Genomic DNA, 144,179 nt, shown 5'->3' on the forward strand with positions numbered 1-144,179 from the left:
ATCTCTTTCTCTCCTGATTTTTGGAGGTGAAAGAATATTATGATGGGGGGAGAGCCAAGCTAACCTGCTAATCCCGGCAGTTCTTATGTGTCTAATAGCCATACTTTCAAAGCATTCTGTCTCGGTTTTGTAATTCAGTTTGGAAAACAGGGGGATTAACAAGTTAACTGTGGTGGTAGCAGCAAAAAAAATATTTTGCTTTTGTGTTTGGATAGTGTCACAAAATATACTGTTGGAAGGATCTCTCATAAAGAACGAGTACCCAGCCCTCCTGCTGGAGTATTCTGTAAAAAGCATGTGGATTTTACAGGACATCCGGACTGCTATTCAAGTTTATTGCTCTAACGGGGGTGGAAAAGTTATGAGTCATTTTGGAATCAATCCAAACTGTAAATATAATAATGTTTGTAGAAGATAAACATAACTATTGTATTGATTTTAAATTATAAATCTCTAAGGAACAACATTTATTTTCAGCTTCCAATTTTCTTGGATGTGAACTCATTTACTGTATAGTAAATGACGAAAGGTTAAATCTCAAAACATTTACTTGTTCTAAATTGAAAATGTTTTGTTCAGAATCCCTGGAAGATAGATATTTTAGGTGAACTCCCTTAAAAACTATTTATGCTATGAAACCGATAGTTCAAACCAGTAATTATTATAATATATTTACAATAGTAGTAGTAGTAGTTGTTACTCAAGGTGGGCATAGCACTCCCTCTTCCATTTTTCTTCTACATCAACAAGCAAATAAAGATAGCTTGGATAAGAGATAGTGGTGGTCTCTCTTAATTTGCCAGCTATTGCTACATAACTGTGATTACTTTTTGGTGGAAAAAAAAATGTCCAATTTTTTTCTGCACAGGTGGCGACCCATAACCTGCATGATGAAAAAATGGTAAACAGGGTAAACTAGGTACATAATCAAAGATTTTCTTTTTTCCCCCTTTGACCCTTGGGCAACAGGAATTATTCAGTGAAAACATCAAATACAATTGCAACTATAGGGGAGAGTCTTTCCCATATATATCTGTCTTTCTTTTGGAATCCAGAACATGAATTTTGTGTGTGAGGGGTTGTTGTTACTTGATCAGTTGTAATATTAATCATCACCATATTTGCAATCTATTATGTCCCTACATAATAATTATGTCGACAAAAAGCTTAACTAAATGGTAGTCGAGTTTCACCTCTATCTGTCAAAATATGGGAGATAATCCAGAAATCAGAATAAAAACAAATCTCAATATGAACCACAGGTTTGTTTTTAAAGGCTTGATTAAGGAACAAAATACAGTTGGGCAAATTTCTCTCTCCGGAAGAATTATGTCCAAAGTGTGTTTACATCTGCTTGGTATCAGAATTGGCAGGAAGTTTTCAGAAAAACTAGTGTGTCCTTCCGTCCCTGGAACATTGAAAAGCTCTTTCTAGAATGACTCACTAGATTCTGTGGTTTGTGTGTCCTGAATAGAGAAAAGACTTTGTGTGATCACCAAGTAGTGTAAGCAGCTTGGATATATTCTACTTTGTATCTAACTTCCTGATTTTTTTGTGATGGGGGGAAGGTAAGAAGGTTATTTGGATACATTTTGTTCCTCTTTCTTTTATATAACTTGTTTTGTCAAGTGGCTTTTTTTTTTTTACAGTAAGCATACCTTTTTTAAAAAGAAATCACTTACCAATTTTGCTTGTTCTCTGTATCACATTATTATAAAAGCAATGAATATTGAAAATACATTTTCTTGATTAAAAAAACAACCTGAATTATAAGAACACAAGAACATAAGCAGCGCTCTGGTAGATCGGACCCCTGGCCCATCTACATCAGCAGTCTGTTCTCACAGTGGCCAATGAGCTGCACAAGGAAGCCCACTATAGGTAGTCCTTGCTTAATGACCACAATAGGGACTGAAAAATTGGTTGTTAATCAGGGCAGTTGTTAAGCGAGTCACCACATGACCGGATGTGATTTTACGACCATTTTACAATGATTGTTAAGTGAATCATGTGGTTGTTAAGCAAATCCAGCTTCCCCAGTGGACCTTTTTACTGGAATTTGTTTAACGACCATGTGATTCACTTAATGACCACAGTGATTTGCTTAATCACCATTGTAAAAGTTGCAAATCACAATCGTGACCACGGGGGTGGCATGATGGTTTGTGATGGTCATAAGTGCGAGTACAGGTCATAAAGCACTTTTTCTAAGGCTGTCATAACTTCAAACCATTATTAAACAAATGGTCACTAAGCGAGAACTACCTGTGGTCTCCCAGCAGATGGCCTTCAGAGGCAGTCACACTGCCATCAAGACTAATAGCCATTGATCCCCACAACTTGCATGAATTAGTCCAATTTTTTTTTAAGCCAGCCCAGCTGGTAGCCAGCACCACATCTCATGGTAGTGAATTCCAAAGTTGAATTATGCGTTGTGTAAAAAAAAATTCCTTTTATCTGTCCTGATTCTTCAAGGATCCATTTCTTTTCATAGAATGGCATACTCTGTTTACCAAAGTGGGTAAGAACTTTTTTTGGTTAGTAGGCAAATTCTGAGACTGTTGTGATTGCCCTCACAAAATATCTGCATGGAGACGAATTGCAGGTGATGGGCATGGTGGAAAATACAACTCCCAGACAAGGCAGTAGTCCAGAAAAACTGTTTTTCCTCCTCTGCCTTTTGATCCTCTCCTCCTCAACTGCTTTCTGTTTAAGCTTACATGTATCTTATTCTGGGCATGTGGGCACACTTCCTAAACAAAGGACTGGTTGAAGGCACCCATCCTTGTGTCTTTCTAAGAATGCCTTTGAGGCTTCTGGGCAATCAAACATAAAGGTGGGGAATTTGCTGAACTTTCCAGTGTCTCAGCTTCTCATTTTTTAATTAAGCAATTCTTTACCAAAAAGTCAAGTCTGGTGTGTTGGGAAGGTATTACAGAAGGAGTCTTTGGGCACACTGGTAGCCAGAGGCACCAAGATTAGGGCAGCAAATATATAGATGACCACTAGATAGCAGCAAAGAGATCCAGAAAACCCTACAGGTAGACCTTGCTTAATGACAGTAATTGGCCGGCAACTCCATTACTAAGCAACACAGTTGTAATGTGCAGCATCACATGACAGTGCTGACAGTGCTATGCCAGCAGTTGGAATGGTTCTGGTTGCCAACATTAAGTGAATCCCACATGGTCATTAAGCAAGACATCACGTGATTGCCACTTGTAACCTCCTGCCGACTTCTGAACAATTGATTCTTACTCCAGGCTTTATCATCAGTTTATTGCCTCCTCCACATAGACAAGTCATTATGCTTGATGGCACTTTATCTGCTTTAGTAGTTTCCCTTACAACGGTAGCCTCCATTTCCTCATTTCCTTCTTGTTAAAAATTTAAGCAAGTCAAGTGTTTCAAACTGATGCTGCAGGCCACAAACCAAGATGTCAAGTTGGGTGATTTGACTTAGAGACAATCATCTGCATACAATTTGAACTTGCTAACTTATATGTATAGAAATTGTCACTTTTATTTTAATTTAAAGGGAAATAGATTTCCTTTAGTATGGTGTGAAATATTGTGACATAGTGGTTAAAAGACTGGAAACCTTTTATGGACTTTTTGCTCAAAGAAGAAAAAAGTGAAATGATGATTTATGGATCTGTTGATTGAAACTGATGAGAAATAAGGGGTTGAAGGGATTTCTGGAAGAGTTAAGAGGGAGGGGAAATGATAGATACGTTAATATCTGTTGAAGAGAAGGTTGGAAGTCGTGTTTCTTAACTTTAGTTTTTTTTTATTTTCTTGCACTTCTTTTTTCTTTCTTTTCTATCTTTTTCTTTAGACTTGTCTTTTACTTTATGTAAAATCCTCAATAAATAATAAAATAAATAAATAGAATATTGTGACATTGTTGCACACACACTTCACATAATCATTCCTGTGGGAGGGCAGATCATCCTCCCCTTTCCCTCCCTCCCTTTCTGCCTGTTGCCCCCCACTCCCAAATTATGCATATATGCAAATAAGGATTTTAAGCAAGTTTTCTGAGGAGGCAACACCTTGCCTTAAATGGGCCTTGAAAAAGGAACACTTGAAAGTAATTGTTACTGACAAATACTTTCCACTGAACTATTAACATTTTAAAAGCTGACTCTTTTTTTTAACTAAAAAGCATTTTAACAATGGGGGGAGGGGGATGCCAGGAATGTTTATGGGGTAATTATTATGACTTTTAAATTTTTAATTGTGAATTATAGTAACAATCTTTATTAGGCTCTCATATTGTATACTATTTATGTTCCCCAGTTACTTATAAGCATTGTTCTGCTGGTATGTCATTTTGGACTGCGAAATTTACCAACAACTATGCTTAATGGCTGCTAGGTAGAGACGTATGTTGGATATGGTCAAATTTAGAAACTAACTGGGTTAATTTAGAAAGATCTTGGAAATTACCATGTAGAAGCAGGTGTTGTGGAATTCTAGCCAAAGAAAGGAACTGAACGCTGAGGAGAAAAAACAGACTATTCAATGATGGTTGCATGCCTGCTTTTCAAGAAAGAGGAATCCCTAACAATAGAAAGGCAGAGGTTCTTACACACTTTGGGGTTGAGAGGCAGGAAATCTGAGGGATCTGATTCGCGGGCAGGTTTTTTGAGGAAGTGAGATAGGTGTTAAACAGGGGAAAAGTGTATTTTTGTTGTAAAACAAAAGCACCTCTGTGAGCTAAGGATTCCATTGCTAACAGGGAGTGGAATTTTGAGATAACTGGGTGCTATGTGGAATGCCTGCTTCTCTCACCTTGTTTTAAGTGGACAGGTGAGAGCTTTCTCATTGTTTTTTGCTGTGACAGTGAAAAGAGGACTATTTTGTCAGCGGAAGCATGATTGTTCTTGGGTCATGCAGTAGCCTGGGACTGATTCTATTTTACATATGCAGGTGGGAGAGCAGGCAGAGGGGAATGGGGGAAAGAGTTTTGCCACAAGGGAGGCAGAGGGAAGGGGGCAGAAAGAGAAGCAGAAGGGAGGGGGCAGAGTTTGCAGTTTTATTTTATTATTTTTCCATCACACAGGGCTCCTCTAAATCAGACTGAATTAAAATCTAAGTCTGCCAAAGCTTTCTTACTGATTTAGTGGAACATAGATCTAATCGATTTATTCCTCCCCAAGCAATGAATTTAAGGAAAACACCACAGAAGGGAAGGAATGCAGTTTTGACTGAAAGGGCTCTTCAGAGAGATCGTCATTCGAAGAGGAGGAGGAGCAAGAGTTGGATAAAGCATTTGGTAACCCTAAGGTTTCTTCCACTCCCACTCCTACTTCTACAGACTTAAAGACTTGGATTTGGGGGCAGTAACTCAGCCACCAAGTCCATGAAAGTGTTGCTAGTTGTATCAAAAACCGAAGGATTGATTGGAAGTGTAGTGACAAATTGTTTGGAAAATATCTTGGGAGTAGTGGTCCCCTCAGGAGCAGACTACTACTATAGAGTAGCCCAGCCCTTGTGATCAGATCTGACCAGTATGACCTTGAATGGAGGCCAAGAACTTCTAGTAAAAATTACACATACACATGCAAGTGGAGGGATTGGAATTGTGACTACTGGCCTTTGTTTGCACAGATTCATCTGTGTTCAAAGCTGTATGGTTTACTGGTTTCTTGCACAAAATGGGCTCTCCAAAGGTTTCTAGTGACCTGGGTGGTAAACAAAAATGGTAAAATGTATGATGATGATGATGATGATGATAAAAAACATCTGCCTATCCCAGGTCCTTGGGAAGGACTCGATTGGTGGATAAAAATGCTAGATCCAGTCTAAACAACTGGCTGACTGTGCAACCAACCATAATAATAATGACAAAGCACTTTGGATACTCTAAAGGGATGTGCAAATGTGAAGAAACATCATTTGTGTCAGAAGAAAAATGAAATTTGGTCTCTGTGTGAAGAGAAATTCCCTAAGGAGTGTTTTGTTAGGCAGGACAAGGCCCTCTTTGTCAACCAGCCACAGCAGACACTGACTCATCTTTAACGTCTGGAGCAGATAGGAAAGATAAAAGCTCAGGTGTCACGTGTGCAACAATGTGCTTTTCCATTGTGGGGAAAGCACATGGTGAGCATAATCAAACATGAATATAACGCTGTTTTCTTGCCTCCCTGTAGTTTTATGGTCCTTTTGGATATTCAGTTGCTCAGCGGCTTACTCCTTCGACTAATTTATTGAATGCTGAGTTAATGCTAGCTCTGAAAGCTATTACATAGTGATAAGAGCTACCTAGCGTAGGCAGCCATTAGTAAGCCTCAATGCACCCTGTCAGAATCCCACACAAAGGAGCAAACTGAAAGAATCATCAAGAGATTTATGTGTGAGACAGGCTGTGTTTTGCATTTTTAAAAATTGTAATTGTACAACGCAAATAGGGACTATGGTGCTTCTTCAACGTAAAGATAACATCAACATTGCTTTCAAGAGCATGTGTAGTTAAGGTGTTGAATAGCAGTTAAGGTGTTGAACTGTGACTAGAAGTCCACTTGGCGGGGACTTTGAGCCAGTCACTCTTGCGGCCAAATTTACCTCAAAGGATTCTTATTGTGCAGAAAAAAATGAAGGCAGATTCTTATGTAGTGTCCCAAAGCTCCTAAGAAAGATGGAATATAAATCTATCAAATAAATAAATAAAGTTTTTAAAATTAATCCATTCTGTTTAAATATTTATTTATTAAAGTTGTATACGGTTGATTTCAATGAATAGACACTTGGCAGTTTATAGCAAAAACATAAAACATCTATTGGTAACAGGTCTCAAACAATTACATTAGTAAAACATCCAGCTCCAGATAATTTCACTGTTTCAGAAACTGTGGTTTGTCTGAAGAGAGCCATAGATGTAACCTTGGAGAAACTATACAGTGACAGTTATAAAAAGATGTTTTAAGCCTGGGAATTGCGAAGAGAGATCTCTTTGGAGAAGACCCTGATGCTGGGAAAGATTGAAGGCAAAAGGAGAAGAGGACGGCAGAGGATGAGATGGTTAGATAGCATCACTGAAGCAATGAGCATGAAACTGAGCAAACTCAGGGAGGCAGTGAAGGACAGGAAGGCCTGGCGCAATATGGTTCATGGGGTCACGAAGAGTCGGACCCGACTTAACGACTAAACAACAACAACAAAGCCTGGGAATAACACTACTTCATAGGTAGCACTAAAAAAACTCAAAGAGACTCTGCCTTAACTCTTGGGGGGATACAAGAGGGAGGGAAGAGAAAAACACAGTCAGGTTTTCAAGATTCAATTACTTTAGCCTACACTGTATCAATAAAGTAGAATTCCAGCATTCAGGTGGAGTCTGTTTCCTGACTGGTCTACCTTGAAGGGCTGACAGATAGCAAGTGATGTGATGGAGCCCACTGAGCAAGCAAGCAGGAAAAACTGACAGGAGTTTGGAAGGGGAGAAATCCTGTGAATCCTGTGGGTGAAGGAGGAGAGATCCCAGAAAATGGTACAATGTCAAGGACTGGGACTGGGGCTGAGACCGGGAGAGGTATGCGGGATGTAGGAGGCATCCAGTAATGAACACATAAATTAAGAAAATAATAGGTGAAGTCACATGTCCCAAGAATTCTGGTGTTTCTATAGAAATGCACAGTGTGTGGGGAACAATTGGAAAAGCTACAAGTCTTATAGTAGGAAGATGAGTATGATTTAGTAGGCATTATTGAAACCTGCTAGGACAAAACTCATGAGCAAAATACAAGGATTGAAGAGTACAAATTATTCAAAAGGGACAGGCCAAAAGGGGAGGAAGAACGTGATTATTGTATATGTGAAGGAAGTGTACATATGTATTGAGAACCAAGAACTGGTTCAGTCAAGAGCTTTTGGGTAAGAATGTAAGGAAGGAGAAATAATAAATATATCATTGGAGAGGTGTGCTATAGACTGCCAAACCAGGCAGCAGATTTGGATAATACCCTCTTTGCCCAGAATTTTCAAGGAAGAATAATGGAAGACTTCAACCACCTGGATTTTGATAGAAACCAACTTGGCCAAAGCACCAAGGTCCCTAAAATTCCTCAGTTATCTTGATTGTTTTATTTTCTAGAAAATTGAAGAAGAGACAAGGGGATTGGTTCTCTTAGATCCAGTCCTAACTAACAGGGAAGGGCTGGTTGAAGAGTGGGAACTTTGGGAGGAAGTGCCTGTGTCATCCTGGGGTTTAAGAAAGAGAATTTGGAGAATTGCTGTATATGCACATGAGATTTCAGGAAAGCCAGTTTTAACAAGCTTGAAGTTCTAGGTGAGATCCTATTGATTGAAATCCTCAGGTTAGAGGGAGGGTTGGGATCTTCTGAAGAAGATTAGTAAGATTCACACACTATTCCTATGAGAAAAAATATGGAGGGCAATTTAAGAAACCACCATGGACACACAGGGTTAGGTAAGAATTAAAAGGGACTTGTAAAGGAATGAAAGTTGAGTGTAGTCATCAAGGAGGTATTTCTGTTTTGTAAACTGCACAGAGTCATTCAACGAGATGGGTGGTGGCAAATTAGATATATAAATATAAATATATAAAAATATAAATTTCAGCAAGTAGCTAATATGTGCAGAAAGGACGTTAGGGTTGGAAAAAGCTATATGTTGTTCCTATCTTCAAAAAGGGAGAAAAGGGTACTTGGTAACTAGAGACCAGTCAACTTGACTTCAATATCAAGCAGCACCCTGGAACATGTTATTAAGGAGTTGGCTTGTGACCATTTAGAAAAGACTATATTGCTTGGCAGGAGCCAACATGAATTATGCCAGACCAACCTGATTTCCTTCGCTGGAGTGACTGCTTTAGTTGATACTGGGAATGTGGTGCCCATAGTGAACCTTGACGTCAGTAAAATATTTGACAAAGCCTCCCATGAGATTCTAGTAGAGAAGATGGACTATGTGATAATTAAATGACTACAGTGCTGCTTGAGCAATTCTGTCATTGAGTGTCTACAGAACTGGTTGAGCTCTGTGTCAAATTGGAAGAAAGTGTTGAGTGATGTTTAGGGCTCATTCTAGGTCTGTGCTGTTCAACATATTTATAAATGACTTAGATGAGAGTTTAGAAAATATTATCAAATTTGCAAATTGCATAGAGATAGGGGACATAACAAACATCTTAGAGGATATTATCAAGGTGGAGGTGGATCTTGACAATCTGGAACAATGGGCAGTAAGATGAATTTCAATAGGGAGAAATGCAACATGTTATATTTGGGGAAGAAAACCCAAAAGATGATGGGGAGGACCATAGTGAACATCAGTAGATGCAAAAGGATCTGGGTGTCTTGGTGGAACTCAAGCTGAGCATGAGCCAACAGTGTCATGGAACTAAAAAAAAAAAAGCAAATTCAATCCTAGGCTGCTCCACTGTAGAAGGATAGTGTCAAGTTCAAGAAAAGTCATTCTTCCTCTCCATTCTGCATGGATCAGACCACACCTAGACTATTGCATCCAGTTTTTAGCACTGCTGTGTCAGACTATGGGGAGGCTGGGAAAGGAATGGAAGAGATAGCAGACATAAAGAATCAAGAGATGGCAGGCAAGTGAGTTCACAGCTTAACTTAGCTCTGGTGGAAACATGACAACTTAGATCTGGTGGAAAGAAATCTGGGAATAAGAGTTACAAACCATTCAAAGGGACTCTTCTTAAATAACTCGGTATAAATGAGGCTGGGAAATTTAACTTATGTTCTCTATTTATCTCAGACTAATGTTAAGATACTTTACTAAAATCGGTGTAATTCTTGCAGTTTTGATCTTGCCTAGCTGCATGGGGCTTGACATCTGCATTTTAGGAGGGACATTGGCAAACTGGAGTGTGTCCAGGGGAGAACAATCTATATGGTAAGGTGCCTGGAAGGAAAGAAAAAATGAGAAATATTTGGTGGCATTGGGTATAATTAACCTGAAGAAGAGAAAACTGTAAGGAGACATGGTAACTCTCCAAGTATTTGAAAGGCTGTCGTGAAGAAGACAAGGCAGAATTGTTCAGGGTTGATCCAACAGAACGGTGAGAAACAATAAGCTTAAATTACAAAGAAACAGATTTTAATTGGACATTAAGGACAATTTCCTAACAGAAAGATTTGTTCCAGGTGATGAGCTTTTTTTTTCCTCTGGAAGTTTTTAAACAGTGGCTGGATGGTCCTCGTCAAGGAAGCTGTAATAGTGGATTCCTGCACTGAGTTGGAATAGATCAGTGTTTTTCAAACTTGGCAACTTTAAGATGTGTGAACTTCAACTCTCAGAATTCCCCAGCCAGCATGATGAAATTCTTTGATTTTATGATAGTGCAGGCATTTTTCTAGGTTGTAGGATGTACTTGGCTTTTGGGGAGCATGCTGAGAACTGTACTTCATAAAGCAGTAGTAGGATGAGGAAAAAACACATCCATTCCATTCCATTCCATTCCATTCCCATGCAAGTTTAATTTAAATTCAGTCTGATTAACATGGCTACTCTGCAGTTGGGTGTTTAATAATTTCTCTCCTCTACCAGATTAAAAACTACAATTTAGTAATAACTTTTAGAGATCTCTCGGGGCTACACTCAAGGCTTCTGGAGACCAAATGCAGCTTTGCATCTCTGGATTAATGCATATGACACTAAGTAGGAAGCTAAATTATGATTGGTATATTTAACAACTTTTTAAATGGATGTCTTTGAACATATGAAATTCATTTTGCTTGTCTAAATCAATACTGCTATAATAGTTGTAAACTGAAATATTGCCTCCTTTTAATGTTTTCTTGTTTCTGTGTATTTATAACATTATATTCAATTTTTTTTATTATGTTTTTCAATAGTGACACCTAGTGGCAATGTGGAATCTCTTGCAAGGATTGTAACACAAATATATGAGATCACCTTTTCATTTATTACACAACTTTATTTATTTGACAAGGCTGGAAGGGACTTTCCGTGAGATGTTCACCATGTGTGGGACTGGACAATGAAGAAGTTTCAGTGTTAATAATGAAACTCCACTTTACCTGAAAGAGAATTATACATTGGGGTTTCTATATGAGTGAAACCTACTGAATGTTTATAAGCTATTATTATTGTTGGTCGCACAGTCAGCCAGATGTTTAGATTGGATTTGGCATTTTTATCCTTCTATCGAGGACCTGGGAGAGGCAGGTGTTGTCTGATGGTGTTACAGGTATCGTCGCAGGATGTAAGCTGTTCCAAGTAAAGCTGCCTTTTGCAATTGACTGATGATTTTGTCAATGCCGATGGTCTTCAAGTGGTGCTCCAGATGTATGATGATGATGCCAGATCTACACCTGCAGCAGGAGAGCAGGAGTTTGTAAACCCTGAATCACCCTGAGAAAGGCAAAATTCCAGTGCATTGCATTAGGGAGAATGATTTAGCCAATCTAATTTTTGTCCTGTTAGATTTCTTCCTGCAGAATTTCTCCTTAACACAAGAAAACATTCTAAACTGGTGTTCACCATGTTCCTTCAGAAAATATTCAATCTTGAACCAATCAGGACTTCCTCATTTTGCTGTATACCCAGAGCAGGTCTTAAGTAGATCTCTTCATATCTTGATCTCACATGGACTTACATCAAAACAGAATCTTCATAAAATAGAATCTGGGTAAACTTGAAAATTTAGGAATGGAAGCAATGCATCTGAAGATCCTACTAGGCAAATAACAGTAATGGCCTGGGAGAAATGAAATGGCTGCTACTATATATTCATATGAAAAAAGGTGCTGAGGTTGCAGAAAATATAAATGATACATGAATGATGTATTCTGGGTCAGTAACCTGTAATTAAGGAAATTCTCCTGACTGGATTGAACATGGGGTGTTTAAGTAGACAATAATTAGAGGAAAAATAGGGTGTGATTTTAACTGGGTGAAGATAAGGAGATCAACAATTGGTTAGGATTTTCAATAAACAATAATTTACATTAATGTGATGCTGTTTGTTCCATATTAAAAGGAAACTTCAGCTTTTTACAAATTTATGCATATTTATTTCAATATATTTAATGTAGGATGTATAGTAATCCACAGACAGACAACATGGTGCTCTCCAGATATTTTGATTTACAATTTCTAAACCCCTGCCATTGGCCATATTGGTTGGTGCTTATGATACTTAAAGTGCAAAAACATCTGGAACAGCCTTCTCCCACTTGGGGGTATCCACCAAATGTGTACACTTCAACTTTCAAGAATTTTTAGCAATGCTGTCTGGAGATTTCCTGGAGTTGAAATCCACGTATCTGGAGGAGATCCAGTTGTTGGAGATAGTTGATGGAGGAAATACCCATCCCCACACAAATAGATATATCATCACTAGTCATAGGAAGGAAGGAAGGAAGGAAGGAAGGAAGGAAGGAAGGAAGGAAGGAAGGAAGGAAGGAAGGAAGGAAGGAAGGAAGGAAGGAAGGAAGGAAGGAAGGAGACAAAATAAGTCAAGGCTTTTATGGCTCATAACAATTCTAAACCACTGAAAGTCTCATGATTGTGGTGGATATAAATGAAAGACAAAGGATGATTCCTAAGCTTCAAAATGAATTCCTGTATAAAGGTTGCAGGCATGTTTTTTAATGGAGTGGGGGGAGTTAGCAGAAAGCTGGGGAGGGACAGAAAGAGTGGTGAGTAACTGCCAGAGTTGTGGAAGCCTTTTTCATGTTCATTGAGGGAGTACCCGTCTCTGCTTTTCTGCAGTGTCTAGAAGGATTCTGATCACTGTGTCAGTGGGGTTAATGAGGCAAGATTGAATCCCTTTGTTGGAGTTGTAAATGTTATTGTTCTATTACACTAAATTGTAGTGACTGTACAGCAGACTAAAACAAAGGGATTTATTTTTCAGGGGTATGCTGTGCTTCGGATTTTTTAAGGAGTTGCCAGTGAGTGCTATGTGTCTGTATCATCCATGCGATTGGAAGAACTTTCTTGCTTTTGAAAATGAAGCACTGCAGAGCCCTAGAAAAGATACCAGTTTGTCTTGAGTCTTTTGTCTTTCTGGCCTGGATTTCTTTCTTGTTAAGCTTTACTTGGATCTTCTCAGGACTTACAATCATACCAGAGGCATTCAGACCAGATTAAAAATACCATCCAGCTAAGTCAAATGCCATAAGAAAAAGAAATCCTTAATAATCCCTCATGTGTACAGAAGTTCCATTTCTTTATTAGCATTAAATATCCTGGTCAAAGATGGAAATAGAGATATGGTATTGCATTTATGTTACTTACATTATTAATTCTTTAGTACACTCGTATCTTTCTGTTTTTGCACAAAATAGAGACTAAATAGAGTGGCTAATGAAGTATATAGAAAATACAGTCAACACAGTCAAGCAATTCTTCCTAGCATCCACTCAGCAATACAAATACTGGAATGAAACCCATAAAACAGAACAAAAGAAAATAAGAAAAACCAAACCAAACCAAAATATAAGAGGCCAGAGACTGTCTGTAGTGGCAATGCGGAAGACTATTATATTTCGAGGAGTAAGGTGATATATTTTGATATGTCCTGCATGTGTTAAGAAGGTTTGAGTCATAATGATGTTTAGCTGGCTTGTTTTTCACTCTTGCTTGGGAGTGGGGGAGTAGGGAGGACCTCAAAGTCACCTGTACAGTTCCCAGACCTTCCAGGATTCAATCAGTGATGAACAGGTGCAACATCTAGTTAAGTCAGGTCTTGCAGTCTTGGTACCATGGAAATAGGCCATGAGGTTTTAGGGATAGGATAGGGATAAAAGACCCCGGCATTACCTCTTGAGCTTGGAGCGTGGACACAGGCCTTGGGACCAGGAGCTGTGTTATCTAAGCCATCTTGGGGCCTTTCCACTGTCGCCTTATTGAGGCTCCTGACAGTAGGGGAAGAGTTCTGTCATCTTGCTTGGTATGTTAGGCCTTTATACTATGCTTTTGTATTTCTGATTTGTATCTTATATTTTTAGATTCTTGTTTAAATCTGTTTGTTAGTGTTAACAATAAAGCTTGAAATCTCCTTACTTATTGGTGTATGGTTATTGTCTCTGGATCTAAAAGAACTAAAAGAACCAATTGCCTGGGCACCTGATCACTGCCTTGACAATTGGCAATACACCTCTTTGAATGAACTTCTTTTAACTTGTGGCCTAAATCAGCAATGAGAGTGAAGTTGGTGAGTTTCTTGATATAGTACAGTCCATAAGATAGGTATTTGTTGTGGAATCACACATTATAGTAGGGTAGGTAGAACTTGACATAGAGACAACAAGAAAAACATACAGAAATCTCCAGTTTGCTGCTATCTACTGTGTTAGAGTTAGGGCTTCTCTTGGAGACTAACCTGAGGTCACATAAGAGAAGACAAGGCTTCAGAAATTATGGTCCCCAAACTAATTTGGATTTTAGAATTGAAGCTGAGTATCTTGAACTGAACTTGAAACCTAGCAAATCAAATGTCAATGGAATTGATGTAACATTAGTGTTATATACAATAGCATTATAATATAAATAAATATAATATAATATAAACAAATACCCAGGCTCCTGTTTGGAACTAGAGCTGTAAAATGTTTGAAGGTAGCCTTGTATAATTTTTATTTAAATCAAGCCTTTTGGACTCGTGTAATTATGACAAGATCAGCCTTTTCCAGAAAAGGTCACACTTAACAGACAAGATGAAGAATTATGTTGCATTATTGATATTCTTTGATAAGCACACATAGCCTTCACATTTCTCCTGTCCTATTCTGGGTGATTACATGCATCTTTCAACTTTTACTTGGTGCTTTCATGATGTTCTTAAAAACAATGATAGTTGAGGAGGGAAAGTCCCTAAATGTTCCCACTCCTCTGTCATGTGGCTTCCCACTTGTCCTCCTCCCCTGAGATTAAGCTGTGGTGACTGAGGTATTTAGAAGTCTTTCCTTTCCTGTTGAACTTTGTAGTATTTTCATGCTTTCTTAATTCAGTCAGGAAGGGAATAAAGATCAAATGGATGAAAGCCACGATGGATCCTTTTCTGTGCAATTGGTGGTAGGTGTGGTATCTAGCACCGCAGACTGGCCTTCCTACTTCAAAGAGTTTTGAAAAACAACTTTTTTTTTTTGGTGAACAAAGCATTTCATAATTTAAATTCGTTTATGATTTAATGGATGGTTTGTTGTTACAAGTGTGAATGATGGAATCTTTTCAGATAATAATGAAGAGGAGTATGCTCAAAGTTTACTAAATAGATTAACTTGTTCTTGTAAAATAACAGGGAAACCTTACATAAAAGCAGTGGGGAAACATGAATTTATGCTCTCTTATTAGCAGAACATAACATCATATGACTTCTTACAATAATAACACAGCAAGAAAGAGTGGGAATAGGTTAAAAAAAGCTATATAGAAACTGAGAATATTTTAGTAACCAATCTAGCTCTAATTCTTTATAATATCACTAAAATAATCTAATATTTATTGCTTATTTGTACTGTTTTTCTGCTCTGAAAGGATGGTGGGTTAGAAGAAGGGTTATTTCTTTTATACAACAAAGAAACCTGCAGTATATTAACAGCTACATACTATAAAAATTGCATATGCATCTGCTTTTGTAGACTGGTATCCAGTAGATGTCTATTAATGTTTACTCTACAACAATTCCTGGTTGATTCCACATAATACACTGTTGTTTTTTCTCTAACAGGTCAATATGGTTACCTTTTTGATAATTCTTTTAAGACCAGTTTATAATCAGTTCCACAAAGACCAATAAGGAAAATAAGTGATGTACAAAAATATATTGTAATCTAATAAAATAGTCTAACAGTTTAAGATTGTACAGGTGATAGTAATAGTGGTATTAATCATATGCTTGAATGCTAAAGCATTACTTTAATTCCACAATCCTGTAACAGTAGGGATCTGTCATCTGAGAGACTAAAAAATTCAGCAAAATAGTAGATATATCACCAGCATGACATGTATGCCTGCTGAAGAACTGAAATGAAACAGAATTGTGTCTAAGACATGGGAAGCAAAGCCATTTAGGGCATGATCATGCTTCTGAAAAAATATTATATCAGCATCAGATGTGGTATGCAAATTTTTCTTCCATTGATGTCAACAGGAAAACAAATAGTTGCATCACATCAGCAATTGTTGCCATGACAGAACTTAAGATACTTTGTAACTCAGCTTTTCCCAAGCTAAGCTGAGATTATGCTCACCAAATGTTGGTTGGGAATGCTGGATTGTAGATGCAACACATTTGGAGGACACCCAATTAAGGAAGGGTTGGTGTTATTCAAGTACAGCATCTACCAGACTTCTGGCAAGGCACAGCAATAATTCTAGACTGCCCAGGCTTAACCTCTGTTGAAGAACATGCTTACAGCAGAAGCTGATGATTAGAATAGTTACTATGTTGCAGACAAGAATGAAGCCATATATACAGAAGATCCGCCTGCTGCAGTTCACAGAAATGTGTGTGTGTGTGTGTGTGTGTGTGTGTGTGTATGGATGGATGGATGGATGGATGGATGGATGGATGGATGGATGGATGGATAGATAGATAGATAGATAGATAGATAGATAGATAGATAGATAGATAGATAGATAGATAGATAGATAGATGTAGTGGTGCCAAGTCACAGCAACATCAGGAAGGAGTATGAGAAGCTGGAGAAGTATCAGGGCCTGAAGGAGGAACTAGAGAGGATGTGGAAAGTCAAGGCCAAAGTGGTCCCAGTGGTGGTAGGAGCACTTGGGGCTGTGAATCTTAACTGGGAGAGTGGCTCCAATAGATCCCAGGAACAGCATCAGAGCTCTCTGTCCAGAAGAGTGCAGGGCTAGGAACAGCTAAGATACTGCACAGAACCCTCAGACTCCCAGGCCTCTGGTAGAGGACCCAGGATTGAGGAAGATGCATACCACCCATAGGGGTGAGAGGGGAATTTTTTATATATACACATACATACATTCATACATACAGATATATACAGTACATACATGCATGCTTCTGGGTATATGTTCTAGGCCTTTTTATTTCATCTTTTTGAGAATGAAAATGTGGCTGTCTTCCTCCCATCTCAAGATTGGAAGATACAGTACCTGCTAATTGTTATTGCCTTATCTACAATTGTTGGTTTCTGCTTTCCCAGCTTCATTTCTTACAGCATCCCACCGCCAGTATTAAAAACCCCACCTAGGGTAAACACAAGTCAGAAGGTAAGGGATGTTGCTGGGGAAGAACGTGGACGTCATCTTTATAGTAACATCTTTATATTTCTCTCCCCTGGCTTTCCTGCTCCTATTCTGGGAAGAATATGTATTGGACACAGTGGGCAGTTCTGCTGATGTAGCAATGATGCATCTCCAGTTCTGGCATAATTCAAATACAGAATTGTTTTGCTCAACTGTATTTTGGATGAGGGCCACAAGGCTCCAATATACCCACTTTTCAATCAACTGTTTGCAAGAGCAAAGGGATCCAGATAGAGAGCATGATTTTTCAATCCTTTTGTGATTACTCTTGTACTGATAGGAGCAACTTCTAGCCAACTTTGGTTAAGCCAATACTCAGTTGGCTATGTACCATTGTTAGTGACATTTACCACTTTATAGCATATTAACTGGTGTGGTATGTAACAAAATATGGACAGACTTCAGTACTGAATATTGTGCATCTGTTCATTTATAAGTCACCTTTCCCATAGGAGTTTAAGGCAGAATATTGTACATAATTCTACTTCCCTGTTTCATCCATGCAACAACTCAATCCTGCCTAGTGAACTTAATGAATGAATAGAGACTTGAATCTGATTCTCCCCAGTCCCAGTTCAAAATTCTAACTAAAGCTTATTAACTACTATAATCTATAATACAGGTGGTAGGAACGGAGGCTAAGAGAAGTGTACTTGCCAAAAACCACCTAATGAATTAAAAATAGAAAAATGATTTAAACTGGCAGGGACTTCCTCTTTTATAGGTCACAATATAACCCTAACTCTGATGTCTGCTCAGGAGCAAGTTCACTAGAGTTCAGTGGTGCTTAATCCTAAGTAACTCTATGAACATTGAAAGGAAGTTGCAGGCATTAATGGGAAAGGTTTCAAAGTAGCCATGGAAAAACTTCTGCAATTAGAGCATTTCACTACCTACTTAGCGATAAAAAAAAGCCAGTGCAATCCTGCATTCTGGCTGACTAAAGAATTATTATGGCACTGCTGACGTTAAAGTTCATTTTAATTTTTTTGGAAAAGGAGCACTAGATGGTGCCAATGAGCCTTTCACAAACTTGTAGAAAAATCTGAAACAGGGAGCTTGTATGACTGAGTTTCATAAATAATTCTCTTAATTTGAAAATTGCTCCCATATGGTAATCACTTACTTAATTATAATTTTTCTAATTAACAGTATATTAATACACTGTCCAGTTTGTGCGTGTATGGATTTCTCTTCTCTTTCTTGTTTTATTCTGATATAAAAATAGTATGTCTGGGTAATCTGGTTAAACTGTTGGTCAAGACTTAGGAATGGAAACCTCTGGCCCACCTTATATTGCTAAATTACAGTTCCCAGGATTCCTCATCATTGTCCATGCTACTTGAGGCGAATGGACACATGCAGTTTAGCAACATCTGGTGGACCACAGTTCTCCTACTGCTTTTGCAAAAGGCAGCCTCTATGGGGAAAGAATATGCAAGTTGCTTAGAATGAAAACCCAACCCTACTTCAGCCATTCTAGGCCAGCCATTCCACATTCCAAATAGGTTTAGCTGAATTGTCTTGCTGTAATCTGGGTGATAACTGCAGAATAATTAAAAAAAGGCAACAGTTCCCTTTTCATGACTCCTGTATTGGTGATTATGGAGAAAGTATAAGGGTCCATGATTTAAGTCTTCTGGCATCTTATATATCTTCTACTACCATGAGTCCTTAACACTCATGATTGTATAACAATAGAGAAAATACATACATATATACATTAATACATACATACTTTAAAAATATATGGAAAGTAGGGTGTGCAGAGACCTCTGGGTTAGGTCACACTGAAAGCAGTCCACTCTGATTTGATGCCAGATCAGAACAAGGGAGCTTTATTCTTCCACAATGTAAAATATGAAAAACAAAAATGGTTATTTTTTAGCAGAATGAATGAAATTTATATGAGAGCTATTTAAGGGGAAGAAACATATCGTATTTCATAGGATTAATGTATGGGTTTTCAGCTACTTTCATTTAGAAGTGATTTATTTTTAAATGGCTTATAATATTATGCTATGACAGATTCAGTTGAAGTGTGAAGTGATAGTAACCCCAGGTTGAGGGTTCTTATGTACCAGTGGAGCTGATGGTCAGGGCTTGAGATGGAAGTATAAGAGATGAACTCTCTTGTCCTCCTAAAATATCCAGTTAGATCCATGGGCATCCCCAGGGGATCAGACAGAAGCAAATTAGACACATGTGAGGCATCATCACACAAATGCTGTGACTGCATTGGATGTCAGAACCTAAATATGTAAGGTCAGCATTTGCATGATGCCATCACCATATGGAGGTTATCACTTTGCTGTCATTGTGGTTTCCGGAAGATGCCACTGAGTCATTAAATCCAATATAATCACCACTCCCAATCATTGTGTTTTATGTTAATGAAACATAAAGTTTTGATGTGGTTGCAGTGTTAAAGAACTCTGGAGAAGTAAATAGAAATGGAGCATCAAGGGGTCCAGAACTGGAGCAAAGCTAGTTCAAATTCTGCTTCACCAGGGTAAATAAAAATCTGCCCTGCTCTGTCTCACATTTCAGACCTCAGTCAAAACTGTACCTCTAATTGACAGGATAAATTGATTTTATACTTTAGAGCAAAAATATATTTACTTACTATATTTCTACTCCACTCTTTAATTTCTGAATTCCAGTGTTATCTATATACTACTAAAACTCTCCTGTTTGTCTGTTTGTAACCTTCAGTTGGGCGAAATGGTGCATCATAAGGCAACAATTTTTGAATCAATGTATCTCAAATGGGCTGACTTAAAGAATGCATCCAAATCAGGGACCTATTACTTCTGTGGGATTGAAATTTGGAAAAGTTGTGGCTGCTTCAGTGCCACCATGCTGCTGTACCACCATGCTCAGCCACGGTCACATGATTGTCATTTCCAACACTCCCTGCCAGCTTCCCACAAGTCAGTGGGGAAGCTGGCAGGAAGTGTGAACTCTTCTGAGGGGATGATAGCAGTGTATACCTCAGGGATTGAAATTTGGCAAAGTAAGCCAGCAGGAAGTCTGAATTCTTACTGTACAGCATTGTGTACAGTACTAAAACAATTAAAATACTGTCAATCTAATTATGCCACACAGAAAGAGAGGGGGTACATCGTGGTTAACAGATGACACCAAACATCGTTGGGAAGCGGCAAGGAGGAAGAGAGAACAAGAAATGGATGAGGCCAGGCTGCATGACTCCAGGATGACAAGGATCCAGGAACAAACAGGACAATTGACATGAGAGAAGGAGAGACAGAGGAGGAGGTGTGCACGTCTCCAGAATGACAACTAGAGGCACAGAAGGACAAGAGTGAAGAAACAAAGGAGCAGAGAAGTACACATCTCCAGGATCAGAGACAAAGAACATATAGCAAAAGATATGAACAAGCGGAAGATGAAAGGGCTGCATGTCTCCAGAATGACAACGAAAGGCACAGAATGAAGACACAAGAAGAGATGGAGGAGGAAAGAGAAGATCAACTCAAGAATATGTGGCAGACAGTAATTACTGCGAGAGTTCCTCAACATGACAATACCTGCCTTCAATGATAAGACCTCAACAGAAAAAGAGCAAGGGAAAATGTATGACTCACACAGCGTAATATTTCCACTGATATTGGTGTGATGGCCAAAGTCTGCCCTCAGCTGTTGTGCCTTCCTATTCCCTGGACGAACCGCCAATTTCTGCTGAATGAAGGGGAAGGTCAGGATAGGGAATTTGCAACCTCTGCCTAATGAACTCCTCAATTTATACAGCAATGATGAAGCTATTGCAGACAAGTCATTCATCAGACAATACAACTGCCTCTACCAAATGACATCCTTTGGTGCCAAAGAAGTCCTTCCAAAGAGGAATGGAGAGAATCCTTCTGTGATTATTCAAGGGCAAATCCATCAGCCAGAGAAAAAGAAGTGAAAATGTTGTGAAATTTCATTTGCAAATTTCAAAAATTTGCAAATTTCAAAAATGGGAATTGTGCTAATTGAGGTGCTGTGACAGAGAAGCTTCTGCCATTTTTTGCCTTCCATCTCTCCTAACTAAACCAGGGTTGAGAGAAAAGATTACTACAAAGATTCTGGCACAGCTTTCCCAAAATGTTGTGAAATGAAAAAAAGTGAAAGAGTATTCTTAAAGAATGGCAGATCAACCAGAAAGGTCATCAATAGCATCCTTTGTTAAACAAAAAGCATCTATATTTCTCTTGCTACGCATCTTTCTTCTTTAATAAACTGATGTTTTCTTCTTTAATTTTCAAACCAAATCAGTAGCAACCCACCCATGGTCATTCTGTTTCTCTGTTTTGGTAAAGAAATATTTCTGAAACGATGACCCAGCAGGACACGGGTTGTCTAGTTTATAATAAAAATGTAAGCATAATGTAAAAAATACAAACTTATAAACACAAATAAGCAACTATGCAGAAAAATCAGTGGTGCAATCAAGTGGTGATAAAACTTCAAATAGTGCGCTGTGTGTTTTAAAAATTGCCCAGTGCCCTCTCTACAAAAATATTGAATTCTACTTTAAATCTGCCAGCTCATACCACAATGGCAGTTTTAATTAACAGGATGTGGTTTCTGAGATCTATTACTATCTCTGCTTTCCCTCTGTTGGATAGTGGTTAATTTCTAAAAAGAGATGTTCAGTCTCATCTAGTTCAGAAATTTCACCTTTCACTACATATAGAAAAATGAGTTGTGGCAATTCAGCAAAGAATGACTCACACTCCACCCATTTGTACTGGCTAATTATTTCACACATTTCACATATGTGATGAAAAAAAAGAGTGCTAGAGAAGGCTTTATTAATTTTTTGAAAGATACTCCACAGCTCCATTTCGCTCACAAAACAGCAGCAAGGTGGGATTAATAACACAAAGAAATGTTTTGTCCAGTCTTACAAGACTCATGGCTTGCCCATTTATTTCTGAAAAAAAGTTCTAAAAAACTTGCTTTAATCAATAAACCTTCAACAAAAATTTAATTCAAACTGGATATCTGAAGGACCATCTATTCCATATATGAACTATGATCTTATGGGAGTTGTAGTCCCAACACGTTGGGAAACCTGTGCCAGAATCTTTGTAGTAATCTTTTCTCTCGACCCAGGTTTAGTTAGGAGAGATGGAGGGCAATAAATGGCAGAACCTTCTCTGTCACAGCACCTCAATTAGGACAATTTCCATTTTTGATAGCTTTCAAATGCCAGAACGTGATACCACAATTATTAATAGCCAGTACTAATGAGACTTAGTATTCTTTGACTGCAATTTTGCTGATGGCGTTTAGAAAGCCACTTTTAAATCTGTTTAAAATGGTTCTTAATGCAATGCAAACCTAAATACGCTTCTAGGAGCACTTAACTTCTGTGTAAGCAGGCCGAGAATTATACTACGATGGGGCTTTGCTGGTTGGGCCTGTCTTCCCAGGGCCTGGTAGATTAGCAAGCCATTGTCATGCACAATAAATCCAGTCTAGTTTCCCTTCGTTTTGTCCTCACCAACAAAGTTGACAAATGCTTTCAGGTGCTCACTACTGCTAGTTGAAGGTGAGCTGGGGAACAGGAAGCACAGCCAAGAATTGACCTCTCTAATAATAAAAAACACACATTTTTCTTCTGACATAGAGATGTGCAAGAGGAACATAGCTTGTTTTCTATGTGGCAGTATGACTTGCCTGATGTTAGATCTTTCAGCTAGTCTGCTAAATGGTTGTCTTTAATGGTATGGCAAACAGCCTTGGAAAGTAGATCTCAGAGGGGGTGGTGTATAAATATTCCACATCCAGAAATGAAAGTTACCTTCCTAACTTCCCTGCAGTTGCTTCTGTTTAGAAATGAATGTAAACAGTTGTCAGTGGAAGAAAGCCACTAAAAAACTGGGAGTCTCCATAGATTCAGAAACACCATAATGGAAACTGACCAGCAACGGCAACTGCAGGTGAATTTCAGAGGAAACAGCAGCAATTAGCATTAGCCCTACCACCAGCTTATTCAGTTTTGCCAAATCTGTCCATTTAAATATTGGCTATTGGCTTAAAACAGAATTTTCCACTTTGCAAAATGAAAGCAGCCATTTTATAAATGAACTAGTTTGAAATATTGCTTCAGTGCGTGCAACTAGTATGGTGGCATTCCAGTGAGTAACTCTTTATGTTTGGACCTAATAGAGTAGGCACACGCAGCTGTATAAAATGAGTCATGTGGCCTTTTTATGCTGCACTGCTTTATGTTAGAGAAGCAAAGATCCTAACAGAATTGGGTGTGCTAGTTCATTTGGCTAGGAAGGCTTCTAGAGTAGATTATTATTTAATGAAAAGAAAAGATTCCTTTAAATCTGAAAGGCACAACAAAACACTGAGAAGGAACATATAAACCAAATATACCCATAAAAAAAATCTGGAGCCCTTATAATGGGATAAAATAGTTCAGGGAAAAGAGGCATGAGAAGGAGCAGGGCTCTTTTAAAAGCTCATTGGGTGACCCTGTCCCCATTTATTCCCTTGCGGGAACTTCCCAGTTCAGAGTTCATCTACGAAGAGTTAGGAACCTGCTCTTCCATTAAAACGATGGACTTACCTTGCCTCTCTATCAATACAATGCTGATTTCAGATAACATGATTCTGAATAGCCTGGGTTCAATTCACGGTTTGAAAATCAAATCATGACCCTGAAAAAAGTGGAGGAGAGTTATATAAATTTAATAGTCTGACATCTTTCTTTTTGTAGGCAGATAAATTGATAGAATTTAGATGTTTTGCTTTATTTTTATAGTTTCTACTTTTTTCTCATTTCTTCCCGAATTCTTTGGTTTTTTTCTTTTTCTTTTGTATATTCTGTAATTACAGTAGTTTGGTATAGAGTTTTATTCATTTACTTCTCTTCAGCGTGTAGCTTTTTAATATACACGAAGTCAGGTCTCTTTTACAAACTCTATAGTTTATATAGTTCCTCATAAAAAAATATAGTTATATTATGGCTATTTCGTTTATATATAATACCACAACTATTAAGGCTTTTAAAAAAGAAATATTAATTGTAATGGTTTTGAGTTTAATGAAATAAAATAAAAATTATTAAAGAAAATGATAGATCTGGGATCTGCAAATGAGTCTACAGTGTCTTATTGTTACACACAAAACACTGTCAACAAACCTGTATAGTACAATGGTAAAGCTTGCTGTGCCACCCATGAGTATTCTTGAGGATAAAGATGTACTATCATTGTATGCTCAAATTATGTTGGCGTACTGTTATCCCGGCATTAGAACTTCTTAAGGTAAGGATCACTTTTGTCTCATCTGGGAGAAGTATATACTGTATATTCACCAATATACAAATCAAGCAACATTTAAAAAAAATATTTAAAAATGTTTTAAATAAGCAACCTTTTACTTGTTTTAAAAAATATTTTTTTCCTGGCACCAATGAAAGATGAATTGTTAGGATATTTCCAAGCAATATAAACAATTTTGACTTTCTATCCATGGCATTATCTTATGAGTCACTCACCCAATGGTACGAAGAAGCCAGTGTAACATGTAAGCATTGTCTCCTTTTCCTCCATAGTTTTGCTGAGTTTCAACTTCTTCAGCAGCATCATTGGAAGTAATTATATGAGGAATAGTATACACTAAACTTTTATTTTTTTGGGGGGGGGAGGAATACAACAATTGAACAAATTGAAAACCAATTTGTAATTATTCATTGAAAACACAGTGATCAGGAGGGCAATATTTGCCTTGACTTTAGACTTCAAAATTGGAATAAATTATGCATCAAATATCTTCTGATTAATGCCTACCAGTGTTGGTCAAATGAAAATAACTAGCCCCATGTATACAATTGAACTCTATTAAATTTCTAAACCAAAGCAAACCAACCTGACTTGCTGGTTTAAGACTGAACTTAAGGCAATTGCATGTTGACTCAAGGTCACAATGGGAAACTAAAACTGATGTGCTTTAGTATTACATCAATAATAATGCTGTGCAATGTTTTAATTCCCCAGAATGTGTCTGGTCCCTTATGAGCCCAGGGACAGATGGAAGGGCAGAAGGAATATATGTTTAGGTACCCCAGTAATGATAAATATGAAGATAAGGTGAGGACTTATTCAGTCTTTGAAGCCCAATAAGGCTCCTGGGGAAGATTTCCTACCCCCTGAATTATTAAAATGTCATATTAACTGGTGAGCTCCCTTGCTTGCAGGTTTATTTACTCTTATGAACAATTCTTGCCAAATTCCAGCTGTTTGGGAGCTCTCTATTGTGGTCCCCATTTACAAAAAGGATGGTGAGGGTGATCCCTCAAATTATAGACTAATTAGTCTAATTAACATTGTAGCAAAATTATATGCCAAATATCTTGTATATAAGATTGAGGACTGGGTAACTGAAAAGGACTTGGTCCCCAAAGAACAAACTGGATTCAGGTCTGATTGCTCCATTATTGATAACTATTTTATCTTATGTCATGTAATAGAAAAATCTACAGCCAAAGGGGGCCAACTGTTTACAACTGTTATGGATCTCAGCTCAGCATTTGATTCAATAAATGTGGACCTTCTTTGGAAGAAACTTATGGACCTGAGCATGGATCTCAGACTCCTCTTTTTAATTAAGGTATTATATTCAAACTCATGCCTAAGGATACACACAGTTCATAGTTCCTTAACAGGGATAATTAGTACTAACAAGAGGGCCAGACAAGGATGTATACTGGCTCCCATCTTGTTTAACCTGTATATTAATGATATCCCAAAGTCCCTTCATTCAACCAATAAGCATATGCCTGAAGTTAAAAAAAAACATGTAAATATTCTGCTTTACACAGATGACACAGTATTGATGTCATACACCCAGGTAGGGATGAGAAGACTGCTGCGTAGTTTAGTTTATACTGTGCACTCAGCTACCTGAACATCAATAAATCTAAGACCAAGGTAGTTGTTTTTGGGAAGAGGCAGACTAGGTATAACTGGGAGCCTGGATAGGGAACATACAGATCAGGTTAAGTCCTATTTATATCTAGGACATGTTTTTACAGAAACAGGCTCCTGGTTCCCACTTTTTAAGAGGAGTTCTTTAGGGGCTACAGCCTGTGCCAACGCCATGAGATGGCTCACCAACCACAGCTCCCAGGTTCTCTAATTCCAATCATAAAGGTATGTACAGCAAAATAGTCCCAATGATTACATATGGTGCAGAACTATGGGGATATATAAAAGTTCCCTTTTTGGAACAAATACAGTCCACTTTCTTGAAATGCATCTTGGGGGTGGACAAATCTATTCCAATGCCAGCAGTAAGGGCAGAGTTGGGTATACCCCCTATACAAAGCCATTTAGTAATTAAAGTATTCAATTATTGGCTGAAGATCTTATTTGTGGACCCAGATAGACTACCCAAGCTTTGTTCTGAAGAGCAGCTGTATAATATGTCTTCTTGCACTTGGGTTGTCCAACTCTCAAATGCCATATCACAATATGGATTCTCCATCCAATTTCAAGTCCAATCAGATCTGAAGGCCAAGAAAAGTTTCAAAGGATCATGGATGTGGCTGCCGAAGACGATATTGCATCCCTTAAACATGTTAAGTCTTTGAAGTGGCTGGCTCAGCACAAATCAGCCTCCCAGCTAGAAAAGTACAGTATTTAACAGCTTATATGCCCCAACATCTTAGAAAAGCTTTTTCAAGAGCTGGTTTTGAACAACTAGACTCCATGGTAAGATATGGGAGGTTCCATGGAGTTCCATTTGAAGAAAGACTGTATCTGTGGTGCACCAGCTATTGAAGACATTGCACATATCCTCTTTGCAAACTATATTCAAAGAAAGGCCTGTTTACTTAGATTCCTACTTAAAAAAAAAAATACTGGGGTGCCCAGGAGAAATTGTCTTACTTTTTGCAGGGGATGAATCTGCATATCACTAGTAAGGCTGCACTCTTTATATCAAAGGTGACTTTGAAGAGGACAAACTATTTAGATCAGATTGGGGTTAACTGCAGGGGTGATGACTTATTATGAGTTTGTTCTATTGTATTCTTTGTATTTACTTGTATACTTGTATTAGTTTTATACTTTTGATATGGTCAGATGATAAATCAATAAAGTTTCTGTTCTGTTCTATGAAGATAAGGTGGAACCAGTGCATCAACCAGGAGCAGGCTACCTGATGGAATGAGAATAGAAAGTGGGGAGTTCAGAGCTGGATTGAGAGTTACACAATGAAGGCGTGGGTAAAGAAGTGTTTCTTAACCTTGGCAACTTTAAGATATGTGGACTTCAACTCCCAGAATTCCTCAGTCAACTTTGTTGGCAACATGTTGATTGAGGAATTCTGGGAGTTGAAGTCCACATATTTTAAAGTTGCTAAGGTTGAGAAACACTGAGGTAAAGAATGGGACTAGGATGCCAAGTGCTAAGGAAATAGGTGGAATTAGGGAGACTTGCTAGCCAGCCTAACAGTAAGGACATACTGAGGAAAGAATTTGTGTGTGGTTTTTCGGGGTGTTCGTATGTATACAAAAATTACATTCAAAGAAGAGAGCTTTTATTCTGAGGCTCAAAGTCCAACTTTGCCTTGAAATCAGGTTTTTAGATTCTTGGCTGAATTACCTAATGAGGAAGAAGAGAAAAGGGGAAAAAAATACAACTGAGGCAACTTAAGGTAAGTCTCCAAACTGCTTTCCCTAAACTTCCAGAATGTTGGAGAGATGCAGTCTTAATACATTTGGGGAGTGGAGTCCTTGGAGTTCTCTGAGCTTGGTTGTTTGTTGAGGTTGGTTGTTTGCTGAGATAACCCCAAGGACTCCACAGTTCAACCCTGAGCTACATATATTCTCTTCTATTGGTGCCATTTGGAGAGTGCTACTTGGGGGCAAGATGTTCTAAACAAAAGGGAAAGAGAAAGGAGAAGAAATGGAATTGGAGAAATCAGTTATCTAGTAAGTCTCCTTTCTTAGATTAGTTGCTGCTACAAAGTTCTGGATCAGATTGCAGCAAAGACTCCATTTCGCCAATCTCTGGTCTCAAAGCTGCCACTGTATACTTGGTTCAATTTTTATTTTCATTATTTTCTCTAATTCTTGTTCATTCTTTCTGTGGTCTCTCCAGTCTTTTTTTCTCCAGTATTATTATGGTTGGCCACACAGTCAGCCAGATGTTTAGACTGGATTTGGCATTTTGTCAACGCCAATGGCCTTCAAGTGGTGCTCCAGATGTTTTGGGATTGCACCTAAGGCACCTATTGGTACTATTTTTGCTTTCTTTTGCCATAGTTGTTCTACTTCTATTTTCAGGTCTTTGTATTTTGTGATTTTCTCCAGTTCTTTCTCTTCTATTCTGCTATCTCCAGGTATTGCAGTGTCCACTATTCAGACTTTTTTGTCTTTCTTATCAACAGTTGTTAAGTCTGGGTTGTTGTGCGCCAGGTACTTGTCTGTTTGAATCTAAAGTCCCAGAGCACTTTAGGGTCTTCATTTTCTATTACTTTGTCTGTTTTGTGGTCCCACCAGTCCTTGCTTGCAGGCAAATGGTATTTCTTACAGACATTCCAATGCACCATTATTGCTACTTTGTCATGCCGTTGTTTGTAGTCAGTCTGTGTGATCTTCTTGCAGCAGCTAACAAGATGGTCCACTGTTTCTTCAGCTTCTTTGCAGAGGTGGCATTTGCTGTCTGTTGCTGTCTTCTCAGTTCTGGCTTTATATGCATTTATTCTTAAGGCTTTTTATTATTATTATTTATAAACAATGTGAAATCACAGCTGCCAGTTCTTTAACTGGTATTGGCCCTCATTCGCATCGAGTTCTTCCCAAGAACCTAGGATCTTTTCCAATTCTTTGTCTTCCATTCTACTATCCCCTGTTATTGTCACATCAATTATCCACACTTTTCTTCTTTTCATTATTATTCATTATTATTCTTTTTTTTTTTGCTCTCACTCAAGATTGCCTCACAAAAAACACTTTCCTCAAAATTTCCTTTGCAGCAAATCAGAGCCCAAAAGGAGTTTACTATAGGCCCCACCTTATCCTTTGAGTTTACAGCCACAATCCATTCATTAATACATAGTTTGATCCTTGAAGATTGGTGTCCAAATTCATAATGAAAAGAATAGGCACATCACATAGAATCTGCTCAATTACCTGTGCAACATAAAATTTTGTAGTAAAGATTTCATGTTTAGAATAAAATTGAGCATATAAAATGTACCTTTGCCAACAATAGTTGCTATAAAGTTTAATAGGAGAGGAGAATGTTAACAACTTTTTGAGTACTGCTCACAACTTCATCAAATCAATGAAGGACTGCCTTCCTTGACAAGTTGTGATAAAGTATATATGTAGCTTTCATCCAAATTTAAGAGAAATATAAGATATGCTTGTCTCAGACTTGGATAAATATATCAATTTTCCATCCATCTATGACTAGAAAGGTAAAAGGGCATAATTCAAAGTGTAACATTCAGTTTTGGTCCAAGGACCTCATTTCTGTATTGTCAGTCAATGTTATGTAATGTCATCTATAGACAAAATATGAGATTATGTCATGAAATAGAGTTCAGTCTCTAGAAATATACTATATTTCAGAGCCATTATTCCAGAATGTTTCATTGGCAGTGCAATGCCAATGAAACATTCACTGCAAGTTTTAGCAAAGACCTATCACTTAATAAACTTTAAAAGGTTATTTTAAGATTTTATTTGTACATATTCTTTGTTGCATAAAAAGCACCAAGGGCATTTTTGTACGTGAGGTTAGAATCTCTCTAAACTATTTCTGATCACTAATGCTGCAGAAGATAAATAAGATGACCATTTCTTTGGCTTTGCAGAATAATTAAGAACAATTTGTAAAATAATAATATAATAATACCAGGGGATGGTTACTGCAGCTGCTGAGGCTATTCTTTTCAAGCCGGACAAAAGACCATCAGGGAACCCCACAAAATCAGCCCAAATCTTTGGCAAGATTATGGAGGGGCTGCAGCAATGTTGGGTTTTAATGTTCACACAACAGAGTTGATGTTTTAGTAAACACTTGTGGGCAGTGGAACAAAATGGTGCAAAGCTGTGATATAGGTGAGCAAAATGTTGGGTTCGATAAAAAAACATCCCCACAGTCTTTCCATGAGCTAAATCCATGGCCTTTGTTCCCACTGGTCTATGTCTACTGGCTTTGAACTCTTTGAAAGATTGCCGTGTTGCCCTGCCAGAGAAGTTTAACCACTTCCCAAGAAAACAACTCATTGGAAAAATAAGTTAAAATAATTAGCTGATGCTAAACATCTTGATGAGGGTGGGACAGGCACTGAAAAAGCAGCCAGACTTCAAACATCTCTTTGAAATGCTGATTGAAAGCTAGAATTTCAAGTGCACATATGAGCCAAAATCAAGTCCCATTCTAATTCATATTTGCCATTGATCCCTGGAGGATCTAAGGCACGGAGAAGAGCAGCTAGTGACATTTTATACTAGTTCACATGTTTTCCTAAATCGCCTTTTACTACCACTTTATTTCAAATAAATGCAGAAAGATGGTGCCTTCAGCAGTCATTGCTTTAAAAAATAAATAAAATAAAAGGAACTTTTAAAAATGTCTATGTGTATGCTTTAAAACCAAAGCTAACATTAGAGACTTGATTGCTAATTAATCTGACAATCTCCTATTCATTATTTCACCTAGCAGGGTGCCTTTTGGCTCATCGAGCCTGTAAACTCATTAATGCACATTAATCAGTAGAATGTAATTGCTTGTTGTTGCCTGCAGACTGGATGTGCATTGGATAAATGGAGTGATGTATGCAATTAGCCTTAGGACTGGCTCTTCACTTCTAGCCTAGCCAACGGAAAAATGAGCATTGAAATAACAGGGAAAATGACTGTCTTGGGTCCTGCTGTTAGTGTCCTTGACAATGGTAAGGGAATGCCATTCTGCTGCTCCACTTTTAATTTTCTTAAATATACTGCTGGATAAATTGCTATTTGATGTGCCAGGATTTATAACATTAGTGAGAAACTTGGTCATTAGTACAACATAAACTGGGGTGTGTAGCTGTATTTCCATGGGCATTGGCAATCAGTACTGTGAAGACTAGAGTATTAAAAGAAACTGGAAAGCTCAACTAAAGCTAAATCAAATGATGCTAAAAAAAGATCACCCCAAGCATTTAAAATATCTCTAAGTCTAGTATTTTTTTTTCAGTTAGAATGGCCGCACTTTTGCCTCTTTTAAGAACTCTCAGACCAATTCCTCTCTCCAGGAAAAGTCTGGTACCTCCTAGATTCACCCACTGGCCTCTCCTTCCCAGATCTAATGAAGGCAAAGGATCAACTGAACATCTGGTTGGACAAACTTACCAAGATCCTTATTATATTTGCAGCCATCCACAAGCTGAAATTCATTCAACAGTACAGAAGCAGGCCATACCTTGGCCACTTCTGAGAAATTTTGCTTTCATCAATGATAAATGGGAAGTAATGAAAGATAAGTGAGTTTGCCCTCAAAATGTTGTTCCTGTTGCTAAAGTAAAGTCAGCATCATCATCATAAGAGTCAGGTTTTGGAAGACTCCTAATTGCTTAGGAAATATACTGAGAGGATACAATATTGAGACGATATAATATTGATTGATTTATAGTCATCATTTACAGTTAGTTCCATAATAGGTTATTTTAAATATTAATTGCATGTACCCTTAGATTTTCTCTATAGGCATGATATTTGCTGTTTTTGTTGCTCAACTTCAATAGGGGTGGTCCTTAAGGACAGTTGAATAATATTCTCTAATCATCATCTGTCTTCCTCTGATACTGGGGATTTAACAGAAGTACCAGCAATAACAGCCAAAAAATTGTGAGTTGTATTGTTTACAGTCTCCAGGAATATTTTTGTAGCGTTAAAATGAACAGGGCCAATACTGAAACGTGTTGGTACTTTGCAATAAAAACAAATGTAATTCATAAAGAAAATAAATATCATAGCGTTGTTTCATTTCAAGAAAACAATAGGAAGGGTATAACATCTGCAAAAACAAGTGCTGTGCGATCGTGCCCGAGGCAGCTTAAAACCCTAATTATTCTGTTGTGTAGGGATGCAACCCCAGGGCTGCATCTCCCCTCCCTGAAAAAGTTGCCTGTGAATTGAACTTTTTAATGTGATCAGTATTAAATACAAATGAACTGTGCTGATTGTATTGAAAAAATAATAAAATTATTTTTTTCTGAGCCCATCTATTTATTTATTATTTTTTTGCTTTGTTCTGGCTCCACCTAACTTTGAGCAGTTCAGTCTTGTATTTATTTCCTCAAGAACAAATGTAGCTTTCAGCATCTCTCCTTTGGTACAACTGAGAAGCCCCCAAAATGTATCTCTTTTAGTAAGTTTAGTTTGCTATGTTTATTTCTTCATTTCATGCATACCCACCTTTCTGCTCAAGGAAAAAATTCAGCGTCTCCTTTTATCCAATGGTCTTGTCAGTTGTTGTCCAGCAGGTGGAGATACGTTTTAACAAAGAATGTTTGTACTGTATTTTAACCAATCACTGGATCACTTCAAAACATAGCACAGTTTATCCAAAGAAACTCAGAATTAAAGGACCCCGATGCCCTAGTCAAAAACAGATGCTAGGAAATCTTGTGACAAGTGTGTAAGTACCACGGTATTAAGGCTTGCCCAGCATCTGGAAAAGGCTAGAAAAATGGCAAACTTAATCATTTCACAAAGGTATGTAGGATTAATGGTATACGTTGCAAATGAAAGACAATTCTACACTGATGGAGTAAGATAAATAAAATGATAGTAGGAATAATAAGAAGAAAAATCATATCCAAGAATTCTTTACTGGGACTTTAATTTCAAATGATTTGGGAAAAGGCTGGTATATTGCTTCAAATGTGAATGGTTATAAGATGGTAAGCTTTAAAATAGATCCAGGGGCATAAGACAATGTTTTGCCCGATGCTCTGCTGGTTTATAGCTCTTGAAATATATTCTTTGGAAAGGAAAGAAAAAAGAGAATGTTTCGGAAGAAGCAGGAATGATGAAGAAGACCTAAGTATTTATGAGAATGTAATTAAAATTTTAATCCAATAATTATGAAGTTGAATAACTTTCAGTGTGATCATATAACAGTGTCACAGAAATTGAGAATGGAATTGTTTAACAATGTTCATAAGGATCATGTAGGAATAGAATTATGTACGAGAAGGGCTTGACATGCCGTTGACCGGCCAGGGGTGCGTGCTCAAATAATGGCCATGGTTCAGAAGGTCAAACTTATACAAATAAAAATGATACAGAATCAATAGAAAAAAAATCATGTTTCATCGCAAAAAATAGGGGCTGATATCTCTGAATTTCAAGGTAAAGAGTATCTTTACCTTAATGAATATTATACTTGTGGCATAGTATTCAAAGTATTTGGAAATATGTAAATTGAAAAAGCTGGCTAGTAATGCTGCTATTATGCACTGTAAGGCTTCATTTGCTAGACAGGATATTCTAGATGATGTTGTATACATCATTATGGTCTTCAGCTGACTTCAAAGAATTTTGTCAATTTGAGTAGGAATGGAATTTTATACATTCTACTTCCAGTCCTGATTATGCGCAGTCTCAGAGTAAGTCAGAAAAAGCAGTGCAAATTGTAAAAAATATGTCTAGGAAGTCAAAGTTAGGTAAGTCAGATTTATATCTTAGTCTTATGGTTTATAGAAATATTCTATTACTTTATGGCAATTCATCAGTCCAATTTTTAATGGAGAAAATGAAGGCTACCTATCCTATAACAAGAGTTATATTCCCTTGTCAAGGTGATCAGAACAAATGCTACTTGGGTAGGAGTTACACTGCATCCTCAAGGTAATCCACAAAACAAAACTGAAATTATGATAAGGGGACCGAAGTATTACCCACCTATGGAAGTAGGTGATAAAGTGGATATTCAGCAAAATTTATTATTTAGATTTCGAAGGCTGCCCAATTCAAACAATGTCATTCTGGGTGGCATACAACACACCCACCCACACCCACACACACAAACAATGGGTTTACAGAAACCTGCTCAAATGGTAGAAAGCAGAAAACAGCAAGAACTTATATGGTATAGATTAGTGACCATCCAGGTTATCACAGAAAGAGGAAAGATCTATAACTGTTGAGAGAATGAAATGTACCTTTTGGGAGAGGGGGGGAAGCCAGAATCAGAAATACTGAAAATGCAACAAAATACAGTGGTACCTCGGGTCACGAACGCTTCTGTTCATGACCAATTCGGGTCACGAACAGCACCATTCGCAAAATTTTGCTTCCGTTCGCGAACGCCGGATCGGGTGACGAACAGGATACCCGGCCATTTTCCCTGCCGTGACACGTGGTCGTGGCTTCCTGTAGGGAGGGGGACTCTCCCTCCAAGCAATAACCGCCTCCCTACCCGCCTTCCTGTCCTCCACGCCAGAAGTCGCGTCGAGCAAGGTTAGCGTTCTCTCTCTTCGTACTGTACTTTGTGTCATATTTTTGTGGTTTAAAAAAAAAATACATATGGTTCAGAATGGATTAACCGTAATTACTTTGAACCTTATGGGAAAATTTGATTCGTGTCGCGACCAATTCGGGTCGCGACCAGAGTCGCGGAACGAATTAAGTTCGTGAACCGAGGTACCACTGTATTGCTATTATACCAGAGAATCAGGATTTTGTAGAACAGTAATAACATCTGATGGAAATGTAATTAGAAAACCAGAAATGCATGGCTATTTCAAGTAAACATAAAGAAGTAGATAAAGTCAAAGATGAATGATTGGATTACTTTTGAATAGTGGGTTAATCACGTAATGAGTAAATTACGATAACGATTTGATGATACTTGTTTTACTAACGGCAGTCTGCTTGTAGATAGAGATAGTTGGTAACCAACAGAAAGGTTTTTGTTATCAGCCAAAGAATAATTGTTACTTGTTATTTTAATGTGGATATTTATATTTTTATTGTTTTTATCATTTCGGATTTTAATTGTAAGCCGCCCAGAATCACCCTCTGGGGGGAGATGGGCAGCATATCAATTTAATAATAAATAAAAAATAAATTACAAAATAATGTTCTTCATATTACACATTGGATCTGCCTTTTATTATTATGTAAATAATAAAAATAATATATGAGCAGGTTAAAATATTGTGGGAATTCCAAATACAAACTGATAAAGTCTTGGCGCATAACACACCAGTTTTAACTGTGGTTGAAAAGAAGAAAGTGTGGATAATTGATGTGGCAATACCAGGGAATAGTAGAATAGAAGACAAAGAACTGGAGAAGATCACAAAGTATCAAGATCTGAAAATCGAAGTTATGGCATAAACCAGCAGTGGTGGACCCAGTGGTTATCGGCACACCGGGTGCCATACCAAAAAACCTTGGATGGCACTTAGAAAATCTGCACACTGACAAAATTTCCATCTGTCAATTGCAAAAGACCACACTGCTTGGATCTGCACATGTACTATGCCGATGCATTACGACATCCTAGGTTCTTGGGAAGAACTTGATGCAAATGAAGGCCAACACCAGCTAAAGAACTGGCAGCTGTGACTTCATATTGTTGTGTATATAAATAATAATAAATACAGAGCCAGTTTGGCCTAGAAAGCAGGAGACTGTGAGTTCTAGTCTTCACTTAGGCATAAACACTGGCTGGGTGACTTTGGGCCAGTCACTCTCTCTCTCAGCCCTACCCACCTCACAGGGTTGTTGTTCTGGGAAAAGAGAAGGCAGGTGTATTAGGAGTATTCACCCCTTGAGTTGATATATATATATAAAAAAATAAAAGTAGGATAAAGATGATGATGATAATATCATCATCATCATCATCATCATCATCATCATCCTTGGAAAGGACTTGATTGGTGGATAAAAATGCCAAATCCAGTCTAAACATCTGGCTGACTGTGTGACCACCACCACCACCACCACCACCACCAATAATCCCCCAGTGAGGCACTACTTTGACATGGCTGTGGGGCTTGAGTGCTCCAAATAATAATGTTTGTCTTAACAACAAACCTAATATTATCATCCTCTTGTTTTGTAGCAGTCATTCAAGATTATATTCATGTGTGACTTTTTAAAAAAATTTATTTATATTTCAAATTTGTCACCACCCATCTCACTGTGGGGTGACTCAGGTCAACTTTTTGACAACTTTTCTTATACACCTGAAATTTTGCATGTGATACAGATCTCTTCCCCACCCCAACTTTTCATTAAATAATTGTTTGCACTTTAAAAAAGAGATTTGGGTGGCATATTACTATTATTATTATCGATACTTTTCACCTATAGTTTATAATTTGCATTATATTTTACTATCCAAGAACTCATCCTAAGGAATGGCAGTGGGTGGAGAATCATTATCTCAAAATTAAATCTGGATAGTGATATGTAATCCAAGTAGTCTGTTTTGGAAACGAAGGAAATTGGCTAATGCTGTCACAAGGTGGCTCCAGAACAAATGTAAACTGTGCTTTATGTCAATAGTTGTGTCAATGTAAGCTTTCATTATGGCAGACACTTTTCTTGTTGGAAACAACCATGACAGAAGATAACAAATAGATGGAGTTCACCAATGAATGCATGCCCATGTTCTTTCTGGAGAAACCATGATAATTCGGGGGAAAATTAGCAAAAGGCAACTCTGAAAGAGTGGCTGGAGAAAGTACAATGTAGATGCTGTTTAGTTACAGATTCATCACTCTGGTGGATATAGTTGTGATTTTATTTGTTTTATTAATCAAAATTATACGCCACCCATCTCACTGTATAACTACCATTTTAGCTAACACATAAAGCTTTGTCTTAAGAAAATAGTTGGGCCTGTAAAGTCCATGTTACAAGTTAGATGGAGAAATTGTCATTAAAGTTCCTTGCTAATTGGGGTTGCCAGATATTGCAAGCCAAGTGAACTTGGTGATGTACCAAATAACTTAGTCTAAATGAATGGTTGGAAATCAAGTGTTTACCTCTGAGGAACACTATGTCGCATTCAATTAGCATCCAAAACTGGAAGCTGCACAATTATGGCTTAGGAAAAAAAGATTCCTTTTTTTTCTACAAACAGGATTATGAAACAGAAAAAATATTGAAGTTGTTTTATATTTTATGAACTAAAAATTAAGTTTCAGTGTAACTGCAAAAAAGAGAGGATCTGTCTTTGACAAGATCAACATGGGGCTTAAGAAATGAACAAAAATGAGTTTATTAGAGTTCTTTTTTATGCTGGAGAAACAAAATTAATATTATATTATTGAAATTAGCAAACTGCTTTACTTTCAATGAACTAGATTTAAGATATTATACACTATCTAATGAACTTTTGGGAGATTTGCTTCTGAGGCTTATGGCTCAGAATGAATGGACTGAATGTAGCATTTGGGTCTTGTAATAATGCCTTCTTTTTCACATCTGAAATAGTATCGTAGGGTATATTCTCATTACCGTTGCTTAATGATGCTTATTTTAATATCAATAACATAAATTAGTCTGGATTACCATTAAGTATATAATTATTACCGTGTCAAAATCCCAAAGTTGTCTTCCTGAATTTAATAACTTAACTTCAGCTGAAAACATCAGGATTTGGACCTTTCTCAATGCCTTCTGCGTGAGAGGTAACGGCTAATTAATATTTTTGGAAAAGTATGCCTATTTATTATGCATTCATGCTGTTAAAATGTTTGATTGACAGCTTGGGAAAGCAACATTCTCTTCTACACTTGAGTTTAACAATTGTGGTCTATGAAATGGAACTTTCTAGGCCATGCCTTCTGGTAGCTTCGCTCAGCACTCAAAGGACAACTTGTGATTGTTTGAATGTAGTCTAGTTTGTGAATGTGAGCAGTGAAAGGCAGAAATGAGGAAGTGGTGTGTGTGTGTGTGTGTGTGTATGTGTTTGTATGTATGTATGTATGTATGTATGTATGTATGTTTTGGTAGTAGACAAGGACCAGAAGACAGCAGTGGTGATAGATGTAGTGGTGCCAAGTGACATCAGAAAGAAGGAGTATGAGAAGCTGGAGGAGTATCAGGGCCTGAAGGAGGAACTAGAGAGGATGTGGAAAGTAAAGGCCAAAGTGGTCGCAGTGGTGGTAGGAGCAATTGGGGCTATGATTCCTAAGTTGGGAGAGTGGCTCCAACAGATCCCAGGGACAGCATCATTGCTCTCTGTCCAGAAGAGTGCAGGGCTAGGAACAGCTAAGATACTGTGCAGAACCCTCAAACTCCCAGGCCTCTGGTAGAGGACCCAAGGTTAAGAAAGACACACACTACCCATGGGGTGAGATTAATTATTTTTTTAATTTTTGAAAGTTTTAAAAACAAGAGTAAAAATTAATACAAACTAAAAAAGAATAAGAAAGAAAAAAGAAAAAGGAAGAAATAAAAGCAAAACTAAAGTGCAAAAAGAAAAGAAAAGAAAAAAGATATAAAGAAGTGGCTTCCAATCTTCTTTACAGCAGTTAGAAGTACAATTGTAAATTTATCTCTTTGTCTAAAGTTACATCATGATTCTCTTCTTTCTATAATCTATCCTATCTAATTGTCAAAACCATAGATCATAAGTTCATTTTTTTCTTACGCAACAAGTCCATAAGGGGGTTCCAGTCAGTAATTAACAGATATTGTCTTTTCTCTAATCAAACTGGTCAATTTGGCCATCTCGGCAAGTTCTATCATCTTTACCAACCATTCCTCCATTGTAGGTTTTGCCAAATGTTTCCATCTTTGTGTGTACAATAATCTTGCTGCAGTTATCATACATAAAAACAAGTTTCATGTCTTTTTTCCAACTGTTTATACATCAGTCCTAAGGAAAAGCTTCAGTTGTATATTAATCTTTAAAATCCTCTGAATCAGTGTATGCATTTGAACCCCAAATCTAGCTTTTTTGCACGTCCACCAAGCATGATAAAATGACCCTTCTTGTTGTTCACATTTCCCACATAGATGTGAAGTACCATTATACATTCTATGGTGTCATATACAAACAGTACATCATTTTATAAACGTTCCTTTAAGATTATAACAAAGTGTAAATTTCAATCCTTTCAACAATATATTTTTCCATTGTTCCGTCTGTGTATTATAACCAAAATTTTTAGGCCACTTTATTATACATTCTTTCACTTGTTCTTCTATTTCAAATTTCAATAAAGGTTTATACATTTTAGCAATCACATGTTCATCATTTGTACACAATTCTATTTCAAAGTCAGTCTTAGAATATTCAATACCGTAAAGTCTTTTGTCTACTTTGAATCTTTCTGATAAGTATAAATAGGAAAACCAGTGACAACTATGTCCTTCTGCCATCAGTTCTCTTGATTTTATTTTGTATTCCCCTTGACAGAATTCTACTATGTCACAGTATGTTAACCATTTGTGTTTGCCTATTATGTATATAAAATGTGTATAAAATGCTTCTTGAGCTGAGAGCCACATAGGTATTTTTGGGCACAACCTGGATTTGTATCTATTCCATATGCTCAATATGGCACGTCTAACATAATAGACATAAAATCCACATTAACCTTGACTTTAACCTTGTACCACAAATACCCATGCCACCCAAATCTCAAGTCATGTGCTTCTAACTCCAAAAGCTTTTTATTTCTCAGCAACACCCACTCTTTCATCCAAATTAAACAACAAGCAGCAAAGTATAATTTCAAATCAGATAAACCAAATCCTCCTCTTTCCTTTACATCTTGTAACACCTTATACTTAACTCGTGTTTCTTCCCCTGCCACACAAAAGATATATCCTTTTGCTACTGTTTAAGTGGTGTAAGTTGTCAAAACTGGTATTGTCTGAAAGAAAAGCATCATTCTAGGCCATACATTAGTTTTTATCACAGAAATACTCCCCAGTAATGACAACTGTAATTTCTCCCATCTTAACATATCTTTTTTAAACATCATTCCATGTCTTAACATAATTATTCTGAAATAACATACAGTTCATATTTGTTGCAGTGATACCTAGATATTTTACTTTTTTTTCCTCAATCTTAAAACCCATTTTCTTCATCAATTCTGTTTGACTCTCTATTTTCATGCTTTTTGTTAACATCTTCATCTTCTGATTATTAATGTTAAAATATGCTAGTGCACCAATTTAAAAAAAAATTTCCATTAATGTTTCTATTCCCTTTAGTGGATCCTCCAAAACCAACAAGTCATCAGCAAATGCCCTTAACTTATAAGTTTCTTTTTTAATCTTTACTCCTACAATTCTCTCATCTTATATCTCTATTCAGTATTTCAAGAACTAAAATAAACAGGAGAGGAGACAACAGGCATCCATGTCTTGTCCCTTTTTATATCTCACAGGGTTTTGTTAGATCTCCATTGACAATTATTTGTGCTTTCTGTGAAGTATAAATCGAACTTACCCATTTAATAAAATTCTCTCCAAAATTCATATCTTCCAAAACTTTAAACACGAAGGCCCAGTTCAAATTGTCAGAGGTCTTCTCTGCATCTAAGAAAATCAATGTGGCCTGTTTTTCCTTATGTTGCTCCAAGTATTCCAAAATGTCCAACACATTTCTTATATTATCCTTTAACTGCCTGTTAGATAAAAACCCACATTGATCCTCCTGAATAAATTCTTGCAAAATTATTTTCAACCTCTCAACCAAAATCACTATAAACAACTTATGGTCATTATTCAATGCCAATTGTTGGCCAATAGTTTCTTGTTAAAGTCAAAACTTGTCCCTCCTTAGGTATTAATGCTATATTAGTTTCTTTTCAGCTCTCTGGCATCTTTCCTGTCTGTAAAATAGAATTCATTGTATTTTGTAAAGTTGTAAAAGTTCTCAAAGCATTTATAGTAAGAAGCCAGTAACCCATCTGGTCCAGGGGGTTACTTTTCCTGTTTTAGTCTTTTTTTTATAGCTTCGCAAACTCCCCTTGTTGTTATGGGTCCATTCATAATCTGTTTCTGTTCTCTATAATCCTCGGTAAATTTTGTTTCTTTAGGTATTCATCTATTTTCTCCAGAGAGATGTCACTTGCTTTATACAAGTTAGAATAATATTGATGAAATGCTTTTTGCATAGCCACATTATCTGTTATTACAGTATCTCCCTCTTGTAATTTCAATATCAATTTTTTTTCTTTTTGCAATTTGTATGGCAATCACTGGTACGTGGTTTGTATGCCACTTCCCTGGTTTATTTGCAAACTCAAAATGTTTTTGCTTTACATAATTCATTGTTATCTCCATTTCTCTTAGTGTTAACATAGATAATTGTTACTGTAGAAGCTTAATTTGTTTAGAAATATTTATCTTCTCTGAAAACTTATTTAATTCCTCTTCTTTCCTTTTTATCTCATGCAAAATAGCTTGTGTTTTCTCTTGCCTCTTCTTTTTGAGTTCACTATTATGTTGTATAAAGTAACTTCTCCTGAAAGCTTTGCCTGTGTCTCAAACCATTCTTACATCTGTACTTTTATTAAGATTATTTTAAAAAAAACTCTTAATTTCTTTTTGCAGTCCTCCACTATTGCTTCTTCCTGTAACAGCATTTCATTGAACCTCCATCTGAAAGAACTGGGTTTTCATTTAAAAACCAAACTCACTGGATTATGAGGTGGGTATAAAATATTAATGGTATGCAACTAAGGTAACATTTGGTGCTGTTCTCTCTCCAGAAAGTCCCTGATTCAAAGCTTATAACCTGCCAAATTCAGAGACAATTTAGACAGGGCAAGAACAGAAAAACACAAGAAGCTTCCAATTGACTATAATACAGAAGTCAAGTTCTGATTATTGACAACATTGGATGGCATTTGCAGTCATGGTATTTCTTCTTTTAACTCATTCTTGATGTATCTACAAAGTATATTTATATTTTAATTTGTATTGTTGCACAATGCCTGGATATGTTAGGCATCACAAGGGATATAAGGGGAAAAAAAGGGTCATTTAAAGTAATAAAAAAGAAAGCATAACCTGCCAAATTTGAGGCAGGTCCACGTAGGGATTTTGTGCAATATAATCTTCATAAAATCTGTAAGGCATGCTAGAAAAAGAGCATGCTAGGAAAAGAGAAACCTTCAACGTTTAGAATGTTTTCTGTGGAGTCCTTGGGGTTCTCTGAGCTTGGCTCTTTTCTTGCAAACGTTTCATTACCCGGCTAGGTAACATCTTCAGTGCTAAAATGGGATGGGGGTTGCTCTCTATTTCTATACTGTGGCCTGCCACAGTTTATTGAAACATTTGCAAAAAAAGAACCAAGCTCAGAGAACCCCAAGGACTCCACAGTTCAACCCTGAGCTACATATATTCGCCTCTATTGGTAGAATGTTGTCTACTTTTTGTGAGAAATTCACTGTGTAAAATACTCCTTTTCTTGTGTAAAACTTAATCTTCAAAATCTGTTGGCCATGCCTATCTCCTCATTGTTTTTGTATGTAACATCTGCATGAAAATGAAATAAACCAAAGAAACTACCCTGTATGCAGCACTATTTTTTTCCTAACTGCTACAATCTCTCTTACTTTTTCTTGTTGAGAATTACATTCATGCCTAATAGAGCCCAGATGCAAATGTGGGTCAGGTTGTGGGAAAGCAACAGTAACTCAGATGGTATTACTTCTCATTCTTGGATGATTGATACCATCCAAAAATGAGAAGTAATACTGTCCCAGCTAGTTTTCCAGATTTGGCACTTCACCTGGTCCAAAATTACCAGGAACTCCTCCCAATCTATAAAAATCACAGCACTGAAATTATTGGGGGACCTCATACAATCTACGGATGCCTCATCTCTGCTCAGATTAAAGAAGTTGTGAATTTTAGAATTATACATGCAAAACATTTCTGCAAGAAGATCATTTAAAGGAGGGCAAAGCAATGGGCTTCCTTCTTTCCTACCTTGCAATGGTGTCTTTGGGCAATTTGCAATAAAATGGCACATGCTGGAAAACTGTTCCTTAAGTTAAAAAAAACCTGGAAATTTTTAGAAGGATTGGTGTAGCTTTATTTATTTATTTATTGCTTCTACAAATATCAAGAACACAGAAACTTAGGTGCTTCAGTAGTTATGGAATGAATATATTTTGCCTTGAGGTCAGCCTTGACTCCTGGCGACTACTTGGACTAGACCCTGCAGTTTTCTTGGCAAGATTTTCAGAAGTGGTTTGCCACTGCCTTTTCAGAAGTGGTTTGACAGTGACTGGCCCAAGGCTTCAGGCCTCAGGCAAGACTAGAACTCATGGCCTCCCGGTTTCTAGTCTGGTGCCTTAACCACTACACCAAACTAGTTCTTAAGAGCATGCTAGGAAAAGAGAAACCTTCAACATTTAGAGCAGTTTCTGCTTTTTGTGAGAAATTTACTGTGTATAATACTCTTCTCATTTTACACACACATAGACACATAGAACTAGAGAAACAGTTTGGGTGACAACATAATCTTTTTTCTGTGTACAGTTCTAAAGCATCCCCTATATCTACATTCTTTCCGGCCAAGACAGGATTTCCTTCTCACATTATTTCAGATGGAAACCCAACTTGTCACTGAATTTAAGCAGGGGAGAAGAGCTAGTAGGAGCATCAACACTACTCGGGGTGGGGACTTCATCACATGGTTGTGGCCACCATCTTGACTTTTTTTACTCCCCTGCAGACATCCCTGCTAGAGCTTTTGCATGGATCCCTATTACACATTGCATCAAAACACCCTAACCCAGAGATGAAGTTCTAGAAGTGCTTCATGCAGTTCAGTGTTTTTCAAACTTGGCAACTTTAAGATGAGTGGATTGCTGGCTTGGAAATTCTGGGTGTTGAGATTCACACATCTTAAAGTTGCCAAGTTTGAAAAACACTCATATACTAGATGGTAGAGCTTGGTGGAGCTCTTCAAACATGCTTATGGAAATGACATTAGCCAGAGGCACCCACTGAATTGGTCCCAATAGATGTTGACATATCCTAGTTAGTACTGGCTCTCCAACTATTTCTGGAAATTTTGGGAATTACTTCTGCAGCTGTCCCAGTCACGAAATGCAAGCTTGCAGATAGAAATAACATCTGATAAATAACAATTATATCCTTTCTGAAAGTACAGTGGCTGGATTGTTTTTTTTTTTTTTAAATCAAGCTCTCTAGTTGGAATTGTTAGCTGCAAAATTATACCTCTTTTTCTCTTTACCCACATTGCCCTTTTTCTTACATGGGGAGTTCACAAAACATACAGAAAGTCTGCATAAACATAAAGCCTGTGCCTATATGCTTCTGAACCTTCACGTGGCACCTAGAGGTTTGGAAGGAGCCAAAATTTGGTTTAGGCAGATTCAGAGCACACAATCTCACTTTTGAGGAATACTGAATTTCTCTGAATAAGCTTAATTTAATTTGGGATTCATCCAAAATGAATGCACAGCCCTGGAAAATATGCTTGTGTTACGAGAGTACGAAGCAAAACAGAGGCCAATGGGGAAAAGAAAATATTAACAGCAATTGGAAGCTATGGATAAATTCTCTCTTTGCTTTAATTTGAGTGCCAACTGTAGTTAATATTATTGCATCCCAAGATGATGTTAGAGCTGTAGTCAAGGTTGGATTAAGGCCAACTGTAATGGGCTGTGAGAATAATGTGGGGAGACAGGAAGAGGAGGAGTTGCAGCCTAGACAATGGTCAGACAAGAGATATCTCAGTCCACAGAAGGAATGGGGGCATGGAAAGCATCTCAGAAGGCACCCTCCCTAGTTCTCTGGAAATTAAAAGCAGGGGAGGGGAGATGTGCTTTCAGACTTGCAAGATTCTGTTACTGCAACTTTACAATAAAGGTAGTTGTGATGGAATGGAATTATGAAGGCCAAGCTCAGGGAGATAAACATTTTCTTAGCTCACCAGAACCGCGTGGGAGGATCAAGAGGATGAGACTGGCACCTCCCTGAGGAATTCACACTGTTGTGACTGGAGGACTTTGGGAACTGGGGTTTTAGTCTGGGAAGATTCTTGCTAGAGGTTGTAGCTAATAAACATAGCTGGACTGAATTGGCATTGTCTCTTGGAGTTCCTTGGGCTAGGCCTGACATCAGTCTTTCCAGACCAAAACCCCAGTTCCCAAAGTCCTCCAGTCACAACAGTGTGAATTCCTCAGGGAGATGCCAGTCTCATCCTCTTGTTCCTCCCACGCGGTTCTGGTGAGCTAAGAAAATGTTTATCTCCCTGAGCTTGGCCTTCATAATTCCATTCCATCACAGTAGTGTTAGTACTCATGGTTTTGGTTTCCTATCTGGACTACATCAACTGACACTCTAAGCACAACCCAACAGTGGTTCCCCTCAATGGAACTGAAACTCTGACCCCATGAGATGGAAACAAATGTGGTATCCGATGACAACTTCAAACCAAACCTTTACAATTTAGTCACTCACCACGACAGAGAAAACATTTTTTTTTACAATGCAGATTAAAGTCAAACACGGCAGAAAAGGATAATTACAAAAAAAATCAACTAAAGTCAAATGTGGCAGTGAAAGAGTTAAGGGCATTATAGTGGGGGGGGGACTCTGTGGTGCCCCCCTTCCCTTGGTGTCCTAAGCACATGCCAATTTTGCTTAATGGTTAATCCAGGGCTGGCTGTAGTTAGTCCAAACCTTTGCTGATAACCAAGTCTATTTATACTAGTTACAAATACTTGTTTTGTTTGGCTTGGCAAGAAACTGCAAGAATAAACTTCCAAAAACACCAAAGCTCTGACAAATAAATTCATTGTAGCAAAGTTATTAAGCCATTATGAAAGAAGTCTAGCAATTAATGAGTATCAAATGCAAGCCCTATTTACAGTCGAATCAAGCTTCAAATTCTCACACCTCTTTCTCTTGCCTTCATGACATAATGCTCTAGAAGCCATTTGCTTTGGGGTGCAGGGAGAGTTTCCACCTGTCTTCTTTTGCTTACAGACTGATCTAGTATGAGGGTGATTACTTATGACTGTGTGAGAACTTACTGTTGCACTACTACAGGCCGCTCACTCTCTCAGGCCTCAGTGGCCTTATTCACACCATATTTCATCAGTGGTAGAGACTGAAGAAAACTTTGGGCACCAGTGGTGCACCACAGAGCAGGCTTTTGAGGGCTGCGGTTACTCACCTACCGATGAGGTTCTTCCTCTGATCAGTATGGTTTCCCTGCATCTCATCTGGCTCGCACGCAGGAAGGAAGTGGAGAGATTTGTGAAGCTTTCCTGCTGTTTACGTTGCAGGAAAGGAGGGTGGGATGCATATGTCTTCATTTGGAGCAGTAGGCACAAGAGGGAATTCTTTATCTATGATTACAGGAGAAGCTTTTCAAGGACAGATGTGTTCCCAAGATCTGACCTACACATATGGAGAGTCTCTCTCTCTCTCTCTCTCTAATCACGTAAATACTCTGCAAGAGACAGCAGGTGGATTTGAAAGGGGTAAAGGAGTACAAGAGACACCCCCCAAGCAGTAATTCATGATGGCCAAAGTGCTCAAACAGGTGTTTCTACTATAGACAAATTTAGCTCCTGTTGTACATTGGGACACTGTCTACTATCAATTAGTTTTTTGATCAATGAGCTAGGGATCTCTCTCTACACATAATGATTATTCTTAAACACTCTTAAATGAGAATAATGGCTTAAGTATTGCCACCATCTGTCCATAGTTAAGTTGCAGAAGATTTAATTACTAAGGAAAACATATTCCCCAGAGAAATGATGGCACATTTGCACTTTGTAGAAACTAATTGTAGCAAATATTTTTTAAAACAAAACAAAAAAATCCACTTTGCTCTTTAATTATTAGTTTGGTGAAAATGGCTGGAAATAAGAAACTGCAGTAGAAGCAAATGTTGTCATGCCTATGATAATTATGCACTTTGCTAGAATAACCGAGGTTCTGGTATTTAATATCTGACTCATTGTTTGGGAGCATTATTAATATTTGGTTACAACAGGACTTTTAACAGCATTAGAAAGTTACTAAATTTCTTCCAGTAGTCAGGCACTCCGGCGAGCTAACACTGTGAAATGATGAATAAGTGGACCCTGTCCTCAAGTACACTATATGAAATACTGTTTTGTTTTTTTCTATACTGGATGTGAAGCAACCATTTTAACTGGTTTCATTTCTGTAGTACCATGGACATTAAGAAGTAGGGCTTTTCCTTAACAAGACCCCAAACGATACAATTTTTGTATCTTTCTCTCTTTTATACACTTACCTTGCACATCCTTCCTAGACTGATTCAAGTAGCTGGGAATATTATATAATGCAGAGGAATAAGAAACACAAATGGATCACATTTCCTTTTCTCCTCTTTGGATATTATAAAATTTAACTTTGCATCCTAATGTAATGAGATATGGAAACAACAATATGAAGATGTTGCAAGATTACATGGCCAATCCTAGAAAAGTGAGGGAAAAAAACATGATGATGATGATGATGATGATGATGATGATGATGATGATGATGATAGAGGAACCGATCTGTCCATCCTCATCATGGTTTGTTTTCTGTGGAAGAACAAATGCTAGCCATCTGCTGCCATAGATCTGTCACAGATCTACTGGAACAAAGTTCCCAGCCGTTCCTAGCAGGATTCGTGATTTCTTTTTTTAAATATCCCAAATCTAATACTGAATTAATAATGCTTAAATCTTTAAACTCTGTGTTATTATACATAACATTCCTGACATACTCTACTAAAGCCTGATACTCTTTAAAATTGTTCTGAATTAAACTAAAGTAAAACAGCTATATTTGATATTGCCTTTTCAGGAAAAAAAAGTGATTTCAAAATAACATGTTTGAATAAAATTAGAGTTTAGTCATTGTAAATATTAAAGGTTGATTTTGTATACATTTGCATTCTTCTGAAAAGAAACATCCACACAAAGGTGGACAGCTCCACATCAAAACTCAAATAAAAAGTTCAAGAGCTGCATTTCAAAAGCTGAAATTCTAAATCAAAAGTACTCAGATTGCCCCTTGAAATTTATGTTTGTGATTCTGTTGCTATTTGCAATAGGAACTATTTTTAATTTGATTAAAAAATGAATCTTGTGTGTTAAGTCATTCCAAATAACTGTGCTTTAGGCTTTATATATTAATTTCAAACAATCTTAGAAAATGTGCCATTTTTCAGTTTGTCAAGATGCTAAGTTATATTTTTTAGTATATCTTATCTTAGACACCCGGGCAGCAAAAAATAATTTTAGAAGTGTTTTTTTTTTCATTCACTATCCATGAAAATCTTTACACTTAGCATGAGATTCTTGCAACAACTTAACAAGCAACTCCTCTTTCTTTCTTTCTTTCTTTCTTTCTTTCTTTCTTTCTTTCTTTCTTTCTTTCTTTCTTTCTTTCTTTCTTTCTTTCTTTCTTTCTTTCTTTCTTTCTTTCTTTCTTTCTTTCTTTCTTTCTTTCTTTCTTTCTGTGTCCTTTTAAGTCTATTCAAGCTGTAGGGAAACACTGAGTGCTTACAGCCCAAAGTATTCAGGTTCAGTCGGGTAGAAAAATTGAACAGTGAATATGTGCACAAATGATATTGCGCCGCAATTGCGATGAGTGAACAGCACAAAGAGGAGGGAAGAAATGAGTGTTCAAGAGACCAAGATCTGTGTTTGAATTCAGTTTCCCAACACCAGCCTCAAAGTTTTCTCCCAAGATTCCTGGGTTTCAAAGCGGTCACAATGCTTTTATTGTAAGGAGTGTTACTTGGACAATATGGGACATGGCAGTCCTTAATTACACTATTGGCTTCTGAGCTTTTTAAAGGTGTAATATTAATCCTGAAATTGTACAAAGAATGTGTTTGGCAGCCCATAATTGTATGGTTTCAAGAAAGCATTCGCCATCAATGCTAATTTGGGGTCTGATATTGTGAGGTGCCAGATGCTTCCTAAGAAGGCCTAATTTCTCTCGCTATTCAAAGATAGACAAAGGAATTTAGCTTCTCACAGGCGTGCTCAACATCTTTCAGGACTGGGCTCCCAATGTCATTTGGACTGATCGCGCCGTCTGTGATTGTGGCGGCTGCCCATTGGTTGTTTTAGGCCATTAAACTACTTATGCAAAGCAGCAAAGTCTTTCTTAGCAGTTGAATAAGACGGAAAGAATCAGACGCCCAACTTTCTGGGCAGCGGTAAGTTTTGCCCTAGTGAGTACATTGCTAAAATATGCCACAGGGCACACACACAACATGGAACCAGTGGCCCAAGATAGCCAATCATTCAAGCAAGCAAAGTGAGAGGGAGAATCTCAACCATTCATGTAGAAAGGCTGAACAAATTGCGTGGGCAATTTCAGGACAATTTTTCTCTTCACATCCCTTCTTTAAGTGTGGCTATTTTGGATGCTTCCGAAAAAAAGAAAATACAATCTATGTCCTGATTCTAGTAAGAGACCCAGATTGCACACTTACTTTGAAAAGCCTATTTGAAGGTTTATGCTGAAAATGTCCAAGTGAAACTCATTGTGAAATGCCATCTAGTTCTGCCTGTGCACATTTCCCCACCCACGAACGTTTCTCTTATTCTGAAATTACTCCTCATCCTCTTCCTACTTATAATAACTCTCACTATGATTCCTCCCTACTGAATCTTGCTTCATTTTGGACAGGAAGTTCTGAGCGTCGAAAAGTTCACTGTCGTCTCCCATTGCCATTTATTTCTAATCAATTTATGAAGGTTTGGGTATAGATGGGCGTATGCCTGGCTTGCTTCTAATACAGTGCTTGAATGCATTAAGTAGAGTTTTAAAAACTGGCACAAAGTGAGGGCATTTCCACAGGGAAAGGGTAGACATAGGAATTTAGCCCACAAAACTGTTCTAAACAGGTGATCTTGAACAGTACCTAATAAAAACCAAAACTATCAAGATTGCTATACTTCCTGCATAAGAATATCTTATGAAGACACACTACATGACACCTAAAAACATTTACTTTCATTCTGTTTCTTAGAGTTGCTCCATATAAATAAATAAGAGATAGCTAACTTATAGTCCATGGGCAACCATTGGTCTTATTTAATGCTTTTCTAGTATCTCTAGGTCCTTCCCATGGTTTCTGTTGCAAATCTGGCAGGCAGGTACACACGAGCTTTTTGTAGTTTAGGAGACCCAGACTGCAGAAAACAACAGGTACTACAGGTGTCAGTAGACTTCAGAAAATGTCTGTGGGCACTGCAGCCTGTGTCTAGGCCTCCAAATTTCCTCTTTTATCCTTTCCCAAACCATGTGAGATATGTTTCACTGATTGTAACTGGATGACCCAAGTTCACCCACTGAGCCGGATAGAGATGCTTGAACTCCATTCTCACTGCTTCTTGCACCCCATTTGAATCTGTCCTGGTTCTTCTTTCAGACTAGGCTCCAGTATCTTATTAAGCTAAAGGATGCATAGAAGCCATTGTTCAGACTTCTAGTAAACAATGTGACAGCTCCCATTTGGTGGGAAATTGCTTAGCTTGAATTATATGCCTCCTCAGCAAAGAATAGGGATTCCTGTATTCTTAACAGTGGAAAAAAAACGACAGTCCATACATCTGTGTTCCTTTTTTCTGGTTCAAAATACCAATAAGCAGAGTTTGGAGCTTTTCCTGTGGTTTCAGAATAATTGTCAGGGGGTGATCTTCAGGAAATGCCCTGCACTTCATTATTACTGAATTTGTCTTTTTGTTTTGTTTTGTTTTGAGTTCAGCTTTCACAAAGAAAGTAGCCAAATCTCTCATGTCTTGATCATCCCACTCCATTACAAGCTTCTTCAGAAGAAAGCATTCTTGGTCCATTGGAACCTATTCCAAAGTTGAGTGAACAAGCTTGAAACCTAAACTTTGCTTTGTGCATTGTGATCAATGCAGTGAACCCTGCAGTGAACACAATGCATTGAGAACACTGATCAATACAGCCATGAATTATTCTGCATTTGAGAGGTGTATTTTTAATGGTCTCTTGCAAAACCAGATCACACCTTTCCTGAGATATAAGCTTAGTTGATGTGTCCTTCCAAGTTCTCAAAGAGCCATGGTTTTATCCAATATACTGTACTTACAGTGTGAAGTTTTAAGAGTGACTAAAAAGCATGATGTAAAATGCATTTGCTTATCACCTTTTGCACAAGACTCTAAGGAGTTATTATTTATTAATTTACAGTCCAAGACTAAATCAACATTAAAACATATACAACAGTTTAAAAATTCATAGATATAAATTACTTAGAAGCCAGAAACAATAAAAAACAGCAGCCCATTCCTATAAGCTAAAGCTACAGATAGAATTTTCATCATCACCCTTCATACATTTAAAAATTGATCAGTGAAATGAAAAGTAGTGATCTCCTCATCAGGGAAATTAAACCTTTGAATAACTGGAGTTATGAGTTCTGATTGCTGCTGTGTATAGAGTGGACACTTCAGAAGAACATGGAATACGAATTCAACCCTAGTATCTGAAATACAGAAATATGATTTTCATAGGGGAGGTTGAAATATCTTCCAGTTGTCACTCTGATGGATTTGGAGAAACAGAAGAATCCCTTGTATGAGGAACATGCATGATCTTAAAAAAATAGCTAGGGAGAGCCCAGAATGATGAAGTGTTTTTACTATAATAAAGATGGGAGCTTTTGGCCCTATCCAACTGAATCTCTAAGTCCCAGGCCCTCTGTCTGAATTTTACTAAAGTTTTATTGATGCTTAAAACAAACAGAGCTGCTACTAACAGACCAAATACATGAGATCTTGATCAATTTGCTTTTGCTGGGCGGTTAAAAATCTATCATCCAGGGTAAAGTGAGCCAAGGAGGTTCCCCAAAGGATTTGTTTGCCCAAGACCTGAAGTAGCTCTGAAAGAGATGCAGCCCTATTTGGATTGTTTTACAGCATTAGAAGTTGAGTAAGGGGTGTGTGACATTCATTGTTTTTAGAAACTTAGCTTGTATAGTTGAAGATGGAGACCTTATAGATACACCACTGGGTATCATAGAGCAACATACCCAAAACTTTGGCTCTGAATAGCTTAATGGCAGCTTGGACAAAATTATTCCCATGCCAGTTTGCCAATTTTGTAATTGCTAAAAAGGTTCTTTGGGCCATTATAGATAGCTCTCCATTTGGTCTCCCAGCAGGTAGAAGATTGAAAATATATATCTAAATATTTTAAAAGTTTCACCTGCATGATAGTTCTTCCATTTGGCAAGGGATTGAAGCATTTTCTTGAAAATATCAGGACTTTTGTTTTTGAATCGTTAATTTTGAGGCATTCTCTATTGCAATAGGAAGATAATGCACTAAGACTTTTGATAGAGAGAGAATGGCTGCATCATCCATATATAAAAGAATAGATATGAAGTGATTGGCAAGCGATGGAGGGTGAAAGTCTGTTTTAGCAAAAACCTCAACAATGTCATTATTAAAAAGGTTGAATGGCAAGGGGGCAAGTACGCATCCTTGCTGGACCCCTTTGCAGCTGAAAATAGGCTCCATTAGGTTCCCATTGCTATTACCTTTGACCTGTGTGGTCGTGTCTTGGTGTTAACTGTATACTCAATTTGAAGAGAATGCGATCAATTGTTGAAGCTTCCAATTTTCTCCAGAGTTTCTCTTGGGTTATAGAATCAAATATCACCCTTAGATTTATAAAGATGACATAGAGGGCTCCATTTGGAAGATTACAGTATTTCTCTGCTAAATGGTACAGAATTATACACTGGTTCATTGTAGAGTGTCCAAATCTGAAACAGCCCTGCTCAGGCTCTAAGATATTCTCAGAAGGTAGCCAATCCAAAAATTTATGAAATAAAAATTTGGCATATAATGTACTAATTACTGAAAGAAGACTAACTGGGTGGTAATTACTGAGGTCACTCCTATCTCTTTTTTTTATATATTGAAAGATTAATGGAATTAAGCCATTCTTTGGGCATAGATACGAATTATTTATAACAATGAAAAGGGGGGCAACACAGACACCCACCAAGTTGGATTTAGCTTTAAAAATTCAGGTAGAATTAAATCTTTGCCAGGAGTTTTATTACTTTTTTGTTAATACTTGAACCAGGCACTTCCGGGGTCTGTTTACATCAAGACAGTAACCCACCATGACTATTAGATGACTCCCTTCCAGAACAGCTGACAGTATCTCCTTCTGTAAGAAGTTAATTGGCTCTTGGGGGCAGGATGAAATTAAATGTAAAGAATGCTCCAGAAAAAAACCCAAAGAAATATTAAGATTTAAAACAACATTTGTGAAGATGTTAAGAAAATGAGAAATATTGACTTTAAAGTTTGCCAGAAATGTGATGTGAAATAGGAAACCCATGCAATGTTTGCTTACAACTGAAATGACTTCTGCCTTTTCAGGCTCAGAAATCATGTGAAAGATTTATTACATTTTTTTAAGTTTTATTTTTTACAATGAGAATTGCAAAGTGAATTTACATTGTGTGGAAATACCTGGGGCTGTAACTCTGAAATCATAATCTTTCTTTCTCAGGCTGATAACACTTGAGGTCCAGTTGGAGGCCCTATGAAACCCAAAGATGCAAAATGCAAGTATCAAATCCATAAGTGTTCTGTTTGTTATTGTTAGAAATATATGAAGGTATGCATTTCAAAATGGCTGGTATATTAAAATCAGTGTTCTTGGAGGGCTCTTCTGCCTGGTTTCTTGGCTTATTTCTAAAACAGCCACGTGATCCTGCAAAGAGAGCCACACAGTTTAGGCTGGCGGAAATACTGGACTTTTCAGAGCATTCCATGGATAAGCTTGCAAAAAGGCTGACATCAGGACGGTCTCTGTTCAACCGCAGCAACTTTAAGATGTTTGGACTTCAACTCCCATAATTCCCCAGTCAGCATGCTGCCAAGATTACCAAAGTTGAAACATACTGCTGTACAGAAAATGGCTGCCGCGGGTATGACTTATTATAATATACCCATCTAAGCAAAATAGCTTTAGCTTTATATTTAGCTAAATATAAGTTAAAGAAGCTAAACTAGTAGGACAAGGGGTCCAAAGAATTTTATTAAAAGTAAGGAAGTTGCTGGAGATTGGTGCTTTCAGCATGCCAGCCAGCTGGCTTCTATTTTATTATTTTTAATCCAGAGAATCTTAAATATATAAGTAAAGTTAAGTGCAAACCTGGCAAGGAGGTTGTCTAGCTCTGATGCATGGTACTAAAATCTCCCACACAAGGGAAGAAGATAGAGCAGGAAATACTAGTAGATTTTGGGGTAATCTGAAGCAAATGGAAACTAACTTTTGATTCTCATCTTTTTTTTTAAAAAAAGATAACAACTAACAACTTCCCTTTCCCATTTGCTTCAGATCACTTCAAAATCTACTAGTGATTTATAAAATGATAGAAGGGAGTGATTTCTAAAATGATAGATAGGGAGAGCCAATTAACAAAGAGTGAAGGTGTGAGAAAAGACCATGTAGTATTTTCAGTTGTAGTGTTCATATCTGAGAAAAAATCTTGGTTCAAGAATCTTTAAGTATGCAGATAAATTATCTTTTTTTCTTTACTTGAGTGTAAGTCCACCTGAATTTGATCAGTATGCAAGAAGAGGGGGAAAACATATCCCTTTTGCCAATGGGCAAATGTAGAAAAAATACTGATTCACCCGTATGCATGTGTTTAAAAAATCTCCATTGGTTCTAGTAGACTTTAACTATAGGCAGTGTATCATTTCTGTCCCCAAACACAGAAAATGGGGACAAGGATTAAAGCTCTCCCTTCCTTTGTGTGATGGCTCTGACTGTAATGGTATGTGGGAAAGATCTTGGGAGACTGGGCAAAGGGATGTTGCCAAGGGAACAGCCAGAGAAGAGACAGCATAGCCCACAGCTGGATAGTGGATGGGGCAAGAGGCTCAGAAGGGACCCTAGGGCTGCAAAGGAGATGGCGGGAAAAGTGTACTTTCAGACTTGCGAGACTCTCTTAATGTAGCTTTACAATAAAGCAGAATTAGCTTATCTGGTCATGTTACCTGTCTACCTGGTAAGGCTAACATTAATCTAGATTAGGGCACCATGTATTTACATTAGAGTAAAGAAGACCAGAAAGTGATGCAGCAGCTTCAAATTTTATAATTGCATTAGACTGCTTGCCTGATAGACTTCACTATTTCAGTAAAAATCAGGTAGATGACTGTCCTAGAAAAATAAGGCGTAATTGCTAATTTGGCGCAGCGGCTTAATGACGCTGAAAGTTGCCGGCCAGAAATGGTCGACGCTTCAGCGGTTCGAGTCCAGCCTTCGCATTAAACAGGGTGAGCTCCTGTTTCCTCCCCAGTTCCTGTCAGCCCAACAGTTCGAAAACTTACGTGAGTAGATAAATGAGTACTCTCACTCCAGTGGGAGGAAAAATGCTGGTGGCGCCTTGCAAAAAAGGAGTTGGGAGCAGTTGCCGGTAAGCGCGAAAAACTGCGCGCGCCCAAAAAGGGCGCGAAGCAACGGAAACCCCGCCTCCTGCGCTCGCCAGCTGGGCTCTGCCCTAGGAAGGAGGCTCTGGCAAACCACTTCCGAAAAACAGTTGCCTTGAAAACTGCAAGGACTCGTCCAAGCAGTCACTGCAGGGTCAGCAATGACTGAGCGCAGACAAAAACAAAAAACAAAAACAAAAAACAATTTCCTCTCTGGTCAACTTGCATTATAGACTTAATGTTTGCTCAAGCATTTCCCAATTGATCAGTATCACCTCCCTCCCACACACCTTTAATTCTAGATCTGAAGTAATAAATTTGTATCATCCCAGTGCTGGAATGCAATGTATTTAGAATGCTGGATTTTACAGTTTCACGCCACAATTATTTTTTATGCCATAATTATTTTTATTTAGGTAACTTATGTGGCCATATTTTCCCATAATATGCTTATCAGAAGCATTAGAAATTGTTTTATTTATTTATTTAACCACATTTGTATAGCTGCCCATCTCACATCTCACATAGTGACTACAGTGTTTTTTAAACAACATTCATGTTGAGATGTGACAGCTGCACTGGTGGGGGTTGGGGTGGCAGAAAGAGGCCCTTTTCTTTCTAGGGAAAATTTGGAGGTGATTTGGTTGAGACCCGTTAGTTTACTTTTTGATGTCTGTACTTAGCAGCACATACATATATGGGTTGAACCAAGCTCATTAAGAATATGTATAGACACATGCTTAAGGTCCTAAAGAACAAATAAAACTAATTATAGGGGACAGCTAGATGGTATCACCTAGCCACTGTTGACTGCTCTCAGAAAGGTAAACATACCAGATCTGGCTAGGACTTGGAATTGGAAACCACCATGGAATTCCAGGTTTGTAGGCTAGATTGTGAAGAAGATAATGGCAAACCATTTCCATATTGCTGCTAAGAAAACTACCTTATGTGTATTATGTGTATTATTTCCCATTCAGGCCCAGGTGACAGGATTGGTAAAACAGAGGTCTGTCCTTCCTTCCTTCCTCCCTCCCTCCCTCCTCCAGGTGCACACACCAGGCAGGGAGATGTCATGTATGAGAAGCCAGTGGAAGGGGGTTCTTACAAAAGGTCTATCAAAGGAGACTGGGGATCCTCCAAAGAGGAGAGATTAGTTCTTGCTTTCTCAGCAAAAAAGCAGTGGGATCCACCAACTGGGTGCCATCATAAGTGCAGCCTGGACAGAACAGAACCCTGGCCAACATGGAGAAATGAGATGAATTTTGGAAAGGGATTTCTTAAACTAGTTTCTTTTCCAGCCAATTTCCACACAGGAGTCAAACAGCTTAAGATTGCCATGAGGAAAAGCTGTTAGTTAAACTTTTATTCAGCCATGAACTGTAGTGGAGGGTTGACCATCTGGAAAAAATAAAACACTAAACAGCCATGTAATTTGTCCTTTGTCTGGGTCCTGGCAGTGGATTTTTTTTGTGGATAAGCACTGAGCTAGTGCCGAAAGGGAGTTTTCCTTGAAGTTGTATCCAGTCTTTCAGAAGTATTGCGCCATGTTACAAATTAGTACAAGTGCAATGCTGTTAAAAGATGTTATCAACATTTCTAAGTGCATGCTATTAAACCTTACATTAAAATCATGCCAAAATGTTTATTCTGACTTTTGTAAAAAAAAAAAAAAGTCTTTATTGGAAGAAGGGAAAGCAATATGTCATCAAACATGTTCATTCAAGTTACTGTGAAGAAATAAAAGTGATATTCTGTAAAATCTGATTTTCTACAGAATATAGCAAATGATGACACAAACAATTCATTGGATGTTTCTTTTGTTTTCAGTAGGACAATCAAGGTGTTAACATAAGGGATAATCAGTCAAGGTGTTAACATAAGGGATTTTGAATGTACCATGCTGGAAAGGATTAAGTAATTTTACTTTATAGGAAAAAAAAAATGTCTGATGATGTCATTCAGGCCAATTTCCATTTTAGTGCAAGGGAATAGAATTCTGTTCTTTCTTTATTAGCTTAAATACATTTGTGTATAATATTATTTTTATTTTTATTTTATATTATGCGAAGACCCAATTTTCTAGAGAAGGCTGTAATGCTGGGAAAGGTGGAAGGAATGAGAAGAAGAGGATAACCAGCCTCAAGGTGGTCACTAGATTCCCAGTTCAATTCATACAAGGAAAGCCTTAGCAAAAGGCATTGATTAGTGGCAAATCACTATCTGTAGCCAATCTCCAGACATAGTTATTCCCCAGGACTACAATGCTGCCTCTGTTCCCAAACCTGGTGGGAAACCAGATTGAAAAGTACTGAGAGAGGCTCGGTCATCAAAGACTTCCTCCTTCAATTGCTTTGCTAACATCTGTTCCATAAACTTTCCTATAATTGGGTGATTCTCCTTATTTATCGACTTTTTTTTTTTTTTAAAGAAGGGGAGATCTCCACTAATTCTTTTAAACAGAGGGGTTTTTGCCTTCCTATAAAGGCGTTTGGGAGCCTTGCCAGCAGCCCAAGATATTTTCTCGTTAGCGCTTCTTCAGCCACCAGAGACCAGGTTCTAAAATACAGCCAGTGGCCTTCACAAGACCTGGTATTCTTGCTATGCCTTGGAGAAAACACCAGCTAAAATAAGGCAAAAATCGACAACAGTAGGAAGTACCTGATATTTTGGCTATAGGTCCAGAAGGAACAAAAACAGTTATGACCAGGCTGGATGAATATAAGGGTAAAGATGTGAACAAAATAATCACAGCAAGCAACAGATAATGCAATGTTCAAGAAATGGAAGCAGTAAAGAAGAAAATCAATATATGCATCTCATGCTGTTCCCATTTGGTTAAATGCTCCTAAATACAAACATTAGCACATCCACAGTATGTCAGCCTGGCAGACATGACACTTAAAACCACAATAAGAGGATTTAAATAAGTTGGAGCAGTGGCAAATGCTACCCGGATGCTGCTGAGGTGACAATTAAAGTGAGCCCCAGGCAAAGTTTCCAGAACACGTTTTGTGAACTTGCCAGAAATGTGTAAGTAGCAAAGATAAAAGTTTCTTCCTTCTTTTCTCAACACCTTCTCACATAAGGACCTGATCTTCCTTGCTTCTAACTGCTGCCGTAAAAAATTAGCTGGCAAGACCCAGAATTCCAATATTTGTTCTAACTTTTGTATCTCTACATGAAAACCTCCTGGTTACCTGAGGCTAAACCAAGCAAATCTTTCTGCCAAGAAATAGTTGCCTTTGTATGTTTGGAAAGATTTTGTTTGGGTCCTCCATTGTTCAGGCATTGAATACAAAAATATGATACCTTCCTAGCAACTAATAACCTCTAAGAAAAGAAAAGGTAACTCTAGCAGTTTAATTCTACTGGTTTTGATTGTCAGGTTGAGCTAGCATGACATTCTATCACTGCTTCTTATCAAGATGATAATAAAGTGGCATTTTCAGAGAAGCGGTTCGCTTTATCACATTTCCCAAGAACTCTTCAGTGTGGATTTTACACTTTTTTCTGTTTGCATTTTGGAAAGGTATCTGGATCAAGTGTCTAGCTTTCCTTGTTGAGCCACCGGTTTTCCTTCAGTGCGGACTTGGGGTGAACAATTTACAAGTTCTGCAGTTCTCCTTGGGTTTGCAATAGTTGTACAATAGCTGCCAGCAGTGGCTTGATAATGATGATTTAGAAGATTTCTTTGCCTTACATTGGGTTGGCCTACTAGAACTGCTGATGATTGATATGATGGGAACTGCAGCACAGGTCTGCTGGATGAACTTTTTCTAGATCTATAGAACAATTCTGCCATGTGTTCCAGTGGGAGCAAATTTATTATGCTTCCAGTGGAATCCATGGTGGCACAAACACTAATGAAACCTGGCTAGTGATTAAATTTCCCAGAAGAAATTAAAAACAGTATTGCAGCAGTGGAAAGGGATCTCCTTATTTACTTGGTCAAGTTATGACATGGGTAAAGGTTCTTCTGTTTTCTCTTTCCTAATAAAACGCCTTGTATTTTATTTTATTGGAAAGTGTGGGCCTCTCCAATACCAACTCTTTCTTTAAGCATCACTTCCTGGTGCCCATTTGATTATGTTCCCAATGGACTTTGGTGGCCTTTTTTTTTTTTTTACATGAAAGAGTGGACCAAGCTTACAGAAGTGCAACTTAGATTGGAGCTCCTAGATGTTTTCTCAGTTAGATTATTCGGTTAATCTCAGGTTAACAACACTTTAGCCTTGAATAAAACTTGGCTTTGAGCTGCTCCAAACACTGTATGTGGAGCGATCATCTCACCCTTACCTAAGCTGAAGACTGATTCCATACAGCAAATGTGACATAAGGGTGATAGATAGAGTGCTTCCCTGTCCATTTATTCACAATCCAGTAGAAAGTCTTTCCACTATTGCCTGACATTACAGAGTCTAATACAGTATGTCGGTTTTAAAAATCAATTTTATTGTGTTCAAGTAAGAACAGTGTAGATGCATACAACTTAATTTTAATTTAAAATAAAACTTCAAATTGAATAATGATAACAGTAATAAGAAAGAGAACAAAGGAAAAGAAAGATGGAAAATTACACTAGCGATACAACTCAAAAACAAAAACTGACCATATTCCTCAGAAGTCACTTTCTTTCCCCTTTATTGTACTTTTTTTCTCTTCAAAAGACTGTCAGAGGATAATTTCTTTTGGAAGGGTGTCCCTCTTTAAGCTTGCTTTAAAGATTTATCATGGAAAGGGAGAGCAGATATTACATCAAGAAACTCATGGCATCTATTTGCGGACTTTCCTACTCTGAAGAGATATCCATTTCTATTTAAGTAATTCACAGATGTATACAAGTACATTGACTTATGCAAAGGTTATACAAATCTGCATTCTTTGGCGAGGCAGAAATAACTACTTAGTCAACACTGGATAGCGTGCTGAAGTGGCAAAAGAATGTAAAGTGCATTCACTCAAAATACAAAATAATAAAACTTGCAAATATAAACTAGTCTCTTGGAACTGACAATGTATGTAATATCTCAAGGGAAATGTACCATGCAGAGCTAATTTCACAATATGTGGAAGTATAGGAACAAATGTTACTTTTTGATGAAATATAAAGTAACTCTCCAATTATATCATATCTAATTAAACTTGAATGCAATTGTTTATCTTATCTAGAATGTGCTCTTGTATTATCTTGAATGTGGTCCTGGGCTACAGCAGAGGTAGATGGCTTTTTTTATATACACTCTTTTTTTTCCCCCCGCAGTCAAGGGCCTCGGGGGCAGCACGGGAACATTATATCATTACCAGAGGGATTGCAGTTTGGCCTCTGGCCAGAAGAATTTATTGGATTACTGAAAACTGCAGAAATACTGATGGATAAACAGTTGGAAAAGAATCATGGAACACCGTTTTTATATATGATGATTGCAGTGAGATTACTGTATGCAGAAAGATGGGAAGATTTGGCAACACCTACAATGGAGGAATGGTTGATGAAGATGACAGAACTTGCTGAAATGGCTAAATTGACTTGTTTGATTAGAGAAAAGACAATATCTACATTCATTGGTTGACTGGAAACTCCTTATGGACGTTTTGGGTAAAAAAGAAAAAAAATGAACTTATGATTTATGGTTTTGATGATTAGACAAGATAGATTATAGAAAGAAGAAAGTCATGATGTAATTTTAGCGAGACAGGTTAAACTATAACTGCACTTATAACTGCTGTAAAGAAGATTGGAAGCCACTTCTTTATATCTTTCTTTATATCTTTTTCTACTTTCTTCTTTTTGCACTTTTAGCTTTTTTTTAATTTCTCCCTTTCTCTTTCTTCTTTTCTCTTTCATTCTATTTTAGTTCATATTAGTTCTTCTTATTAAAATTTTCAATTAAATTGTGTGTGTGTGTGTTAAAAAAAATCTGCAGAAATATGCTCTGTTGTTATCTGGCACTTTGTTACTGCATTTTGGTGTTCCAGTCATGGCCTGCTCTGGAGTCTAGGTATGGGCATGGATTGGGAGTTGCCCACCCCTATCCTTGAGAAGCAGTGCACTCATTTGATGGCAAAGCGTAAATAAGGATTGTCATTTACTCTTGAGCAGTAAATTCTGCACCGCAGGACTCTGCATCTGAGCACCCCAAAAGAAGAGCTCTTTTCCTTCTCTGATGGGAATTGCACGTTCTAATGATGGCAAAATATGATTGGATGATGGTGTCAGTTAGCTAACTCCACATAGTCTAGAATGCTGGAAACCTGAAACTCATTTTCCCCCAAAATGTCCTTATTGAATTAATAGAAAGACGACTGTTTGGCCTTCCCCCCCCCCCCAAAAAAAAGTTGTAGTAGCACACCATATAATTAATGGGTAAAAGGAGGGTGGGAGGAGGATTTGTCAGGCAGGGGATGTTTATGAAAAGCTAACCATGAATAAGAGAAGTCTAGGTCCTGCTTATTTTTATAAAGGCAGCAAATATCCTCCCGTCTAGCTAATTGGTTGTCATAGAGTTGATATCGGGGAAAAGGGTGTCCTTTCAGCCGTTCAACGGCAACAGCCTTGTGAATAAAGCCCCTTTTTTCATTCTCACCTTTCCCTCCCTCCCACGTACCTTTGTTGTATTCAGCAAGTGTCAGCAGTAGGAAGCAATGATTTTGTTAGGCTCTGAACTCAGGACGACAGGCACATTGATCTAAAGCTCGGGGCTTTTCCCTCAGCAGGCCACCTTGCTCTGTCATTAGCCTCGGTCGCAGAATTAGCCGCATTCTCACCAGCTGACCCGTACGACCCCAGAGGTCATGCAAGAGTGTGGATGTTGGTTTTTCCCCCAGGGTTTCTGAGCAGGTGTGAAACTTTCCTCGTTTATTATTGCACTCCTGTCGCAGCGGGATTTCGGGAGAGAAAGCTGCCTCAAAAGGGTGCGGAAAGGAGGACAAGAATCCTGGGAGAGTATTTTGAGCGAAAGTTTCATTAACATAAAAATGAGGTAGATGCCTGCATTGGCTGTAGCTATCTGTGTATACATTTTTTTCAGAGCAACAATTACTTTTCTTTTGAGTTTAAGCGGGGAAAATGGAGTTTGGGTGTTTATTTTTGTGGTTCGATGCTTGAAGGGTTGTCTTGGAAACATACTGGAGCAGGGATTTGGGGAGCATTTATTTATTTATTTGGAATATTTAATTTATAGATGCTTTCCCGGCTGAAAACACAAAGGAGTCCACATGAAATTATATAAACTATGGCTGTAATTAAAATGTATTATTTTCAGAGGTACCCCTTCATTGGAAGGCCTTTTCTGCTCTGGGCTTCTCAAAGATGCCGTTAACATAATTTTATTATCAGGCTTTGTTCGTGAGTCTTCTGGCTGCAATTTTTTGGTGAGCGGGCATGTGGTTTAACTTTGCGACATAACTGAAATTTGCTGATGGCAGCATTCATTTTATTTACTTTTGAGTTTAGGATTTGTATACTATTACTGATGCTTGAAGTTCATTTTATATTTTGTATATTATTAACATTTTAGAAAGGAATTAAATATAACAATGGAGGATACATAATATGACTTAATAAAAAAACAGTTGTTATTAAGAAATTGTTTCTAATTCTTTCTGGAAAGTAATAACAGATGTATGTATCTCAACAAAACGTTTTTAAAGTTTTAAAAGAAACAAAGCCTGAATTCTTTGATTTACAAAAGTTCCCCATGTTGAACAAGACATATAAACAGTTCTTGTTTTGGAGTGAAATTTGACTGAATCTTGAATGTTTACATCTTAATGTGTCAATTGGAAGTAAAGTTCTGAATCCAATCAATCTTTTCAGTCTCAGTCTTCCCTTTGGGTTGAGGGTTCTTCACTATTGCTTTCTTCTCATATTCATCCTGATAGTGTTGATACACACAATGATTAACTCAACAGATTTGGCAAGCCTACCAGAATGTTCCTCTGAAGGTGTCACCCCATGTCTTCTTTATTTCTGACTCTCTGTTGGTGGCCTATCGCAATTTGGGTGGGTGGGTGGTTCCTCCTTGCATCTTGGTAACCTTGAGGAGATGCAGCTCGGGAGTTTCCAGCCTCCAGGCCTTTCCCTGTCAATATTTGGCTGCCCTTTGCATTAGAAACTCTGCACTCAACATTTTGCGGTGCTGGTAGTTGCTTGGCTTTTTTTATATGGACCTTGCCGTAAGATCTATGTCACCACCACCACCAGGAGGAGTTGATGTCAGTGGCGGAAGACAGTTACTCTTTCTAAGTATTAAGAGTGAATAATTTGGAAAAAAGATAGCATGCTACAGTAATAATCTCAAATTAAAGAGGAAAGAGGAGACAACCAACCAACCAACCAATCATTTAATCAATCAGAACAAGGACCCAGTGCTGACAGCCATAGCCACATAGCAACTATAAATATATTTTGCCAGGTGCATATGGAAGTAGAAAAGTGAGAATGGGGTGGGAGAGAGGAAAAACAAAATCAGTAGGTGTACTTGTAACAGCTATGGGATTGGCCTAAACAGATTGGAAGAGAGAATGAAAAGAACACCTGGAGGATTGATTTTCATTTCAATTTAGTTTTGACCCACTCATCTGCTTTTGTGGAAATTCCAGCTGGAGGCAGTGCAGCTGGGTAGAATAGATTGTTTGGCACCTTGGCAACAGAGTGCATTCTGAAGTGTGTTTAAGCTGGCAGTGCCCAACAGTTAACACAACAGCATAAAAAAAAAACTTTAGAAAATGAAAGCACTTAATGCCCTTCAATGGATATGATCTTAACCTTTGTTTTCTAACACTAGAAAAAAATGCTTCATTTTCTTTTTTTTTAAAATATGTCTCAGGTATTCCAAAATCTTCTGAACAAATACATAGTTCAGGAAACGATATTATAGACACAGGTAAAAAAGGCAGAATGTAAATCTAACAAACAACTAAATGAAAAGATTGAATTAGCAAATGATCATAAGAGTCAGCATTCATGTTTTTGCTAATTTCAGATTAAGTTTAAAAGAAGAGAAAAGCTATGAGACAAGCTATGCATCTGAAATCTCCTGTGGACTACCTGATCTTCAGAAAAAGAGACTCTAGTACATACCAGATGCTGGAAAAGTGCGAATGTATCCTATGCTTATGCATGCCATCACACTGTTCCCTCCTGGAGGTGACCAACACCATTCACTACACCACTCCTATCTCCTACCTTGCAAACCATCTTTGCTTCCACAACATCCATGCACCAATTTGCACATTATCTTTTGTTCTTTAAACTTCTCACCTCTCTTTCTGAGGATTTCATCAGTGCCATGCAACCATGATTTTGTTTTCCCCTTCCTCTTGACCTATTCACTTTCCTTTCATATATTTGTTTGGTGAATCTATTCTCATTCATTCTCTCTATATTACCAATCACTTCAATGCACTTCTTTCGTGCTGTTCACTCACTTTTGTATTCAGTTCACATACACTCAGAACTCATTCATTCTTGACCCGATTTCTTCTTGTTTTACCACACATTTCTTAAGTGCCCATTGTATTCAATTTATTTTTGTTTCTCCTGACATATCCGACTTCTATTTCCATATAACAGAATCATGCTCTTAAATCCAGCCCTTTTTGCTACTTTCAACAAATATTCATTCCTCACAAAAGTAATATTATTGTTGCTGTTATTATTATTATTACCGTATACCAGATTTGTGTTATCTTAAAAAATTCTCCCTACATGCTTCCATCTTTTGTAAACGTTCAACCAAGGTACAGGGATTCATCAACATGCCCTAATTTTTCACCACATATACTATATAATATGCAGTTCTTTAATTTTATGTATCAAGCACACTGTCTCTGACTTGATAACTAATTCAAAGTTTGAATCACTGATGTTCTCCATGTCAAAAAAGACAGGCTTACCAATCCGCTTTCAGTTTTGAACCAATATTCAAAAGACTTTTGCAATGTTTCCACAGGTCTGCAAGATTTCTGCTTGCAGAGAAACTGATAAGGTTTCATCACCCTCAGCTTTGGCCTGCAGAAGCACTTCCTTCAGGACTAGACATTTAGCATAGTTTTCTGCTTCTAATCTCCTCTTCCAGAGTGGCAGTTTGACCAAAAAGTTCATATATTTTAGTAACATCCACAGTGGTGCTGGCAGCACCTTGACCCACAAGATTTACCTTGGCCAAAAAATGTATCTGCCAAGTAAGCCAAGCCATGAATGAACTCTTCTATTTCAAATTGTTCTGAAAGTGGGCTTTCCTTTACTCTTAAAAAAAGTGAATCTTACTCACAAGTTCTTCTGCTTCAAGAGTTGCTCTGTGAAAAGCCAATAAACTTCTTAGCAGAGATGAAGTTTATATTCTGCTCCCATTTTTTGACAGAACCTTAGGATTCCAGGCCCTGCCTCCGAGGAAGTTGATGACTTCCGTGGCAGGAAACAAGACTTCTTTCAGCATTGTTGGCAGAATCGTTGATGCAAATGCATGCTGATAGAGAAAGCTTAGGCCAGCTACAGTATGTGTATAAAATACACCCAAGGCACAGGTTTTTTTGATATTAAACTGTAAATACATGCTATTTCTTTGCCTGCCCAACATTGAACATTCATAAACAATTAACAATATGATAACATGTCTGCAATTTTTTTATATAAATCATAATGCCACTTCAAAAATACTCATTTGTTACTTTAAGTTTCACTAGGACCCAATATAAACAAAGACACATGTCCATCATCATAATGGCAGGGTATTTAATTTTTCTTAATTTCTATCAATGGGGAATTATTCTATACATTATAACATGGCAACAATGATGTCTGTACATTCCATGAACGTGTAATACAGCATCCTACATCTCTCACTTATCTGGAGTGAAACAACCCCTTAACAACATTATTAGATATTTTTACAAGATTTTTTTTACAACAGTAATTTTCAAAGTAGCAGGAAGGAAGTCAAAGAAAAAAAATATTATTTTTCTGCCCAGTTCATGGGTTTTGGCAGGAAGGAAGTCAAAGAAAAAAAAATTTTTTTTCTGCCCAGTTCATGGGTTTTGTAAGGGCCATGCATTAAGAGCCCTTGCTCTACATGTTTTCCTAATATGCTATGATATAAACAAATAATAACTGTGCTAGAAGCTGCTTCAAGACATAACAAAGTCTTTCTGAATTATTTGTAGGTCTGTCAGTGCTCTTCCCAGTCAGCTTCTGCTGAAGGATATAATTATTCTGCTCCATCTTGGTACCAGGTGTGATTGTGACCACAGTATTTTTCCTAAAATTTGGCAGAATTTCGTTCCTGTCTTTCCTTCTGTCCTTTTCTGTCCTTCCTTCTTGTAGCCAGGAGACAAGAAACCTTTTTCGATGATGAGCTAATCTGAGGGCAGGTAATTATTGCACTCACGTCATGAGTGTGCAACCCTCCAGATAATGCTGAATCATAATTACCAGGAAAAGCTACTAATGGTGAGGGATGTTAGGCACTGAAACTTAGCAACAGCTGAAGGACCACAGGCTCCCTGTCCCTGACCTACATGCTCAGAAAATAAAGCATTTGAGGTGTAAGGGTAAAATGTGTCTCTGATCTTAATTCAGAAAAAAAATGCTGCAGAAATTGGAAGTTGGAAATCAGCGAGACGAGAAGTGAAATGGTATGGAATAGGCAGCAATATGGTGTGGGATAAGGACTGGTCTGAATTACACATGGTCCATAGAATTTCAGGGAGTGTTTGCCACACATATTCATCATATATGCATATGTTATATATGTGTGACTTGTTCCCCTGTGAAACCAGAATCTCTGACTCCCAAAAAACATATGTTCATAAAGCTTATTTGTGCATAGGGTTTGTTCTAATATCTTACTGGACTTGCACCTATTAGGCCAATGTCTGTGATCTTTTTTCTTTGCTTGCGTTTGGGCAAAGAGCTGAGTTGTTTTAAACTAGTCACTGCCTACATGGGTTTGAAAGATTTGAATAAAAGAGACAGTGCAAAACAACATTCTAGATCTCCCCCCCTTTTTATTCAAATTATCAATAAAACACACAGCAGAAATCTAGCTAAGCTTTGCTTAAGATTTATATCTTCTAATTGCCTGACGTACTAACACAGTCCTCCCTGCTGATTTATCTGCTGATAAATCGGTGTTTCAAAATTACAAGTGAGGGCATTTTTTTCTCTGAACTTCAACTTACAGCTTGATCATATGTATGTGTGTGTCATGATACAAGCTTAACAAATGTGAATGCTGCTCTAATTCTATGCCTCCTTACTCTTCCTACTTCTAGAGTTAAGAAAGAGCTTATAGGTATTAGCAGCAAGATCTCCTCTTTCTTTGGTTCAGTCAGATGAATTGGCAGCTGGCCATAACCTAGCTGCTAATCCTTTGCCAAGTAAGCTTTTGATCTTCTTTTTTCCGTCATTCTTCTGGCACTCAGCCGTGCCATCTGTGGGTATGTCAGGTCCCACGTTCCCATTTCTCTTCAGCACTCTTTCCATGGATTGGGCCCTCAAACCCTTCATGGATTTTAGACCACTCACAAGCTAACAAGCCTTCAGAGGTGCAAATGTTGCCTAATCATATTAGGGTTACTAGCTACCCTTTCTCTGAACTGAAACCAATAGTCTATCTTCAACAGTTGCTCAAACAGTCTCGGTCCATGTTAGATAGATATTTAAACTGGTCACTTCCATTTCTGAGCTTTTTTTTCCTCCAGAGTCCTCCTGGGACTTTTTCAGGTTTTCCCCTTGGTCACTCCATAGCCGCCTACTCCTTTGAGAACTATTTCCAAATAGAATCTAACACTGATTCTCAGCTCCTTATCAGCAACGTGAGTGGAAACTTGTCCGGGTGACTGCATGGATACATGATCAGCTAGTGAGAAGCAACCTCACCACACACTGTCTCATTTAATTTTGCCCGAGGACAATTCGTTATAGTTGTTCAGGGGATCGTTGCTTAGAAATGATTTCAGAGTCAAGTTATTCAATTAGATGCTTATACTGTTCTAGTTGTACATAAACAGACGCTTACATGCAGCTAGTTATATAACAATGTGAATAAGGAGGCAGAAATATATGGCTCTCTTATGTACCCTTTTCAAAATAGGCTTCCAGTTGATGTAATCCACCTATTCTAACTTGAAAAGTACTGCAAAGAACCATACATGAAGAAAAGGTGCAGGGCTGAAAATTCTAATCTTATTCCCATGCCCAAAGAAATTACCATCTCTGGCCTTTATGAAGACAGGAAAGAGATACACTTGTCAGGTTGGTCTGGATCTACTTATTGGTCATTACCTGAAGCGGGGAAAGGCTACATTTATATATTTATGTATGGAAAAAAAAGTACTCACTGGCAGTAGACATCTGTGGCCCATCTTCATAAATATGAGCTTTCTACTTTGGACGTTCAAATTCCTGTCAATCCTAATGCTCGCAAAGAGTGACTTTACACTGGAATAGTAACAGGGCACTGGCACTGAAACCTGGGAAAAAAGGAATGCATTCCATATGAAACAAGAACATTGGTTCCATCACCATCAGTGATGATGGTCGAACAGACATGTGGTTATCAATGCTGGATGCTAATCTTGATTGTGCTAAATCTGTTCCACCATGAGCAGGTTCTTCTTTTATCCATGCAGTCTACTGCACTCTTAGACAATGATTTCAGGAAGTGGCCAGCCTTGTTTTGAAAAGTGAGCAAACACTAGTGGTGCCTCTCTTTCTTACATTGCCCATGATCGGTATTTAAACCCAGGTACAAAAACAAACAAAAAGCATTTGCTTATTATCACTGTCATAAAAGCCTTAGTTTTCAGATGTACTAGGGTGTTTGAAGTGTGCTGTTTTAAATATAGATATACAAGGTGGTGGCATAGTAGAAGACCAACATTTTTATACTCATGCTGGGGCAAGCAATAAAACTTTGGTTGACCAAAGTTGGAAACTAGCTGTTAGTACACATACAAAATGACCAGATTCAGCAGGGCTCAATATGTTTGGTATTATTTATCTACACCAGATTTTATTCTGTTTGGCTGGAATTGGCTGGGTTCACATATTGCACTGGGAATATCAGCTTGATATTTCAAACAGACTAAATCACTAGTACTTAGCTTCTCAAGATCGTTTGAGATTAGTAGGCAAACACCCATCAGTAAGGTCTTCTATCAAGTTCTTTAGGGGGACTGTGACTGGGCACCATGCAAAAGTCCCCAGTTTGTCAATGAAAGCCAAACTATAATTTGGAATTCCATTTTATGTCCTGGTACTGCTGTTTTGGTTGAAAGCAGCTGGTGTCAGGGAGAAGCCAGGACATAAGGGGAGGGGACATTCTGCTTTTCTGCAGTGCCATGGACCTCCAAACATCCCCTTTCCACCCAGATATCAAACTGCCACCACAGCAAATATTAGGACTGCAGATTGCCCACATTCCTGCTTTAGCTTGAAGAAAAGACTAGGTATTTAATGCACCTTGCATTTCAATTCCGAATTAGGTATTGTCATTTGAGAAAATACATTACATTTTTATCAATGAATATGCACAAATACAAAATATTTTAATGGACACCTAACTTCGGATGCTTTCACAGATGCAAGTATTTCAGAGACTCAAAAGTGGGGGTGCTTCTTGGTGACCCTGTTCCTATGACTGTACAGTAGAGTAGCCGACACCCAGCCACAGACACCCACCCACCTTTCTTCTTCCAGCCCGTCCGGAGAGTTACATCCCGGCCACCTTGTTCTTGGTGGGCGGCTCCCTGCTCTCAAGTGGGCGGGCTCCCTGCCAGCCACTCTCCCTCGGGGTCGGAGGGAGCCCGCGCCCGGGCGCACTCGCAGAAGGCCTCCCCTGGGCCGTAGACGCGCCTCCCGAGTGGCAACAAAGCGTTGCCTCTGGCCCGCGGAGCCATGGCCACGAGCAACCCGCCGCTTCTGCCACCGCCGGGGCTGCCTGTTTCGATGCCCAGAGCACCCCCAGCAGCGGCGGGCGTCCCTGTGCCGCCCTCCTTCCTTCGCCCTCCCAGCCTCTTTATGCGCGCCGCGGCCGCCGCGGCCGCTGCAGCGGCGGCCGCCACCGCGGGAAACACTTCCAGCTGCTACGCGCAGGCGGCGGTGGGGCTGGAGCGCGGGGTGTGTTACCCGCGCACGCCCAAGTGCGCCCGCTGCCGCAACCACGGCGTGGTGTCGGCGCTGAAGGGCCACAAGCGCTTCTGCCGCTGGCGGGATTGCGCGTGTGCCAAATGCGCGCTCATCGCGGAGCGCCAGCGCGTAATGGCCGCCCAGGTGGCGCTGCGCAGACAGCAAGCGCAGGAGGAGATCGACGCTCGGGGCGGCGGTGGCGGGGCTCACCCCAACCAGCAGCCGAAGCGGCCGCCTGTTGCAGTCCGCCTGAGCCCGGGGGCACCGGTGAGCCAGGTGGCCAGCGGCGCCAACGCAGAAAGCGAACCGGCTCCTAAGAATTGTTGCCCGGAGTTCCAGCGCGGGCGAAGAGGTGGGATTCCCCTTGATATTTGGGGTTAATTTCAGTACAAAGTGGTGGAGGCAGATTGGCCCCTCCGCGGCAGAAGAAAACCTCCCAAACTGTAAACCGCGGCTAATTCGAGCTGAAGTTTTGCCTGGGTTTAAGTCAGCGGTGGGAAGCCGGTGGCGTCCCAGTCGGCATAGTTCGCAAGAGCTCAAGTCAGAATGATTAATAATCGAGGATGCTGGCAATTGTAATTAAACATCTCGGGTGAGGGGGGGGGGATCACTTGCTCTTTCCCCCAAGTTTTAAGTTTTAGATTTCTTCAGGGCAGAGATCAGGGTAGTATCACTGAGAATGGTGGTGGTCTCTTTTAAGTATCTGGAGCTTGTGCAGTAATACTTTTTGAGGATGATGACAGCAAGTTTAGGGGTAGATCTAATTGAATCACATTTTCTTTTTTTGTTCTTAAAAAATCCCCAAGCCAATTAATAGCTATGAGTGTGTATTTAATGTGAGTTAATTTATAGATGACTGCGCTGCTCAAATCCTTTTTGGATTATGGAGCTTATTAATTACTTGAGATACTAATAGAAGGAATGTTATTTAGGATACTGATGGAGAAGGACCTTAGGAAACCAGTAATAATTTTGCTTGATGTGATAGATTATAAAGTAGAAACCTGCCTTTCCTGTGGCTATTGTAATGGCAAAGAAAAAAACCCAACCCTTTGTTGTTGTCGATTGTTGGAATTGAAAACAAACTGTAGATGGAATCCATGGAACTCTGTGAGATCCATTCACTTAAATGGGTTTGTGTTGGCATAATAATTTACACAATAGAAAGAATATGAATTCGCTTTTTAGGCCCAAAGGATGCGAAAAAGTCTGTTATTAATCGTATTATAGCTCTTCTTCCATCTCAAACACATCCACACTGATGCAAGTGTTAGTGGCACTTTCCAGAATGTGTTAAGACTGTGGCTTTTCACCATGCTCCATAGCATGGTTTATTGAAGTTTAATTTTTAACATAGGTGCTGCAAGTTGGCCATGTACTTACATTTTAAGGAAAATAATAATGCTTGGAAAAATAGACAGTGCTTCTAAAAATTATATAAAGCTTCTGGGTATTATTAATATTGCAAGCATTTGGCATTGCACATATACTACCGAAACAGAGTATTTTGCTTGTTCTAAGGCAAATGACTTGAATCTATGAGCTATCCTTCGTATGGGCAATTGTAGTATATAAAGATACAAAATACCAAGAAAGTGTCTTGGGAAAGCTCCGTTAAAAGGTAATGAGTATTGCAGTTTTCTTTTAGTGCTCTCATTAATTTAAATGGTCTTTCTGCAGATCAGTTTGTGCTGTAGGAAATCTGTGGAGGCAGAAGAACAAGTTGTATGGGAAAAGCGTAGTAGCATTATTTTCTATTTTATGGATGACGAAAGCACTTTATATGCAACATTATCAAATTATGATAGTTTACTCTCAGATACAGTTTGTGGCTTTTAAGCACTTAGGAGCGACTTTACATATGAAGAATGTCCTGTGTGGACATGGCTTCCATTTTATGATTTCCACTTTGTATTGTTGTGGTGTTTCTACTTTGCACTAAGTGCATATGTTTGTTTCATGTTCTGTACATGTGAAGAACCCTGCTTAGATATTTCATAATAGATGCAAAAAAAGCGGGGGGCATGTACATTATATGTCATGCATATAATAGCCGGTGAGCTGGGCACTTATAGTAACTAAGTGTTTGTGGGATATTTGTTGTATGTGAAGTGAAAGTAAGCAAACTTGTAGAATACTTTGAGAGTTAAGCCAACAACACTGAGTGATGAATAAAAGTTTTTCAAAGGCACTGAACTGTGTACGTAGAATAACGAATAAGAGATGTGATTCCATATCTAGTAATGCAGAGGCTTTATGCATTTATATGCAGAAGCGGTAGATAATCAGATATATTGTAATAACTTGAGTATTTGGCTATGTTTTTCCCCACTAGAAGAGAAGATTCAGAAATATGACTTCTACTGCAATGAATCGGGCAGCTCTGTAGTTCATTTACTTACACCCTCTCTGACATCTTCTCCTGAAGCTGCTGGAAGCAATCAAGAGAAGTCATCTGGGATGCAGCCTTTAAGTAAAGAGATTCCTTCATCCGGTCCTGATGAATCTTTAGAAGGAACTGACAGTTCAGCCTCTCTGTCTTCTTCAGACATGGAATCAGGAAATGAAAGTGAGTGCCCCAAGGATTTTGTTCCCTGTAATGCCAGTGTCCCTCCTGCTGCTGGTTCCTTAAAGCGCAGAGACCCACTTGATATCCTTACAAAGGTCTTTCCTAACCACAAACAAAGCAGGTTAGAAAGAGTCCTGCAGCTCTGCAGAGGAGACATAGTCCAAGCTATAGAGCAGATCCTGAATGCAAATGAACACAGGCAAGGATTCCGAGAGCTTGCAATTCCAGTCTTGCCCGAATGCAGTGCTTTCCAGAGATCCTCTGATTTCGGCCTCGGAGTAGATGTCGCAGCACTTGGCAATAAATCAGCATTTGCTCCTCTTCAAACCAGCCCGGCCTCATTCAGAAGAGAGGTTAATTTGTATGGTTTAAGCCCTAGACTGGGAATTGGACCTCTAAGAGTGACATATTCTCCTCCAGGAAGAGCTTTACCTGGATTGATGGCACCGTACCTGAGGACTGGCTTATTTCCTGCTTTCCCTTTTCATCCAGTGGTGGACTCTTCCTTTTCAGGAGTGATCAGAGATGCATCTTATTCCCCCAGTGAAGACAGGGTTGTCAGTACCAAGATGTATACCAGGTTAAATGAAGAACGCAAATAGTATCTTGATCAAGACTTAATTTTTCTTTTTCTTATTCCGATTTGTTCAGTTGGGCTGATACTCATTGTGGAGCCCAAATCTTAAATTTATATCTAATAAAGTTTCAAATCCTTCATTAAAAAAAAAAAAAAGGCTGCAATGGGATTCCTTCCCAAAAATTGGTTGAAAATGATTTGAAAATGGAGAGACTTCTGGAGTGTCAACAGTAAAAAATTATTAGAAGTAAAATTGATATGGAATATTATACTAACACATATTTCATTCTACTTTGAAACTTTGGAAGAAAAAAAAGGTGACACTTAAGAAGTTTGGAGTTGAAAATCCAAGTGTACTGTGAAAAAAGTCCAGTAAATCAGGCCTGTGGAATTCCCTTTTGCATTTTTAAAATATTTGATATATTTGTTTTTTTGACTTGGAATGTAGGTGCTTGAAATCAAGAAATAGTTTTCCAAATATAGACACTTGATTGTTTTTATGAAAAGGTTCTTGAAATATGTAGTACATGTCTGTGATCAACTGTTGTAACAAAATTGGTAAGGAATTTTGGATATAAGCAGTCTTTTTAGACTGAAGATATTATGCCTTAATTATGTTCCATATGCATATGGATAGAAGCATTGAAGGAATTGCCTGGTTAAGAAATAATTCTGAATTATGCTTTAGAATAATGTGAATGAGATTCAAGCTCATATACTTTTTGCTTCTTTTAACATAAATGAATAATGAAGTAATGAGTAATGAATATTGGAAACATCTTTCATTTTGCGTTACTAGCTGTATAATATTGAATCTGCTGGATTGCAGTTAAAACTGTGGCTGGATCCACATATTATGCTCAGCCATAGTTTGCTTTAACCATGGTTTTTAACAGCCTGTAATGGCCAGGTTCAAACAATGTGCTAAGTCAAAATGGCTTGGTGCAATATATGAATCTAGTCCAGGGTTCGCTTGTGCTAAACAGTGGCTTATTTAACCATGGTTTATTAAACAACCCACAGCTGCTACAAGGTTTATCCTAAGCCAGTGATGGGCAACATGCGAGCCACATGGGGCTTGTAGCACCCATTTATGCGAAGCATTGCCCCGCCCAAATTTGGTGGCAATATGACCAGATTTCAGTGGTCCATTCTTTCTGGGTGAGGGGACCCTCAAAATTAAGGGTAAGCTTGGGAAATCTTCTGCTCCCATTCCCACTGATAACTCCAGTAACCCTCCCCTAGGTCCCCCTCCTAAGGTCACAAAAACACATTTTTTCCAGACCAATTCCGCTTGTCTTGGGACAGTGGGATTAAGAGTGGAAATAAGAACATGAGGTACCTGGGAAGCAACCTGTTCCTGTCTCTGCTCTTGAAATTCCCACACATCCACAGCAAGCCCAGACCAAGCAAACCGCATGATGGTCTCCCAAAGTATGTGGATACAGCTTGCATTTTATGACGGAAAACAATCGCCTAAAAATGGAAAGGAGAAAACAAAAACAGATGGCATTCCCAAGAATCGTTTCTGTAATATGAAGCCTTAACTTCTGGCTGCTGCTTCTGGGTGATCTGTAGGCACAAGATGGAGTTCTGATTCTGAAGCTAAACCTAGCTGCGTGGATGGAAATCACGTCACTATATAATTTTTTGGAGAACAAATGGGTCCTACGTGTAATAATAAATGTGTAGATTAATAAAATGATGTGTCTTGAATTAACCAGCAGGAAGATGGTAGCTGATTTGTTTATTTATGGGACTTGGAATGTAGGTGCTTGAAATCAAGAAATAGTTTTCCAAATATAGACACTTGATTGTTAATCTGTAATTTAAAGCACCCATCCAGAATGAAAGGCAGACATTTATGACATGAAGGGCTATCACTGGAAATACATTTTGTACCCCTACATGGTCCATCAGAAGTGTTTTCTGTAAGTGTGTAAGTGAAGCGTTGAATCATATCAGTGTATGGGAAGTGCTTTAAGGATTTAGAAAAAAAAACACCTTAGCAGATTCAGAATTTGGGACGTACTCTATTCAGTACTGACAGTGATATATAAAAAAACTATGCTTCTGAAACAGTAACTGTTCCTTTGTCACTGCGGATAATTTCTGCCTTTCAAAAAAGTTTGTTATTACTAGACGCTTTGTAAATGTTGCAAAGCTTTCTCTTAAATAATACTAATACTACTAATAATAAATACCCATGAAAAATAATGAGTAGCAGCTATAAAAGCTCCAGATCCTTCCTTGCCGTTCTACAGGACAAGGGAGAGGAGAGTTTATTCCATTCAAGGTAAGATCACATCTAACTGAAAACTGTAGTGTATTTCTGTAAGATAGCTTGCTGGTCTCTCTCTGTCTCTGTCTCTGTCTCTCTCTCTCACACACACATACAGACAGCATCCCCCCTCCCCCCCAATGAAAAATAAGAGAACAGAATGGGAATTGGATGACGGCTTTCACTCTTTCCTTCCTTGGTTCATCTACAAATATGACTGCAGTTTATGTTATGCAAAAACTATGTGTTAACTGGCATTTTGCAGAATGATCTGGATTAGGGACCATGTTTGGATTGGGGTAAAGGTATGACTCTTCTACACCCACCTTGCTATAGTGCTGCAGTGGGTCCATTGTGTTTGTGAATGGTGGCTAAAAATGGCTTTTTAAAGCATTATGATTATGTGAGGTGATATACTTGTTTGAGAAAGATCAGGATACACTACTCCTATCCACCTTTTGTGTTCTGTACCATCTGAGATTTGCCAAGGTCAGAGGTATAGTTTATTCTAGAGAGTTCCTGCAGCTTGTTTATTTTCCTGGCTATTTAAAAATATAAAAGCAGTGACGTTGGAGATCAAAGGCACCCTTAACTTTTCATTAAGTTGTGGCAGAACTTTGTACTACTGTATGTACAAAAACACTTTGGGGTTTTTACTTGACAATAAATTACATCCAATGGATGTAAATAGATGTAAAAGCAAGCTTTTTTTAAAGCACAAAATGATCCAGTAAAATAATTTACAATAACCTCTGCCTATATGACAAAACTGCTACTCTTTGCATTTATAGACAGGCCTTACTGGGATTTAAGATTTATCTGTCTTAAGTACATCTAAAAGACATTCTACTATTGCCTAAATAAACCTTTTGTTTATAGTATCTGAGACTTACTACATTTCTTAAATGATTTTTGGAGTCCATCTAGAAAGCTTTTGTTGTTAATTTGGGCTTGTGGCCCAGCCCTAGATAATGAATAATAAAATCTTGGTTTTTTAAATAATATTTTATTGAAATTTTAAAATTACAAAGTTAAAAGTCAGAAATGAAAAAAAATGAAAAATACAAATAATCTTTAACAAATTTGTGGATGGGTTCTACTGCCCTTGCTCCTTCCACTAAACAGCTCAATATTAATTTTATCAACTTACATTTGTAGTGCTCTGAAGACTTTCTTCAATGGAATTAGGATCTAAAGTTAGTCATCACCATCTTGTGGCTGCTTGTGATCATTACAGTTTTAACTAACTCCCCCCCCTTTTTTTTTAGCCATGAGTAATGAGTAATGAAACTATTAAGAGCTATATTTTGCATTCAGTGAAATGGTAAACAATGATGGGTTGTACAGCCCATAAGCAAGCATTTTATTCTCTCAGAAGATGTGTGGAATTTTTTTAGTCCAGTTCCTAAGGAAAAGAGTACAGAACGCCTTCAATAAAAATTAGAAACTTGACCGTCTGGATTCCACTGTAGCCCAAAGTTTAATGTTCTTTTTGTTAATACTTAAGAATATAATATGTACTCCTGCCTGTGTACATTCATTAATGTCAATCAACTCCATATCATTAAAAACAATTGGTGCGTGCAGGCTATGAATAATCTCCAAATAACGCATGATCCTGAATATCATTTAATTGGAAGGGGAAAAACTGAGTGCCAGTGTTAATAAAGAGCACTGACATGATCTTAACAGCTGCCCCACCTTTCTACTTTAGGTTAAAGTGCTGGATAGAAATCTCATCTCTGATTTCTTCGGTTTCTAACCTAAGGAGGAAACCATAAACAAAGATTTGCAGGGATGGTACCACAGTCTCTGCTCTGCTGCTTTGCTTGCTTCTCATATATTATGTCATCTACTGAAAGCCCATCTTGCAGAGATGAGGCAGAGATTTCACTAAGCACTAGCAGAACTGCCCTGAAATTGAATCTAGATCAGTGTTGTCCAAACCTGGCCACTTTAAGATGAGTGGACTTCAACTCCCAGAATTCCCCAGCCAGCCATGCTGGCTGGGGAATTCTGGGAGTTGAAGTCCACTCATCTTAAAGTGGCCAAGTTTGGACAACACTGATCTAGAGTTTACTGGGTAGGTTTTGTTTTTATTTCTATGTCAGAAAACCAAAGGTCTTGCTCCTTGCAGTGAAAAATTGGCTCCTTTTTTTCTCTCTCAGAGGAAGGCACAGCCAGCCCTCAGATTGGGAGAGTCATTGTAGCCATCATGGTCAGAATAAGGAACAATGACATCCATTAGATTGGGCCAGGAAAATAACTCCTGCCTACCTTGTGTATCCCTTATCCTGTATAAATGTGCTTTACAGTCACACTTTTCCTGAAGGTGTGAAGGCCCCATCAAAGCCCAGGCAAGCTATCAGACAGCTCATTCTGCCAATGTCTTCCATAGTGAGGAAAAATATGCATGCAATTGCTCTTTTTACGATCTGGAGCTTGGGCTTCTCAATCAAACCATAACTTTTCTCTCTAAAGTCCTGTAGATGAACTTGACTTTTACAGTTGTTTGAAAGTACCATTGTGCTTGATTTGATTAACAAGTTTCTTCCGTAAATGGGTCAGCATTGCAGTATCACAACTTAATTCAGGAACACAGGAAAAGGAATGCTGATGGAAGACTTCACAGAAGCTTATGTGGTATGGTTAAGACCCACGTTCTAGTCCATCCTCAGCTGTGGAAGTTCACTGGGTTTCTTTGGGCTGGTCACTCTCTTAACCAACTTACCTTATAGAGTGTTTGTGAGGAAAAGGAGGAGGCAGTGTTATGTGTGCTGCCTTGAGTTCTTGAACAAAAGGCTGGATATAAATCTAACAAATAAATAAACTTCTTGCTAGGCTGCAGTTATTCTGAGGGAAGACCTGCATCATATTGAACGCTGGTAAAAAAAGATGTCCTGAAAAGCCTCAAGGAGACAGTAGCATTATGATTTGCAACCAAGAGCTTTCTTCATCCAGTCTGATGAATAGCTTGCTCTGTATACTCAGAAGATGAAATGTCTTAGCAGAACGAACATTGACATGGTGCATCTAAAGGTAACCCGATCACAGGTACATTTGAATAGCTGAGAACTTGAAGCATAAAAGCAATTCATTTTTTTTAACCTATTGCAGTATAGATAAGACCCAGTAATGATCTAATCAGGTGGGAGATACTTACATGGACAAGGTTTTTCTTTTTTCTGAAACAAAACTTTTTTCCCCCCTTGCACAGGCTTCTGTGACATTGCTTGTTAACTATGCCAGTAATCTCTTGCTCTTTGTAGTATCTTTCCTAATCTTTTTACTGTGGTTTTAAGCAACCCCCAAGTGTTCTGGAAATATTTGACTCTTACTACTTTCTCTCCCAGGTTGGAATATCTCCCCTAATTCCCTTTTCTGTTTTAAAATTGGCAATCTCTCCCTTGGATATGTTTATGGACAGTTGGTTCCACAAAAGTTACTGCTATACACTTCCTTTTGTATATTATCGTTTTGGTAATAAAACCAATAAATAATCAAATCCAAATATTTCAATAAATTGACATCCTGTTATATAAGGACGTGTTTCCTTAGGATAATGAAGAGTCACCCATATTCAGCAAAACTGGTGGTCAACCAAATATGAAAATAGTTAAAGCAGTGTTTTTTGGTGTGGTAACATACTATATCACTCTGAAAACACTGAACAAAGAATGAAAAAAGATAGATGTCTTGGAATTATGGATTTGGAGAGAGTACTGAGGATATCATGTACTGCAGTAAGAACCAGTCGGTCATTCCTAAACCAGATTGTTCCTTAGGACAGTGAACAGCAACTCAGACTGCACACTTTGGGCAGGTGAAACAAAAAGATAATGGATTTAAAACAGGGTTATACTTGCCAAGAATGAGGGAAGTAGAAGAATAGGAAGTCAACATACAAGATGGATGGGATCCCAATATGGGAACGTCCTTGGCAGAGCCATGAATTATGACTAAAATAGGTCCAGTTGATGAGCATTTGTCCATACTGTTACCAGGAGACAAATCCAATTTACCCAAATAATTTGATATATAAAGAAGCAATTAGGTTCAGGGACCAGCCTAAGCAGTTTACATCGGCATAATCATTACATGGTAACTGAAGCTACATGTCCATATCTGAATCATTGCTTTGGGTATAAGACAACAGAAAACTTTATTTTCCTCCCATTCTTCAAACACTGTATTTATCAGTTGTCTCAATTCACTGTGTAGCTGCTAAATAATGAACATGGACTCTCACAACTCCCTTACCTTCTTTGGCATTGCCAAGGATTAGACGTGGGAAGTCCTCCGTTCTGCAAAAGCTTGCATATGAAGCAGGCTAGTTTGGGTGGAGAATCTTGCTTCTGTGACAGAACTGCTGAACTGTGGCAATGGGGTATATAGAATATAAAAGCTATACCAAAGTCTCCATCAAAGTGCATAGCATTTTCCTAAATGGAAAAGTAGACATTGATCTGTGGCTGTTTTTTTGTTTTTTTTTGCCTGGAACAAGGCCATGGTAGTATTGAATTGCCTCCAGATTTAGACATGGTGAAGCCTGAAGTCTGTGTTTCTCAACCTTGGCAACTTTAAGATGTGTGGACTTCAACTCCCAGAATGCTGGCTGGGGAATTCTGGGAGTTGAAGTCCACACATCTTAAAGTTGCCAAGGTTGAGAAAAGTTGCATTAAGCGATGTGAAGCTGTAGAGGCTCTATTAGACAAGAGCAAACAGAATAAGACTGTGTAACAATGAATTTGGCAAGAATGCCACCAAGACGATGTTTGTGACGAGGTGGGGAAGGGTCCCCTTTGAACCTTCTGTGTGAATGCGTACAGAATATATCTTAAATCAATGAGTGCGAGTCATGCGACCCATGCAGGAGGGCTTAATTTATGGAGATTTTCATATATGAAATTGTAATAAAACTGTAACAGATGAAAAAAAAATCTGAAATTTTGAGAGACCTGATTAAACTATGAGGCCCTAAGTTGTAGCCTGGGTAGCTTATGCTGAATCCGGCTCAGCTCCTTCTTCTGTAGCAAGTTGAGAATGTAATTATATGTGTGTAGAAGATAAAGTTGGTGAAGGACTTGGTGCTTTTGCAGCTAAACCATTAGCACCAGCATGTATATTTCTCCCAGTGGCCATAGATTAAAGGAATGCAGAGAAGTTCTGTGAGTTTTCTCTTTGCTAAAACTGCCAAAATCTAAACATGATTTCCAAGGGGACACTTATTTGGTTCTAAATTATTCCTGGAGTGTTGATTATTTTAATTGCTCATTAGGAGTCTTATCTGCTAAACAAACTAAATTATTGTCTTTGGGGGTTGGTATCCTGGGTCTTTCAATTAAAAGTAATCAGAGCAGAGGACCCCCATTGAGACTGAACAAAAAGAGAGTCAAAATGTAGCATCTATAAACAAACTGGGTAATGAAATCTGGCTGTTTTCATTGTTGTTGGACATCAGGAGTTTATGTATGTCCAGTGCATGTTCTAGGAAGTTCTAGCCAAAGCTGGAATATGGAAATATGCTACAGTTGACTTAATTAAATAAAAATATCGCATTTCACATTTTAAGACAAAGTCCTCTTGGGTGTAATTATTATTATTATTATTAAAATTAACCCTTAAAATGTGAAATGCAATATAATAATAATAATAACAATAATAACAATAGAAACATATAATAAATGCCAACAAACTGAGGTTCTCCTAGCATGTGGGACTTTGATTCTTATAAACCATAAGCATGACTAGGGATTATGGAAGTTGAAGTCTACCACTTTTGGAAGGACTAGGTTTGGGTAAGCTGATACCCATAGTCAGGAGCGTGTATTAATCTGAATAGGGTGAGATGAACATGTTTTCTTTGGAATTCTCAGAGTCTTAAACAGGCCGTGGTTTAAAATCAAGGCACAGAAATGTTAGAGCTTGGAATCCTACCTTCAGAAATTTGGGATAGCCTGAGGCCATAATTCCCCAAGAAATTTGCCATCCTCACTTTCCACGAGGGAGAGAAGAATTTGTAATAGCTTCTCCAAAACCACAATTAAATTGAAAATGTGGGAGCAAGAAGAAAGAAGAAAGTTGCTGACTAGATTTAGCATCTAGATTAAAGCAGGTGTCTCAAATTTGCAAGTACAGGCTACATGCAGATCTCCAAGTTATATTCTGCAGCGCTCAGCAATACTTGAGAAAGAGTAAGCCCTATAGGGCATGATTCTCTTGGCTGGCAAAGATTACTCCAAGAGAAGCAATGCTCCCTGCCCATTTTAGTCTGCAGCACATTACACGAGAACAAACCTAGATGGACTGATGCAGTCAAGGTGGGCAGGACAAGGAGGCTGCCAACTGACCAGAGTCCCAGAACAAAAGAAGCTGCCTTGTTCACGCACATATTCGGAGACAGACTACACTTCTTGCCAGTGTGGCCAGGAAAAATGGATCCCTTCTTTGGCTGAGAAGGAGCAACTTGGGGTCTGAACAGGGCAAGCCAAGGAGTGACTGCATCCCTTGTGTTCACAGTGAGAGGAGAGCAGGCAAATGGGGGAAGAGCAGGTCTGGCAGTAATGGCCTTGCTCCCTTACCCTCTGAATGAGGAGAGGCCCCACATTTGGGATGGGGTGGTGGGATCCACAAACCGGGAGGAGCCTTTGTGTGAAATTTCAGCCCTTCTGCATTGCACTGGGATTCCTGGGAGTCCCTTTCGCAAAGCCAGAGGCTTCCGTGTTGCAACCTTTGGCTAACAAATGACTCCTCATGTGGCCTGAGTTGGAGACTCCTGGACTCATGATTTCCCACCCGTATCAGGTTCCATGAATCGCAAATTCCTTCGACTCTTTTGTAATTCAGCTGGCACCATCTGCACTTGAGCAAAAGATAACAGCAGGCTTGAGGGGAACACCAGTGTTTGCAGAAATACAAATACATTTTTATTAAAAGAAACTGGAGGGCTGGGACTGTAATCACTCCCAAGACTGAGCATATGGCACATGGACAGATTGCTGACTTGTGGAAGATGGACACCATGTTGTCTGCAGCCTCAGCTGTCAGGCCTCAGAGATCTTTTAGCAAGAAAGCAAATGTGATTCTCTGGTGTTTTGAAAATGATGCACCTGTTTAAAATGCCGTGTTGCTTGTTTTTACATACAATGTCTTACTGGATGACCTCCAATTCAGTGACGTATCATGGAGATCTGGCACAGGCAACTAACCCAACCTATTTTCATAATGCAAACAATTCTCAAATCAATAAATCCAATTGTCACAGGTAACTAATTATGCCCTTAGGGCTTATGCCCTAAGAGTCACAACTCTGATGTGGATACCTGTGTGCCAGAAAGTGGCCTCCGAGCATCAAGTCATTTCACAGGTATTAGCTAGCTTATGATTGCTACTTTTTTTTTAATCACTCCCAAACAGGATTAAATTAAAAATAGGGAGGTGGGTGTAAAACCCATGGTCCATTACAAATCCTTTACGTCAGCAACCCATTTATTTTCCAAGGCTCTTGAATGCAATTTAATTTGGAACTCTCTTTTCTGACAAAACCAACGTTGCCCTTGCAGTGCTGAGTTTTCCTTCAAATACTTCATGGGGAAAATACCCAGTTGCCGACTCAGTTATGTTGGAAAATGCATTGTTTTAGAGCGAGGGTGGGGGCCATTGTTAGTCTAACTTTCTAAAGGAACAGCAAATAGAGATTTCATTTTTAGAAAAAAATGAGAAACTTGTGCCATCATAGATGCATGTGATTCTCATTAGTAATAGTTCTTTTGAAAAAGAAAAAAATCTGTATTCCTACTATGCTACTCAAGTTTAAAAACCTTGAAGAATGTTAAGTTTTTAATGCAGCCAAGATGATGTAATTACATTTGTAGCATGCCATCTGAATGCTCTCTTTTAAGCTGTTTATTGACAAACTCAGGCTAACATGGCCAAGATGAGATCCATTTTAGAGTTCTTATAAAATCACTGAATGTAAAATAATGGCTGGTAAAGGAGAGTGTTACCTCCAGTTTTAGACTGAAGCATGCTTTGAAGAACTTACGTTAAACACTTCCCACTTTTAAATGTTTGTTATTTGTCTAGGGCTTCTGTTTCGTTTCGTTTTATTGATTTTGCTGTTCATTAGATCATTTATTCTGGGCTGTCCATCTGATTTGACGTTTTTAGCTGGTTTTTATGTTTTTTCTAGTTTTGTCTTGTGCCCAGAGTCCATTAGGCGGCTAGTAAATATAAAACAAAACAAAATAAAATATCAGTGCGGTGTGGAAATGCCCCTTTGATCCAACCAGCAAATGGGTTTTTTGTGCATGCACAAAATCCCCATCAACAAGGCAAAGCAGCTGATCAAAATGGATCAACCTAGGCTCAAAACTTCCTGTGAGATGAAGTACAGTTTGAGGCAGAGCATCTTGTTGATGTAGCATTTGTAAATATCCCTATTGTAACATGCCGCTAAGAACAGCTTCTGCACCAAGGGAATAATGATACCAATCTAACTCTGCTTTTTAAAAAGAATCCCGTGGGAGGAAAAATCAGCAAAATTACCTTAACTTTAATTTAAGCCAGTTAGCTTTACCTCTGCTAAGGTCACACCTTGCCAAAGTACAATCAGCTTGGCTTCTTCAAACATCAAGTTTTATTTTATTAACCTTTTAGATTTCTCTGAGGAAATCAACAATCTGTGAATAGGATGCATGGCACACAACCCCCAGATCAGAAAAACCTTTCCTCAGATCAGAAAGTTGCTTATTTGTACTAGTATAATGTTGGCGAGGGGGATTAAATACTAGTATTGGTGTATTGAGCTTGTAGTAAGCGTAACTTATTAACAGAATGAAGGCACTGCCAATCTTCTAAACTGTGGGGAGGAGGGAAGCTGAATGTTGACTATTTGTGACATCCCTCGTCCCCCTTGCCTTCTAGTTGCCTGGTTGGCTGAAAAATGGGTTTAAAAACACCATCTCCTGGCTGTAAAATGATCCTTCCCTTGCCTTAGACATAGGGGATAACAGTAGAGCTAGTGAGGCTGAATGTTGAGAGATGGAGAATGAGAAAAAGAATTAGTTTTCATGCAACACAAAGCTCAACTATGGAATTTGCTATGGCCACCAATTAGGACAGCATTAAAATAGAAGATTAGGTGCATTCATAGAAGAGAAGGCCTTCACTGATAGCCAGTCACGATATATAGACAATTTTAGAACCTCCAGTGATGCAGTCTGCTTACTAACTCCTAGGGACCTGGACAACGGGATGCCTCTATTGTGGTCCCATCTTGCTTGTAACCTTTCCAAAGAGAACTAGTTAACTACTCTAGGAAAAGGCTGCTGGACGACATGGTCCTTCGATCTGCTTCTGGAGGGCTTTTCATATGATACTTAGAAATCTTTGCAATTTCTTTTTTTTAAATTTCATTTTTAATACACTCTGAACAAGAGCCTTGGAGCTAACATACTCTACATTCATTGTAAGCATTTTAACACCATCTTGATATGGTTGTTATCACTCTTCAAAATCTTTTTTGGCAGATGCTTTATGTTTGGGAATGGGGTGAAGATTTCCCATAGCATAGGTAAGTCTCCCCAGTGGCCAGCCTGGTTGGAGAATGATGGAAGCTGTAGTCCAACACATCTATAGGGCCTCAGAATGGAGACTTCTGGCATTAAGGATTGACTCAGATGTCCTTCATAACAATTCATTGCCTGCATCATGTGCTTTTTTTCTGGCAGATTTATGCTGAAATAAGGGGCTTCTAAATCTACTCATTGGTATTTTGATGATTATTAATGATCCAAAGCAGCTATTGGCTTGACTTCCATCAAGCATGACTCTTATTTAATTTTAGGTAGCATAAAGATGAAGGATTTATTGATACTAATCTTTTAAAATGTCAATAGTCATGTGTCTGTCTTAGAGGACCATAAGCAATTTAGTTTAACCAACTGTTCTGTCTTAATTAAGATATTTAAATATAAAGTAATCTGTGTAGACAGGATGTATGATGGATTCAGATCTTTACTTTATGGATGCCCAGTTTTCATCAGCTAATTGCAAAGCTTGTCAGCTGCATCTAAACTGAAATCTCATTTCTATTGCCAAAAATACTTATCCAGGATATATATCTAATTGAATAATAGTGGCCTTCACTGGAACTTTTTTATAATTAGGAATTGCCAAGAACTCCCTGTGCCTGGCCAGTGTCCAAACCAGAAGGCCATTCTGTTTCCTGAAAATCACATGAAAAGCATGAAGTCAGAGTTTTAAATGGTTCTGTTGAAATGCCCTCTTTGATTTCAGTTTTAGGATTATTTTACACTAGTGAAGTCTAAGTCCTTTTGAAAGCAACAAGGTTTCACTCTGAGGGGACAACAGATGTGAATATGCTTTAAGTTGATAAGCATATTCATGACTGAAGTTATATTCATATGTCCCCAAAGGCAGCTGACAACCCCTCTAATAGATAGGACATCCATCCCATTCTTTACAAGCATACTAGTTAGATCCAAGTTCATGGGGTACTTTTTCAAATGCCTAGCTGAAATTAGGGTAAGTTACATCCACACCATTCCAACCATTTACAACCTACCTGATTAATAAAACTGAAAAGATTAGTCTCACACATCTGTTGTTGACAAATCTACACTAAATTCTAATAATTGCTGTATTGTTTTCAAGGACTTTACATATATATATTGCTTTATGAGACATGGAAAGTGTGACAATAAAACGTTTGTAGGTTTCAAACCATAAAAGTTGGTTCAGCTACAAAAAAAGCTAATCTAAATCTTCTATAGTTTATTGGCAACTCAACATCTTTCATCATGATGATGTTGCAAAAATTTCATTTCTTAAATCTCAGATATGCTACTGTATATCTGGAGGACTGGAATGCCTGAATTTAATCTGGTAAATTTGTGAGTAAGTTGCACTGAACTCCTTGGGGCTTGTCTGCACAGGATTGCAGTACTTTCTATGCAGGTGGACAACCTCCATAACCTGTGAGAGGGCTTCAGGAAGATTCAGGAGTTCATGGTCACCATGGGTTTGTCCCGGGGAATCTCAGGTCTGGCCAAACAGGTGGTCATACATTGGGTCTTGTGTCTACCTCAAAGCAGGTGCTACAAGGTTTGAAACTGGAAGATGTAAGGGGTAGTCCTTTGCCAGGGATCCCTTCCTGGTTGCTCAGAGACATTACTGCTGAGAGATATCTGATGGATTCAGATAGGTTCCAGAGGATGCTTGGGGATGTTCCCCACTATCTGATAGCTTCCCTTTGAGTGCCTGACTGATCTTCAGCGTATGAAGGATACCACAGTATCTGAAATTGCCTTTCCCTGTCTGCAGATCCCAAAGAGCTTCTTGGTTTACTGAGGAACTCTGGGGGATAAAGTGGCACAAGGGATTTCTGGGGTGCCAATGGAGAAAGATCAGGAGTTAATTGGATTGACATGAGAAAGAAATCATATTTAAGCCTACACAGTGGTGAAAAGGGCAATAAAACATGCTGATTTTAGGATAACCCTTGTCTTTTGGGGAGGCAGGAAGCATAAAGCCCTCCCTGAGGGCCACTGTGAAATCTTAGAGTGCTATTTTGTTGATCAAATCACTCCAATTTGCTCTGGCCTTGATTGTACTTGGAGAGGGTCTGTGGAGGTGACTGGAATAGTGTCTTTTGTGATTATCTACAATTAATTTTACCTGGTTCTTTAGGAAGCACATGTATGTTTTCTGAGGGCTAGATCCAGGAAGCAGTCAACACCTCATTAAGGGAGGAAGTTGTGCCTTCCATCTTGAAAGAGGTAGTGATGTGCACTCTCCTAAAGAGGGCTTCTTTGGGTCCAGACAATTATTGTCTAGTTTACCTTCTTAGGCAAGATTGTAGAGAGTGCTGGGGCTCCAATTATAGACTACCCTAGAGCAAGCAGAGTATCTGGACCCTTTTCAATCAGAAATAAGTCCTACTCATGGGACAGAAACCACATAGATTGCCCTGGTTGATGATCTCTGTTGGGACTCAGGTATGGGAAATGCATCCCATCTGGTCCTTTAGATCTTACACAGGCTTTCAATACTATCAACTATGGTATTTTTCTGGACTGCCTGCAAGGCTTCAGAGTAAGGAGTACAGTATTGCAATGGCTCTTCTCCTTTGTGAGTGAGTGGTACCAGTTTGTGATCAGGGAAGAAGAGAAATCATCCATGTGGGCTGCTCATTATGGGGTGCTACAGGTATATAGCTTGGGTGTCCTTCTAAATTAACATAGGTAGGCACGTAGAGGTGGTAGCTGGGGGATCTATTCCAGTTGTGTTTTTTCCTGAAGCACAATGCCCTGGCAGTGGTTGTCCATGTCCTTATCACCTGTTTTACCAACTATTGTAATGTGCTTTACATGGGGCTACCCTTGAAGGTTCCTGGAACCTGCAGCTAGTGCAGAATGCAGCAGTCTACCTGCTGGCAGGTAAGAGCTGCCAGTGTTAACTCCACTGTTAGAGGCACTGCATTGGCCCCCAATAGGTTCGCAATTACAATTCAAAGTTCTGTTCTTCATGCTTAGTGCCTAAGTACCTCAGGACTGCCTACTTCAGGTAGAACCAGCCTGCCCAGTTCATCTGTCCCAAAGGGAGGCACTAATATGACATCAGTGGGAGGGGGTCAAGAATACAATGCTCCTCCCATATGCCCTGCCTTTATGGAATAGTTTATCACTGGCAAACTGAACGGCACCCTCTCAGACAGCCTTTTGAAGGGCAATTAAGACTGAGCTGTTCCATAGGACACTTAATGGACAAACAGCAAGAAGTCACCCAGGTTGGGGTGAATGGTATTCGTATTGTTTTTAAAATAGTTTTTATGGTTTTTATGCAGCTTTGTAACCCACAAGAAGTCCTGGTAGAGTTGGCAGTTTAAAAATGCTTTGGATGAATAAATTGGATAAATAAATAAATAAATATGCTGCAAATATGGTCATTTTAAAACAATTTCTTTGGAACAGATGTTCTATGTTGGTTGTTTTCAGCTGGCCAGTGTGGTGTTAACTGGCTAAACCCCTTCTCCTAAGGATTTTCTTCTTTTTCCTCTTCTTAATGCTAAGCTTCCATACATCAGAATAGATGCTAGGAAAGTCTTCATTAGAACCAAGGTTCTCAAGCTGTGCAGTGGCCGTCTTCCTCCACAGAGAGGCATTCCTGGATCTCAGTTTCATTGTGTGCCCTCTTTCTGTGCCTAAAAGAGGAAGCGTTCAGGAGAAGAAAAAAAAGAGCTTGTAATTTGAAAAATGACATTCTATGGCCCTCCGGTTTGTTACATTGGAATATAGAACCCCCAAAGAAAAAGAACAGTGCTGGGATTTTTTTTTCAAAAACAGAATGACTTTTATGGTCAATATTTTATTATTAACCATTCATTCATTCATTCATTCATTCATTCATTCATTCATTCATTCATTCATTCATTCAAAACATTTGGAGAGCCGCCTGTCTTAAAAGAAATCTGGGTGGCTTACAAACATAAAACAATATAAAACCATCAGTGATAAAACTAAAAACAGAAAAACTGGGCGCCAAAAGTACACTTCTGTGATGCAACTCACATTGTCATCTCATCCTGACCTCATCTTATCCCAATGCCTGGGGAAAGAACCAGGTCTTGAGTGCTCTCCAGAACAGTGTTTCTCAACCTTGGCAACTTTAAGATGTGTGGACTGCAACTCCCAAAATTCCCCATGCTGGCTGGGGAATTCTGGGAGTTTAAGTCCACACACCTTAAAGTTGCCAAGGTTGAGAAACACTGCTCCAGAAGGATAGAAGGGCAGGGACATGTCGGATCTCAGTGGGGAGGGGCTGCAATGGAAAAATCAGTTACATGTTGAGAACAGCCAATACATTATTATTTTCCCACTTATTTACATAAGATGATCGAATAAACACTGAACACAGAGGAAGTTTTTGGAGGACCCCAGCTGAGTATACCTTTTGTAGGATCCTAAGAGATGTAGAGATGATCAAGCAAAGACATGGAGGTTGGGATAGATTTTGCTGTCTCAATATAGCACTGTCCCATTCTATGCAAGAGAAAACTGCTGTCAGGGAAATAGATCTATAGGTCTTCCTGAAACCCAAAAAGAGGTTGTGGCAATAAAATAAAATCCTAAGGTTTACCGGCTTTTGCCATTGAAGTGCATGTCTGTGTGAATATCTAGCAAACCAGTGAAAATTATTAGGGTTCTAAAGGTGGCCCATGATTTTTTTTTTCAAAAGTAAGCATTTTTAAAAAAAAAGATCAAGGTACATCTCTTTATGTAAATGGGAAGAGACATTAAAAATTAAAAGAAGAGCCATGCGACAGATAAGAAATGGTGGTTATGGAAAGGAGACATATACAGGTCTGTGTAAATCCAGCCCATGTCTGTGCTCCATCCATTCACATATTATTCTATTCCATCTAATGTAGCAGTTAAAATGAATAATAAACATTTGGAAAATCCATTCTCCTATGAGTTACAGATACAGGTTCTCCATAATATGTGTATTATGCTATTCTATTTGCCCACACTACAGAATATTGTTACATGACCTTACCATGAGAGTTTCACAACTCTCTCAGAGAGTTTCAGAACTGTTGCAAGCAACAAAGAGGTATGTCTCTGAATTAATCTAGAATCTACCAATATCAGGACATCATGAAGATCTTAGGTTACACTAAGAAGAGGTGGTCCTTTATGCACCCTGCGTTCAGGTTTCTTTGATTTTATAAGCAACTAGCACTCTGAATAATCTTATTGGCAACAAGTCTAGACGGGGCATAATATGGTCCTCCATTCTCTGTCTCAGTGGGCTGTTTCATTCTGAACTAGCAGAAATGAAGCAAGGTTCATTTCATTCTGAACTAGCCACGTGAAGCAAGGTTGAGCACACGGCAGTAGTCCAGACTTGATGTGACCAAGTCTTGATATAAGGCAAACTTTCTCCTTCTCTTGAAATACACACTGCTTCCAATAGTTTGTTTGCCCCTTCCTCCTGAAGCTACTGAATGGTATCTTTCCAAAACTTGGTGAGGAAGGCCTATTCATCGATAGAAAATAAATTCGGAGTTATTGATATTGATTATTAACAACCAATAAGCCTAAGCAAGCCTATTATTTCAGAATCCTTATAGGTTGGTGGGTTTTTTTAGAGTTATTACAGTACTAGCTATTTGGAAACAATTTTGTTGCAGTTGCTACTGCTGGTTTTGTGTTTGTGCATCTGCGTGTGTGTTTAAATATTGGTACCATCATTAGCTGTTGCCTATGGTTACCCACATCTTCAAGCAGAGATTTGCTTGTTTCTGAAAAGACAATTTTGGATTGCCTGAAATGGTTTTCATCAGGGCTCAATAGTTACCACTAAAGAAGTTAAGTTCTGTTTTTGGCCAGACATTGCATCAATCTTTTAATGAGTCAGAAGTCCTCCAAAGAGATTCTTAGTACCATCTTCCACTTCTTCACACGGGTTGTTTGACATTTGGCTTGGATGCAATATAATTCGATGCTTGCTTACTAAGTCACAATCAGCTCAATAGGTGACTGTAGCATGTGCTCTTGATCCATGTCTGTTTGGAAGTAAGTCCCATTAAATTCAATAATGCTTACTTCCAGGGAAATGGTATAGAATTTTAACTTTAACAAACTGAGCGTGAAAAGAAGTACTAGAGTATGCCATCTTCCTAAGAGGAGGAGATTGCTAGTTAATTCTTGCCTGTTGTGTAGTTGTTTTGTTGAACTCATTTTAATTGACCTCTGGATTTACTTTTTTGAATATTATAAAGTTATAAGCTGGAGGGTGGGGTGGAAAAAGTAGAGGAAGGATTTGATAAATAAAATGGACAAATATGGCAAAACAGATGAATTCAGACATGGAGGGTCATAATCTATTTGAAAACCAAATACTAATTTGGAGATGATCCTCATTTATTACTCAATATCACCGAGATCAAAGTCTACACTCACTTTAACTATATGACCTGCTTTCCTTCTGAGCCTCTGCGTGGTGAAGATTCAGAGTTCCAATGCTCTCTTTGACTTTTAGTTTTCCTGGAAAGTCACAGCATTTAGTATTATTTGCATTTATTTACATATGTATGGGTACAGCATCTCTGGAAACTTTGCAGCTTTATGATCATTTTGGCAGAAAGTACTTTTTCCATTTCTAAAGGGCCTTCAGAGGCCTCCCCCCCCCGCCCCCGATTCCCAGTTCTGAATTTTGCTCAGTAACCTCAGCTTCTTGTATGTACAGACTGAATTAACAAATGGGGGGGGGGGAGTAAGGAGAGAGGAATCCTGAGTCTTTTCTCCTCCACCTCAAGCTAATACTGTACCAATTTAGTTAACACAGATTCTTCAAAAAAGATCGGGTTTCACTAAATCAGGGAGCAGAATGGAAGCCCATTAGGACTTCTCTGAAGAGGATTCTTCAGAGGATGAAGAAAGAAAGCATTCTGAGATGGAGTTCTTGGCTGTTTTTCCATATAAGAGAGATGCATATAAGATAGAAGGGAGACAGTTGCTGAGAACATATATCTGTTGGTAGTTCTTTTTTTGGTGCCTATCTCCCATTTTCTCCCCAGGATTCCTGTACCCTGGTGTGACACTGGTTTATTTTCACACTTTTCCTTTGGATTGTCTGATTGTTTTAATTGTTCGACTGGATTTTTAAATTACCCTTGTTTTCTTCTTCTCACTGTAAATGACTTCTGCATAGTGATTTTGACCTACATGTTCTGTTTACACTCCTTTGATAGTGTATCAACCCATCTATGTGTTTATTCACCTGGACAGATTGTCCAGGCCAGACTGGTGCAGCAGGTTTTTTGGGTTTTTTTTTTTTTTACTTTGGACAGTTACAGAAGCACAAGACTGGGGTAGATGTTGCATGGGAAAGAAAGAGAGAAAGAAAAAAAGAACCAGAGTGATACGCAGAAGTCACAAAGTACATTTTTAGGCAGAGAAGCTGTGTCCCACGTTAGACTTTTGAAACATTATTTCTAATAGTATATTTTCCATTAAATTCAAGTTGGTCACAAATGAGGGTAATAGTGAGAAACGACTTGTTATGGGGATCACGTTTCCCTTATATGCAAAGAAGCCCCACATTGTTTAACAATGTGCACTGCTCATACCATCTAAGGACCTTTTCTTATTAGCAGGTATAATGTTGTCCTTTGTTCCTCTCCCCTAGTCTCTTCTTGCTGACTCCTGTTCAAGCAGGAGGCCCATTGCTTTTTATACATTAGATCACTGTTTCTCACCCGTGGCAACTTTAAGATGTGTGGACTTCAACTCCCAGGCTGGCTGGGGGAATTCTGCATTAGATGGTATTTTATGTACAAAGCCTGTTGTGTTGTGAGTTTTACTGGTTGGAATGCCATCCATGGGTGATCTGTTAATTGATGCTGTAATTCAGGACTTTTGCCATTGTTGTCTCTGGTCAAGAACAAGGGAGGGGGGAGGAGGAGGAGGAGGAGGAGGAGGAGGAGGAGGGGGAACATGAAGTGGGCTGAGTCTGTACTGGAGTCCTCCGATCAGCAGATGTTCCAAATGTTTTGGCAGAGTTTAATTAAATGAGCCCCCCAAATTAAGTCATATCTTTGTGTACATAAATTATGCCTGATAAAAATATGAGTGGTAGCATGTTCTGATTGGAAATGAGTAAAAGCAGAGGTGGCTCAATGCACAAGGATCGATAGCTAAGGAGTTATTTTTATCATAATTGATTTTTTTAAAAGCCCAGTAAGTTAAAAGGAAGGCAGTGAATGTAGATGCTGGATTAGGTAATGTTTAGAAATTGAAGAAAAGAAAGAAACTTCATCAAGTGTCCAGAGTTATAGCCATGCTCCCCCCTCCCCGCCTTGGCTTGGATTGTCTCTTCAGAAGTGATTAAGGTGGATCAAATCTTGCTCAGCTTCTATGTTAAAATGCTAGGATGGAGTTGTATGGTCCACAAAAGAAAGGCATGCGCCATGTCAGTAAAAATATTTCTGCTGATTTATGTTAGAGTTCTGTTCGAAGCTTCCTTCTCTTGTCAAGGTTACTCAATCACCATGGGACCTATAACCTAATGTTGCAGTGGAATGATCCTACCTAATGTTACCCAACCCAAGGTAAGCCCTTGACACTACTTTGGGAGGCCCCAAACTCTGATTGTAATTGTTGAAAATCAGTGACAGAGTTCCCTCTGATTTTCAAGACAGAAAACTCATGAAGCCTGTATTATGAATTATTAGTTAGGGTTAAAATAGTTAAATACAAGAAATATCTCCAAATTCCTCCTAAATCTTAGGAGCCTTCCAACCCAACCTTCTTTGTTCATATTCATATCTTTATTCATATCTGTAATATGGACAGCCACTCTGTATCACCTTCCAGCCAATTGCAAAGCATGTTCCTTTAAAAAAAAAACTGTAGTGTGGTCTTCTACCATCAAGCAAATGGCCAATCCCTGATACTCCCCTCACCCCGCTTTCCCAGTATCCTGTCCTCTTCTCTAACAGGCATTCAGCTATATAGTACAGCAGTTTTTCTCAACCTTGACAGCTTTAAGATGTCTGGACTTCAACTCCCAGAATCCTTGCTGGGTAGAGAATTCTGGGAGTTGAAGTCCACACATCTTAAAGTTGCCAAGGCTGAGAAACACTGCAGTACAGTGTCAATTCAGCCTATACCAGGTATCTTTGGAGTCCTTCTACCATCTTTCTAAATGCTTTTGCAAATTGAATTCTGGCGATGATTCTAACCTAGATATGACCAGTGCTGATTTGTCTATGTAAGGATCCCTAGTTGGTGAGTAACTCTACTGTGTGGGGTCCTTAACCTAAGCAATAGAATAGGATGACATAATCTCACAATAACACTGATCTAGATGTTTCTGAAGAGAATTCAGATAAAATCAACTCTCCTTTTTGTCCTTTATCTACCTGAAGTGTATCTAAATGAAAGGAAACAAGAATAATCTTACATGATCTTTAGTATATAAGTAAGCTCAAACTCAAATGACCAGCAAAATCAAGGACATCTTATAATTTAGGATTTACTCTAAAGCACCTCTTTATACCTGTCATAGTGTGCTTAGTGTTCTGTTTCTTAAAGATTAGGACATGGGATGGGAATAACTGAGTCTCCATCTGTAAAAAATCTTGTGTATCCTCCCCCAAATTAGTTAATCCCCACCTTTTTTTTTTGTCCAAAGAAGAATATTTTGGTGAAATGTTCATGGGTAGACAATACGCATGTGGTTCTTGTCTTCATGGTATACCCTCTCCCCAGTGGTCTACAGTCTTCCTGATTTTCCATGTTTCAGTTAAATTGAAGGGAAGAAATTGTGAGTTAATTCCTCCCATGGAGCTGCTCTAAACCTAAGAGTAAGGGCAGCTAAGGCGGTTACAGAGAAGTTATGGAGATATGAAACAGAAATGTCAACAGTAGCAGTAACTGTAGCTACCGCCACTAGCAATACTAACGCTCAAAAGCACCACCAGACAAAATTCTATAAACACCCTGAGAATGAATTAAGAAAACAGGAGCCTCCTTCACAGGGAAATGCAAATTTAAGGATATCCAAGGACAAATGTCTACCTGGTATCCTTTGGCCCATTTTCTGAGATCCAGTTCATGATGTGTGCCCACCTGTTAGAGAAATTAAGCTCATAGGTAGGGGAGGGAGAAACGTTGTTGTTGACACTGGTACCTGTTGGGGAAGTCTTGCCCTGACTGGGTCCTGTGCAAATGGAGTCTAAAATCTTACATGTTTGCTTGGCTTTTAACTGAGAGGACTTTGAGAGGTATCATTATGAAGATAGTGTTGTTTGGTTTGACTGGTTTATTGGAAGTTATTACCATTCTCATAAATGTTGCATTCTTAAATTGGTTGTAAAAACTGGAGGTGGTCCCTGAAACCTGGCATGTAAATCTTGAAATAAAAAATAATGCAGCGTTTTATTTATTTGAGAGGTAGCTATAATTTGGATAATATCAGATTCTTTTCTTCTGACCTCGAAGACTCCCTCAGCAATTCTCAAGGATCATAATGCCACTTTATTCAGTGCAGTGTCTTTCAACTCTGATGTCTTGCAGGAAAGGTGGGCAGGATGTTAAGCCTGCATTCGCACAAAACGCTTAGCTGCTGTTACCTGCTAATCTCCAGGCTACTTTTAGATGGCAACAAAGTGTTAGCTTATTCTGCATTTCTTTGCTGCCATCTTAGAATTATTTAGATTTTTTTACCTCCGTGTTAAGGAAAAACATGGTTTGTTTGGTTTATAGCTTAGGGTATTGAGTGAATGGAACTAATCAGTTGTGGCTTAATCACTAAATTATCATGAAGCAAGCTATAGCTTAGCATGTTATGTGATAAGAACCTAAACACAGTATGAAACGGGAAATGCTCAGGACATGTAATATGCTTTCAGATCCAGCGCCAATGAAACAAAACAATTAATAAAGGAAGCCAGAAAAACATATTCACACCCAGACAAATATTGCTACTTTTATTTTATTCTGATGCCAGTTTATTAATTCTGTCACAAAATAGTCCTATCTGCAGATAAGAACAGACTTTTGAGAAATGGACATGTGAATAATAACTACAGAAGAGAGTTTGCAGCAAGGAAGAAAAAAAAAAGTAGAAGAGAATATATGTAGCTCAGGGTTGAACCGTGGAGTCCTTGGGGTTCTCTGAGCTTGATTGCGGGTTTACTTCTTGGCACGTAAGCTTGGTATTGTAACCATGAAGCATATTCATGCTTCAAAGTATATTCAGACAAGTCAGCCATCAACAGGCACATAAACAACATTTATAACATTCAGAGACAATAAAAAGGAAACAAAAAGACCAGAACACCTCTGTACCAGCAATCAACACCCAGATAAACAGGGATTAACATCAGAATTAACACCAGACAAACAAACAAGCAGTAAACAACAGCCTAATCTAGGAACTACCAAGAAAAAACAACTCCCCCACCAACACTGACAGGGCAAGCTACTGTATATAAACAGAGCGCAAACCCCACTCCCTCCTAGCACTGAAGATGTTACCTAGACAGGTAACAAAATGTCTGCAGGAAAACAATCAAGCTCAGAGAACCCCAAGGATTCCACAGAGAAAAAACTGATTTTGACATCACTGTTCTTCCAGGTATAATAATATATTTTCAACTTCAGCATCTGTTAGATACTTCAATCACAGAGTTGTATGGGATTAGGAACGGGTTGTATTTTAAGATTGTGCTATTGTAAGACTGTAGGGAGACAGATATGCTAATATTTGAATATAGATCTTAATGGTACCTAAGGATTTCAGAGGAAGTGAGAAAATCACTGTTTTAAAATCAATTCCATACGCTGTATAGATAAGCAGATTTAGTCCAATAAACGGTTGAAACATCTCTCAATTTAATATTTTTTTCTAAAATATTGTACTCATGGCATTTATTTGCAACACAGCTCTTCCTATAATACGAGACTGTTTCTCCCCTCTGATTTTTTTTTCCCAGTAAGTTCAGGGTTTTATTGTTTCACCATTTTTCCAGTCCTGGTACTGTAGATAGGGTTTCAGTCCTGGCTCCCAAATAACCCAAACAAATACATGGGCTATACTTACAAATGCACACAGATACACACACACACACGCACTCATACCTACACATATATAAAAGTATATATGAACTGGAAGATTCACCCACAGGAAGGAACATATCTGGCCATAGTTTTCTAAGTGGGAAGGCACAGCAGCACCAGAATTGCCCAGGGTGTATGTGTGCATGTGGTCATGTGGCCATATGCGTGTTAGTCTGCAGCATGGAGCAAAAATATACATTTATACTATACTAGACAACCCGTGACCCATTGGGTCATCGTTTCAGAGATATTTCCTTACCTAAACAGAGAAACAGAATGACCAAGGGCAAAAAAGCAGTGGGAGTGGGAGCATCTTGTGACTTGCTGCTGGCTTCCCCATTGACTTTGCTTGTTGGAAGCTGGTAGGGAGCATCAGAAATCCTTCCTTCCTTCCTTCCTTCCTTCCTTCCTTCCTTCCTTCCTTCCTTCCTTCCTTCCTTCCTTCCTTCCTTCCTTCCTTCCCTCCCTCCCTCCCTCCCTCATATAATATAGGGTTTCACTATTTGTCCTTCCCTCACAGCCCTCAGGAGAGCCTCCATGAAGCCTCCTTCTCCTCCTTCTGAACTGACCCATGGAACTGCCTTTGCTGGAGGGAGGTAGAAGAAACGGAGCCGCGGACTGTGAGGAAAACTGCATCCCCGCTCCCCATTACAGTGTGTCCCCAAGGGCCCCCTCCCTCGAGGGAGGAAGAGGGCTCACCCGTCAACCACCAGCATCCCCTAGCCAGCCCTACCTTGCCAGCAGGCATAACGCACTCCCTCATCCTTCCCTCAATGCCCACAGCTGTTAAGCAATTTCAAATCTCTGCCTTGGTTCCAAAACAGCCAATTGCTGCTCATCCGTCAGCTGATTGGGCACAGGGGCCAGAGGGAGATGGGAAAGAGGTTAGGGATACGCCCATGACAATCACATGACCTGGGGTGACCAGGGCTGTTCAGCAGCACAACAGTGCTGAAGCAGCCAGAAATTTCCCAAATTTGAATACGACAGGAGTCATAGGTCCTGGACTTTTGACACATTCTGTAAGTTAGCCCATTTGAGGTACCCTGGTTCAAAAATTATTGCCCTATGACACACTCTTTCACCCAGTTGAAGGTTACAGACCCAAGAGTTTTAGTAGTATATAAAACTATGAAACAAACAAATAAATAAAAATAACTTGCTTTCCAAGTGTCTTAGCCCAGATTTTTTAAAGCATATGACAGGAATGGTTAAATGGTAAGTGCAAGATACCTTTAGAAATATTAGAAACTGCTTATACTGAGCCAGGTTATTGATTCATCTAGCCCAGTATGTTGACTCAGAGTGGCAGTGGCTTTCCAGACTTTCAGGTAGGTTCCTATCTTCTTCTAAATCCTACTTTGGAAGAAACCAAGACCCTTTTGGATATGATGCATGTCCTCTACCATTGCAGTAAAGGGCTCAATTGGGTGAGGCAGCTTGGAAAAAGGTGAAAAAAAATGGCTGAAACTATGCAGTGAGTTTAATGGCTGAAGCTGAGGGGTATCTGGTGGATTCAAGCCAAGCTCTCCCTGATACTCAATTTTAATATTTTAAATGTGATACTCTTTCTGGTGTTACCATTACACTTCAATTCTACCAGAATTTGTTAACCTGGGATTTCCATTCTGTTAAGCTGGCTGGTTCTATAATGTGTAGAAATCTGAATTGTGTAGTTGTTACTCCATGAGGTTGAAAGTCTCCTTTCCTCTTCTTATTAAGAAATAATTTTATCCTTAGATAAAGGGAGTTTCTCTAGCTTATACTGGTTATTACCCAAACACATTATGTTGAAAAGTATGGCCCCAACTGCATTAAAGCTGAGGAGATCTGATGGGTTGATACCAGCTGGAGAAGCATAACACTTTTGTATTGACTGAATATCTCTTTTGTGTGGAGAATATTCACAATCATAGTTGCAGCAATCATACAAACTAGCAAGAGCAGGGAAGAGGTGAGAGTATAAGAAATAAATGTGCAGATATAGCCAATCAAAAGTACTGCCAGGAATGCAGTTTGACTGTTCAAGGATAACATTGGATCCCAGTGGTTAACTGAGAGATTTTAGCTCAACAAGATGTCTACAGGAATCCCACAAGCAGGAGATAAAAGCAATAGCCTTTTCTTGCTGTTTTCAGAATGACTAATATTCAGCTACATCGAGCCTTTGATCCTGGAGTAAGTATATAGATCTAAGATGACTGGTAACACTTCCTCAAGTGTAATCTGTCTTTTAAATCCTCTAAGATGGTAGCCATGACTACATCTTACGGTAGAGAATTCCATAGTTTTATTGTACATTTTTAACTATGCTTGCTTTTGTTAACAGTGGTCAAGTTTGTTCCTGGGAGATTTCTGTCAGCAGAGTTTTTTGTCATAAATTGTAAGAAGTAAAATTTAAGCAGCGTAGAGTAATTTGGTTTTTCAAATTATGACTAGTTTTACTGATTCCCAACTGTGCTCTGTTTAGATGTTGCAAATGAAAAGTACTTTAAATTTGCATAAAACAGGGATAAATACATGGTACATCTTCAGTACCTAGAAAATTGTCACCTGCTGATTCTGGGTAGCTATTCCAAAGGCCTCAGAACAAATGAGGCCATTCTATTCGGTCGGTTGGTTCAAGTAAAATGAGTAACATTGAAGGCGTCTTTACAATTTCCTTTAAGGCTTTGGAAGGAGAGAGCAAGAATGAGTGAAGAGAAACGTCCAATGAAAGATGAGAACTGTATTGCAAGTTGTGTTAATGGGAACGTGGTCTCAGATCTAAAAGGCCTATCTCTCCCCTGGCAGTATAAATACAGGAATAATACATTGACTAACCACTTACTGCCCTTTTATGACATGTCAAAATGGCTGCTTTGCCCTATCTCAATGATAGGGTCAACTAAATTTTTAAAAAGTCTGCCATTTGGAGCTGACCTTTGAGCAAATCATGTGTTTTGAAAGCAATCTCACCCCCAAATTGTGAATGGATATTAACTAGACCAATCTCTAATTTTCTGTACTTTCAATTCCCTGATGGTTTTAAATGAGGAAGATTTTTCTCCATCTCATGATGAAGCAAACACTCAGAGTAAAGTTCAAGTTGTTTGTGCACAACTGTACTGACCCACAGCAAAAGCTGCCTGGATTTAAAATGTTCGTTTATTAAAGTTCACAGAAACAGATGCTCAGTGTGTTTGGGTTCATTATTCAGTCATTGGCTATTAACGCATGTTATTGCTTCCACCCAGCTTCATTATGCTTTCCATTATTTGGCAAATCTTTCAATATAGTTTGGTAGCACTATATGAGGAATTTATTTAATTAGACAATAAAAAATTCCTCCCCCAGCATATTATCATCTCCAGTTTTGTGTTATATGAGCTGCATACGCCTCCTGAATTTTCTTCTTTTGCAGTGCTTCTCCAGATTGGTTATCTGCCAAGCATAAGTGAGAAACACTCCCAATCTTCTTCGCAACAAGTACAAGCAAATTTAATATTTCCCCATCCCCTAAAAAATTATGAATGTAATCCACTACTTCCCATAATCTCCCCCTTTCCATTCACAAATCCAAAAATCATGGTCATTTCTGACCAGATATTGGCAAAAAGTCCATAAAGGGTTTCCAGCATTTTATGACAGTATTTTTTATTTTACTCATGATCAAACAAGTCAACTTTATAACCCCCCCCCTTATTTTTTGGTTCTAACAGTCTTGATCTTTAATTAATCAAGTTGCTGCTGTGGGCCTGAATCTCCATTCAAACTTTCTTCTTCCTGTCTCAAAAACATCTTCAAAATGTTAGAAACCTTCTTTTGTAAATCCATTAATAAGCCTTTCTCCAAGTCATTTTTCAGCTCTTGGCTTATCATTCATATTTCACTTTAACTGTCAACTTTGTTTTATAATCCACAATTTCTTAATTTTCCACTGTTTTTATATCAGCCGGAATTTGTTTCACCTCTTCATTCTGTCGGTCTGTAAATTCTTTCACGTTATTCTCTTTTTCATCTTTCATTTCCTCTTTAGAATCTTCTTCAAGAAATGCATTAGTAGGTGCAGTAATTATTGCTGTCAGTTTAATGATAAGTTTCTCTCCCAGTTCTTTAAAAATCTTTTGAAATGTCTCAAGTGACATACCTTTATCTGTCATTTTGCAAGTTTCACTACTTTTCTTTTGAATCCAAAATAATAATAATAAAAAAAAACAGGTTGTGTAGAATGCCTGAGAATTCTCAGTCAGCATGGCTAACAGTAGTCACATATCTGGAGAATGCTACAGTCATGTGGAAAGTACCTGTTTCTCTGAGATTCTCCCTCAAAAGGAAAATTATAAGAAAAAAAATTGCCATCATTATGTAATTTCAGTGAATCTATGACAACTCTCTCAATTTAAGAGTAACTTATTTGGAAACAAAATTATCTTACTTTCAGGTAAGTATGATACTCAGTAGAGCTACAATGGGGAAACCTTTTTTCTGCAAGGTCCAAATTCTCCCAGGAGAGATCTATAGGGACACCAAGACTGAACCAAGGAATGGATGAACATATGTTCTTTCTTGGAAACTCCATTTTTCTGACTTGCAGGGGATGTATGACAAATTGAAGATGACTGCAGTAAAGACCAAGAACCAGTGAGTAGACCGGTTTGTTGGAATATCTCTGGATAAGATTGCCCACATGTGCTCTGAATGGCTGCCTCCTCACAAGGAAACCTCAGGACACTGGTTTTCTGCAGGTTTGAATGCCAGGAGACAAAGGGATCAGCCATCCTGCTTGCAACCACAGTGAAGCCTTTTAAAGGACAATAAGTTTGCAAACCTCACTTTCTAATCACTTTTGGAAATTGCCTGTTAACAATCTTAAAGCTATTAGAGACCCTTGGAATGACAAGTTTGGAAAATCTTCATTGGGTGAATTTATCTTCAACTCTGACCAAAAGAAAAATTAATTATAAGCCTAACAGCGTAAAGAATTTGAAATAAACAGCAAAAAGTTAAATAAGATGTTGGCCTAAGAAAGTTTATTTATTTATTAAATTTGTATGCTGTCCATCTCCCCTAGAGGAGTTATAAATGGATTAAGGGTCCAGATAAATTTGGAATATTGACTTTTACTGTAAGATTTTGGAATTAATTACAAAAAATAAACAGCTTCTCATGGCTGTTTATTATTTTTTTTATTTTTTTTATTTTTTTCTTTCTTTTCTTTTTCTTCTTCTTTTTTCTTGCACTTTCTCTTCTCTTTCTCTAAGTTTAGTTTGCATTAGTTTTTATTATGGTAATTAAAATTATTAATAAAAAATATATATTTATAAAAAAGAAACTCTATTTTCTTTTTCTAAACATCTCTTCTCTCTCTTGTTTTCCCTTTTCTCCTAAATAGAAGACTGCAGGGGGAAGAAGATAGCTTTTTTCAGATATCTGATCTTTTGTAGATGGTTTCTGAAATCAGGCTTAACATCGCGTGCTATCACCCCATAGATGCAGGTGTTTAATCCTTGTCCTAGACTGTCTTAATCCAGTTTGAGGGAGGGGGTGGGGGGTGGGGCAAAAGATGTAGTACATAGTCTGTGAACAGGTTTCATAGCCTCTCCTAGACCTTTGCCAACATTTTCTCATGTACTGAAATGGATATTTCTCTCTGATATTTTAACCCACATCTCCACAAGTATTTTACAATAAACATTTGAAAACAAGGAATCCCATGCAATAAACAATAGGTGACATCCAGCCTAAATCATATTTAGAGTTAATTAATTGAAATCTATGGGGATTAAGCTAGTTATACTAGCTGATTTCAGTGGGATAATAATAAAAATTGATAGAGTTCCATATGTTCTCTGCCAGGTCTACTCATGCAATAGTTTCAATATATGAGCAAAACCAAGAAAAGCAATTCTACGAATATAACTTTGGATTTGGTCCTCATTGCCGAAGTATTTTTTTTTTTAAATCCTTTATGCCTCCATCATTTTGACAACTCAAATTCATTTCACCTGAATCTGCTATTAATTGTGAAGGAGAAAATCTCAAAACGTTGAAGAGAGGGGAAAAAAAAATAAAGCCAAATATCCATATTGTCGTGTTAAGTGCAGTTCTGCTTTTTTGTCCTCTAAGCTATTGGCAAGCCCTCTTGAACAGCCAGTCTTGCTTTTTTATTTTTTAAAAATTATGTTTTAATAACAAGTAATCATGTGTTAAGAATATTCTTCCATCATTTAAATTGAGACTGATGATTTCATTCTATTCTAAGGCAAATATTAGCCTAGACATATTGCCACATCCATCCAGATTGTGAGAGAATTTTTTCTCCTTTTCCTTAAAGAAAAAAAAAAAGGATTCAGCTTCAGCATCACATAATTCACGTGCAACATCAGGGAAGCAACTGGATGAGTTTTTCTAATTATGTCCTATTCTGAGGTTTGGTGCTGGAGGCATGAACGGAAAAACCACAGATGTGAAACATTGGTTCGGCTCCTAGCAAAGACACATGAACAGATGGAAGGTCAAAGATCTTAAAACAGAATACTGCTAAGCTTGAGACTGGCAGAATATGGAGTGACAAGCAGGACACTGGTGAAAAGGCTAGATTAATAGACTGAGTGCTTATAGACATACACATTGACATGACTATATAGATATCCTGACCACAACAGATACTATGATGGATGGCTTAACTTGCCTCTTTAAATTATGTTACATCTCTTCAATTCTACACCCCCCCTCTCAGGAAATTTTTTTTCCTGGGCACTCATATATGTCGCTGAGCAATCTGCAGACTGTTTTCCATCTGTTGTCCTTCAAATGTATATGGATTAACATAAATCAGTTGGTGAAGTATCTGAACTGGAGCTCTAAGAAAGTTTCCAGATGGTGAAAAGCAACAGGCTTGGTTGTATTTTCTGGGTTCTATATTTGCTCATTTATGTTCAATAACAATCAGCATTTTTATTGTACTTTATGAGCACTTGGTAATATGCATACATTATAATAGGATTACCACTCTCATGTGATTATCATCTCAGAAAGGTGGCCCATGTGGTAGAGGATATTAATCTAAGCTTGATGGGATGTGTCTGTGAAGTCCCCAAACCCATTATATGAAGTCTCTCAATGTTGGGATTATGCCCATTGTGAATGCCAAACAAATAGTTATATTAGTTGATTTTTCATGACTCACCCAGCAGCTGCTTGATGTAGCTGTCTTCTCTTACCTATCAGTAGGGCTGGTTCTGCTCTGTGTGTTTTTTACTCAACTACAAAGGATACTGCTGTATAGATACTATTGTGGACAGGGGATGGAAAAATGGACTTTCGGGGCAGATTACCCAGCCTTTTGTCCTAATACATTTTTTGAAACTTTGTTTTCAGAATGGTGCATAGCTTTGAAGGCATGCTGCACTTTGAGGAAGGCTTGAGAGAAGCACCCATCCCAATGATTCTACTAATCACATCTATTGTCCCTCCAACGAGCCCATCACGTTAGTGAGAAATGCAGCCACCCTTATGGGGTCCCCCCCAATCAACTTTCTAGACCAAAGAAGCTGGTTGGACAAGCAGTGAAACATATCAAACCAAAAGAAAAGAAGCCCAGTTGCCATGAGTCAACCTCCAGATAAGCAATGAAATGCCTACCTTAGGATCTGAAGAGGTTTCCTCTCTCAAATTAGAAAAACAGTTTAATTTTTAAAAGAGTTACATAAGTAATAAACTGTTTTGATTCTCTAGAATTTCCTTTATCCTTTAAACCTCCCAAAGATTTCATTGCAGACCAACCTGGAAGAAAAGGGAGGGGGCTGTTGTACTACCCTAAAATGGACCACTTTTCTATCTATAGTGAGTTGGCAAAGGTCTAATTTCTCAGTTCCTTCCAATTTTGGGGGGTGGGGGTGGGGATGGCAGCAAGGAGCATAAGTTGTTTTAGGAAGCAGAGAATTGCAACATTGCAGAATTACCAGCTAGTATTCAATTCCCATCGGCCTCTTTTGTGGCACTGTTGAATTCTGGGAAATTAAAAATGGCTGGTTCCTGGGGAAGAAAAGCTAAATATTTATCAAAAAGGCAGGTACTGAATAGGGATAGGGAGCATAGCCATAGGGAGCCATTTCATGCAATTTGAATTTTCCCCATTTCCTCTGTCTTGCCAAAACTTGCTTTATCTGACCAAAAGGTTTAAAAGGAGACCTGCATCTATTTTGGAGGGAGGTGGGATTGGAATGAATGTCACTTATATGAAGCTGATTAATGATTTAATGAAGCCAATTTGGGGGGAGGCATATGATGAAATTGTTTCTCCTTGAATTACTGCATCAGTTTAATCCAATATTTGTGGCTGAATCATTGTTTCCTAGAATTATATCAGTTCAAGATGTAAGCGAAAAGCTCTTAAAGAGACTCAGAATCAAAAACTGACAGAATCCAGAACTTGGAATGTCCACGAAACCACCATTTGTTTGTTTCTTTCTACTTTGATTTTTATTTCCACCTTTCAATTTAGAACAGCTTAAGTTATATTATTCTAAATAATTTAAACATGAGGTCAAGATCATTAGGGGAAAAAAAGCTGCTATTATTATTATTATTATTATTATTATTATTATTATTATAATACATTCAATTTATTCTCCATCCATCTCCCCCAATGGGGAACATTATATTAAACAATGGATAAGAATTTGTTCTTTTTGAGGGAAAATAAGGAATTTCCTATTGATTATAGGATGGGAAAGGGATTAAAAGCACCGATTTTGATGAACTTAGTAATAAATGATCCTGGGTTCAATAAGGTGTAGATATTTGAAAGCCCCCCAGAATCTTAAAATATCTCCTGTGCGACTAGCAAAGCCCCTCAGACGGAATAATTACTGAAGATCTGCCATACAGGTGGCAGGTTAATTACCCATTAATGCCCAATTAAAAGTAATTACAGAAACCCAGTCCTTTGACCAGTGAATCCATGAGGTAAAATCCTCAGGTGAATGACATCTGTCATTCAGTAGCTTCTCCTGCATTTGTTTTGGCTGGATTTAACCCGCACTTTCCAATTGTGAGCAAACATTCCAGAATGGCTTTCTGTTGTTTCTCATTGCGTGCAAATATGGAGCTTGTACAAGACGGAGATTCTGGTCTTTGAGCAATTTTAACGATTTTGTCTAGAAGCTGAACTATATGCAGAGTAGAAAGCCCTGTTTTCTCAACATGGAGATGGAGAACTCCTGCTTCTTTGTGGGGTTGATTTGGGGTAGGATGTCATGGCTCTAAACATGGTCTATGGCAGGGCCACATATTTCTCTGAATATTCCAATGTTTCTCAACCTTGGCAACTTTAAGATGTGTGGACTTCAACTCCCAGAATTCCCCAGCCAGCCACAGGGAATTCTGGGAGTTGAAGTCCACACAACTTAAAGTTGCCACAGTTGAGAAACACTGAAATACTCTATTCCACCTCATTTTTTAATGATTTTAAAACAATAAATCTGCACGTGTTGTCCTATGTTCATAGTTCTTAATATACAGTGGTACCTTGGTTCATGAACTTAATTCGTTCCACGATTCTGGTCGTGAACCGAATTGGTCGCAAACCGAATCAAATTTCCCCATAAGGTTCAATGTAAATAAGGTTAATCCGTTCTGACCCCTACGAATGTGGTTGCCAACCGATTTTGGTCGCCAAGCGAATCAAATTTTCCCATAAGGTGCAATGTAAATAAGGTTAATCCATTCTGAACCATATGTATTTTTTTTTTAAACCACAAAAATATGAAACAAAGTACAGTACAGTACCGTATGAAGAGAGAGAACACTAACCTTGCTTGAGGCGACTTCTGGTATGGAGGACAGGAAGGCGGGTGGGGAGGTGGTTATTGTTTGGAGGAAGAGTCCCCCTTGCCTAAGGAAGCCACGGCCACGTGTCAGAGCAGGGAAGATGGCCGTGGGTTGTGTTCGTCACCTGATGCGGAGTTCGCGAATGGAAGCAAAAATTTGCAAATGGTGCTGTTTGTGAATCGAATTGTTCATGAACAGAAGCGTTCGTGAACCAAGGTATTACTGTACATTGTTCCTTAATACAGCTTTCCTTGATAAGCACTATTTTCCCTAATAAAAGGTTGTGGGTTTTTTTGCATGCGATTTCCCATGGGTATATACTTTTTTTTTTTTTAATTGGATCGCATCTTTTCCAAATACTTTTCAAGTCCTGGGAATAAGAACTTACAATGAAGCACTTGGAAGCGTGTGTTGCAGTTGTAATGGAGCAATGGTGGATCCATGTTAGGACTGTAAAGGATCCATCATCGCTGCTCTTCTGAAGAATGAGTGATTCCAGTGGAACTGGGCCTATAAGGATAACAGTAGCATGGTTGTGTTCTTACCCTGGAGTTCTGACAGTAGAGCAAACTGTTGCTGCTATTACGATAGAACAAGGTCTTGCACTGCAGCTTGATTCCTCACTGTGTAATTTTCTTTGCTTTCCTCTGTCTTACCTTTATTTTTAGTAAACACCATCAGATTTTTTTCATTTTTTCTCTATTATTATATTGTCTGAATGAATAAGCTTGTCTAAATCTGGTAATGTGGCATCCGGTAGTGTTTACAGTATTCAATTTTCTATTCATTCCCACCATCTATAGAAGTGCAGTGATATAGCAACCCATATTTTTATTTAGCCCTTCAGGTGTTTCAGCATATCCATTTTCATTGGGAAAGGCCACTCCATTTTATGTGGAGTTTTATTTTATTATTTTATTCACTGTTCTGTCCTTAACTCAAGGTTCAAGATTTAGGTAACTTGGGCATTCCAAAAATGTATCTTCTGCTCTAATAATTCCTATGTTTCTGCTACTTATTTATATGTCACTATTGTAATTTAAACAACAAGAACAACACAGGTATTTTGAATTCCTCATTATCTCTTTCTTAATTAATTCTAGCATCCATCTCTGGCTAAATGTTTCATTTCTTGCTTTACCTTAGATTCCCCCCTCCCAAGGTTTACACTCTTACCACAGTTTGAAATTTAATTTCACACCTCCTGTTTTCAGCAAAATGGATGATCTTTTTTTTCTAAACACAAATCATTGCTTTTCTCAGAAATGTTTTGTCAGCAACAGAATCTGAACTTTAAGCAGCACGTATATTAAATTATAGTAGGATTGAAAACATGCTTTAGAGCAAGGGAGCCCTGAAACAGAAACATGCACTATGTTTTCATCCACTGTGAAAGCATCTCCAGGAGCCATTCTAATTCTTGTCCCCCATTTTTTTCCCAACCACTTCTGAACATTCTCTTGCGAAAGAGCGTGCTCAGTTGTTACTGAGAAGTTTTGCCTGGCAAATACTACCTCCTGCATTCTTTTCTTTCAGTTTCTATTCAGTTTGATGAAAGAGAAGTTGCTTTAGTGAATTTCAGTGAAATTCTTAAGGGTGGAATGTGGGCTTCTGGCACTTCTTTAATTACGAAGAGTCCAAGAGTTATGCGCAATGTCTGGTCTTTCCTGGATATTTATCCTTCCAGCAGTTATTTCCCTTGCTCAGTTAAATGCCAAAGAAAGGCATCAAATAGGAATTCCTCTCAAGGGTTTTTTCCCCGCCCCCAGTAGCAATGCTGCTATCACAATGCTGCTAAGTAACAGAATATTGCAGGTCTGAAAGTGCTTCCCCCCTCCCCTGCCTTTGCTTTCCAGAGAACTAGGGAGGGTCCCTTCTGAGACACTTTCTCTATCCCTGTCCCTCCTTTGACTCAGATTTCTTTTATCAGACCATTGTAATGGTTGAGGCTCTCTCTCCTGTCTCCCAAGGTTATTCTCACAGCCCATTACATCTTGCCATGCCTTATTAAGTAATGAAATAAGATAAAAATAAATGCTGTGCTGCTGGTAACCTCTGAGTTGTCCTGATTTTACCGGCATTCCCTTTTTGTATTGCAGTGACCTGGTATGGGCTCTGTTTCTTCAGTATCTACCATCTGAGTTCTGTATTAGGGAAAGTGATAAAGAACTGTATTAAGGAAAATTGTATTAAGCTAGGGGTGTTTTAGAAAGGGAACTAAAACCGGGGTGACTTTCAGTGGGCTACTAGAAAAAAATGAAGTCTCTTCTCTCTCACGTGTTGCAATTATTATTTTTTTCCAATAGGAAAGGCAAGTATATACTGGAGATGGATGGATACACACACCCACACAAGGTTTTTCACTTTTAAAGGGATGTGCATCAGAATCAGCACCACATCAACTAACAACTTGCCCCCTTCGCATAGGGGGCACTTAGTGCCACAGCCAGATGGTTGCATTAAAGTGCTATCCAGTTGTCCTTGAGCTGGCAGAAAATGTGCTGAGCCCCATTCTGCCACAGTAATGAGGCAAGCAGATGGTGTTTTTATGTGGGACAACTTAAAGAAAGCGATTGGTGGATTTTTCTGGTTTCAGTTCCTCTGCGATGAAACATCACCAACTGGGGGAAGGCAGTCACCAATCATTGTCTCTAACATGATGTTGGACAGGACTGGTTAAGCGTAGGTGGGTGTTTGGAATGGCTTGCTTAGCTTCCTGTCAAGTTGTCCAAAGAACAGATATAAAGATGTCCTGTGGCTCTGACCTGTAATCAGGATATTTCTGAACACAGATCTAGTGCCCTTCTAAAGAGTGCTAAACCTGTGCCCCAAATAGCCTGGCTGACATATTGCAGGCATGGAGGAGGGATGGGAGATGAAGTGGGATGGAGCAACTGATGACAAGTGAGCTCCATCCTCAACTCGTGCTGCAAGGAAATTGTGCACTAGCAGCAAGTCCAATTTTGTCTTTGTGTCTGGCAGCATCTAGAAATAACCTATGGATGAACATGAGGATGGAATGGAGCAGGAAATCTGGCACTGCTCTCCCACCAAGATCACAAAAACGTAAAATCTATAGCCATGTGAATCCCTCTGTGGGTAGATGTAGTGGAAAAGCTGTTATGCACCCAATATTGATAGAGCCCCAGCTTTCTTTCCCAGTTGAAATCTGCATCACAGAACTAATATTCTCTCCTGTTTTTGTTAAAACAACCATTAAGCGTGCGTTTCAAAAGCAAAGCTAAAATGAATGCTAAACTCGTTTGTGTAAGTAGCCCATGACAAATCTGATAGTGACAATCTGACATTATGTGGGCAGGCACTTCTGCAGAAGCCAGGTGACTGATCTCTCCTGCAGCCCAAGCCAAAATAGCTGGGGCAGGGGTTGGGGGGGGGCAGTGACTAGCAACCAGAGAAGAGAAGCTGTGTCTTTAGCAGCCTAAAGTGGCCAATAGCTGCTGGCCAGATTGTACTCTGACTGCATCAGCAACCATACCATCAGTCAGGCATGCTAGATTGTATCCGCAGCAAAACTGTGTTGGGAGAAGAGTGAAGACATTTCTTTAAAAAAAACTGGAATACTTCTATTTACCAAAAGGAAGATTGACTTGATGCTGCAGATACGTGCCATTCACTGCTGAAAAAGTTCTGAATGTTTAAATGTGTACAGTTTAGGTAAACAGGAAAAACAACAATCTTATCTTACTAAAGTTGTCTTTTGCAACCTGCCCCTCCAGTTACTTTGGAACTCTCTCTCCCGGAATGCCCCTTTCAGGAAGACGTCAGGTTGGGAAAGGAAATGGAATAGTGATGGCATTAGCCATGTACACTTGCTGGTGGCAGAGAGTAGATGCATTGGTGCTGCTTTGTAACTTGGACAAACTCATTTGACCATGCCAATTCTAGGGAGGGAAGGAAGGAGAACTCATCCCATTTAGTTCATATGGTTATTGTCAGGAGTGTCTGCAGTTTGTAGTCAAAAAAGTCCAGACAGTGCTTGTGATGGTGTGATTGAAACTTTACCTGTTTTAGGTACGACGCGTGGGCAACACACATTAAAAATGGGCAGAACTTCAATTGCATTGTTGTGGCTGCCATATTGACTTTTTTTTAAGCATGTCCTGTGGACACTCCTGGCTGTTGTTTTTCTCTTCTATGCCAATTCTTTTTGGGGATATTGATTTGCTTGACCATCATTCATAGATTAACTGCTTTGCATGCCTGAAGTTTCCAGTCCCTGTCATCTCCCCATTGGGATGGAGTTGTTGCCAAATGATCTAGGCGGAATAACAGTCTGATTTAATATAACTCCTTGTAACGCTTGCTTGGTAGTATGGATCTCGCTTGCTTGTTGCCCCATTATAGCTGCTACAAGTAGAAAGAATGGCCAAATTGAAATGACAACTTGTCGCTTCATAGCACCTTAATTTTGGGCAGAACAGATGTAGGTACAACCTAAATTCAAATATACTGAGCTGGGTAAAAAATAGTCTGTTTCTCATTACATGAGAGAGATTGGAGTTTATCCTCTGCTAGTAGAGAAGGTTTCAATGTAGAAGTCGCTCCATGCCACATAAGCATGGGGAAAATAAATCCCCACATGCCATCTCCGTTTTGTAAGCAGTATCTTGCAATCTAAAAGAATCTGTCAAATTATGCAGCAGCAAATGGCATCTTTCCACTTCACTAAAGGTAGACTGAACACCTGCACACAAGGCCCTGAGTATACCTGAATATTTTTCACAGATTGCTGAGAATTCCATATTTAGCCATCTGCAGCTCTGAAGATCTGGTAGCTCAGAAATGATGTCGGCAAATGACCAAGGCACTGGACTGAACAGACTTGTTCTCTCTCCTCCTTCCTATCACTTTTTCCCTTTTATAATCAACATTCCTCATACAAAGACATGACACTGCCAGGGGTATAGGTAATAGGGAGCAACACATGGGAAGGAGTCATGAGCAAAACAAGGTGCCGAGTAGATATCCCTCACAGAAGTAGGAAGATTGAAGGTGATGTCCTAAGAAAAGGAAATAGAGAGCTAGAGAAAGGAGAATAGAGTGTGCAAGAGAGAGAAATAAAGGCTAGTGACTGAGCCACAGGTTAGTTCCCCCTTTTTTTGTCTGATTCTTCGAGTATATCTTTCAAGTCACATAGTTTTTCCATTTTTCAGAAGCACAGATTCTTTCAGACTGCATAGTGTATGTGAACCTGATTTCTTTGGCAGCAGTGATGATCATAGCCTTTAGGTCATGTGAAGACCTTGCAAATGTTTCTTGCAGTCCAGCTCACTGCAAGTGTTCACGATTCTTTCTTGTCAATTCCCCCACCTACAATTTTCCTTGCTACTGCTGCCAACATATTGCTATGACCGCTACTGCTGCCTTGACTGTATCATCCTCATGTGCTTTCTTCCCAGAACAATCTAAATAGGATTGGGCTGGTGGTGGTGAGAGTGAGGTTAGAATTTCCTGCCTGCCTCCAGCAATCCTGAATAAAAATAATAGTTTCCCTTCCATCCAGAGTAGTAGGAAAAAAGTGTTTGGAATATTTTGTATTCTACCCACCCTAATGATAATCCAGGTGGTCTCCCCTGAAGTATCCCAGCATCTAGGAAAGTGGGGAAGGCATCCATAATGGAGCACATGCTTACATAAACACATGGGTATGCACGGGCATGTGGGTTGGCCCTCTGGTTCCCTCAAGTGGAAATCCCTAAACCCACAATCCCTACTCTTGCAATCTCCCACAATATGGGTGAGGGCTTGGTCTTCAGAGGGGAAAACATAGATGACTTCTCTCCTCTCCTCTCCAGATCTTTATCCCCAGTGGGCAAAACCCTACCTGCTATCTAGAATGGCAATTTAATTTGGATTAACTCTTTTTTATTGGAATCTCTTGGATTGTTTTCTCCCCTTCATTGTAGCGTAACAGAATATATTTAATAAACATTATGATTTGCAAATATTCTAGAAACAAACAAACAAACAAACAAAAAGATTCATCCAAGAAGGCCTGCACCCAGTAAGATTGAAAGGTATGATGAAAAGTGCCATTGTTTCTGAGAAAATGACTTGGTCTGGCTTGAGTATATAATTCTTTTAGACATTGTAAGAGGAGAACTGTGTTGGTTTATGGTAGCCAAAAATCAGAATGACTCTGGTAGTACTTTTTCAGACTAACAAATTTTATTAAAAGGCATAAGCCATGCTCATGAAAGCTTATGTCTATTAATCAAGTATGTTAGTCTGAAAAGCTACCACCAGACTTCTGATTTATAACTCTTTTTGTAGAAATCTCTACAGAGAACCACTTTCCTTATTATCAGGACTCAGCCAGAGAAATGGCCTCAGATGAGCCAGAATTTGTGCCATGAAATTGGGGGACAAAGCTCAAAAAACAAGACAGAACTGAACGACAGATGAGCAGCAGAACCTAAGTAACACCAAAGAACAGGAAGATTAAAAGCAAGGACCAAGGTTTTATGGGACAGGACCCCTCTAATACTCATCCTCTCTTGAAAACAACCATGATGAGCACAGCTGGTTCAGAGTCTAACCTCCCTTGGGGAGGTCCCATATGTACCAACTGCACACAGATTTAACAACTCTGTTTCTACCCCTGCACAGCTTTGGGGCCACAGGTGGTCTCTGACCACTTCTTTACAGTGCTTCTGAGCCTCCTCCAACTTCAAAAGAAACACTGGTGGCACAATGTTCTGTCACTTTGAGGCTAGAAACACATGAAAAGGGTAGTGTAAATCTCAAAATAGATTTAACATGTTTTTTTTAAAATAAGAATTCCCTAGCTGTCCCTAACCCCCCCGGGAAAACCGTAAATCTCAGCTTCCTGCCATCCATCATGTTGATCTGCCCACTTACTTTGCAACATGACTTTACACATATGAGTCCACCCTCATAAATGTGAGGATTGCAACACCACAACAGCAAAAGTCTTTAAGTGTACTTAGGCTTTCCATCTGAGTCAGTCTTGCTTGGATAACAAGCTCCTCTAACCCCTGGTTGCTTTTCAGCTGGTATCCCTCACAGTTTGTCCATTACTTCTCATCTTACCTTCATCCCTGACCTCCACCTTCATCCATTCTTAATTCCAGTTCCCTGATAGAATTCCTAATTTTGGATTTCCAACACAATTCAGACAGTTGCTCATTATTAAGTTGGCTTCCTTGGCCTTCCAAATGCAAACAGAACCCATTTCTCCATTTTGGTGCCTCCCATCTTGGTGCTGGATTACAAATCCCATTACTCTTAGGCAGTTTACTCAAAGTAGAGAATAAAAGGTATAACACAACCTATCTGAAGGGCAGCAGGTTGGGATAGGTGACATGAAGAAAGTAGAACTGAACCTGGTCTTCTAATCTCTTCACCAACATGTATATTCTGTATGATGCTTAGCGTAGTTCAGAGTTTGCTGTTTTAAAGGTCAAAGCCTTTGTATATTTAGTACATGTAGTATACCCACCCATGCAAACATTTCAGCTCTGTGTGTGTGTGTGCGTGTGTGTGTGCGTGTGTGGTGATAGACCATATGAAGAAGTATACTCTCTACCATAGTCCCTCCCACCATTTTTTTAGGGAGAGAAGAAGCAAGTGTATGAAGAGAATGTTGGTATCTTTGCACCGAATTTGAAAAGGTAATTAATGCATTTTGAGCTGAAATAAATAATTCTTGCCAATAAAAAAATAAAATAAAATAGCTTTCCAACTCAGAAAGCATCAGGCAATGTGAAAAGGAAGTCCACTTTCTGCAGCATCTTTTCCTCTTGCTTTTTCCAGACTTTTAGCTGGCGCTCCAAGCAACTCTGGCAGTTTTTTATTTATGCAAGTCCAAATAACAGATCTTGGGAAATGGAATCTTTCACGCCCTAAACTTGTTGTGACTATTTGTGTGGTCTGCACATACAGATTTGTTTAGCTCTTCTATTTGTGTTACTTCGTTTTCACTCCCAGCTGCTAAATTAATTTTGATTGTATTTTCCCTTGGATTCAGAAGCAGTTTGGAAAAATAGCCAAGTGATCCTTGTTTCTGGTTTTCATCTTTGATTGCACTTGCCAAGAATACCTGAACTTGGGAGGAGAGGAGGGAGGGACTTAGACAAGGCTGGTGTCCTTTAAGATTTATGAACCCCTAAATTTAGAAATGCCACTTTGTTATTGCCAGGGTGTACTGTGGACTTCTGTGCATGTGTCCTGATGGCATATAGGAAAAAAAAGAAAGGCAATCACCTCCTGTTTTGGAATGCTTCTGTGAATGAGTACCATGAAATGGGTTCAATTAATCATGTTAACCACTGGATAAACAAACGTGTAGCCGATGATACGCCTGAAGAAGGAAATCAACTCACAAAACGCCTTCCGACTGCAGCTCCTCACCCCTCATGATCACGTCCCAAATAGTTTTCTGAAAGGGGGACAGGAAACCTATTCAGACAAAACATTAAGCAGCGCCCATTTGTCATTTTCCTGCAGGGATGGGCGGCAGCCGGCTGTGACTGGATAAATGTGGTCGTTAAAGAGCTTGTATTGAATTGTTTGTTTATCTCGCCCCCTTTTTTCTTCTTTGCAGCTATCTCTCTGCGATTAGTAATTTCAAGCACTTTGGCTTCAAGAAAATCCCCCGTGATTTTGGAACTGAAACTAGTAGGTGTTTCAGAGTTCATCTAATGAATGCCACTTTCTTGGGTTGATGTATAGGCATGCAAATCATGCTACTTTACTCCTGTATCACTGTATAGTTTAAACCCTTGTGGTCAACTTTTGTCATAGATCTGGAATCTTAATGCATACTGTGCCCAGTTAGAAATGTTCAGACAGCATCAGATGAACTAAAGAACACACTACAGACTTATTGCTATGACAACCTATGCCCATTGTAAAGGATGTATGTACAGAAACCCCCATTAGCAGTATTTGTAATATAGACGGGTAGCAGTAATGGGAATATTTAAGATGAGGTGGAAACCATACATTGCAATTATATGAATGCTTAATTTGAGATGTGTCATTTTTTAGTTGGATCCTTGATGTATTTTCCTATTATCCTCATTGGATCATATTAGCTAGGGGAGGGCTTTCACAGGGTATAGAGATCAATGGTGTGGGGAAGGGCTAACATGCCAAAGCACAGATCTAAACCTTTTCTCCAGACAGGAATGATGGTGTCATCTGCTGGAGGGCCAAGTAAGTGATGGATCCTCCTTGCTTTGGCAAGTGAACGGGGTGGTAACAAGGCTTTCATATTATATTTGAGCAGTTTAGCATATGCAGAGTGAAGACATTTGGAAAATAAGTAAGTGGAGATTGGGCTCTTTTTTCTTTCCTTTTGCTGGTTTTCCTACTTCCTCCTTGTAAACTCTAGAAACCTGGCTATTGGGGACATGGGAAAGGGCCTCCTGTGTCATTCCCAAGCTATGGCATGCATTTGTCAAGGTGGTGTGCTGGGTTCCCACTTTCCCAGTATTCAGGAAGATGGCAGAAATCGTTCTATTTTGCTGACAATTGCAGTAGTCAATTTTAACTTTAGTTTTGATTTTAATTGCATTCAATTTTATTGTTATTTTTCTCTTTTTAAAAAATTAAAGTTTATTTTAGTCCTTGAAAGGCATGAATCCATTTTATGTCCTAGCTCAACATGCTGAATGTTCTATTTTCACAGTAAAAACAAAGTACAGTAATTTTTTAATTCCCATTTTATATTACTTCTCATATTCCTAGGGAGGATTTCTGCCACCATTTCTCATTTACATCAATAAGCCAAATCTCCTAAATATGAGCCTAATTTTGCCTAATTCCATATTATCTGAAATGTAATAGTCAATTTTTCTAAGAATGCAATATTCCATAGTCTTGCATCCCAAAAGTCTAAATTTGCTTGATCCAATTTCTTCCCAAACCTAGCTATTGTATACTGAGCTGTCATCTATTCTAAGTTTTATATTCGTACGTAGGGCTGATGGGACACTCAAACACCCACAGGATCACTATTCAAACTCATCCTGGTGTTGAGCATGGACCATGGTAACACAAGGAGAAGTTTAAAACAAAACAAGGCAAAACTCCTTCATCTCATGCCATTTTCTATCAAGAATCATCAGCAACATAGAGGGTAATTAGGAGTTGGGCAGGAGAAAGCCAACATTCTTTCTCATCTAGCAGACTCTACTTTAGATCAGGAGTCCCTACAACAGCTACGGTATTAGGTTCAATTGGATGTCAATAATTTCAGGTTTTCAGTTCAAAGCCAGAGTGACTAGTTCATGGCATTTGGCCCTCAGAATGTGATTCAGAGGGAGAGGGGAGATTAAATAAAATTTCAGCATTAACAAAAGTGGGGATCATCGCTGCTGATTAGTAAGCTGAAAATTCTCTTATCTGAAAGGTGCTTCAAGTCTATCACATTTCTCCTACTGCTTCTAGCTTTCCACATTCCTTAATATTCCACCAGCTAAGTTACACCAATGTATTTTATTGTGTTTAATGGTTGGCTAAACCAGATCAGGGCGATTACCCCTAAGGGACTCTCAGTAAACCTTGTTTTAACAAGCTTAAATCTATACTACTGTCAAGAGCTAATTGCCCCGTTAGGCTCACTTTGCATGGCTGCTGATTACTAGGGGGGCAGTGGTAGCGAACAGGAAGAGAAGAGCAAAGCAATGCATGCAAAATCATGCACAGTGAGATAGATGCCACAGGCTAGCAAAAGGATGGGAACTACAGAAGAAACAATTCAACAAAAGATCAGAACTCAGTCATATAAATAGAACGAACTCCAACTGTTACTGCTCCCTGTATATCAGCATTTGTTGTAGCATGCAGAACACATTGCTATGCCATGGTAAGATACTTGTAACAGCTTTCCCTTATAAGATTTTTGTTATGACTTGCAGGTCTGAAGAGCAGCTAATTGGCCAATGTATGGTTTGATCTGTCAAGCCAAAATCAAAATGGCCTTCAGGTTTATATTTTGATTTTAGGAATGTAAGGTGGAGCAGGGAACCTTTGTTTCTCCAGAAGTGGCTGAACTGCAACTCCCACCAGCCTCAGCCTCCACTGCCAATGGTGAGAAATGTTGGCAGCTGTACTATAGGATTTCTCCATGTTAGACGAAGAAGTCATCCGCTACTGGAACTTCTCTTTCCAATCATGGCCAACAAATAGAAGACAAAAGCAATACCCATCCCTTGTTTTGTTCTAGTACCATGAATTTCATGGTAGACTTGCTCTGAACACCTACTCTCCCTCTCTCTCCCTTTTCCTCTCATAGCCAATGGAATTAAAATGTTAAATGTATTGTGCTTGTGGCAGCCAGGTCTCTGACATAAAGTCTGAGCTGGAGTGATGACGCCGAATGTTCAGGCCCTTCTGGTTGCTTGGTGTGTATGTGTAGATATATAGAAGAGGAAAGCTATAGGAATGTTTGCAGACCAGCTCCCTGGAGAGAAAGAAATCACAAATGGTAGGTTTAATTTTCACAGATGTGCTACAGACTGGAGTAGTATTATATGGTAAATTCAGGATTGCTAAGAGAAACAAGGTGTAGAACAGAACAGAAAGCCAAAGGAAAGACAGCGAAAAGGAAGATTCAGGAGAGGCAACAGAGTGGAAAAAATAAATCTTAAAAAGGATAAATGAAGGAAAAGAAGGCTTGGGAATAAGTGCATGGAAGATCGAAATAAAGCAAGAAGTAACAAATGACATTGTTTGATTACTCACCTCCAATCATATCTGCACCCTGACACAATCCATGTGCAACTAGAGATGAGATGTATTATAGAGAGATTGCTCTTCACACGCTGAGAGAATACTAACAATTGTATACAACTGGGGCTTGAATAAAACACTCTTAGATTATTTACAAAATGTACAGCACCGCTCCAATATTTGACTTCTAATACAGAATGGAGAAATTGGGTTAGATTAACCCAATTGATCTTGGATCAGCAGCTGAGTATAGCAGAGGAAGTATTGTGTTTAGCAGAGAAAATAGAGAACAATGGTGAGACTGCTACAGTTTTTGAACAAGTGAATGAGAAAGACTCTAGTAATCTGGAAGGCTGTTGGAGATCAACATGCAGTGGAGGAGGTTATGTCACTGAAGGATTGCAGAGAGAAGTTATAGAAGGAAAATGGAGCCCCTTCCCCATGGCTGAGAGCTTTGCATCTCCTGATGGTAAGCTTTTTTCCCAACACTTGGTAGCTATCTTTCCCTTCCACTCCTGACACCAGCCAGTGGTCCCTCCAACTAACCAATGGGGGGGGGGGGGCTGCTAAAACTGGTAGCTAATTCCTGCCCCAGCCCTTCCTTGTGCTTCCCTCACTGTGGATTACTTTCACAGCTAGGAAAAACAGTTCTTTAAAACCCCAGTTGGCTACTGTGCAGAAGGAATACCAAAACCACACTACACGAATAACTGGAGGATGAGAGAATGGGGGCAAGGGCAGGAAGAGAGAATTCTGGGATTCAAGAGGTGTGATCCATTGGGAGCTACTCACCCTATAGTTCTGGTGGGTCTGTGTGCCCTTGTGGGGACACAAGAGGGTGGTATGAGATCTCAGATGGGTCTATTCCCCACGGTGCAGTGGGCTGAGAGAAGAATTGTGTAATTTACTGCAGAAAAAAGTTCTGCACATTTCATGGATCCCAGTTCTGGTTTGAGCTACCAGGTTACCCCTAGCCCAGCCTTAGCCTTAGAGATGTCCCTGTTTTCCCCTTGCCCCACTCCAGAGTGTTGGAGACGTTGCCTTAATCAGCACGAACAGCTCTTTTTTCCTTCTTCCCATCACAACAAACAAGAAGTGGGACTGTTGCACTAGACATGCATTTTCTCAATTTTTCTCAATAAAATAAAAATCAGTAACATCAGGGCGACCGGATTTAGCGCTCTCTATCATTTAATAGTTTCAGATGAGCTTCCAGGAAAAAGCACCGTCTCCTGCCCTTCTCAGAGAAATTTTTACTGCTTCTGAACTTTCAGTAAGATATATGACTGTCTGGCATGAATAGCAAAGACAGTTAAGGAAACACTGTCTGAATCAATCAGACCTTCTTTCTCTGATGTCCTTCACTTTGAATCTCACTGCATTTCTTATTTAACTGTTGCGTCAATTCCTTCTCCTCCAAATTCTGAAAGCTACCCATATTCCAAGTGATAAAAACAAAATCTAACTTGGCACCTTTATCAAACTTCTTGGTGGCTCTTGAGATTTCCTTGTGTGATCCAGTCATGCATTCCTCCTGGTTTCCAATTTTTCTTCCCAAAGTGGTTTTCTGGAGCACACACCGTCCTCCTCATACTTGTTTTTTTGTTTTTGTTTTTTTCCCTTTCTTCAGGATTTTTTTTTTAAAGATGTATATGCATTGTAGTGAACTTGGGGCCTCTCCTAATCATGCGGATTCTTTTTTCTGTTTGAGTTCCTAGCTAAAGGTAGCCATCGGCTGGTTTGGTTTTGTTGTTAAGGGAAGCAACACAAGAAATCTAGGAGAAATCTGTAAACAAGAAATTCCAGGCTGCAGAATAAGTTAAGATACTCCTAAAAGTGTGATGCTAATGAAATAACATCCCCTTCTGTCTTTTTTTGAGGGGCAGATGTGTAGCAACGGTCTTGTGTCAGTAACAACTAGGTAGGTCACTACTGTCAGCCTTGGATCGTTAGGATCCAGCAATAACCTCAGAAAATGAGGCAGGTAAGAACATGGGAAAAACAATATTAATGAGTAAACAAAGAAATTCTGCAGTAACTGCAAAGCAAAGCAGAGGAGAAGACACACAACTGCCATGTATTAATTGCTTATAAATGATATGATGTATGCTTACTGTACTCTGCTATTTCAATTTATAACCACAAATTATTTTAAGAACATGAACTGTTCCACTGAAATGGGAAATTATGACTCTCCACTGTAGGGATTAGAATGTCTTTCTTAAACCTTTTCTTAAGCACTGGGGTTTTAGTCTGGATTAAAGCATGTCTATAATTTGCATAGAAACATAGGTGTTTGTTCCTAACCACAATGATGCCAAAATGATTGGGTGGTGGGTGGAGGGTGGTGGGTGGGGATATTGCTTGGGAATCATCTTTTAGGAGTTAGGCATGCAGACACAGAGAGAGAGAGAGAATGAGAATTGTGTTCAAGCTTCCAAAAGTTCTTTTGGTATATATTATCTACATTTTATTTTTTTTTAATATATGGCTCTTGCTTTGTTTTATTATTTTATTGTTGTAAACTAGCCTGGCATGGAATTCTTAAATAAAATTGTACCTGAGATTTTCCAGGCTAATGCCTCTGTTATACACACGGATCTTTTAAATCCTCATATTTGATGTTCAATGGGTATGCAGTCTATCTTTCCACAGTTGTGCATGCCAATAAATAATACTGTCATGGCTCCACATTTCCACAGTAATACAGACCTAAAAGAATGGTTGTGGTCAGAGGGAATATTAGTGCCAACAAGGAAGGCAAGAGACCCAAGCACCATGACTGTACTGGAATCCTAAAGGTGCCACAGAGATGCCACAGGATTGAGATATCTGAGATTCTTCTGACTGAAGATCCAGAGCCTCCGTGATGGGAACCTCCATGCTGTGGTCCATTTCTAAAAGCCTTAGGCTCAAATCTGGGTACCTCATATCCGGGTACCAATGCAATATGAATGCGTGGACAGGCTTGAGAGCTAATTCCATCCAGACAAAGAAGCTGCCATTTTAAGGCTCAATTAGGTAAAGGGACAGAACCTAAGAAAGGGACTCACTAGCCAGGCTCTGGAAGCATGAAAAGGCTCAGCTGAGAAACATTCTGCCCTGAACCAATTGCTGTTCAAAAGTAAGTGTAAAATCATTCTCACTAAGTTAACCCTCTCCTCCCAATTTCATATATACATTGATAGGGTCTAAGATGTGTGCAATTAACCAAGAAAAAGATCTGGGGGTCATAGGGGATAGCTTAATGAGGATGTCAACTCAGGGATCCTCCTCACATCAACTAACTTCAGCAAGATGTCCCACTAACATTCCTTTATGGCACTACCTTCATCTCATCCTCAGCCCACCAAGGAGGCAACCTACATTTGGTGTTTACTGTTCTAGTGTTAAAGCATTCTCTTTTTTCTCTTGACCCAAGATGTATGTATGAACAGTACATGATATCTCATTGGTGATCTGGTCAATGGCATGGTCAGGGTCTGGGATCTGCTCAGCAGCCATTTTAGGCTTATGTAGCTAAGCCCCCTCCCCTCCAGGCCCTGGACATGATCTTCCAGGGATATTCTGCTTTTGGCAATGGGAGAGTCTAATTATTGCAAACTCCCTGGGGGTCAAAGATGTCAGCCCTTTGAGGTAGTCCAGACCAGGAAACCAAAATCATGAATACTAATGCTACTTTTATTACAAGGTTATAGTAATAGAATCTTGCAAGTCTGAAGGCACTTCTTCCCCTCCTGCCTTTACTTTCTAGAGACTAGAGAAGGTAAATTCTGAGACGCTTACTCGAATAACATTCCTGCTTTGGACTCAGATTTTGTTTATCAGACTATTGTCAAGGCTGCAGTTCTTCCTCCTGTCTTTCAAGGTTATGCTCACAGCCTATTACATCAGAACCATCTCTCCCCTCTTCTCCTGCCACCTCTGCCTGGCCTGGCAGCAGTTCCCTAGACTGCTCAGTAGGATTAGAGACCTGGTCTGAGTATTGGAGTTGCCAAGAGAAGAAAAGAACAACTTGGGACTTTATGGAAAGTCTTTGCATAAACAAAGACCAACAGCAACCAATCAGCCAGCATGGGATTGCATGCAGTCCATTACAAAAGAGCAGGAGAAAAATGCTCAGACTCTGTCAGCTTGCAAGGTAGTCCAGACAAGAAGCACACCTAGAAGTACTAGCTCTAACTTTATTGTAAGGTTACATTACAGAATCTTGCAAGTCTGAAAGTACATTTCTCCCCCCTCACCTTTACAGTCCAAAAAACTAGGAAAAGTCCTTTCTGAGATTTTTGCCATGCCCCCATTCCTTCTGCGGACTCAGCTGTTGCTTGTCTGACTGTTGTCTGTGGCTCTTCCTCTTGTCTCCCAAGGTCATTCCCACATACCATTACAGACTCTGAACGTGGAGTGTTTCTCTCTCTGTGTTAGAAGCCACTGTTCATTGTAACTATGTTGCTTGCATCTGCAAGAGGATCGTATCTGTTCTGAGTCCTTGAGATCACCAAGTTCCACAGAAAGGATTATTGCAGGGACTTGGGGGCAACTTGGGACACCTGACAAATCATTCCCTCCCTGCTACTCTAGTTACCTTGCCTAGCACTGGCAGCTGAGCTCAAGGCATCCCACGGAGCAGCTGCAAGCCCAGCACTGATGGGGAAGTAGGTAGCAAGTTCCAAGTGGGAAGCTCCCATTTTCTCATGCAATTGCCAACCCCTACTTTTAAACATGGCCTAGCCCTGTTCTGGAATAGTCATGACCAAAAGAACCCCAAGTATAAGTTGATAATTGGGCTTCTTTTGAATGTACCTGTGCAAAACCAGAGCAAGTTTAACGGATGGCCCAACTTGCTGGTCAAGTCATTTACCAAAACCCACCTTCTCCAACAGCCCATGTTACGGAGAGCAATTAGGAGGTGCTTTTCCCCCCACCAACTAGAATGCTTGGTGGAAGAACAACCTCAGCCAAGGGAATCCACCAACTAGAAGGACAGGACAACTCCTGGTCTTGTTACTGAAGCAGAATAGGGCAGTGCATGATGGTATGTTTTACTGCCAATTGAAGAACTGGAGAAAAGCACTTTAATACCACTGTGTTAGCTTTGTGAAGTACTGTAGTCCAGACAAGAAGCACAACCAGGAGTACTAGCTCTATTTTTATTGTAAGGTTACATTAACAGAATCTTGCAAGTCTGAAAGTACCCCTCTTGTCCCTCATTTTTACTGTCTTGAAAACTAGGGAGGGTCCCTTCTGAGATGCTTTTGCCACCTCTCCTCTTTTGGACTCAAATTTTATTTATCAGACCATTGCCTGGGCTGCGGCCCTTCCTCCTGTCTCCCAAGGTCATTCCCACATACTGTTACAGACTGTGAGGAAGAGCCCCTTCATGTGCAGTCGGTCTGAAGAAGGCAAACTCCATGCTGGGGATCAGTAGGAAAGGGACTGAAAATAAAACTGCCAACAATTATAATGCCATTATACAAGGCTATGGTATGTCCACATTGGAAGATTGTGTATCTTTCTGTATGCCATATTTGAACTAGCTCATTGTAGAATCAGAACTAGTGCTCAGAGGGAGGTCCAATGACCTTATGAGCTTCTGATAAAAGACTAGATAATTTGAGACTCTTTAGCTAAGAAAAATGGCAAGGTGGGGGGAGGCACAATTCAGGTCTCTGCAGAGGTGCTCATAAGACCTGCTGCTTGTATTCAGATGGTGAAAGCCACATCGTGCCAGTGTGGTGCAAGCTCAGATGCTTTTGCACATGCAAACAATGTCTTGATATGCACATCAGAGAGGTGGACCTTGCGTAGTAACAGTGCAACCCTGTTTTCATCCTACCCCCCATAGATGGCTCTGTGTGTGTGTGTGTGTGTGTATGTGTGTATATATGTATATATGTATATGTGTGTGTGTATGTACTGTATGTGTGTGTGTGTGTGTATGTGTGTGTATGTATGTATATATATAATTCACCATGTATAAAACTATTCATAGAAAGTGCACGGGGAGAGGTTTTTTTCTCCCTCCCTCTCAAAACACGAGGGTCAGGAGTCATCTGATGAAGCTGTTTGGAAGGAGACAGAGCAGGCAAAAGAAAATGCTTCTTCACACAGAGCATAAATATCCTGCTTTGATGGCCGCTAACTTTAAAAGGAGACTGGAGAAATTCATGGGGGCATGTTTCGGAACTGAGGCTTGCAAATGCCAGCTGCAGGGTAATAAGAATGGGAGTGGGATAGATCTCCATCTCTTCCTTGTGAGCACCCTAGAAGCATCCAACTGACCACTAGGAGAAATAAAATACTAAACTATTTTTTTGATAAATTGTTTGGTGCTCCCTGGGCTCTGTCCAGAAGCCTACTGTTAACCAGACTTGTCCGCAGACATCCTGACCCCAATGAATCTGCTTGACAGTTCTCTTTTGCTGCCCATGCATGTCATTCTGAACTTTCTGTGGCCCATCTGTTGGCAGGACATGGCAGACCTGTAGAATAGAGTTTAGGGTGTTGATATGGGTTATGGAGACCCGTGTTCAAGTCCCCACTTGACTATAGAGCTCACCAAGTGCTTTTGGGCCAGTCAGTCCCTGGCAGCCCAACTTACCTCACAAGGTTGTTGTAGTGGAAGCAAAAGTAGGAATACCTGCACAAATAGCATCTTGAGCTCTTGGCGCCAAGTCAAGCTAAACTATGTAAATGCCATGCAAATACCAAACCATTTCTGAATTCAAAGCCTTTTTTTTCTGCCTATTTTCCAGACAGAAAACTGGGAAAACATGATAAGAATGTCTAGTCTGGAAGATAATCAGTCTGTTGACATAATCAGGGATGCCATGTCAGACAGCTCAAAACATTTTCAAAACAGGCCACTCAAGAAAATGAGGTCTCTCTGTTCACCACTTGCTGCTCTCCCCCCCAACCCCTTTTCTCTCTGAAAGCTCATAGCCTTCTGTCGCTGTTCAAAATAGCAGTTTGGGAGTGGTGATTTTCATCAGTAAAACCCTGCTGGATCTCTCTTCTCTCCTCTGCTGAGAGTCCTGGCTGAATAATTCGCTTGGGTGGAGTACTGCCTAGGCTGCTGAATGATGATCAGAGAGACCAGATTTCAAATCTCCATGCATCCCCAGGAAGCTTGGGGGGAAATCTTTGGCCAGCCAAGATCCTCCAGCTTAACCTACCTCTAGAGGTATTGTGAAGATAAAACAGGAGCAGGAGCATTTTGGAGACAAACCACAATATAAATATACCCAATACTGATGTGTGTTCTGCTTGCATGGATTTGGCCATAGGAAGCATGTCATGCTTTGGCACAGCGGATTCAATCTCTTTTCCATTCTTTGCCTGTGGAAAGTTAACCCTTTGTTTGTTGCATTAGCAAGAAGCCAGTTGAAGAGTGATGTACCCCTTTAATATTATTACCCCAATTGTGTCCCATGTAACAAGTGGGGGCCACAACTGCTCCTCAGGGTTAACCACTGGAAGCTTGTATGGACTAATGGATATCCAGCTTCTCATTCCCATTCCATGGCATTCGACCAGGGCTGATATAAATTCATGCCAAGCAGCCTGACAAAGAGGGAGCTAGCTTTGCAGGCACGTGCACACAAAAATAATGTTATATATTAAAGTTTTTTTTTTTTACATTTATAAACTGGAATTGAGCAATTTCCTAGTGTTTAAAGATGGAGACTGCTGATAAGATTAACATAAAGGCATAATATTTGGGCAGAATATGATTCTGTGATTGCAAGTTTATACAAGATGATACACAAAAACAATATTTAGTTTTCATCTCCAGGGCTGGTGAAGTGGAAACCATGCAATTTTCTCTGTTACTGCTTTGCAGCTTTCTTGACTCTAGGATAGTTCTTGTGGAAAATGGACCTACGCAACTGCAGAGACATTTTTTTTTAAAAATGCCAAAGAGGAGACCTTGATTATCACACACTACCTGGCATATTTAGAGTGCTGTATTATTTCAAGACCACTTTTATCAAAATCATTATAAAACTCCGTCTCTGCTTTAGGATAAATAACACTCACTCTCACTCACATACTCTTACAAAGGCAATCTGTGTAGGAAAATACATGATCACTCTTTTACTTGAGAGTGACACAGTTGCAAGAACCCTTTTCTGTCCAGTGATCCTGACTGCATGAGTGATGGGTTAAACTACACCAGGAGTAGACAACCTTTTCATGGTCATGTGTTACACTTAAGAGCTACAGCAGGAGGGGTAATTACCCTCCCTCCCTCCCTCCCTTCCAGACAGACTTGGTTTTTTTTTTTCCTGCTTTAGAGGGAGGACATGCTTGAAAAGAAAAAACAGATACAACGATATTCGTATTTCAGATGTACGTTCCTCTTTTCCTGTGTTTCTGGTCTCAAAATTTCCGCTCAGCAAAGCAGCAGAAGAGGTTCCAGTGACTGCCCCCCTCCCACCTCCAAAGGAGAGGAGAGTACATGTGGCTTTTTAGGTTACCCCAAACTGAAGAGTATGTTGCTCTAAATATAGAAAAAGGAGCCATATCTCCTGCTTGTTGAAGGCAAGGGAACCCAACTGAACTTCCTGTGTGGGAAGGACGTGCTTTACGGTTTTCTCCCCACTCTACAGTTCTGACTGTTAGCAGTCATGTTCACAAAACCCTCTTCATATGTAGTTTTCTCAGTTAGTCCAATTTTCTAGGTTTGTACCACACACTAAAACATCAACTAACTGCACAGGCTCTATTTGTACAATATGACAAGAGCGTGCCCTTCCTTGCTGAATTACTCTTTTGGGGGCTGAATGCAGATCAGTATTTGAACAGGTTGCTTCACCAGATCAGTTAAAGCAGCGTTGTATGGCATGCCAGGCTTGGTCACTGTGTTTGTGACTCAGTGCATGGCCCAACTCATTTGCTTAGCTTATGATTCAATGTATTGTAGATATACTCTGAAAAATGGGCTAATTGAGTAACCAAGTTAGATCTAATGTCCAAATTCAGGGTATTTTTATTTGGGAAGGGTTGAAGTCTTGCTATCTTTATGCTAGGTTTTTCTCTGGATCAGGCCTTATATTCTTTCTTCCAAGTACATTAAAAAATCAATAACACCCAGTTTGATTGTTAACTATAGATTTTTCCCTGATCCCTCATGTACTTTCCAGCTTCTGGAAATTCAGAAATTAATGCTGGTTAGATCCAGGATTTCTTTCATATATTCCTCCATTTCACACATCTCTTGATTTCTCTTCACTTGATCATCCAACATTGATTTTCAGGTATTTAAGGCACCCACTCTATCCTTTAAAACTCCTGGATCCCCCTCCCCAAATAGATAACAGCCCAACCCACTTTGGAAGTTCAGTTCTTCACATGCCATGCCAAACTAAGTCACACAGCTCTCCCCACAGACTTTTTGAGCACTCATTAGTGCATCTATGGTCAAAGGGGCAGCCAGTGGGGTGGTGCAGGTCCATGGGCTGCAGCAGGAGTAGGGTTTTGTAATATTATTTGATGCTTTCCTCCTGCTATCACTGAATACAAGAGGGGTTCAAGTAAACCTGCCCATTCTAATAATACCCATTCTGTTTTATGGTCAATTCCTATCATACTCGGTGCATTAGCTCTACCATGTTAATCTCTCCCATACTAAGACCATAACTCCTGGCCTTTTCTGAGTCCTATTTGTTGATCACCGAGGGCTTGTGTTACCCATAATTGCATGCATCTTCTTTTGTTTTCTGTATATAGTTGCTGCAGCTTGTCATTTGACAAGCGGTGATCAAATATGTGAAGCAAACCTGCTGGGCCACATTGTATTTGGGACCAAGGTAACTTTGCCAAGAAGAATATCTGTGATGCCTCAGTCACACTCTTTGTTCCAGGTAACAGGTGATGAGTGTGTATGAATCAACCCTGTATTGCTATTGCTTCCTTTCAGGCACCACAATGGGTTTTTTTTCACTATCTTTAGACCACTTCCCATCTCCACTTCATCTCTGCCTTCCTCCCAATTTATAGCATCAGAACGTGTCTCTGCAGTTTTCTTTTCCCAGAATAGCACTCGCTTGGCCATTTGTCACACCAAAGCCTCTGATTCTACGCTGTGTGGTCTTTCAGCTGTAAATGGACTCCATTGTTTTGTCTGACATAATGAGGCCAGGGACTCATCGCTGTGCTGCCTGCTTGGAACATTCCATGGAAGATCCAAAAAGAACGAGATTAGAGCATAGAAGTGGCCATGCCCAGCTTTTATTAATTTCTAGGTAATCAGACACTTGAAGATATTAAGGGCTGCCATAATAAAATGTGTAGCTGTGTTTTTAAATCACTGATCACTAGATCCTGAGGGCCAGGAATGAACCTGATTAGCTTTGGAGAAGGAGAAGTGGGACCTACAACCAAATGTTGCAGGTGGCATTTTTGCTGCCTAGGATTTAACTTTTAATAAATAATCATCTCCTCCCCCTTTCAAGCTTCTTTCAGCTTTTGGGGTTTTCTTCCCTTTGCTTATTTCTTACTGATTTTTAATATTTCTTAATAATGGATCCATGGCATTCTTTACTTGCAAAAGTGGGATAGTTTTTTTTTTTCTTTCCTGTGTCTTTCACAGGGTGTAAAACGATTTCTGTAAAAGTTGTGGAGGAAGGGAAAATCTTGGAGATGACTAATGGGGCTTGCCCTTTCTTTACCTTAAAAAAAGCCTTTTGTGCTCACTTCTTCATAATAATCTAGGAGCTCTCTCTATTTAACAGCTGCTTCTTCTAAGAACAGTCACCTTATCATGAACCATTCTGATCACTAGGGATGTCCATTACTCTGCTTGTATGGTTGAGTTTTCTGAAATTATTTTTTTATAAGTTTGGAAAAAAATGGAGTTACTAGCAAGAATGAGTGAATGAGTGTGAGAGAGAAACAAAAATATTATTGTAACGGCTGAGGATTCTTAGGAAATCAAATGGGGGGGCAAGGGGGGCAAAGTAGCGCAAGAACACTTGAAATTACTTGAAATGGCTGCTTTGGGCTTTAAATGAGGTATGTAAAATAATTTTCTAGCCCATCTGTGATTTTTTTCCCCCATGGGGTAAGAGGATCCACCAGCTGGTTGTTACTTGTGGCTAGTATTCTGCTCAGATTTCCTCTGGGACCATGCATCCCAAAATCTGGCACTGGAGAAAATCCAGGACAAACTATCATTTAATCAAGAAAACAGCTGCCAGCAGAGGTAAGGCTTCCATGCTGTTTTGAGTGAATGGGATGGGGACTTTTGAAAATAATGCCCTCAACTGCTTCCAAGGTAAGGCAACGTCTTCATCCTTTTCTTGAACTTCTTGTAGGAGTGGATGCACCAGATAATCTTATACAACAGAAGTGGGCAATCTTTGGTTGTCTGGGAAATGCAGTAGGTTTGGTGAAGCAATGGTAAGCATATTTAGCACCATGCTTATCCTGGGGCAGGAAATTGAACCCCCATTTAATAATGCTTTGCAAATGAATTTTGATGACACTGTTTCCAAGAGCTCTTATATAAGAAGAATTTTTATGGAGTGTGCGTGTGTGTGGGTGTGCATGTGTGTGTTTTCACCATTATCTTTGTTCTCTCAGAAAATTCATTTGAAATACTTTAAAGCAGTGGTGGATAATCTTGGAAGGGTTTGGTAGAACCTTAGAGTTCTATCCTTCTGGAGGACCACAGGAGAACTAGTGGCACAAGAATGTCACTGCAAGGAAAGACCTGATTTTCTTTTTTTTTTCTTGTTTGTGGGGCAAAATAGGGAATAAAAATGGGAAGCTTTGAGAAAACAAGCTACACCCATTCTCTTACGTTTAAGGTTCAGAAAAAAATGTGGGAAAAATGAGTCAAAAGCAACTCCCTGCCCCCCCCCCCCCGTTTTGGACTATTATTTGGGTTTGGGTATTAAGGATATGAATGAGAAGCCTTGTTTTGTGTGGATTTAATTTCAGCTAATTGATAATCTATCCCATTATCAAGTTTAAGCCATGTTCAGGGATGCAGATGGCTTCCTTGGAATTACTGTAGATGGCAAGGAGCAGTAGAGCTGGGTGTCATTAGTGTATTGATGATACCCTTATTTTAAAGCTCTGAATGACCTCCCGGCTGAGGTTTCAGGTAGATGCTAAACAGCATAGGGACAAGGTAAATCTTTGTGGGACATCACAAGACAACAGCCTCTGAGTGTGTTCAAATAAGAAGGACCTGAACCATCTCAGAATAGGGCCTCTAAAGCCCAACCTGACCCAGAAGGATACCATAGTTAATGGGATCAAAAGTCACTGGGAGATCTAGGAGAACCACCAGGTTCTCACTTCCTGTATATAATTTCTGTCATAGGTAATCCACCATGGCTCTTGGCATACCATAGCTTGGCAAATCATTTTACTCAAGAATGGAAGACTAGAGTCTGGTCTATAATTACAAATTCTCCTGGGTCCTAGGAAGGATTTTTCAATAAAGTTCATGGAACCCTCTTCTTTAAGGAAGTGGGAGCATATCTCCCACTCCAAGAGGTATTAAATCATCTTTTATAATCATGGGTCAGTCCTGGCCTGGCTGATTTAATTAGTCAAGAGAGACAAAAGTCGAGCAAACTGGTGGTAGACCTCATCTTTCTATATCCTTCAGATGTACAAGCTGAAAAAAATCGATAGGAACAGGACAAGCAGTTTCCTAAGTTACATCTCTATGACCTGCCTCAACATCAGAGTCCAAGTCCAAGTAAATCTGATAATTTTGTCTGCAAAGAACCATGAAAATTGTTCACAGAGAGTCTCCAACTATTCTGTCTTACTCCCACAAGATCTTGATGGAAAAGGCTCTGCACAGTATGGTAAGAGTTAACTGTTCTCGGCAGATGCAATGGAGGCAAAGAAGTAGTCCCCTTTTGCTACATCCACTACCATGGAGTAGAATTGCCAGTGAGCCTTACAAGGGGCCCACACCCTGAGAGTTCCTCTACTTGTGCTTCATCTCTCTACCAGTTTGTTTCATTACACTCAGTTACCTGAGAGTTGCTTGAAAACTGCTAGACAGAAGATGTTACTCAGGAATAATAGTGTCAACTTCCTATACCGTTCCTATGTTTCATTGATTAGCCAGAGTTTACAGTATTGGTCTAGCCAGTGAGGAAGCATGACGATACTCTACTGAAATTCTGTCTTCCCACCTTAGTACCCTAGCCTTGCATCCAGAAGTAAAACTTGGAGAATAGATGTTTGGCCAGCAACTGGCTTGGCATTATAAACTAGGATCTTTAGGTCACCTTGATTTCTTTGGTCAAACTATCATCTGAAAGAAAGGGAGGCCAATCCATGTTCTGGCCTCCATCTGCAGCAGCCAGGTTGCAGACTTCTACTATATCTCCTCTGCCAGTCAACATTTTGTTTGCAGAGCATGTTCTGTGCTCAACCCTCTCTATCTCTCAATATCAAGCCATAACATATGATGGTACTTCCCCCATTACAGTCCCAGATGTTTCCCAGCACTTGCACATATAAGCAGGTGACTCCCCCAAAATCAAACCCTTTGATGGCAGTCATTCTTTTATGCCAGAGGAATAGATTATACAGTGTTTACATGGAGAGGCACCAACATCAGCAGTTCTGGCCCTGCAGAGAGAGTTGGTAGCTGCTGTTATAGCTGTGTGTGGAGCTACTTGGGGCTGTCATCTGTGACTTCCCCACCCCTGCTGTGAGTAGATTTACTCCTAAAGCAGTGCTTAAAGATATTCTTTCAATGTATAAATGGAAAACACAAATATTACTTAAAAATGAGCATTCAAGGCAAAACATATGATGTTAAACTTTATTTAGTTATGATGCAAACCTATATTCACATGGAAATAATTCCCATTGAATGCAATCAGCCTTATTTCTGAGTAGATAGGCACAGGATGGCACTGAAATTGCCATTTTTCACTCTGCTATTTTGATATGGCTATACTATCTTATTATTAATGTGAATTGTTGAATGTTTTTATTGGTACTGAACACAAAATTCTTGATATGTATTCTACTTAAACTCGTGATGTTTTAAATGAACTGTTGTTCACATGTCAATGATATATTGTAGTGCACTTTTATTTGTTATAGCATTTATTCTTAAATTGTCTCTTTAAAGTGCCTTGAGCACAATGCATTTCATGAGAAATGCAGTTTATTAATGTTGTGTCACTTTTAATGCAGAATATAGATGAGATTATTGGCAAGTCATAGAATGTCATCTTTTTTTAGTCCTGATATATGGAGATTGTTTTTTTAATCCATTTCAACATCAGTCTGCCTAGTATGAATAGGAAAAAATGATAAAGCAGCTTTTTAAGGATATTGCAAGTTGAATTAAAAACGTCTGTCTCTTTAATTAATTGTTGAATAGAATAGTAAGAATAGTAACATCACTTATACTTTCTTAAATGCTGTTTTATGAAGTAGTAGTAGTGGTAGTAAGTTTATTACAGTCAAGAAATCCAGCATGAGAAATACTCTTTTATTTGCTTCATAGTGTCTTTATAATGTTCCTTTTCTAAGAGATTGGGCTTTAATTGCTTATATTCAGGTATTTATAATATTCAAAGATTGAAAGTATGGAATAGATGAAATTTCATGTTCCAATCATGACAAGAAGGCAGAATGATTAAAAGAGTTAGTCCTGGAAGATGAATTTGCATCTCTTTTCATTGCAGAATATGATGCATAGGGTAGACACCTATGCCTGAATAGACATGTATAGAAGGAAATCTGATGTGCTGAGGAAAAAGGGCTAAGGAGGAATAAATGTTTAAACTCTAGGGATGAATTGTAAGCAAACAATCACCAGGACCAGATGGTGTCCATCTGAGAGTTCTTAAATAATTCTATTTGTTGATTACCCACAAGAAAAACATGGAAACTCTCCTTGATTAATAACTGTATTGGAAAATAGCTAATTAACAAGTATTTTTCAAGGATTAGTTGGGAAATTCTAGACAAGTTAGCTTAATGTTTTTCTCTGGGTAGAAGAGACCCAGAAGAGTGTTTTTAAAGTTAATGTTATGAAGCATATAGAAGGATGAGCCTTGTTAAACAACAATCAAAATGGCTTCTGCCAAGATAAGTCACATCTCACTAACCTACTTCTCTGAGGGTTGCGCCAAATGTGTAGATTGGGCTATCTGATAGATATTTTTATTTTGACATTCAAAAGACTTTTTTGACTTCCTTCAAAGACTTCCATACGAAACTTAGCAGTTATGAGTTTAAAAGAGAAGGCCTGTTATGGATCATATCTGTCCAAAGAAAGTTAGGCAGAAAGTAAGAATAAATGCCAATTCTTGCAATGGAAAAATGTGAGAGTGGGCCTCCCAAGGATCAGTATTAGCACTGGTGTTATTTTACTTGCTTATAAACAATCTGGAGTTAAAATTTGAAGAGTATGTCTGCTATATTTCTGATGAAAGTTAACATATTTCAGGTGTCTTAAACAACATAGGGAAATGCAACAACTAAATAGATTCCTTTGACTAAAATGGCAAATGTGGATTGTTATAAGTAAGAAGTGATGCACAGTAGGTGAGGAATAGAAATAAATCTAATTCCCTATGTAAGTTAACCAGTTCTGCTCAAACCAATTTGCTGCCATGAGGTACAGTATTGAGTGCTAACTCGGACAACTATAAAAGGGAATTAGACAAATTAATTGAGGCTAAGCTATCAATGGATATAAGTCACAATGGCTTTACCTTTTCTCCTGTTTCTGTGGCAATGTCTCAGTGCTAATTACTGAAGAACACAAGTGGGAATTATTATTGTGCTCATACCTGCTCATGAATTTCTATGAATATCTGCTTGGCCAGCATGCGAGCAGAACATTGGTTGAAATATGTTTTTGGCCTTTTATACTTACACATTCTCTTTTTTTCTCAGATGTTCATGATTGCAGTCATACAAGTGCCTAGGGGTATTCCCCCTTCAGTTCAATGAAACTGGTTTCTGAGGAGTTTGAGGAGCATTGAATGGCCACGGTCTCATATTATCTAGACATAAGGAGGTTACATTTCCTGAATTTATCATTGTTTTCAAGTGGAGACCCATTTGAAACAGAGGTGGGGGCACAGTTATGTGCCAGCTATATCTCCTCATCAGGAGATAGGCCCACCATGAATGACGAATGTTCTTTGTGAATAAAAGCAGCTTCATTCCATGTTCCAGATGCATTTTCATTCTCATTTTCCCTTTCTTCTTCTATCTCTCATTCAAAAATGTACACAAATTTTCACACACAAATTAATACCAATGTTGTACTCAGTATAATTTCAAAATGCTTCCAGTGACAGTCATTGGGGAATACAAGGCAAATAAATATTGATTAGCAAAATAAAGCCTGGAAAAATGCAGACTTGCTGTTTGCTTTTTCAAACCTCTTAACTCATAAATAATCAAATGAAGTTAATATGGTTAATAATGTCCAATTTAAATAATGACCTTCATTCTTACAAGAAAGTAGGTATCAGTGACACACCAAGGTCGAGATGATCTACCCCAGGTACAGGCAATAAGGGAGTGCTGTAGAGAATAAGGAAGATGATCTTGACAGAGAGATGGGAGCTCTGGGGCCAAGGCAACAAGTGGTAAAACATAATTTAGGTCAACAACAGCTAGATAACATTTGGAAGTGACTCAAACAGACACCTCCCTTATTCATTGAAATATAAGAAGGAGGAAGTACAACATAATCAGACTTGCAAGATTCTGTCATTATAGCCAATCTCAATAAAAGTAGTTTTAGTCTTCCTGTGGAGTTGATTTCTTGGTCTGGGGCCGACAGGCACATTGTCTGAGGAGGCTATCCAGAGGTTCAGTGGTTGATGTGGAGCTGGGTCACCGCTGCCAGTGCACCAAACAGCTGTTTGGTAATCAGCAGTGTGGCACAGGAGATGGAGCAGGGCAGGCTGGCGATGGTATGGTTGGGCCAGCCTGGATCCTGCAGCTACTGCTTAGCCACCTGATCTGCTCCAGGTGTCGAATATGCTAGATACACCACTGGTAGGGACATTAAAGTGAGGCCTATCCCCATTCTAATTTTTGTGCATGCCAATAGCTTAGAACAGTGTGCAAAATCTGAGGGTTTTGTGCAAAATAAGGGTTTCAGAATCAAAATCAGTAATCCTATAAGCAGTCTTCCTAGAGTGATGCCTTCTAGATCTGTTAGGGCAAGAACAACTAGAATTCTTAGCTATTGTGACTTGGAATTCTGGGAGTTGCAATTCCATCACATCTGGAGCTGTTCAAGATATAAAACAGAATAGGCAAAATTATCTGTAGAGGTAAAATTATCTATAGAAATACGCAGTTAGCACATTTAGCACTAAAAAATCTAGAATGTAAGAAAATCTGGATGATCATGAGATGGCAACAAAGAGTTAGTCTTTGTATCTGCTACCTAGATCTGGTAATCCCGCACACATTTAAACTTGAACATTCCTATGTTCTACATTTATATTCCACATAGAATTCTATTCTACATTCCCTTCAGATGATTTAACTGCTTAGGGAAGAATGGGCATGTAAGAGTATATAAGGGGATTCTGCAGAGTATATAAGGATAAAAGAGAGAGAACAAGGATAATTTTGTTTGAATAAAGTCAGCGGGAAGGTTTCTCTTGTCCTTTTTATGTATATTGTATAACTATATCCCAGGTAGTTTTCACAATGTTTCCATTGCAGGATAATGAAAGAATGATTACGTTGCCAAGTGGATTTCTATTATCTCTCAACACATGAGTGTACAAGCATGTGCTCACACACATATACTTATACACTCATATGTGCATGTGTATTTCAGGCCCCAAATCTATCCCCTATAATCCATTTAACTGTTTAGATTCAGATTGTGGCATGCTTAGAGTAGTCCCAGTGAAATTAGAAAGTGTGTTTTAATTCCAGATCTAGTCAGATTAGATATTTTAAAAAGAATGTAAAGAAACTGCCCAAGAGATGAAAAGCTCATTTAATGCAGGATCCTGGTTCTCCAGTCATGAACCAGATGCCTTCAAGAAGCCCTCAGGGAGAAAATAAAAAGTATTTTATGGCTGCAGGTTTTCTGAATGTACTACTGTATGCTTATTGGAGAAATAGCATACTTTGAAATGAACGCAGTCTACTGTCAACTGAAGTCTTATGAAAGAGGCCAGAATTCATTTCTCAAAAATACAACATGCCTAATTTTAGAAAGCTTCTTTTGCCCCCTTTTTAAAGCGGTGTTTTCTGCATGTCTTCTCAGAAATCAGACCCACTGAGATGGAACTTACTCAAAAGGAGTCACCTTCCTGCAGAGTTGAAAAAGTTCCAAAGACTTCAGGTTTTCATTCTTAGGTGCTCCAAGGAAACTGAGCTAAGAACTGACCTGGAAAATGGAACCATCTGTTAAGCACTCGATCAACATTGAGACAACTTCTACCATAATATATTTAATCAGGGAACTGTTGCAGTACTTGGCTTTGCAGGGTCCTATGTTTTTAGAGATAGTCAGGAGATACTGGGTACTGATAACTTCTCTTATATTATCCACTGTATTAATTATTCTGCCCATACTCTTGCCCAGTGGAAGCATTTTACCTTCTAATCAGTGTGTGGCTCCTGAGGCTTTGAAGACCTATGTTCAATGCGATGGAATCCATTCCAGTCCACACACCCAAAGTTTGCCTTGTTTTGCTTTGGGAACAGCAGACAGGAACACAAACTCAGATATTTATGCTCCTAATTACTTAACCAGAAATGCAAATCAAGTAATTAACTTGCAACTACAGTTGATTTTATCAGCAGGAATGGGAGATGGGCTGGGCTTTTGAAATACCTTTTATAATGTTTCATCTTTGCAACAGACAACAAGCTTTTTGAGCAATATATTGCATTTGTACTTGGAACATATCAACCTATAGGTGACGATGGAATGCCTATGTATTGAAACATGGAGATAATCGATGAAAAATGGAGATAATGGATGTAAGTCGGATTATTATTATATTTATAAATATGCTAGCACTTCTTGGAAAGGGTGTTCTAAACTAAGATTGTGTTGAACTTCTTGAAGTATATTTCACTTTCCTGTGCATGGAGCTTGTGATTGTCTACCTTACTCAACCATTTCTTCAGATTTTCTTTGGGTAGTGTTTTTGAGTTTTCTTTACTGTTTCAAAGAATGGGAATACTGGCATTGTCATTTATTCTGTTACACATTTCTTCTTTACTCTGCAACCTTTTAGGCTGTATCTACTTCTTGATCAGAAAAAAAAAAAACAGCCCTAATTTCCATAGGAGAAATGTGTTCATCATGCTTTTCCTTTGGATTTGATTCAAGAATATGATGCCAGAGAACATAAAGAAGCTGTGGATTGAGAAGTGTGGGCAGAATACTGGAAAGATGATGTACAATGGGACCATCTCTCTCCCCCATCTGTGTGGTAAACATTTCACCAATGCTAGTTACACCAAAATATTTTTTTCTCCTTAAGAACACAATTTCTTTGCCCTCAAATTGAATTTAAATAATAAAAAGCCACTGAAGGCTTCCTCTCTCTGTCTCCCCCCTCTTTTTATTTTTGCAAAAATCAGGAGGAGTCTTGTAGCAGTCTGATTTTGTCATAGACTAACACGGCTCACCTCCTACAGTGTCTTTTTTTGGCACAAGTAAGGAAGAATCATACAAATGAACAATCTTTATAGTTGGGGTGCTTCACCAGGCAAACCTCGCAGTGGTGTACAGATAGAGAGGGAGAGGTATTGGAGGGAGGCGGGTAGGGAATCATAGAGTTAGAAGAGGCAATTTAGGGTCTTGTGACCAACTCCCTGCTCTATGCATGCTGCTGATATTGTTGGAAAAGCTGGCCACTTAGCAACCATGCCTTTGTACAGTATAGAAAAGAAGAGCTTCAAAGTGAAAATGCTCTAAAAGTTCCTGGACAAAGGTAGTCAGTAGAGCTGGGTACACTTCAGAAATGATGCTGACAAAGTCTCCAGATCTTGTGTGAGCACTGCACCTCTCTGCTATTCATTTAGCCAGTGTTTTTCAAACTTGGCAACTTTGAGATATGTGGACCTATTCTCTCAGAATTCCCCAGCCAGCATGAGTTGCATGCTGTCCATACATCTTAAAGTTGCCAAGTTTGAAAAACACCAGTTTAAGCAGTTATGGTTCCTTTTAGGCTTCTGGGTTGGCCTGAAAAAATGGTGGGGCTGCTGCAAGAGCTGTGTTATGAACCAGCTTTTTAAAGTAGTGGCAACTTCTTTTCAGACTTGTAGGGAAAAAGATGTGCTGCTTTAATGAGGAATAGAGAGATGCTGCCTTCACACTTACAAGTGCTCCCAAGCATTTCCTCCAGATCATTTTTTTGAAGCAGACACAGTCCTGGTTGACAAAAGGCTCTCAACAGAACGAAAAAGCCTTAATTCATAAATATTATAGAAAGATGGTAGAAATACTAATTCAAAGGTCAGGTTTCCAGCTGTTTACTCTTGACTTCAACTCTATTCTTGTTGTCTCCACTTTCACACACCAGTTGCTTTTGTGGAAAAGGTATAGATGCTCTCCTTTCCTGATCATCATCTCTGAGATGCAGCTTAACCCCGTGTCCAGTCTTGTTGACGAGCACATCTTGGCCTAATCATCCCTGAGATAGGATTTAACTCCCTGTCCAGTTTTGGGTTAGGCCTTGTGTTTATAGTTCACATATGACTACCATCAAACAGAACAAATCTTAGAAGCTACCCTAATAGATTCCAAAGTAGAGATGTTTTAGTTGAATGCTTAATCCTTTCTTTGCAATATACTGTACTTCCCATTGTTGAAGAACGCTTAAGGGAGTGGCGTAAACAGGAACAACACTCAAGATATAAAACAAGAGCCCATGAAAAAGGTATTTCTCTCTACAGCTTTGATCCCAGCCAGGTACTGGTACAAATATCACTGCAGACTAATCACTGTGAAATGATGATCTTGTGAACTCCACTGACTTCAAAGAGCTACACTGATTTTATGCTAAAAGTTTGCCTGCATTAAGGGAGAAGGAACCTGCTACAGCAGCTTGCCGCTAACCTTCATTATCTTGTCAGTGTGATAGCAAAGGCATATTGTTGACTTCAGTATAATTAAATGTTTTTTTTTCCAGAAAAAAGAAATCGAAGGGGTCTCACTGTCTTTTTATTATTTTCTAGTGTATCTTTGGAAGCTAGACATGACTGTTGTTCCATTTAGTTTAAGATCTGTTCTAAAAAATGGTTGGTATAGATAGGATATGATAAATGTGAGATTGTTGTAAGTTGCTTACATTGGGAAAGCTAAATTCAATTTTCTCTGAAATTAATATAACTTCATTACTCTCTCACTATGATAATCACCTACAATAAAACTTACCACTTTTATTGCGCTACTGGTGTTAAGATAGTAATGTTACCTGGTTTTTTTTCTTTAAAAGAAAAAATCCACGTGCAAATTTACATTTAATAAATTTTAAAATACACATTAAAATCCCTTTCCAAATCTGAATTTCTAGACATATTATTTCCTTTGTGGAAAAACAGTGTGAAAAAGGATCTCTAGAGACTTATTTTGCTTTTTCTGTGTTGAGAGCTTTGAGAAATATGAAAGCTATTGACTAACTGAGATCCCATCCATAGATTAGTCTAGAAGAATCTTCTCTATTGGTCATACAGGCTGGGGATGATGGGACTTGAGGTCCCAGACTAGTTGCACCAGGTTAGGAAAAGGGGTTCTAAAAGTATAGATCAGAGAGTTTGGCTCAAAATGTTCTGTGATACTTTATCTAAGCATCCCTTAACCTTTCTTTCCCCAGCTAGGTGCCTTCCTGTTATGTGGAATGAATATGTTCATCAGTCCCAGCCAACTTAGTTAATGGCTGGCTTGGGGGGCATTTTAGATATGTGTGTATTTCTAAAAATCCAGTTGGTTTTGCTGCCCCCTTTGAACAGGCAGTTTTCAGATCTAACCCTCTTTCTATAGAAACTAAGAATTTTCAAACCAGGTGGGAATTGCACTTTTTTTTTTTTTTTTTTTGAAAGTACATAGTAGGCAAGGGATCCAGCTTAACCCCCCCCCCATCTATAAAGCCTAGGGGCCTAATAGTAACACAGGACTTTTGAACCTTTTTCTTAAGTGCTTTTTGGAATGAGCATGTGACGTGCAATCTCATAGATGGGATAAAGTGCAATTTCTCAATCTGTCTGTAGATCTTTTTAGGATGGGGGATGGGGTGTCCAGGCAAAAAGGGCAAACATTGCCTAGAATTTGTGAGTCCTCCTTCCACCACAAACTCTTGGTTGAAAACCTAAAATCTGTTCCTCGAAGAATGTTACGTTGAATTATTTTACATCCTTAATTAATTAATTAATTTAATTAATTAGAAAGGGCACCAGTCTGGGAAGGTAAGCTTTATTAAATTCTCCAAGCATACGTTATCAACTCTTGATAGTCTTTGCCCAGCTTGTTTCCAATATCAGAGCTCAGATGGGGAGAAAAGGACCTGGGGACGAAATAAGCTTCAACAAAGTCAGCGGTACCCCCCGCTTCTCTGTCTTGTTTTATATCTGAGCTGAGCAGATCAGAGTTTAAATGAAGAGTTCTGTCCCCATCACACCACCACTGGCCCCGAGCTTCCTTTCCTCATTAATGCGTCATTCTGATGGGAAAAGCATCAGAGGCAATGATAAGTTGATCATGGTTGAAAGCAAGTGGCAAAGCCGCTAGGAATGTTGCCTCAGATTGTGGCTTGATCTACTCCATTTTGATTTGTGAGATGTGCAGCGTCAGTCTTGGGAGAGTTGTTTGGGGAGTAAATAACATCTGCTGTACGACAGGCTGGCAGAACCTATTTGTAGTATAATTAAACAGCAATCATTTTGTTGGAGAGTAAACAAGAAGATAAACAGTCCATGAATTAACAACTACAGCATCAGGGCATTGTTGGTATGTTTGGTTTTTTTCCCTTTTCTTCAGTACAGAAGATCCTACAATCTACTCGCCCTTTCTTTCTACAAAAACCCAACCCGTTGCTGAATTGGAAGATATACATCTAGCTCAGTGTTTCTCAACCTCAGCACCTTTAAGAGGTGTGGACTTCAACTCCCAGAATTACCCCAGCCAGCATGCTGACTGGGGGAATTCTGGGAGTTGAAGTCCACATCTCTTAAAGGTGCTAAGGTTGAGAAACAGTGATCTAGCTGGAGACATAATTAATGCCGCACTTTCCTCCTTGGATATATCCCTGTTCCCCTCCAATCCCTACTGCTTTCTTTCCATACAGCTTTTTAGATTTGCTTGTTTTGTTTTGTAAGATCCATCCTTTTAGATCATCTCCAGACCTACCTGAGGCAGGGGCACCATTAAGTCTGGGCCACGGAGCACAGGCTTGGGAGGAATCCGTAGACCAGTTAGTTCCAAAGATGTGGCCGTGGTGATAATATCCTGTTTGTGGTTTTGGAGAAACCAAAACCAGAACAGAAACAGTCAGCAGAATTGCAAAAGAGAACTCTAGTGTTACCCATCATCTTCATTTCTATAAAATGCCTCTGTATCCATGCAGAGACCAGAGGTGTGTGGGGGAATTGAATATGTCTAATTTCTTTTGCCCAAAGAAAATAAGGAACCCGTGTCTCTGCTGCCATCTGAGAGGTGTTGTACATTGAACTGAATAGGTTTCATTTTTCTACCCAAATTTGATGAAAAATTATGAAAAGGAAGATGGTTGTATGCTGCCCTTGGATTGCAGCTTGCTTAATTCTGATTTCAGAATTAGAACCAAGTGTAACTATAGATCTGATCATGCCCAGATTTGATATATATGGTGTACCAAAAGACAGGCCCCATAGACAAAGTCAAGACCCATAGACAATTTATTATATAAATTACATTAAATGTTTGCATTGATTTCCATTTTCATCTAAACACTTGCTTTTGATGCATGATGTTGGAACATTCCTAAGAACAGTAACATTTTCTCTGAAAAAAATATTAATTAATAAAACATATTGTGATTGGCCTATGAGGCCTGGCTTTTGATGCACCCTATATAACTGTATGTGAAATTTCCATGAGTTAAAATATGAAACCATTGTGCCATCTTGCATTGACCAGCAACTGGAACAAACCACAATGGTGCCAAAATGATATCTGTATCGTGATTGATTGCTTATATGCCATCAAGCTGGTGCTGACTCTTAGTGACCACATGGATAGATTTTCTCCGTGGTGAAGTCTTTCAAGTCTTCCAACAGTACACTCATCATGTATGGTCATGTCATCATGCAAACATCACCTTTCATGATGTCTGATGTAAGTAGTAATTTGGAGTCATTATGTGATGATGTCATCTTGCAAATTTCATGATTCCCGCCCCGCCCTCCATGGATGCCAATACTTACATTCAGTTTTAGCTATAAAGTGGTTGGAAGTAGTTATTTGGAAATGTGTTTTCTGTTGTTTCCTTAGTTTGTAGTCCTACAAATTAATATCATTTAAACATGGTTGTACAAAACATTCATGTGATAACAAGTATCCATTTTTTATTTCTTTTGCTTAGGAGGGGACATAATGATAGCTCGCAACAAATAACTTGATGAAAAAAAGATCGCAAGATGTTTAACAAATTTCATACATCTATTAAATATGAAAATGTTAATTCTTGTCAGCCCCAAATTTTGCATTATTG

The 144,179-nt window shown here is 38.9% G+C and overlaps 1 protein-coding gene and 1 long non-coding RNA gene across 2 annotated transcripts; one reads left to right on the forward strand and one right to left on the reverse strand.

Moving 5' to 3' along the window:
- Positions 1-20,631: 20,631 nt before the first annotated feature.
- LOC148213840 (uncharacterized) lies at positions 20,632-70,561 on the reverse strand. Its single transcript, XR_015793764.1, has 4 exons — positions 70,425-70,561; positions 69,079-69,210; positions 23,840-23,930; positions 20,632-20,946 (listed from the first exon to the last, which is right to left on the reverse strand). It is a non-coding gene; the product is annotated as an uncharacterized LOC148213840 (long non-coding RNA).
- DMRTA1 (DMRT like family A1) lies at positions 70,495-75,733 on the forward strand. Its single transcript, XM_007429267.3, has 2 exons — positions 70,495-71,219; positions 73,203-75,733. Exons 1-2 carry the CDS (start codon positions 70,637-70,639, stop codon positions 74,036-74,038), a joined length of 1,419 nt encoding a protein of 472 aa, XP_007429329.2. The 5' UTR covers positions 70,495-70,636; the 3' UTR covers positions 74,039-75,733.
- The last annotated feature ends 68,446 nt before the right edge of the window (positions 75,734-144,179 follow it).

The sequence above is a fragment of the Python bivittatus genome, unplaced genomic scaffold (genome assembly GCF_059951505.1).
Source record: "Python bivittatus isolate LINGU-HERP-01145 unplaced genomic scaffold, Pbiv_v1 ctg000850_np1212, whole genome shotgun sequence".
NCBI lineage: Eukaryota > Metazoa > Chordata > Lepidosauria > Squamata > Pythonidae > Python > Python bivittatus.

What these genes read in the sequence shown, in the direction of transcription:
- DMRTA1 (XM_007429267.3), top strand. Translation starts at nt 70,637, where the DNA reads ATGGCCACGAGCAACCCGCCGCTTCTGCCACCGCCGGGGCTGCCTGTT. An exon ending in GTTCCAGCGCGGGCGAAGAG is followed by an intron (nt 71,220 to 73,202) that starts GTGGGATTCCCC and finishes TTTCCCCACTAG; the next exon opens with AAGAGAAGATTCAGAAATAT.